The sequence below is a fragment of the Eretmochelys imbricata genome, chromosome 3 (assembly GCF_965152235.1).
Source record: "Eretmochelys imbricata isolate rEreImb1 chromosome 3, rEreImb1.hap1, whole genome shotgun sequence".
In the NCBI taxonomy this organism is placed as follows: domain Eukaryota; kingdom Metazoa; phylum Chordata; order Testudines; family Cheloniidae; genus Eretmochelys; species Eretmochelys imbricata.
In genome coordinates, this window is record NC_135574.1 from 193,207,448 (window position 1) to 193,321,801 (window position 114,354).

At 41.4% G+C, this 114,354-nt stretch overlaps 1 protein-coding gene across 3 annotated transcripts; it reads left to right on the top strand.

The window, feature by feature from the left end:
- Window positions 1–23,973: 23,973 nt before the first annotated feature.
- Window positions 23,974–109,408, top strand: PPP3R1 (protein phosphatase 3 regulatory subunit B, alpha). 3 transcript variants are annotated; one of them, XM_077814008.1, is made up of 8 exons: window positions 23,974–24,205; window positions 69,930–69,954; window positions 70,361–70,402; window positions 72,338–72,377; window positions 97,711–97,887; window positions 102,350–102,409; window positions 103,635–103,819; window positions 107,228–109,408. In XM_077814008.1, the coding sequence occupies exons 3-8, from the start codon at window positions 70,373–70,375 to the stop codon at window positions 107,273–107,275; spliced, it is 540 nt and encodes a 179-aa protein (XP_077670134.1). In that variant the 5' UTR covers window positions 23,974–24,205; window positions 69,930–69,954; window positions 70,361–70,372; the 3' UTR covers window positions 107,276–109,408. The 3 variants fall into 3 exon arrangements, with proteins under 3 accessions (XP_077670134.1, XP_077670135.1, XP_077670136.1); XM_077814009.1 differs by lacking the exons at window positions 69,930–69,954; window positions 70,361–70,402 and having other exon boundaries at window positions 23,977–24,205; XM_077814010.1 differs by lacking the exons at window positions 23,974–24,205; window positions 69,930–69,954; window positions 70,361–70,402 and adding an exon at window positions 70,411–70,508.
- Window positions 109,409–114,354: the final 4,946 nt, after the last annotated feature.

Sequence of the window (114,354 nt, forward strand, 5' to 3'; positions counted from 1 at the left end):
TCTATATCCATTCATTTGTTGTTACTCCTCCAGTGAGATGGCCAACAACAGCATTATTCTTGTTTGTCAAGGGTCCTAATGGTTTGTGATGTACAGACTTTGCCTACTGGAGCTGGGCTGAGACAACCAACTCATTTCATATTGGCTACCACAAAAACTTACAGGCACTACTAGCTTTAAACTAGTAACCTAGATGAAAAATTTCAGAGTAGCAGCTGTGTTAGTCTGTATCCGCAAAAAGAAAAGGAGTACTTGTGGCACCTTAGAGACTAACAAATTTATTTGAGCATAAGCTTTCGTGAGCAACAGCGCATCATCAAGGATCTACAACCTATCCTGAGGACGACCCATCACTCTCACAGATCTTGGGAGACAGGCCAGTCCTTGCCTACAGACAGCCCCCCAACCTGAAGCAAAGACTCACCAGCAACCACACACCACACAACAAAAACACTAACCCAGGAACCTATCCTTGCAACAAAGCCCACTGCCAACTGTGGCCACATATATATTCAGGGGACACCATCATAGGGCCTAATCACATCAGCCACACTACCAGAGGCTCGTTCACCTGCACATCTACCAATGTGATATATGCCATCATGTGCCAGCAATGCCCCTCTGCCATGTACATTGGCCAAACCAGACAGTCTCTACGGAAAAGAATAAATGGACACAAATCAGATGTCAAGAATTATAACATTCAAAAACCAGTCGGAGAACACTTCAGTCTCTCTGGTCACTCGATTACAGACCTAAAAGTGGCAATTCTTCAACAAAAAAACTTCAAAAACAGACTCCAACGAGAGACTGCTGAATTGGAATTCATTTGCAAACTGGACACCATTAAATTAGGCTTGAATAAAGACTGGGAGTGGATGTGTCATTACACAAAGTAAAACTATCTCCCCATGTTTATTCCCCCCGCCCCACTGTTCCTCACACGTTCTTGTCAACTGCTGGAAATGGCCCACCTTGATTATCACTACAAAAGGTCTTTTTTCTCTCCTGCTGGTAATAGCTCACCTTACCTGATCACTCTTGTTACAGTGTGTATGGTAACACCCATTGTTTCATATTCTCTGTGTATATAAAATCTCCCCACTGTATTTTCCACTGCATGCATCTGATGAAGTGAGCTGTAGCTCATGAAAGCTTATGCTCAAATAAATTTGTTAGTCTCTAAGGTGCCACAAGTCCTCCTTTTCTTTTTGCTAGATGAAAAAAGATCTGTAGAGCCCCATTTCCTGTACCGGTCTCACTGCTGATATTTCCTGATAGCTAAGTTTGTTAGAAAAATTGGATTCAGCAGGTTGGAAGCAGACATGCCAAACCCACGAAAAAACCACAGAAATTGGGCTTCTTATTGGCTTGTGAGTTGCTTGTTGGCTAGTTTTTGGCTTGTAGCTGGTTGTAGCTTGTTGCTTCTTTTTTTTTGATCGGCTCCCGGCAAGCAGGGGCAAGGGGGGGAGAGAGTCTGGAGTGCACAGCAGGCCCGTCACAGCCCCAGACTGCATATGGGGGGGATCTAGTCACGTAGAGTGTTGGGGTTCTTAGGAATTGGCTTGTTTTGGCCTTGTTTTGAAACGGGATTAGCTTGATTTTTGGCTTATTGTGAAACTCGGGGTGCTTATTTACTGTGTGAAAGTTGACAGCTGTGGTTGGAAGTGTTCTTTTTTCAGCTATCTGTCTTTGGCTGCTGCTCTAATGGAACAGCATGAGTATGACATCTGTGTTAAAACTCACACTGTACACTGTGACTTGGGGCCGCAATTTGTGGGTGTGAATAATTGTAGAGGCAGTATTTCGCCTGCGATGTTAGGCAGACGCCGTGTAGGTAATTTAGATGTCTAAGCACCGGACTGTGCCCATAAATCAGGCACTGGCACAGGGAAAACAGGCCCATAAATAAATGGGACTACTCACAGTGCACATACTTAAGCACAGTTATGTCTTTGCAGGAGCAGGGCGTTTAATGTTAAAATGACCTAAACTGTGCCTGAAACTAACACTGCGTCATAATTTTGCAGGAAATAAAATTAAGCCCTTCCTATTAACATCTGAGGATAAATATGTTTTATAAGCTTAGTCTGTAGAGTTTTGTTCAGTAAAATGTAGTTGTAACTCAGCTGAATAATGTACTATATTATAGTGTTATACTCAATTTAATATAGTAATCCAGAGATGTCTAAATCTATTACTTGCTTACAAACATGCTATAGAAATAATTAAATACTGCAAGTGCCTTGTTGTAAAGGCAAGCTCATTCAAGGCTTCTCTGAGAGCAAATATTTTGGTGTGTGGGCTTAAAATAAAAACACAGACAGAGTTGCAATGACTAACTGACTGGAGCAAAGGAAAACAATTTTTTGAAAGTAATGTCCTAATTTAAATATTATATGGCCATAGTCACTGTATCTGCGATATCAACAGAAGCTAGATCAGGGCTTGAGAAGGGACATCAGTTGATTGTACTATTAAACAAAGTTTTCCTTCTCAGCGACAAGACTTCAGATTACCCAGTGAAGTTACACAGCTGAGGAATACACACTCTGGAGTCACAGAAATTAACACTATGAAATTAACCTGTTATGATTATCTTCTAATTCTGAAACTGACTAAATACCTGACCTAATGCCCACTGAAGTCAGTGGGGATTTTTCCATAGACTTTGATGAGTGTAGAGTCAGGCCCTAAATGATCAGTTCAGTTAGGCACTCAGGCCTTGATTCACCCAAGCACATGCTTAAATCAATCCCTGTTCAGCAAAGCACACTGACTCAGTTACTAGGGTGAGGAGCATCTCTTCAGGAAAAGAGTTGGCCCTGTTGTGGGCAGATGTTATTCATATTTTCAACTTTGTAACTTCAAACTTCAAAATCTTGTTACCCCCTTTAAAAACATAAATGATCTTCACTCTATTGCCCATTAGCAAATTAATAAACACATTAAAACCTAAGGCCAAAATTGCCAAAATTTATACATTGGGTGTGTAAAGTTAGGCACCTAAGATGAAAACTGAACCATTTATTTAGGTCTCTAAATATGAATTGAGATGCCTGGCTTTATGCATCCATTTTTTAAAATGTGGGCCTAAGAGAATGTGTGAAAGAGATTACTGCAACTATGTTGAAATGTATTCTGTTTATATTTTAACAAGGTTTCTACAAAAGCTAAGATAAATTCTGATGCAAATAAAATCATCACACCCTTTTGCTCATGATGTCTCTTAATTGTAAATTATCATTATTTGTCATACACAAGCCAAATATTTTGTAACTGTAAGTGCTCACATACACTAAAGAGGAAATTCTCCAGAAACCCAAGGAGTTAGAGAGTCAATGGGACTTCATCTTTTAAGCTCGTTGGAAAATCTCCCCCGAAGTCATTAAAGATCTCAGGCCAGATTCTCTGCTGATGTAAATTGATGTAGCTCCATTGATTTCAATCAAACTATGTCAATTTACACCAGCTGAGGATCTGGCCCATAAACTCATGTAGTACAAGAGACTCTTCTGTTTGCTGGGTGAAATGCCTGCCAATAAGCTTGTATCAAGTCAATATTTTCTTCTCTTTTGGTTCTTTTACCAAGCCCTTCGCCATGGTATTTGTGCGTGGATCGGTTTTGCTGAATGTATTTATTTTTACAAAAAATTCAAGGAAATCCAATTTGAAAACAGGACAATCTGAACCCATGCACCCATTCACTAGAACTATCTAGAAATGCTTTAGTTTAGGAAATATTTAATTAAGATTAGACAGGGAAATGATTTCTAGGGCTGAATGGCTACAGAAAGGAACTGTAGTGACAGAAATCTTATACAATAACACTAAAATAATGTATTTTAAGCAACAACAGGAGGAATATACCTTACAAAATAAAGCTCAAATATTGCCAGCTGATAAATTGCCTTATTTTATTCCATCATGATGTCTCCTGAGGCGGCTTCTGTTGCAATTTTATTTTTTGCCAGAGTATATATAGGATTTTACCTGGGGCCAGATTTAGCCCTGGTTTCTAAAACTGTTCACTTAATGTATTGTTTTACCCTATGAATGTATGTAAAGAACTAATGGATTCACTGGTAAAGACTTAAGGTGAAATCTTGGCCCCATTGGCTTGGATTTCATCCTTGGTGTGAATTCCTCAAGGCAAAGACTCTATCTTCTCTGTCTTGTGTAGCACTGAATACGATACCAGTATGCAACAGGTAATAATAAAGAACTACTTGTACAATTTTGCACCAAGAAGTGGAATGTAATTGTGAACTTCTACAACAGTATGTCAAACTCTGTTAAGTGTCAGCATTTATAAAGGGCCACATGCCACCACCCTTATTCAAGCTGAGTAGTACTTTTCAGTCAAGTAGTCCTAGTTTCTTCAGGGGGACTACGCTGGAGCAGAGTACTACTCAGTGTGAAAAAGAATGGCAGTATGAGGACAATCAGAATGATGTTCACACATTTTTTCATTTTCTTTGATCCAAAGCAAAAAGTTTTATTTTTTTCAGTTTGCCAAAAAAATAAAATAAAATAAAGTAGTTTTTGAGTCAAACCAATTCCCCCCCCCCCAATTTTTTGGAATTGCCAGCAAACTGAAAAATCAGTGATTTGCCCAGTTCAAGTTGTGAATTGACCATTTTAAACTCCCATTCTATCCTACAACATGGGGCAGAATCTGTGACATAAACAGCAATACATGCAAAGTTATGTATTCTTCAGTCAAAATACAGGCTCCTGTTTATTTGTCAGGCCTTCAGAACACAAAATAAGGGGGCAGGTTGGGTGATGAATACTGGGATGGGTTATTGCCCTGACTTATGGATTTATGATTGGTATTGCAGTAGCACCCAAAGGCTCCAAATCAGCAGCAACCAAGTGCTTTAAACATTGATATGAAAGATTCCAAGAACTGCTGTTTTGATGATGGAGGGTTTTATTTTAATACCTCACTTGGGCCGCTTTCAGCCTAGGCTCTTCTCCTGTTAATATCCTCTATTACTCTCTAGCACTTTCAGGCATCTTGATCTGCTAAGTAGCATTTCCTCTTCAAAGGGCTGTTCCCCTGGCCACTCAGATGTGTTCAGGAACTGGAAGGCTTTGACAATGATGCAGCTCAGTGATCTGGGAGGATTTTTAAATGCTTATTATTCTTTGCAGAGGATCCATGTAAATTTCAAATGCTCTGGCTTCCAACATTAGTTATATATACAAGCAGTTCTGGATTATAGTCAAAGAGCTTTGAAAGTAATAGCAGAGAGCAATCCAAGCTGAGAGCAGCTTCAGTAGAAAATTCAGTTAAAACAGGCTCATTCCTCTACAGTCTACAGCCAGACATTCAGTGGCTAAAGCCAGTCACAGCCCAACCAGGACTGTGTAGCCAGAGACAAACAAAATGGGAGAGAGGCCCCTGTGTTTCAAGTTTTGGATGAATTACAATGGAATAAAATAACTCAGGTATAGAGGAACTCCACCACTAATGAAGTGGAATGAAAGTCCCAGGTTACTTGCTACTCAGGTCCCCTCCACACAACAGCTAGAGCCATAAATAAGTGGTTGAAGTACAACCAGCTTAATCAGTTACGTAGTTTTGTTTGTGCCCACACAAGAAGTGTTTCTATCATCACAACCCTGTATTTGTCCACAGTACAGTAGCACTCTGGTTAACTGTGCCATTAGGAGTACTTCCCAGAATGCCGTCTGGCTAACAAACACATATGTACATGAGGCCTCGTAATCAGACAGATTTCATGCTCAACTGCAGTTTTTGACCTGAGCTTAAGGACCATCTTAATCATAGTTTGGAGTCTGTCTTTCCAAAACATTTGATTTTGAAGATCTGGAATCTTGGCCAGCCTGATAAACTTCATGTTGGGACAAAAGTAGGCTTTTTGATGTTAGTTGCTCAGTAACTGGAACAACTGGCAGACTGTCTTTGAGAGCCATATACATCCTCTGAGGCAAGCAGTCTTATCAGGTACACACAAATACCCTGATCTTCGCAAGTGAACAGCCCCATCACCAAGCAATTGGTGAAATACTCTTGGGCAAGTCAAAACAGCAGAACCTGACACAGGTAGTGGTGATTTATGGCACAAAACCGGAGGGTATTTCCAACAATCAATGCAGATTGCAATATGGAAATATGCATCCTTCAAGTCCAAAGCCACAAAGAAATCCAACGGACATAGGGAAGGAATTATGGATATGATATAAGAACATAAGAATGCCAACACTGGGTCAGATCAATGGCCCATTTAGGCAAGTATCCTGTCTTTTGACAGTGACCAATCCCAGGTGCTTCAGAGGGAATGAACAGAAGAGGCAATCATCGAGTGATCCATCCCAGTTTCTGGCTTGTCCACTCCCAGTTTCTGGCTATCAGAGGCTAGGGACATGCATGTTACATCCCTGACCACCTTGGGTAACAGTAATTGATGGACCTATCCTCCATGAGCTTATCTGGTTCTTTTTCTAACTCTGTTATAGTTTTGGCCTTCACAACATCCCCTGGCAATCAGTTCCAGAGGTTGACTGTGCATTGTATGAAGAAGTACTTCATTTTGTTTGTTTTAAACCTGCTGTCTATTAATTTCATTGGGTGACCCTGGCTTCTCGTTATGTGAAGGAGTAAATAATAAATACTTCCTTATTCACTTTCTCCACACCAGCCACAATTTTAACACCTCTATCATATCCCTTCTTATTCATCTTTTTTCCAAGCTGAACACTCCCAGTCATTTTAATGTTTCCTCTTAAGGAAGCTGTTCCATACACTGAATCATTTTCATTGCCTTTTTCTGTACTTTTCCCAATGCTAATATATCTTTTTAGAGCTGGGGTGACCAGAACTGCATGTAGTATTCAAGGTGTGAGCATACCATGGATTTATAAAGTAGCATTATGATATTTTCTCTTCATCTGTTTGCAAATGGTTCCTAACATTCAGTTATATTTTTTGACTGCCACTGCACATTGAGTGGATGTTTTCAGAGAACTATCCACAATGACTCCAAAATCTTTTTCTTGAATGGTAACAGCTAAGTTAGTCTCCATCATTTTGTATGCATAGTTGAGATGTTTTCCAATGTGTATTACTTTGCATTTATCAACACTGAATTTTATCTGACATTTTGTTGCCCATTCACCCCGTTTTGTGAGATCCCTTTGTAACTCTTTGCAGTCTGCTTTAGACTTAACTAGCTGAGTGATTTATTATCTGCAAATTTTGCCACCTGTTTACCCCTTTTTCCAGCTCATTTATGAATATGTTGAACAGCATTGGTCCCAGTACAGATCCCTGGGGGGATACCATTATTTACGTCTCTCCATTCTGAAAACTGAGCACTTACTCCTACCCTTATTTTTTCTTTTAACCAGTTACTGATCCATGACAGATCCATCCCTCTTATCCCAATGACTAATACTTTGCTTCACAGTCTTTGGTGAGGGACCTTGTCAAAGGCTTTCTGAAGTCCAAGTACACTATATGCACTGGATCACCCTGGTCCACATTTGTTGACCTCCTCAAAGAATTTTAATAGATTTGTGAGGCATGATTTCCCTTTACAAAAGTCATGTTGACTCTTGCCCAATAAGTTCATCTATGTGTCTGATAACTGTGTTCTTTACAATAGTTTCAACCAATTTGCCTGCTACTGAAGTTAGGTTTCCTGGCCTGTAATTGCCAAGATCGCCTCTGTAGCCTTTTAAAAAAAAATTGTGTCACATTAGCTATCCTCCAGTCGCCTGGTACAGAGGCTGATTTAAATGATAAGTTACATACCACAATTAGTAGTTCTGTAATTTCTTATTTGAGTTCCTTCAGAACTCTTGGGTGAATACACCTGGTCCTGGTGACAATTTGTTCTAAAACCACCTCTATTGACACCTCAATATTGGACAGTTCCTCAGATTTGTTACCTAAGAATGGCTCAGGTATGGGAATCTCCCTCACATCCTCTTCAGTGAAGACCAATGCAAAGAATTCATTTATCTTCTCTGCAATGACCTTATCTTCCTTGAGTGCTCTTTTAGCATCTTGATCGTCTAGCTGCCCCACTGATTGTTTGGCAGGCTTCCTGCTTCTGATGTACTTAAAAAAACTGCGTTAGTTTTTGATTCTTTGGCTAGTTGCTCTTCAAATATTTTTTTGGCCTGCCTAATTATATTTTTACACTTCACTTCCCAGCCTTTATGCTCCTTTCTATTTTCCTCAGTAGGATTTAACTACCAATTTTTAAAGGATGTCTTTTTGCCTCTAGCTACTTTTTACTTTGTTTAGCTATGGTGGCGCTTTTTTGGGTCCTCTATGTTTTTTTTAATTTGGGGAATATATTTAATCTGAGACTCTGTTACGGTGTTTTAAAAAAAGTTTCCATGCAGTTTGGAGGTATTTCACTTTGGGGAGTGTACCTTTCAATTTCCGTTTAACTAGCTTCCTCATTTTTGTGTAGTTCCCCTTTCTGAAGTTAAATGCTACTGTGGTGGACTTCTTTGGTATTTCCCTCCCCCCACACAGGATGTTTAATTTAATTATGTTATGGTTGCTGTTACCAAGCAGTTGAAGTGGCTGAAATTTAGTATTTGTTTATGCACTTCAGTTCCATTATGGCCCATAGAGCCTCTTTTCTTGTGGGTACCAGGAAGAAACAGATGTAAACCCTTAACCCCTTCCTGCTCTGGCATTTCCCCTGTGGCTCCTATGTGAAGGAGAGACACAACTTCAGCCTCTAGCAATGTTTCATAAGAGGGATCCCTGAAGAGGATTAAGTGACAGAATGGACTTGGTTCCACAGAAAAACTCTTCTCTATAATCTAAAAGCTGTTGGTCCCCAGTAATTCCATTTTATGCCAGTAGGGAAAAGGAAAGGTAGTTGCCAAAAGGGAAAGAAGAGGGAAAAGCATTCACAGGAAGAGTTAGTTTGAGGCTCCCAAACCTCAGATATGGTGCAACCCATCAGATTTGGTGAATTTCTCCAGACATTGTGGAAGCTGAACAAGCTGAGGCACAGCCCATCCTGTAATAAAACCTGCTCTTTTGTTCAACTATGTCTGCTTCCAAGTAGAATCCAAGAGCTGTCTAAAGAGTCCCTGCCTTTGGGAATGGAAGATGGTTGAACATCTCTTAGCAGAGAAAGTATATAGTTGCAGAAATCTTAAAGTAGCCCTAGAATCCTTCTCTTTTTTGGAGTGAGTTGTCAGTTTTCCCACTAAATAGGTCTGGGTCTTAAAAATGCAGATCATCAATGATAGTCGCTACCTCTGTAGGAAGAGAAGACTTCAGGAATTAAAAATCTTATCATGATCACAGCCTTTGCCTCTGATTTTGGAAACATTTAAGTGTCCCTAAGTAAATGTTTTGCTTGCCCCTTGTTACAGAAAATAGCCTTGGCCTTCTAGTTGGGTTTAGTGTATACAAGGTTGGGTTGACAAAAGTTGCCTTGTGTCAACCTATGTGTGCATGGTCTACTCTTGAACTTGTCTCCTGCCAGCATAAATGCCCCACAGACAGTGACACAGTAATACCACCTCGCCAAATGGTGTTGAGCCGTGGTCTACATAGTGTGGTTGATGCAGTTGGAGGTGACCGATGACAACCCTAACAATCCTTTTGCAGCTATCCCATAATGACAGTGACTGTTCTGGTTATGCTCGTGAACTCCACTGCCCAGGAGATACATAGACTAGAAGCCATCACCCCTTTTCAAGCCCTTGCATATTTTTGAAATGCTTTTTACTGATTGCCCACCTTGGCAAACCACACCAAGCAGCTCTCTCCCTTGTTGTATGCAACTGCCCAACCGACCATGCCAGCTCTATGCTCTAGATACACTCCTGCCTGGAGTAGAGATGTGGTATTGGATCTCCTGGGCTGGTGGGGAGAAAAGGCTGTGCAAACACAGCTATGGATCAGCCATAGAAATGTGAACATTTACAAAAATATTGCACAGGGGATGCAGGTGAAGGGGTATGACAGGGATCAGCAGCAGTGCCAGGTGAAAGCGAAGGAACTGCAGCAGGTATATCTGAAGGGCAAGGAGGACAACAGTCAATCTGGTGCTGACCTGCAGATCTGTCACTTTTACAATGAGCTGCATACCATACTTGGTGGAGACCCCACCCTCCTCTCAGGAACCCAAGACACAGATCCTTGCTGTGAACAGTGAGGAGGAGGAGGAGGGACACGTGCTGGTGGGGGTCCAGCTGTGCCACAAGCCAGGATCTTTTTTGAGACTCCACCATAGTCTAGACAATCCCGCCACCTGAGCACAGACGAGCCCAATCCAAGGGAAGGAACCTCAGGTAAGTGTGTGCAGCATTCTCCTTAGATGTGTAAATGTAAAGATGGCGCCCAGCCCAATCCCAAATTAGCAGGATACAAGTATCTACTTTTCATTGCTTTAATCACAGAAGAAGAGGTAGTGGTCCAAAAAACAGACGCAGACTTATGTGCTCTTCATTTCCATGTAGGGTTAGGCAGTTTATGTACAGAGTGATGTCCCTTGTATTCTCCTGAGAGATCTTGATGAAATCTTCGAGGTACCCTGTAATCCTCTCCCAAAGACTTCTAGGGATGGCAGCCTTATTTCTTCCTCCATAGTAGGACACTTTCACATGCCCCTCCACAATGACTTCAGCAGGCAATATGGCAGCGAAGGGGCTAATGGTTTGGGTACCTTTGGGACGCCAGCAGCAGCTGTGTTCTCTGTGCCTTTGTGACCCTCAGGAGAGAGAGACCAGCTAAAAACACCACCACCTCGGGAAAACAGTGCCAGTCCTCAGTGCTACTGCCTTGTTCTCAGATTCAGGGAAACCGGGGCCTAAATTTTATTGTTCTATGCAACTGAACAATCCCCCCATTTCCCTGCCCCTTGGCAGGCCATACACACTGTGGCTGTCGCTGGAGAGCGGTGCTGTGTAGAAATACACCAAAACCGAAGTGTCAATGAGCGTGCCTTATTAAAAGCTTTGAGGGAAATAAGGTAATCCTGAAACTTATGTTTCGCTTTCCATTGTGACTGTAAACACAATACATCTGTCTGTTTTAGCTGTAGCTGGTGCTGTTTCAGCTTAGAGGGGTGTCCCTCCACACCTGCAAAACACCTGACCCTGATGAGGAAAAAGAAGCCGACTGGGGGGATATGCTCAGAAAGATCCTGCAAGCCAGTGCTACATCAGACTGAACAAAGGGCCCGGGAAGAGTTGGAATCCATACAAACAAAGTTCAAAGAACAATGCATATTATTTTCTTACCACTCATTTTGGCCTCAAAAGTGAGATGCAAATATTATCTTTGAATATTTGCATGGTAATCACAGAAATAAGCAAGGTCATGTCACTTCATTGTAGTAATGCTTTCAAAGAAAGCGAAATACTGCATTTTTTAAATGGAAAAGATAAGAATGCTGGCACTATGAATGGAGACTTGTAAACTATATGAGTGTTGAGGCCTTAGCAATCAAAGTAATGAGGAAATGGAAGACTAGCATAGATTCACAAAACAGGCATGCAAATCCAGGATATTTACTATACTATATAATAAATGGCATTCATTAATGGGCATTCTAATATATTTGCTAATGAGGATTGCTACTATATTACACCAAAATGCCTTTTAATATTTCTCTATTTAAGTCAATGCAGTACTTATTTTTCATTGATTTCCAATTAAGTTACCTGCTGGTGTATCTTTATTGAAGTCAATGGGCTTCCATCAACTCAAATGTATTTTTACTAATTTCCATTATTTTGAATCAGTACTAATCAACTGCTATTCTGGGCATCATCTACAACTGCCTCTTCTCTATTTTATATTTAGAAGCATCTTTGTGAGATTGTCTATTCACTGGGTTCAGCAACTGATCACTCTGCATTATTTCACTTCAAATGGTTTACAACCTCTCTTCCATTCCCTAGAAAGCAAAAGAAATGTTTTCAGTTTGTTTGCAGTCTTAATTTTCCCCTTTTGGAATAGCTTCAACTCAGCTTCCACAATAAACAAAAACTAAATGGTTGGTATTTGTCTCACTATCTCCTCAAAACTTTGGACTGTCTGGAACTTAATCAGTCAGCTGATACAAGTAGCAGTGGCCAGATCCTAAGAAACAAGATGTAAAATGCCATTTTAAAACTCAAATTGTTTGTTTGGGGGGTGGTGTGGGGAGGACCACAAGACTGGTGAGGAGCATATATTGAAAGTCCACTAGTGGTTTGCAGTGCAAGAGGCCTACCTCTACTGCGTGGTCAGTTGTTGTAGGCTAAGATTTAGCATCTTCTGACTTAAACCCAAGATAAATGGTTTATCACAACCAGAGTCCAAACCACAAAATAAGAAAAATAAGATGAGCCTCTGCAGGTAACACGTAAGAGCCTGGCTACACTAGCCAAGCACATTGGTGAAAGGACAAAGAGTGAACTTTTGAGTACAACATTTGTCCTATCAATTTTAGAAAAGTGCTTGTGTTCCGTTCTTCTGCGATAGTACTAGGGTATTGAGAAACTCCCACAGTTCTTGGCACAGCTCTCCAGAAGAGGTGCTTTTTGAAAATCAGCAAATTATAACTGGCTGCCCACCAAAGATGTGCAATCAATCACCTATTATTATAATTGAATTGGCAATTGAAGTGGTCACAATATCAAGCCATTATGCCACCAACAACCCAGCCTCAAGTTTCATTGAAAAACTCAATGGTTTCTCCAAAGCATTGTTTCCACTTGTTTGTTCTGTGGAACCAGCTATATATCTTGAGGTGCTATACCCACACACAGCTGTGGGGACAGGAGTGGAGGGTGGGAGGAGTACTTTTCTCACCCAATTGATTTTAGGCAATTCTGAAGCTGTGTTTTGGTTAGATACCTGAAACAGAAGCTGGTCAAAGGTTCTAAATAAAGAGTCTTAAAATTAGGACAGGAAAAGGAGGAAGTGGGGGGGAGGGGCAGGTAGAGATAGCAGGATGGATTTAATGAAAACCCTGTGGAACTAAGCCAAGTAATAGTTTTGTTAATATACCCCCATATATTTGGAACACCTATGCCCCCAACATCCATTATGAATGAATCTGGAAGGGAAACAGTGTTTCCCCATTTTAAAAAAAGCCATTTTAACAATGACCCTGACAACAAAACTGCGATATGTACCAACAGTTTACTAGCAGGCAACCTGTTGTAGATTAGGGTTGTCTCATCCTTCCTCTTCCCGAACTCTGGATAGAATTTACACAACCCAAAGACATTCACAGAGCAACCAGCAAAATATTAGGACTACATTTTTATTTCTTTCTGTCAAAAAGAACAGATAAAAGCTGATGTTTGAGATAAATTTGAGCAACCTTTTATTTTCAAGTCCATTTGTGAATGCATTTCAGTCAGCATTTATACTGTATATTTATATTTGTTTTATAATCTATTAATTTCATTTACCTAAATTGGATTTGTAGAAAAATGGTTTGTCAGTTTTGATGACTGAATGCATGGGAGCTACTTTCTAAATGCACTGAGCTGTGGCTAACAAGCCAGCACCAATGTTTATACTTTAACAATGGTGACATTTCTCACTTCAATTAGTAAATGCTCTTTCCCTGGGAAAATGCTGCCTTATATTTTAGCTGGTAGATAAAGAACAATTTCCTTCAAAGCTGTTTGCAGTAAGATGACTAATTGTTTCTTATACAAAGGTAAAGGTGAACAGTAATGCTTACTAAAAATAACTATAACAAGCCTTAAAAGCCAGTTACTGAGAACATGTATATTCTTTAAAATGATAGATATTTTAGAACATAACTGCAATGCCTCAAGAGTTCACCTGCTTTGCTGAGGAAAGCTTCTTATAGCCCTTTAACGGTCGGAAGAGAAAATTATTTAATTAGATGGAGTCCCAGGCCCTGGGTTAACTGACAAGTGAATGATCCATGAGAGGCAGTTTAGTGACAGTTGTGAATGAGGTGTGAAGAGACAAAATACAGGGTAAGATAGATGCCCTATTTTTATCCTGATTTTTGGTTTTTAACTGATAATCAATAAAACACCACAAATACCAAAAAACCCACAACAATAAATCAGAAATTGGTGTTTAACCAATAAACACAAAAACACTGAAAATATTTACTTGTGTCTAACTGCTTGTCTACACAGAGCCACAATGCCAACTATGGGGGTGCGATTTCTAACATGCACTAACATATTGTGCATTAATTTCTTTGTGTAAACTCTCCTGGTGTGCACTAAATGTTCCCTAGTGCGCTTTAATGTGGTGCTGTTTGAAACATTACATTGGGAACATTACAAATATTGCTCCATTACAGCGGTGTATACCATAATGAGTAATGTATAATATACTATACATTACTCATTACACTACAAAGAGAAAGCCAAAAAACCCCTGATTTTTGACATTACATAAAATGTAAAAATTGCTAAAAATAACCCCTCAAAAATGAAATACACATCAAGAAAATAGAAGCCCAAGATAAAAAGGATCTGCTCAGAACACAGAGGGACCAGTGTAAACAATGGACTTTATTCAAAAAAGTTCAAAATTTATATACTGAAAAAACACCCCAAAGTAAGTTAACTAAGGAAAAAATTCAGTTATGTAAGGAAAAAAATAGATCTAGATTCTAGTTAGATAAGCAGTCAGGAAGATTTATAGGGTAGTTTTAATTAAAATGGATATCCATGTTTTTCTGTTACATAATTTATTAAGTTAAATTTAGTAGGCAACCTTTCTGCAAACTGCACCTTTACTATTAACGTTGCTGAGGAGCCCCAATAAGCACAGAGTTAACTTTAATTTTATCTGTGTGGATAGACATTTTGGTTAGAGGATAAAATACATACTTATTCTAGTTTGAACTGAAGTAATTATGCTGCAAAGAAAACTTACTTAAGAGCCAAACAGAAAGTGTTAAGCAATGAAATTTTCTGAAGCTTGTTCTAAAAAAATATTTTAAAATAAATACATTTGCAAAAATACTACGCCAGACTGACATTCAGGCACAAAGGAACAATGCAGTGAAGAATATTAATGTGTACTATTCAGTGTTTAGTACACAGTGTTACAAGCACGTGCACCACCAGTAAACACTGGTATTGTATTTTTAACATCTTATAAAAGAATGGTAAGTACACCAGAGAAAAGCAAACCACTAAAAGAACTGTAGGAAATAAGCAGGTAAAAATAGCTAGTATGCCTCAACACACAATAGCATAATAGAGAGATGGTACTTCACAATTAGTTCATTTTAGCGTGTCCTCCCATTTGTCTTTGGGTATGTCTACACTATGAAATTAGTTCAATTTTATAGAAGTCAATTTTTAGAAATCGATTTTATACAGTTGATTGTGTATGTCCCCACTAAGGGCATTAAGTCAGTGGAGTGTGTCCCCAATACTGTGGCTGGCATCGACTTATGGAGCGGTGCACTGTGGGTAGCTATCCCACAGTTCCTGCAGTCTCTGCTGCCCATTGGAATTCTGGGTAAAGCTCCCAATGCCTGATGGGGCAAAACATTGTTGAGGGTGGTTTTGGGTACATGTCGTCAGTTGCCCCTCCCTCCCTCCATGAAAGCAACGGCAGACAATTGTTTCATGCCTTTTTTCCTGGGTTACCTGTGCAGACGTCATACCATGGCAAGCATGGAGCCCGCTCAGCTCACCGCTGTTGTTGTGAGCATTGTAAACACCTCACACTTTATCCTGGAGTATGTGCAAAACCGGGCTAAGAGGACGATTGTGATGAGGACACGGACACAGATGTTCCTCAAGCACGGGCTGTGGCAATTGGGAGATTGTGTCAGCAGTGGGGCTGGTTGATACAGTGGAACGCTGATTCTAGGCCCAGCAAACAAGCACAGACTGGTGGGACCACATAGTGTTGCAGGTATGGGATGATTCACAGTGGCTGCAAAACTTTTGTATGCGTAAGGCCACTTTCCTCGAACTTTGTGAGTTGCTTTCCCCTGCCCTGAAGTACAGGAATACTAAGATGAGAGCTGCGCTGATAGTTGAGAAGCGAGTGGCAATAGCCCTGTGGAAGCTTGCAACGCCTGACTGCTACCAGTCAGTCAGGAATCAATTTGGAGTGGGCATGTCTACTGTGCGGACTGCTGTGATCCAAGTAGCCAATGCAATCACTGACGTTCTGCTATCAAGGGTAGTGACTCTGGGAAATGTGCAGGTCATACTGGATGGCTTTGGTGCAATGAGGTTCCCTAACTGTGGTGGGGCGACAGATGGAACATATATCCCTATCTTGGCACCAGACTACCTTGCCAACCAGTGCGTAAACTGCATGGGATACTTCTCTTTGGTGCTGCACGAACTGGTGGATCACAAGGGATGTTTCACCGACATCAACGTGGGATGGCCGGGAAAGGTGCATGACGCTCACATCTTTAGGAACTCCAAACTGTTCGAGCAGTTGCAAGAAGGGACTTACTTCCCAGACCAGAAAATTACCGTTGGAAATGTTGAAATGCCTACAATTATCCTTGGGGAGCCAGCCTACCCCTTGCTCCCATGGCTCATGAAGCCGTACACAGGCAGCCTGGACAACAGTAAGGAGCAGTTCAACTATAGGCTGAGCAAGTGCAGAAAGGTGGTAGAATGTGCCTTTGGACGTTTAAAAGCTTGCTGGCACTCTTTGATGACTAGGTTAGACCTCAGCGCAACCAACATTCCCATTGTTATTGCTGCTTGCTGCGTGCTCCATAATATCTGTGAGAGTAAGGGGGAAATGTTTATGGCGGGGTGGGAGGTTGAGGCAAATTGCCTGGAGGCCAATTTTGAGCAGCCAGACACCAGGGCGATTAGAAAAGCACAGCTAGGCACGCTGCACATCAGAGAGGCTTTAAAAACCAGTTTCATGACTGGCCAGGCTACAGTGTGAGAGTTGTGTGTGTTTCTGCTTGCTGCAAACCCGCCCCTCTTGTTGATTTTAATTCCCTGTAAGCCAACCACCCGCCCCACTTCGATCACAGCTGGCAAAGGAAATAAAGTAACTATTGTTTTGAAACCATGCATTCTTTCTTTATTAATTAAAAAAAGTGAGATAACTGACAAGGTAGCCTGGGTGGGGTGGAGTAAGGGAGGAGGGAAGGACAAGGCCACATTGCTTATTGTAGCCACACTACAAATCAAAACTGTTTGAATGACAGCCTTCTGTTGATTGGGCCATCTTCTGGAGTGGAGTGGCTGGGTGCCCAGAGCCTCGCCCCGCACCATGTTCTTGGGCGTCTGGGTGAGGAGGATATGGAACTTGGGGAGGAGCGCAGGCAGTTATACAATGGATGCAGCAGGGGTTTGTGCTCTTGTTGGCTTTCCTGCAGCTCCAATAGATGCTTCATCATGTCCCTTTGCTCCCCCTTTAGCCTCAGCATCACCTCCTGCCTCTGCTCTTCATGGTCACTTAATGCTTTCCTGGCCTCTGCCACTGAATGCCCCCGTCAGTGCAGGAGGACTGCATGAGCTCAGAAAATGTGTCATTGCGAGTGCGTTTTTTTCGCCTTCTAATCTGCGATAACCTCAGGGATGGAGATGATAGGGGGAGCATAGAAACATTAGCTCCTGGAGTGGTGGTGGTGGTGGGGGGAGATAAAAAGGGAGAGTAAAATTTAAGAAGATACATTTCTGAGAACCAAAGGGAGACTCTTTCACAGTGAATCAAGCAATTCACAGCAGACAGCACATGTGCTTTAGGTACAAGGTCACATTTTGCCTTTTATAATGAGCGCCTGCCGGCATGGTGACATATCACAAACGGCTGGTCAACAGAATTCAGTTTCCAGGCAGCCATGGTAAGCCTTTTGGTACGCGGGTTTGGCTTCTTACGCCTTCAACACATGTGGGAATGGTTTCAAACTGCAGCACCATCCTTTCCCATAGCAAGCAATGCCGGTTGGGTTTCACGTTTAAAAAGAGGGGATGCGGCACACACCTCTCCCCACCCCACCGCGTGGCTATTCTCTGGGATGATCCCTTCACCCCTCCCCCCGCCGCATAGCTATTCTCCGGGATGATCCCTTTTAGCCAAGGGCAAATAACCCAGCATGAACGGGGTCTTTTTACTGTTCCCTTACAAAAATCCCCCTATTTCAACCAGGTGACCATGAATGATATCACTCTCCTGAGGCTAACACAGAAAGATAAAAGACTGAATGTTGCTTGAATGCTACCAAACCCAGGACCATTCGCTGCCATGCTTTGTTCTGCAATGATTCCAGACTACTTGTTACTGGCTTGGCATGGTAAAGTACCATGGTAAAGTACTGTGGAGGACACAATAAGGAAGCCCTCCCCAGAAACCTTCTGCAAAGGCTTTCAGAGTACCTCCAGGACAGCTTCATGGAGATGTCCCTGGAGGATTCCTGCTCCATCCCCAGACACGTTAACAGACTTTTCCAGTAGCTGTACTGGCCGCGAATGCATCCCAATTCTTCAGGGCAAATCAAACATTAAATACTATTGCTTTTAAACCCTGTACTGTAGTTACAAACCTGCACTCACCAGAGCTGCCTTCTCCAGCTTCAGGGTCGGGGATCCCGCCTTGGGAGGGTATTGGCTCCAGGGTGATGAAAAGGTCCTGGCTGCCGGGAAGAACAGATTTACCACTTGCCTGCTGAGCATCCTCCTCCCTGTTGTGTGAGACTCCACCCTTTCAGGTGTCCACGGACAGTGGTAGCGTAGTGGTGTGGTCCCCCCCAGAATGCCATGCAGCTGATCATAGAAGCTGCATGTATGGGACTCTGACCCGGAGTGACTGTTTGCCTTCTTTGTCTTTTGGTAGGCTTGCCTGAGCTCCTTGACTTTCACGCAGCACTGCTGTGTCCCCCTGTTTAGCCTCTCTCCACCATGCCCTGTGCGATTTTGGCATATATATTAGCATTTCTTCGTTTTGATCGGAGTTCAGCCTGCACAGATTCTTCTCCCCATACAGCAATCAGATCCAGTGTCTCCCTTTCGGTCCATGCTGGAGCTCGTTTGCAATTCTGGGGGGACTGCATGGTCACCTGTGCTGCTGAGCTCACCATGCTGACCAAACAGGAAATGAAATTCAAAATTTCCTGGGGCTTTTCCTGTGTACCTGGCTAGTGCATCAGAGTTGAAAGTGCTGTCCAGAGCGGTCATATTGGAGCACTCTGCGATAGCTCCCAGAGGCCAATACCATAGAATTGCATCTGCACTACCCCAAATTTGACCCAGCAAGGGCTATATTAGCGCTACTCCCCTCGCTGGATTTTAAGAGCCCTTTAGGTCGACAGAAAGGGGTTGGTTGTGTAGATGCATTCATTTTAAAATCGATCTAAGGCGACTAAATTCAACCTAACCCCATAGTGTAGACCAGGGCTTTGTGTTGAAGAGCTTCTGAACTATTAGCTATTGTACTACAGGATAAAAATGATGTATTTGGGGGAAAAAAAGTTGAGCTGTTTCTTTAGCCTTACATGAATAAGGTTAAGAATTTTAAAGTTAGTGCATTCTTTCTCGTTAACGCCATTTGCTTCTCTCTCATTTCATTCAGGTTGGGCAATAAAATTAGACTAGTCAGATTCATTTTCAGTTACAGTCAACATCTAGTCAATTTCACTTCCTGGTTCCCATATACTCAGTAGGGTTGCAGCGTTAGGGATGCAAACACAGCAGAATTTTAAATTGAAGCTATTTTTTTCCTTTGGAATTTTAAGAGTCATGGAAACATTTCTGTTGATCTTAGGTTTTGTAAAACAAGTCTGGGGCCTAAATGTACATGGCAATGCTGCCCCTGAGAAAGCTGTATTTTGAGTAATAGCATCACTAGTAAAAGTTAAGACTGTTTTATTAGCATCTGTGTTATAGAGTTTGGATTAATTTACAAGAGCACAGTTACACAAGCATACAGTATCTATTATCATGGCAATGAATGTGTGACAAAATATGAATACAGTAACTCCCATACCAGAGCAGACTAGTGATCCACCTAGTCTAGTACTGATCTTTGACAGTGGCAGGGCCAAGATTCTTTAGTCATTAAGGTACTTCTTGATTGTTTGCTGTTAATTTAGCATTCAGAAATGTGTGACTTTTTAAAAATTGTTTCTTCCACTGTGCATTATCTTGCATTTATCAACAGTGAATTGTGTGTGTCACCATACTGTTCATTCACCGTTGTTAGGTCTTTGTCAATTTCCCCAAGTCAACTCAAGCTCAGACTAACCTCCAGAACTGAGTCATCTACATTTTGTCACCTCACAGTTCACCATATTTCTCAGATATTTCTAACAAATACTAAACATCATGCCTACTATGGAACCTACAGTACTCCACTCTTCATCTTTTGCCATGTTGAAAACTGTCCATTTTTTCTTACCCTGTCTTTTAGCCAGAAGTTTCTAATCTGTGATAAAACTTCACGTTTCACCCAGTGATCTAGTTTCCTCAAAAATGTTAATAGCCTCTTTCAGGGGATAGCTGACCCTTAGTTCCTCTTTTACTGCCTTTGCTCCCTAACACCTGATTTCAAGATTCTAGTTACTTCTTGGAGAGTTGACAAGTTGGCCCCAGGCACAAGCAGAAAGAGTGACCACGCGGGGACCACTGTTCTTGCACTAAGAAAAGGAGTACTTGTGGCACCTTAGAGACTAACCAATTTATTTGAGCATAAGCTTTCGTGAGCTACAGCTCATTTCATCGGATGCATACTGTGGAAACTGCAGAAGACATTATATACACAGAGACCATGAAACAATACCTCCTCCCACCCCACTCTCCTGCTGGTAATAGCTTATCTAAAGTGATCACTCTCCTTACAAGGTGTATGATAATCAAGTTGGGCCATTTCCAGCACAAATCCAGGTTTTCTCACCCTCCGCGCTCCCCCCCCCACCCAAACTCACTCTCCTGCTGGTTATAGCCCAGATAAGATATTACCAGCAGGAGAGTGGGGTGGGAGGAGGTATTGTTTCATGGTCTCTGTGTATATAATGTCTTCTGCAGTTTCCACAGTATGCATCCGATGAAGTGAGCTGTAGCTCACGAAAGCTTATGCTCAAATAAATTGGTTAGTCTCTAAGGTGCCACAAGTACTCCTTTTCTTTTTGCGAATACAGACTAACACGGCTGTTATTCTGAAACCTGTTCTTGCACTGAGTCATCAAGTCGTAAGCCAGCTCTGTCTCCCACTCAGATAGCAAGACAAGAGTGGGGGGACAATTCACTCCTTTGATAACAGGCTAGAAAGGGATGAAATTCACAGTCCAGTTTGGGGACCTTGTTCTTAATGATAAAGCTGGAAACGATTAGCTTAGTGCTAAATTAAATGATTTCCCCTACTCCTACCCCCAAAAAGCTATCATCCTGAATTTGGTAGGATTGATTTGTCAATAAAATGTCATTAAAAAATCAAATGCCTGCAAAATGACATCAGTGTAACTGTTTCTGCATGATTATTCTTAAGGGATATCAATATGGTAATATTTTATATTTATTTTCATCTCTCTACCTCATTTATCAGAACCGTGTCATATTGTATTGATAGTCAGCACAAAAAGTTCTGATCTGCCCAGTAAATGCCATAAGGTGGCAGTTGTAACCTACAGCAGCTAAAGGAATGCAAAGTAAAACCACTTTTACTTAATATTTCACTTTACCCTTCATAAAGTCTTTCCTAATAAAGCATTTGCTGGCCTACTTAGCACCTTACAGTATAAATAGGTCATTTTCTGAAGGCCGATCTTACTCATGCCAGCAATTACTGTCCTAAAAGCTAGCCCTGAAAAGGTACTCAGGCTCCATTCCCTGTATTATTTGCACTTATATAGCACCACTTCTTATAACTAATTTGTAAGCGCTTCAGGGAAGGGAATGTCACTTTGTAAAATGCCATATAAATGTTAGTGCTATATAAGCACTTTTAGGCAGAATGCCACTATCCAGTAGCTCAATAATATTGTCTACAGCCAAGCTCTACAATACAACCGCATTTGCTCCAACCCCTCGGACAGAAACAAACACCTACAAGATCTCTATCAGGCGTTCTTACAACTACAATACCCACCTGCTGAAGTGAAGAAACAGATTGACAGAGCCAGAAGAGTACCCAGAAGTTACCTACTACAGGACAGGCCCAACAAAGAAAATAACAGAACGCCACTAGACATCACCTTCAGCCCCCAACTAAAACCTCTCCAACGCATCATCAAGGATCTACAACCTATCTTGAAGGACAACCCATCACTCTCACAGATCTTGGGAGACAGGCCAGTCCCTGCTTACAGACAGCCCCCCAACCTGAAGCAAATACTCACCAGCAACCACACACCACACAATAGAACCACTAACCCAGGAACCTATCCTTGCAACAAAGCCCGTTGCCAACTGTGTCCACATATCTATTCAGGGGACACCAACATAGGGCCTAAATCACATCAGACACACTATCAGAGGCTCGTTCACCTGCACATCTACCAATGTGATATATGCCATCATGTGCCAGCAATGCCCCTCTGCCAGGTACATTGGCCAAACCGGACAGTCTCTATGTAAAAGAATAAATGGACATAAATCAGACGTCAAGAATTATAACATTCAAAAACCAGTCGGAGAACACTTCAATCTCTCTGGTCACTCAATTACAGACCTAAAAGTGGCAATTCTTCAACAAAAAAAACTTCAAAACCAGACTCCAACAAGAGACTGCTGAATCGGAATTAATTTGCAAACTGGACACAATTAACTTAGGCTTGAATAAAGACTGGGAGTGGATGTGTCATTACACAAAGTAAAACTATTTCCCCATGTTTATTCCCCCTGCCCTCACTGTTCCTCACATGTTCTTGTCAACTGCTGGAAATGGCCTATCTTGATTATCACTACAAAAGGTCTTTTTTCTCTCCTGCTGGTAATAGCTCACCTTACCTGATCACTCTCGTTACAGTGTGTATGGTAACACCCATTGTTTAATTTTCTCTGTGTATATAGATCTTCCCACTATATTTTTCACTGAATGCATCCAATGAAGTGAGCTGTAGCTCACAAAAGCTTATGCTTAAATAAATTTGTTAGTCTCTAAGGTGCCACAAGTCCTCCTTTTCTTTTTGCGGATACAGACTAACACGGCTGCTACTCTGAAACCTGTCAATAATCTTAGTTTTGCATAATTAATTGCATTAACATCAAAGACACACTGAAAGCACTTGGCTAGAAATGATACAGGTAAAATATTATTTGGGGGCATTTCAGCATGAAGACTCCAGTGAAGTGTTACCATAACTGGTGGAGGGTAGCAGCCAGTAACACAGGATCGGCTCATCCTACCCAGATCCACACACAGAAGGTAACCGCCACACTAAGATCCTGCCCCATGTGCACTTAAGTGTGTGGCGGGGTAGCCACCTCTGCAGCCCTCTTTGTTCATTGGATTCCCCCAGAAAGGCTGAGGAGGCAAGATAAATCATCAAGGGGGCAGGTGGTGATGGTTGTAGAGAACATCACTTTGTGCGAAACACGGATTATTCCTTCCCTCCCCCACATTAACCAGGGCATAAGACAACCCAAAAGGAAACAGCTTTAGCCCCAGTGTCTCTAAAGGGCCCCAGGCAGACGGTTTGGGCAGGGACAGGAAAGCCTCCCCCCAGGGCAAAGAGAGAAAAGGAGGCAACACAGTGGCACAGACCTCCCTGCCTGTAGGGGGCTCCTGCCCCCCAGCCGAGGGAGAAACGAAGCTTGGGAGAGGGAGCTGAGGGTGGAAGTTGACGGGGGTCCGGAGAGGGGCCCCATGTGGGGCAACAGGCCCAGGAGAACCAGCCCCCAGCGGAAACTCCCTCCACGAGCTACAGGAAGCAGGGGCCGAGGCGACCCACTTCCCGCTCCGCGCGAGGGCTAACCCAGATCCGGCCGGCAGCCGCCATTTTACACACCCCTATGTGACCAACCTCCAACCTCCCCCGGCTGAAACTACAGAACGTCCCGCGCAGTCTCCCCCGCCCCCCGCACGTATGCAAATTAGCCCCTGGTGGCGGGGGTGCCCGGATGTTGGCTGCTCCGCCCTGTGCTGCCGCTCTTCGCTCGCTCTTCTTCCCTCCCTCTCGGTGAGGTTGCGGGTCAGCGCGAGCCACTGCAGCGAAACCGTCAGCGGCAGCGCGGCGGGACTGAGCGGGCGCGGGCGGCTACTGAGACCGGCACTCGGCGGATCCAGCTGCGGGGAGGCTCCCAACACCCACCCGCCACCATGGTGAGCAGCCCCCGCTTCCCCTCCCCCGCCCGCCGAGCCCCCTGCACCGGGCCCGGCAGAAAATTCCAGACCCAGCCTGGTCCTGCGGGTCTGGGGCAGAGATCGGGAGGGAGCGGGGACGGCAACGGCCCTTAGGAGCCGCCCCCGTCCTGCTTCCCGCGGGACCGGGCCCTCCCCTCCGCCATGCCTGGGCCGCCTCCAGATATCCTCGTCCCCTCCCCACCCCCGTGTCCCGGCCGCAACCCCAGCTACCTCCGTGCCTGGGTCGCCTCCAGATACCCCGGTCCCCTCCCCTGGGCCGCCTCCAGCTGACCTCCCGCCCCCCGGCAGCCTCCAGCTACCCGTGTCCCCGTCCCCGCCACGCCGAGGCCAGCTTCAGATACCCCCTGTCTCGTCCGCCTCCGGATTGTCCCGCCCTCCAGGCCCGCGCCGCCTCCGGGTACCCCCGCTGCGCCCCCCAGGCCGCTTCCAGATACCTCCTGTCTCCTCCCACATGACCCCCTACACTCTTTTCCTGCCACCCTGTCAGTAACAGCCCATCCCCCCGTCCTCATACCCCGTCATCCCCCTCAGCTACCCTTCCCCTCGTTACCGTGTATCCCCACGCCACTGCTCCTCTGCCTTTATACCCGCCCCTCCCCTGCCCCCAACCTCGGCGTCCCCGGGCCCCCTCCCATCTCTGAAACAGGATTGAATCCTAGGCTGCTCTTCATCTGTTTCCCAGATGTAGTCCTGCGTTTCTCTGCCATTGCTCAGTGGTGCTGTTCCGTGGTGGTTATTTTGCAGTCTTGCAGGGTTTTTTTTTTTTTTTTTTTTTTTTGCGCTTTGGTGCAGCAGCGTTTGCTTCTCATGTGCAGACCCGGAAGGCTACAATGTACGTCGCCCATGGCAGACTTTATTGCTCAGAGTTTGTAAATCTTACAGTAACTGTGATCTGTATGTAGATTTTTGGATGTTGTAAGAAGGTTTGCAGTATATCACGGTGTGCATGAAGGGGTTGTCTTTTTAAAATCATAGCGATTTAAATTTCCCTTTTACTGCCGTAAAATTAATCCAGACATATGGTATTCTATGCTGTAGTATTTTACGTCGACACTAGGGGTATCTCCTGCTTACCACTCGTGCCAAGAAATCAACGCCCTTTTTAATAAACATTTATTTTATGCTAAATTATCCGATACCCCTGGCTGCAGGGTGACTTCTGTCAAAGTTTCAGTTTTGGAGTTGGGAAATGTATACAATTGGAGCTATTCATTCCCAGCTCTTCTTCCCTTATGTGCAAAACCAGCTGATTATCACCATTACATGTTAAGTCTAGCAGTGCGTGTGAACCAAAAATGGATTTCCTTTTGTTTTTATATTTAAAAACACAATTGCCAACTTTCCTTTTTACTGTGCAGCAAAGCTATGGTAAAATATTATGCTGCATGTTTCGACTGATCTTGTAATTGTGCCTTTACTTTCTGTTAGAAATATTTTGTTAGGGAAACATTTTAGAGGCTTGCTTTGTTTTGAATTGTGGTTCTGGAAAGCTACTGCCAAACATTTGAAATACATAGAAAACACTAAGGCTATCAAATCCCTTCCCTGTTCTGAAAAAGTGGTAATAAAATCAGGACTTAAAAACAAAACAAACCTTTACTATTTGAAGCCATGTTACTACTGCAGTGCTTCCAGTTGTTGTATGTACATCTAATAACTGAATGATATGTAGCTTTCATTACGTTATAATTACATTAATGCAGTCATTAGCCAAGGTTATATGAGAAGAATTTCTTGAAGGTTTCTCTGATGCTTATTAATGTGCACAAATTACAAGAAAGAGTTCCTGAACGGTGAGATGTATTTTTGTGTGTCTGTGAAAGGTCTTTATACTCACCCTAATTTTTCACTGCCTTGTGAGAAACTTTTGCCAGCATAGTCATATTGGGTGAAGGTGTCTTTTTTACAACATTTCTATACCAGCAAAAACCTTAGTGTATACACAGCTATGCTGTTAAAAATACTTTTGTTGGTATAGTTTATTTTGCTGGGGGAACTAATATAATACGCTGTACTGGGCAAAAGCATTTTTATTATTTATTTATTTATTGCCAGGATAAGCTGCGTCTACACTAGCAGTCTCTGAAAACCTTTTCTGATGTAGACCTGACCTTTAAGTCTGAAATTTGGATAAAATTTAAGAATAGATTAATTTGAGAAATTAAGATCAGCATAATTTAAGCTGCCTTTCATTTTTAGGAAAAATTGAATATACTTTGTGGTAATTTGGATGCTTTCACTGCAAGAGACCAGTCTCAATGTGTATAAACTAAGATCAAATCTTATTTTTCAGTTCTAACTTTTACTTTTTTGTTTTGTTTTGTAATAGGATGATGGTTTTCGGAGTTTGAAGTAACATTTCTCTTGTGTTCCTGCAGGACCAAAGTACTGGCAGTTATAGTAAACGAGCTGAGGTGAATGTATTGTAGTGTGCATGATAGGTAGATTTATTCTAAGATTTCATAGATAGTAAGGCCAGAAGGGACTGAGGTGATCATTTAGTCTGATCTCCTGCACAACACAGGCCATTGGATTTCTGTGAATTAATTCACATTTGAACTACACTATATTTTTAGGGGGAAAAAATCCAGTTGTGATTTGAGATGTATTCTGAATATAAACATTAGTGAGAGTGAAAATAGAACCACAATTCTGAGGTACATTGAACTTGTTAGTATAGCAGCTTATTTAAATATTTTTCTAATGGGCACCTAAATACTAAGGTGATGGGTGCATTACAGATTACTTGAAGCAGTGTACACACTTTATTTATCAGAGTTTGATCTAGACAATATGGTCTAAGGGAAAAATTACTTTAATCAGAGGGAAACTTACTGGGGAGTTCTATAAAAGTAAACTATGTTGGTTTTGGGCAAACATGTTGGGACAAATTATTTTTGATAGCTTCTTTCCCACTGGGACATGATTTTTCTAGCTAGTTTTGAACTTTATACCTGGAGAAAAGGAAATATAAGAATTCAGCCAGAAGTCTTTTAACTGGACGTAACATAATATATATGTGCTTTTAGTGGGGGGGGAAAAATTCAGGGCATTGCAGCAGATTATTAATTTAACTCTTGCTTTTTGTAAAATCTGGACCTCATGATTGTCTACTCGGAGATTATGCCTACCTTTACTCTAGAGGTGGTGTGTCTACTATAGACCATCGCTTGAATATGCTGGCTAGCAATAGAAGAGAATCAATCGGGAGGGGGGTCCTAGAGTACATACAGTGAAAAATGGTAAGTTTAAGGTTATTTTGCTTAATAACCTAGACTTGTGTGAAGGCATTTGCACTTTTTATCAAAGGATTCTTATTTTGAAGATTACATTTAAAGGGCATATTGTCTCAGTTTTGTGACTAGAAATTAAATTTTGCAAAGGAAAGAAAATGAGGATTATGCTGTTTACATCATGATGTCCAAAGAAGGTATGAAGACTTGACATTAAAAGAAAAAAAGTCAACTTTTTTTTATATTAGAAATATGGTCCTGTCTAGGCTGGAACATTTTAATGACTGTAGAGCTAACAAAATGGTATCATCACAAAACCGAGGAGAGTAAAAGCTGAGCAATTGCGGGAGAGGGATTTTAAGTCAGTGTTTGAAACTGTTAACTTTTAACACTTATTTAACTTCGATGGCTGATAAAACATTTTTAAGTCTGTGATTTAAAACCCTCCTTCAGTTAAGGTGTTAGCAGGTACAGTAAACATCCATAAGTTCTGCAGCAAAATCAGGGAAGGACAGACTTGACACTCCAGATATTTCTGAGGCTCAACGGGGAGCTATTCAAATCAGGGAAGCTTTAAAGGAGTATTTTGACAATGAACCACAGTATTGTATGTTTCTGTAATGCACTGAGCCAGGCATTGTTTTCTTGCACTGTGGTATGAACCTTCTCATGATCGCTGTGTGTGCAGTAACAATGCAAATGCACCTATTTGGCATTGTCAACTTAAGTTACATCAACGTTCATCCACCACTATAATTAAACTGCAGTTGCATGTCCACACAATGCTCCTTGTGACAGTGGAGCGTGTCCACAGTAGTTACTCTTGCATTGACAGAGAGCAGTGTGCTGTGGGTAGCTATCCCACTGTGCAACTTGCAACCATCTTCCACTGGATGTTCTGGGAAAGGGTTTGCAGTGTCTCACGGGGGCGAGCTGAGCATCCCATGATGCAGTTTTTTCCCTCCCATGAATCCACGGGTTTCCTAGTACATTTCATGCCACTTGTCAACAGATCCTGTAAACACATGCCTGCCATCTGTCAGAAAGCATGGATCCTGCAGTGCTCTCCAGTATTTTGGTGAGCGCTATGAATGCAACACAGTGGTGACTCTGATCATGACACCATGGTATCTGCCCTGTTGTGTGTGCCATGGACAGAAACAATTCAAGATTGCCGTTGGCATTCATGGAGGAGCTGCACATAGTGGACTGTTCGTTCTGGGCCCAAGAAACAAGCATTGAGTGATAAGATCACATTGTTATGCAGCTATGGGATGATGAGCAGTGGCTGCAGAACTTTTGGATGCGTAAATCCACCTTCCTGGAAGCGTGTGTGGTGCTCATCCCTGCTCCCTATCACAAGGACACCAAAATGAGAGCTGCCCTAATGGTGGAGAAGCGATTGGCAGTTGCAGTGTGGAAGCTGATCATTTGCGAATCAGTTTGGAGTGGGGAAGTCTACCATGGGGGTTGCAGTGATGCAAGTGTGCATGGCCATTAATCACCTCCTGCTGTGAAGGATTGACACTCTGGGCAATGTGCGTGAAATAGTGGATGGGTTTGAAGCAATGGGTTTCACTTACTGCGGAGGGGCAGTGGTGATATGCGTGCTATCTTGCGATGGAGTACAGCAACAGAAAGGGCTACTTTTCTATGGTATTGCAAGTGCTGGTATATCATTGGGGTTGTTTCATTGATATCAACACGTGCTGGTCAGGGAAGGTGCATAACAAGTGCATCTTCAGGAACACTGGACTGTACAGAAAGTTGCAGGCAGGGACTTTCTTTCCAGTCCAGAAGATTTCCATTAGAGATGTTGAAATGCCAGTAGTGATTCTGGGAGATTCAGTCTATGCCTTGCTCCCATGGCTCAGGAAGTCTTACATCAGCAACTTTGACTGCAGCAGTGAGTGCTTCAACAACAGGCTCAGCAGGTACAGAATGACTGTTGAATATGTCTTTGGCCGCTTAAAAGGTTGCTGGTGCTGCCTCTTTGGCAGGTTAGACCTCAGTAAGGAAAATATTCCCATGGTCATAGCAACCTACATTGTGAAGCTAAGGAGGAGAAGTTTCTGTAGGGGTGGAGTGTTGAGGTGGATCAGCTGGCTTTTGAGCATCCGATACCAGGGCTATTATAGGGGCTCAATGTGGCTTTGGTTGAATCAGGGAGGCTTTGAAGGAGTATTTTGATAATGAGCCACAGTTATGTATGTTTCTGTAATGCATTGAGCCAGGCATTGTATTCTTGCACTGTAGTATGAACCTTGTAATGATTGCTATGCATGCAAGAATGCAACAAAGCAAATGCACCTTTTGGCACTGTCTTAGAATTTTAGCAGCAACCCCCGTATGTAAGAGACAAATAAAGATTCATTTACTTTCTATAAGTACATTTTTATTCAACAGTCATGCAAACATTTCTATCTTCTGGAAGGAACATGAAAATTGATCACATTTGCCAATGAGGCTCTCACAGCTGGGTGTATGTCCAGCTGTCATTGTGAAACATCCCTTGGGGTGGAGTGCCTGGGGTACTGCGACGACCCTGGAATATGTGAGGAATGTGTGGGGAGAGCCTGGAAGGCAGTTCTGCATGGGCTGCAGGGGTAGGTGAGCACGGATGTGTTCCGCCTGAAGTTCAGTCAGGGACCTCAATATGTCAGCTCCCTGAGCTCCTGCCTGTGTTTCCTATCCTGACTATCCATCCGCAGTTTGCCTTTGATAGTCTCTCTCCATGCTCTCTACTTGCAATACGAAGCACCAGAGGATTGCAGCACTTCCTGGAACATGTCTTCCTTACTCCTCTTGTTTTGTCTCCTTATGAGCCTGACTCACTCAGCTGGTGTGCAGGAGGATATCCTCAAGGGCATGTCGGCAGATGGTAAAGAAACAATAGACAGAGGCATTATTGTGAGTGCAGTCACACTCTTGATCCAAACAAGTTAGCAATACAACTTTCTCACTTTCCCTTGGCAGGCATACATCACGGTGGCAGCCCCAGCCCTGGTGAGTTTGGCCTGGAGGGTAGGGGGTTTCAGTGGGGTACTTCAAGCCGGAGTGATGGGACTAGCTATATCCCTCCAGAGTCAAAAAGTGTTCCTGGCTTGCCACACCACTGGATATCCCTGTTACCTGTCCCCCATCCTCCTCCACCAATTCCACATCCTCATCCACCACGTCGTTCTTGGGGTTCACTCCGCTGGCCACTGTCTACGGACCCCCCTGAACTATCCACAGGACTTGTGGAGGTGGGGTCACTGCCAAGGATGGTGTGAAGCTTCATATAGAAGTAGCATGTCTTTGGCGCCACACAAGAATGACTGTTGGCCTCCCTTGTCTTTTGGTACGCCTGTCTCAGCTCCTTGATTTTTTTTGCACAGCACTGCTGCATGTCCCTATCATACTCCTTCTCCTCCATGCCACAAGCAGTCGGCCTGTAGATATCAAAGTTCCGGCAGTTGGAGCGGAGCTGTGACTGCACAGTCTCCTTTCCTCCACAGACCCAACAGATCTACCACCTCCGGTGTAGTCCAGGCAGGAGTGCATTTGCTGCGGGGAGCCAGCATGGTCAGTTGGGCATATGATATGTGAGCTCTGCACGCTGAGCAAACGGGGAAAGCAATTTCAAAAATTCCTACGGCTTTGAAAAGGGAGGAGTGCATACCTGTGTACAAAGCTCCAAGGCAGCAGAATTCAAACCAATGACCAGAGCAGTCATGATAGACATTTTGGGACACCACCTGGAGGCCACTTAAGGAACATAAACAATGCAGTGTCTACGCCGACACTGTGTCGCTCTAACTATGGTTCCCTAAGTGCTATGCATCTCGTTGAGGTGATTTTATTATGTTGGTGTAGCAGGAGAGTTAAACTGATGGGAGGAGCATTGCAGTGCATACACTTCCATAGTTAGGTCCACAAGGGAAGTTGCCTTACATTGACTTAACTTTGTAATGTAGACAAGCTGTTAGAGTAAAAAAAAAAAAAGGGGGGGGGCACAGAAAAATAGCTACTTGTAATTCCTTCTCCTCACTCCTGCTTTTCTAATCTTGATATATCATGAAGAATCTTACAAAAAGGGTGTGGGGGGAGACATATCCAGTTGTTCAAAAATCCTTTGCAGGTCACCTTCAATTTATGTAGTGCAAATTTTAAAAGGAACTAACTTGTAAAGATGAAAGTTTTGTAGCTTCCATCTAACTTCAGACTTAATTGGATGTTTGAGCAACACTTGTCTGGAAGGATTGTAGAAATGAGAGGATTTTTTTGGTGGTTTGCTTTTTATTCAAGGGCTGATTTATATTATGGTGACTAGCGTCCACGAAGCACAGGATTTTGTAACTCTGGCGTGATTCACTATTAGTAAGTAATTTTTTTCCTGTGGTTTCCTCCTATGATTTGTTGAGTGTTGCTAAAGAAAATAGTAAGAGAATAGTGACTTAATGCAGATATTAAGTATAGGTGATAGGCAAGCTTTTGATCCATTAATCAAAGTGCTTACAGGTTTCCTTTCCAGTGAAATAAAGCAAAACTTTTGCCCATAGTTTAAATTAATTTTTTTTTTAAAGCACTGTCCACAATTCTAATTTCAGGTTGGGGAGTCTTGCATTCTTGATTCTCCTGACCCCTTTCTCTCCTTGACCCTACTTCTTGTGATCCCATTTTGTGAATTTCTTGTGTAGGAGAGTTAGCATAATTGATCTCTATGATCACACTGTTCTTTGTTGTTTAGCAACCAGTTCACTTAGTGGTATGCTTCCCCATTTTTCCACCCTTTCTCTTGTTGGTTTATACGCATTCCCCCGCCCCCCCCCCCGACGCCTATTTATCTGTTTATTTCTGTGCGTTAGCTCTCCCCACAGAAAGACCCCAGAAGCAGAGGTGGTTGATTGTGCTTTGCTTCCTACACACTAATCCTTCCTCAAAAGCATCAGCAGGCGCAGGGAAAGCATTACTGTGCATGAAGCACAGCCATAATCAAAGTCCTTTGCTTTTGGAGGAGTTCTGGGGGTGGAAGAAAAGACTGAAATTAAGGTTGAGGGATACACTAAGGCAGAGATCTATATGTTAACTAAAAGGAGAGAGAGAAATAGAAGTGTTGCTGCTCATTGGATGTATAGTTGAAAAAGTTCAAGCAAAATTTCTTCATGAAACAAATGTACTGTATTAAATGCGGATTCTTTTCCATCCTTACACCTGTAACATCAAGAAGTATTTTAGTAAATATCACAAAGATTTGTACGGAGTATAGTTGTAGCTGTATTGGTCCCAGGAGATATTACTTCACCTACCTTGTCTCACAAAAATGTTTGACATTTATACCTCTGGAATTTGAGAGATCTGATGCACTAGACTTAACAGCTCTATTTCTTTTCCAACTACCATACAAGCTAATCTCACAACACTCCTCTCAGTTTTGTAAAAATTGTCCTCGTTTTATAAATGAGGAAACTGAGGCAGAGAAGCTAAGTGACTTTTCCAAGTACTTAGAAATAACTGTTGAGATGTGTTGAGATGCATTTCCGAGCTCTGGGGGAAAAATAGCAATGCTAAACCAAATGGCCCAATAAGAGTTTGAGGTCTCAGAATTTACAAATCATGAGGGCTAAAAATGCAACTTTTGTACCATTGGAAACCTGTTGTTCTCTGCTTCCCAGTGGCACCAGACATGTGACAGGCTGTCAAACTTTAAAATAATATATTTCATACTTCATTTTTTTTCATTTTACACCCAACATGGCTACCACATAAAGTGGCCACTTTCTTGAAAGACAAGATATAGAAACTAGTGTTTTACATTGTGTGAAAGCAATTTTGTATCCAAGTTGCCAGTAACCTAAAGAAATGATAACTCTGGCAGTGTAAGAGGTCTGTTTAAAAAAACAACAACAAAAAACAAAAATACAAGTGGGGAAGAAACAGAACTAGATGAAAGCCAAAATATGTAAATTTAAGGTCTGATGTCTTGTGACCTCCCATAGCTAGGTATACTTTAGTTGGACCAGTGACCTTTACTGTTGTGGACCTGGAACGATGATTAGAGAATTTAAATTTTCTGTCATAGCAGGATTAGATTTCATGATGTCATGTCTTCCAGTCTTGCACTTGGATCACTGGGTCACACCATATATCGTAGAGAATTTATGGATTATTTTGGTCACCAGAAGAAATAGATATGCATGATAGCAATAGAAATACTGAATATCAAGGCAAATTTAACCTATAAAAATGTATTTGAGCTAAAGTGCAAATATTGTATCTTTGTTCTTACCAGAGTCTGTTAACATACATAATTTCCTAATGGGACTAAATTTACTTTATTCTGTGTGACGAAGTGGAGACAAGCATTTTTCTAGATTACAGCCAAAAGTGTCTTCATGAACAACTCAATATTACATTCTAGGCGTGGGCTGTCTGGGAGTTCTTGATGAAGATATAGGGCTAAAATACGTTAAATAGGAATGAAAAAAGCCACCAAAAAAAAAGAGAAGAAAAGAGGAAAATACCTGTGCACCTCAATATTAGTGAATTAAAAATACTTTTAAAAGTGTTAGCTGCCTAGTGTCTAAGTTGGAAAAAAAAATCAAAACAAGCAAACGTTATGCATAAGAGAAGAGAATATTTGCAGATTTGAGATATTGCAGTTTTCCTCTCATTCATGCTAACTTTAAGACCATAGAAATTCTCCTATCCAGTTGCCCAGCTTTTTGTCCAGCTTTGCTCCACAGCAGTTTCTCATATCAACTTGCTTCACACAGTTCCTTTTCCTTCAGACAAGAAACATTTAAAATGGTCACCGTGTTCTTAACTGATCTGGAAATGCTGATGTGCATAAAATAAGTATTCTTTCGCTTCTTCTGAATCTCATTTTTCAACCATGTATTTTCTGAAACTTTCACCTATGATTCATTTTTTCTGTTCTTAGTGTTTTGTGTGCATGCACAGTTTAATAAAAATGCTTAATCTGTTTTTGAGTAAGAGTGGAAAAAATATTCCTCCCAGTAGTTTTTTTAACAACTGGACAGTCAAAATGGTTGGAGGTAGAAAGCTAATTTTTGGTGTTTATGCATTTCGCATGAAAGATAATTTTTTGATTTTCATTCAAAAGTTATAACCCATTAAATTTCATATTGTGGATGCGCAATAGAGATTACACTGGACTTTTAATGCACTTTTAGACTATGCAGCTAAGGAAAGCAGTGCTGTGTGTTAACATGGCTAACTTAACTGTGGGTTATTGACAGTTGTTTGACTGTGTGGTTAGTTAAGGCTCTACATTGTGAATAGAGAGGAATCCTCACAATTATAAATAATACTTCAATAACTGATCACCTTAAATAATACTTCTATAGCTGTGTTAAAGAAATCTTGGAAATCCTTTGAATAGGCCAGTATTGCTCCTTAACAGCCAGCAAGAATCTTAGCTCCCAAGCTACAAACGAGTTGTGCTAATTAGTAAATCAAATTTGTGAAGCAGTTTGTGTGGATGGTTGTTTTTAAGCTAAAATATATTAAATGCAGCTAAACAGCCAGAGACTAAAAACCCAAGTCAAGTAAGCAACGTGACCATTTCTAAAACTTTCAGCACAGTCAAAAGGAAATTTTGAGCCACGTAAGCATTAATGCATTGTGTCAGATAGGTAAATCAAAGGAGTTGAAAAACTCCAATTCCTATAAGCCACTGCCGTAGAATGATAAAGTTAGCTAAAAATACAGTGGTGAAAGGCCCACCAGCAAGGTCCATGGGCAAATGTCCTGCTGAAAAGCCCAGCTACTGGAAAGGGGATTTTACTGGGATTTCTTGCAGAATATAGTCTTGGGACCCAGTGACCCAGATGCGGAGGTTCATCTTTTACATCTGCCTTTGGTTTGATATGAGTATATCTCATTTAAACTTAAAACTCCACTTCTTCCCCCTCACCCATGTTGGCTAGGAAGAAGGAGACCCTTGTCTCTTCTCCCTGCTTCCAGAATGTCCTAGCTGCTGTGAGTGGGGCAGGCCTCTGCTACTGTATCCAGTTTCCATTCTCCCCACTTCCCAATGAATAACGCCACTGAGCACCACTGATGTTTCTCCTGGCATTTCCAGACAGCAGTGGCAGGAAAAGACTGACACAACTCTTGACAGTTTCACTGGTGACTGGATAGCAGCATTGAAACTGAGTCTAGTCGTTTTTTTTTCTGGTCAGCAAAGTTATGAACAGCAGCAGCAATGTTGAAGTTGTCTTTTTAAGTCTTGCTGCATTCATTTTGACGGAATATATGGGCCCAAGGAATCAAATATATTAATGTGACCCCGTCATTGTCTAGCATTAAACAATGTTAAACAAGGTTTTGGGTTTGGTATACAGAGTGCCCCTGAGGGAATTGTGTGCCAAAAAAAAAAAAAATTCTGCGCACAATATTTCAAAATTTCTGAAAATTTTATTTATCAGTAAATAAAAGGTGGAGGCTCTAGCATGGCAGTGGGGAGCACAGGCGACTGGCTGCACGGAGGTGGGAAATCACCATGCAGACCCCCCCCATGCCCCCAACATAGACTTGGCTGTGAGGCTGAACCTGATCCTGACAGTGCAAGGGCCAAGCCTGCCTCAGAAATACTCTGTGGCCCTGCCCCTCCATACCAGGTGTGAGCAGGTAGGCTCAGCCTGGCAGGATCTTAGTGTGGAGTGAGAGGATTCTGTGTGGGGGAATCTGGGTGCAGGGGGGATCTGGATGCACTGGAGCTTGTTGAGGGGTTCCGGGTGCAGGGGCAATGGGACTCTGAAGGGGGGGTCTTCACCTAGGTGAAGGTGGTTGAGGCTGGGGGGGAGGTCTGGGTGTGGAGGGATGGGGCTCGGCGGGGGGGTCTGCGTGTGGGGGACTTGATGGGAGGTTCTGGATACTGGGGGAGTGGGGGTAGGTGGAAAGGGGGTCCAGGTGTGGGGGGGCTTATTGGGGTGGCCCACGTGCAAGGGGTGTTGAGTGGGGGGTGATCTGGGTGTAGGGGTGGGGGTTTGGATGCAGGGGGTGGGGCTCAGCACGGTGGAGGTTCGGGGATGGGGTGGTGAGGGTCGACAAAGGGTTCTGGGTATGGGGGGGGTGTCTAGATGCATGGTGGTTGGGTGCATAGACGCTGACTTCACGGGTGCTCCAGTGCATCAATGGAAAAAAAATTAGTGGGTGCTGAGCACCCACTGGCAGCCAGCTCCCATCTACCCCTGCAGTGCCTCACACCCGCTTGCTGCCTCGCTGATCAGCTCCTCCCTCCCTGCCAGCATGTACCACCCGCCACGATCAGCTGTTTCATGGTGTGCGGGAGGCTCTGGGAGGGAAGGGGAGGAGTGGGGAGGGGGAATGCTAGGGGGAGGGAGAGGGGCAGAGGTGGGAGCTTGGGGAAAGGGTTGGGTGGGGGGGTGGGGCCTGAGGTGGAGCAGAGGGTTGAGCACCCCCCGGGCCTGGAGGAAGCCAGTGCTTTTGATTGGGTGGATGGGGGAGCAGCTACCCATACAGTGACCCCTTCTCTTGTGGCTGAGGAGTGATGGGCTCAGGAAGTGGGGGTGGGGGGAGTGGAGAGCTTCCTGCAGCCAGGGAAGGATTTTGGGGGTGGGTCTTGTGTGGGAAAAGGAAGTCCTGTCCTTCCCTGCCCAGCCGGGACTAGCAGCTGAGCTCAGTGCAATATAGGAGCCATCAGACAGGGTGTCCCCAGCCCCCTTCCCTCCTCCTTCAGTGATTTACCTCTCCACCAGCTGCTCCGGGCACACGAAAGGACATGGTCATGCTGCTGTGGAGGGGTGCATAACCACTCTTGTGGCTTCCCTTTGCTTCCCTGTCAGAAAGTCATATTTCTGCAGGGAAGCAAAGAAATCTGTGGGGGACATGAATTCCCCCAGGAGTAAAAAGACCTCAGCCACCTTGGTACTGTGGCATACACACCATTAAAATTGTTTTCATCCTTCTATTTAAGATATAGAAAAGATGAGGAAAAACATTAAAGCATTTGCAATATAAAGTATTAAGTAAGGCTTTCATTTTAACAACATCCGTTGTTCCTCTTCCGTTAGCTGGAAAGAGGTTTTATTAGGAGCCCCCTTCCCTCGTTTGACAGTCTCTAGATGATTATAATTGTCCATTTTGGGGAAAAGAATTTAGTTGAGCTGGCCTCTAGCTGCTGCTGCTGTTACAGTTAAAAGTCCAATCCTGTTTCATATTGGGTGGGTTTGGGATTTAGCCAAAGCAAGTGGAGATGGTAATGTCGTCTTGGCCTGGTCTGATCCAGACATTTTTAGGATGAGGATGGCAAAGACCAAATGATGTCATGGTAGATCCCACAGTCCCATGTGACAGTCAGGTTGCCATTCATGACATTGAAGTTTTCTGTAGTCGTTGTTGACGGACGTCTGCTGACTGAAAGAAGAAGTTGTGTTAGTTTGGTCTCTGTTAATTTTTACCCCTAGAGTCTTTCTTTGAGGACCCCAAAAGAGGATGGTGGGCAGAGTAGCCCATCTCCTCATTATTTTCTTCTAGGCCTAATTAAACCTAATTTCTGACACACCAATATTGGTTTATTGATTTCTGGTCCCACATTTATCTTGTTTACCAGACATGATCTTAACAGAGTGTCCTTGAATTATATTAGTGGCCTTTTTGTTTGGTTAAACCTAGCCTTTTTGTTTCCTCTTTCCCATTAACATTTATTGTTAAAAGTTATTGTAATCAGGGTGGATTTGATTTAAATTTGATTTTAAATCATGATTTAAATCACCAGTCAGGAAGACTCGAATTAATCATGGATTTCTACATAAAAGTGCATTCTTGTTGGTTGTTATAACCTTAATATATACTCATCACAACTCAGAGATAGATGTAGATTTCATTTTTAAGTGATTTATTTTGAAAACTTTTCAGATTAGTTTTACAGCTATATCAGAAAATGAATGATTGTTTGGTTATTTCATTTACCAAAGATAATTGAAACATATTTATGAAGTCTTTGGGAGGTGAACTCTAATATTTGGAGGATTTTCATGCCATGCTGTATTAGTAGGAGGACATCACCAGACAGATATTAAAATTGTTTTATTTAACTAAAACAACAACGTTATCTATTCTCGATTTTTTTCTTCAACAGCAAACATATTTTAACAAAACAAGCATATGAATTTTTGAATTTAAACATTTAAGTTTTTTAAAATAGGTTTGTTTTTGTTAAAATTGTTTTTAATTAAAATTTTAAATGAAATATTAAAAAAAATAGTAGACTATGTCAGCCAGGTCAACATGAGAAACTTAAAATATTGGCTTCTGCAGCTAACTCAGTCATCACCACCTTCATTTTCCTGTTTGTTCATAATCTGGAAAAGAAAAACAAGCTTTCCTGCTTTTTCACGTCCCAAACGATTTCTCAATTTGGAATGAATTAGTCCAAAGGAAGAAAATATTCTTTCTACGCTGTCAGAAGAAGCTACTGCTGTTAAAAGTGAGATTATCACTTCAACAGTCTCTGAATCCAAGTACTTACATGACTTCCATCAGTTCACTGGTGTGACTTTCTTTAAAACATCATCAGCAAACATATATTTCTTGAATCATTCTTATTCCCAAACTGGTTCTCTTTTACAGTCTGCTGCCATTATAAGTTTTCCCTTCTAGTTAGAGAATGGTATGATAGATCTCAAATCAATGAAGGCTACACTCAGAAAGACCTGAAGACTTCTGGAATATGCTGCTCAAACAGTTTCACTTTTTTCTACTGCCTATCCCTCCCTTCTCACATTTATCTCCAGACTTCTTCTCCTTGCCCAGATCTATTTCACCCCAACAATCTTCTGTTCAGTGAACTGTTTTTTAAACTTCTCACTTTTAGAGAGAGATAAGGGATTGACTCTGTGTACAGAAATTTGCAGAGGGACAATAGGGTTGAGGTCTATTGTTTCTCACCTCTCTCTATATATTTATGTATTTAAAATCATTTTTGCTGTTAACAAGCATGTTATCTCTGGAGACACAAATCTACAGTTTGAGAACTGCAAAACTAAGCATCTCTGATGGTATCTTCTAGACTCAGCACTGAGTCCCATTGGGTAGATAGAAAGATTAACCTAAATAATCTGTACAGAAGCCCCTAGAACACCATAAGATTGGGTCCGTAATCCACGAACTATGGGAACTCTTTTACAAAACTTTTCTTAAACATTACATGAATATATTGTCTCATACTATAGAATTTATAATCCCTATTCTATGATGAGATATCTTTGAGCTATAATGTATCTTAAAGCTATCTTTAGATAGGTTTTTTCCCTCAAAAAGCATTTTATCAAAAAAATCAGAGTTTAAATAAAAAAAAAAAATCACCAGCTATCTCTGGTGACTTACTTGACTAGTGACTTATTTGATTGCTACCAAGTGGGTGCAAAAGAGTTAAAAAGTGCTGTTGGGGAAGAGCAGGAGGCACAAGGGGTGTCTGTGATATAACTGTCTAGGTGGTATGAATGGGTCATTAAAGGACTTGATAAAGCCAACGCGTATCAATGAAGGATTCATAAAAACATGGGAATTCCAATGGCTGGGATATTCATGCTTTGTAACCAATAGCCCAGAGGAAGATGATTTTCCCCCACCTCTTTGCAGGGAAGCAGAGCCAAGACCCTACACTGGGAACAAAAGGAAAAGGTGTCAGGTAGCTATGTTAAGAGCTGGCCTTTGGATAGATACAGCTGCTCATATCTGGGACTGAGACACAAAGGGCATGTCTACATTACAAAATTTAAGTTGACTTAAGTTATGTCACCATGCAGCCACTGCAGTAATCAAATCTGTTTTGTATGTCCACGTTAGCTCCTTCTGTCAGTGGTACACGTCCTCACCAGAGGTGCTTGCACCAACTGTCATTGTGGGGCACGGACAGCCAGAGCCCCGCCACTCCAGCTCTGCGGTGTGTCTACATTGTGTCTACATTGACACTGCATTGATTTAACTACACTGACCTAAGCATTACACTTCTCTCAGAGGTGGAGTTATTAAACCTGTGTAATGGGTGTCTTACATTGGTGAGAGCAACGTTATAGGGTAGATGGTTACCGCCCTAATTCTGTAGGGTAGACCAGGCCAAAGGGACAGATACAGAGAGGAAACCAAGATGGTTACTACAGCAGCATAGCTCAAGGGAGCCCTGGTTTGGTCAGTGTTGGACTATTCTTAACCCTTGCTTCTCTGTGCTAACCTAAGGACTTCCCAATATTGTGTTCCGTTTGACACAGGCCAGATATGTACTTCAAAATGCGATTGACCTTATTGTTCGGGGCTTTGAAAAATTGTGTGCTTTGTCTGATGTAGTTAGGTAGACATAGTAACTGCCTCTTGGAGGTACAGATTAACTACACTGACAGCAAAACTTGTGCTGCTATAGTGTAATATAGACATACTCTAATAAACCCTACTCTGTTTTGAAAATGCTGTTTGCTGTCACTGCAAATACTTGCTGAAGTAGCAATGATCCCTGAAGGGGGCAAAAAGTCTCTGAATAGGCATTTATTTCAGTTAGACTCACTGGGCAGAGGTCACAGTGAAACAGGATTGTTGGAGCCCAGAGGCTCAGTCTTGGAGACGTTGAGGCCACGTGGCCCATCCTTGTCAAAAAGTGGGACCCCTTGGGGGGTCTTTCACACTGAAGGGGTTCTTCCAAGCAACTGTTTTAGAGCTGGTGGGTAGCTTTTTAATAGCCCTGTTATACAGAGCCACTGAATCGGTGTTATATATAAAATGATACGCTTGAGCAGTTTAATTTAATATTTAGGAGCTATCTAAGTTGCTTATCACTTCGATATCTCAGTGTTTGTGAGGCAGGCTTCACTGGTAAAACTAAAGGGCCACCCATGTGGTTCCTCTGGGATTTCAGAGGTGAACACAAGCTTTTGTGGATCTGTTATTGAATCTAATGTCTTCCACGGTCAGTTCAGTATCTAGTGGCAACTAGAAAAACTATTAGAGTTTGAGTCTCTGTGAATAAATTTGAGGATATTTCATCAAAAGGAAAATACACAGAGATGAGTTACTAGTGTTTTCCATAGAAAGACTTAAGTACAACCTGAAAAACTTTTGAAATACGTAATTTTGAATACTGCTTTTCTTTTTGACTCAGGAAAGGAAAAGGCATTCTATGACAACCTCTTATTTGAAGTGGATCTGTTCAAATGTCTTACCAGGACTTGTTCTTATAAATTTCCAGTTGGATCTCAAACAAATGGCTGAAGGAATGTAAAAAGTTATTTACCAATTTATTTTGAAACATAGATGTTCCAGATAAAGAAGTTTGACCCTCTCAAATACTGAAGTGTATCAGAACATTTAATTCTTGCTACCATTTGAAGTAGACTTAGAATGTGGACAGAGTATTGAAAATTAAATAGGATTAAGTATATGATTTCAGATGGAAGGAAAATAATTTGGGTTAATGGGCAACTTTAATTTTGTAGTAGTCTGGTACATCAAAGTTCTACTGAAACCAGGCACTCATTAGGGTTTCAATAGAGATTCTAGATAAGGCATTTATATTTGATTTTCAATATTAAATATTTAGACCATTGCACCCATAAACAAAAAATAAGTTATAGTAAACCTAGGTTTTAAATTATTTGGGGCAAGGGACCATCTTCCTGTTTGGGGTCCTGATCCTTGTTTACAAAAACAAACAAACAAAAGCTGAATTTGTTTTAATGGTACAGATTAACTGAGAAAAAATACTGTTTCAAGTCTCAAGGATGGATATCCTTCAGTAGTACATTTTCATATGAAAGCAATCTATTTTTGTGTTTTTCTTTATGTAGTTCTTTGAATTTTAAGACTCTGGTAATTAAAGTAACTAGAGCATTTTAGAACTTTGCAACAAACTCTTTTTCAGTTCATTTAAAAGTAAATTTAAAACATCAGCTTGCTTATGTACAGTTACTGTTAAAAATTGAGTCCAAGAGTTTCTTCAGAACTGAGGATCTTGTTGCCTTGAAAAGGCTCTTGTAGCATTTTGTTGGTTCCACAGAAAGTTGCAAAGCTCTTGTTTGAAATTTTAGATTTCTATAATCTTGATCCACCTATGCTATCTCACTTAATGTCAAGAACTGTTTTCATACCCTGTGACTCATCTTTATCCTTTACAGACTTAATTCTTCTTGCATCTTCAACCCGCATTAACTAATCCACAACTTGTTAGAATGACTCAGTTAAAATGGCTGACAGCTTTAGTTCTAATGGATTTATTTTCTCTTTGCAGAAAGGAACTAAGGCCTGCTCAACACCTAAAACTTACATAGCTAGATCAACCTAACTCAGAGCTGTGAAAAATTTCACTCCCTGTGGTCTTCTGTCAACCTAGCTACTGCTTCTCGAGCGGGTGGACATATACAGCAATGGAAAACCCCTTTTGTCACTGTAGTAAGTGACAGGTTTCAGAGTAGCAGCCATGTTAGTCTGTATTCGCAAAAAGAAAAGGAGTACTTGTGGCACCTTAGAGACTAACAAATTCATTTGAGCATAAGCTTTCGTGAGCTACATCTGATGAAGTGAGCTGTAGCTCACGAAAGCTTATGTTCAAATACATTTTAGTCTCTAAGGTGCCACAAGTCCTCCTTTTCTTTTTGTAGTAAGTGCTTACGTTACCCTGATGTAGCTGCAGCTGTGCCTCTAATGCTTGTAATCTAGACATACTCTGAGTATCAAGATCTATGTTAGCTGTTATGGAGAGCTTTAGTTAAATAAATGTTAGAATACACACTCAAGCTCTCCTTTGCGTCTTACACAGCTTCACTGTGCATGTCAGCCATTCACGTTTAGGTTCTTTCTGATTTGCTAATTCACATCATGTTCATGTCTACTCACGTGACCTCCCAAAGTCTCTTTCTTGAACTTGTCTATACCAGAAATCTTGTCTCTGACCTGACAGACCTCTGCTGGCTTCCTGTCCGCATAGTTACCCTTTGCAAAATTCTTTGCCATTCTCTGTAGGGCTGTGTTGCTTTTTGTGCTCTGCCTTTTCTGACGTGTGTACCCATTTTGTACCTTCCAGGCATAAGACTTTATAGAGCTTCCCCTTTCAAAGAGAGCTCAAAATCCACTTTTTCTCTGCCTAATGTTAGTAAGCAGTCAACCATTTCCTTAAATAGGCACTCTCCATTATCAGCCCTCCACAACTCTTTCAGTTATCCTCACCTCCTTTTATCCTCTTCTTAAAATGCTTTCATTGTTTTAACTACTGTGCATTGAAATGTATGAATTCCTGAATCTTAATTGTACCATAAATCCTGGGAAACAGCCTATATGAATTGGCAACAGTAGGTACTTGACTCAGATGCCTTTAGGAGGAGAAAAATCATATTTGCTTTAGATTATTGCCTGACAGTTATGTGTAATAGGACTGCATCAATTTAATCTCTTTTCTCTCAGTGGTGCTATTTAGGGTCTGTGAGACACATTGGAAAATATCTATGCTGCCATGTCGACGAAAGCCACAACCCTTGCAATTTAAAGGGATAAAAGTTGCGTACTATATTTAATACCTTGCTAATCAACTGATTTAATACCCTTTTTAAAAATGTAACTACTAGAACTTGTCAATTAGCAGAAAGATCAAATTGGATATATTTGATTAATTTCACTAGTATTATCTAAATCAGTGGTTCCCAAACTTGTTCTGCCGCTTGTGCAGGGAAAGCCCTTGGTGGGCCGGGCCAGTCTTTTTACCTGCTGCGTCCACAGGTTCAGCCGATCGCGGCTCCCGGTGGCCGCGGTTCGCTGCTCCAGGCGAAGCGGCTACCAGTAAGTCCCTCAGTCCACGCTGCTTCCAGCAGCTCCCGTTGGCCTAGAGCAGTGAACTGTGGCCACTGGGAGCCGCGATCGGCCAAACCTGCGGACGCGGCAGGTAAACAGACCGGCCCAGCCCACCAGGGACTTTACCTGCACAAGCGGCGGAACAAGTTTGGGAACCATTGGTCTAAATATATTTGTCAAATAATATTTTACAAATTCTTCAATTTTTTAATATAATCAGTCAGATGTACACATTGATGAATTTCTCAAGTATTCAGAAACAACATAATCAGAGAATAATTGAATGTTATGCAACCAGACCTACTTAGTAGTAGTCTCTTACTTTTTTTATACCTTCTTTCCTTTCTTGTCTTCACTCCACTTTTTCTTTCCTAGAAATGGTTGTCCTCAAGTATCTGTTTTTCTCTCTCGCTCTTCCCCTTATATCTAGCTAATGAGCCCTTTTCTTCTCCCACTGCTGTTCCTCTTGCCCCAGAAACAATTCTGCCATACTTGTTTCCAAATTTATTAAATCAACGTTCCTCTCTGTACTTGCACCGGTCAATGCAATACTCTTTCTGCTTGGAAACTTTAACAAATACTAGACAGAATTAAACATACCTGATTAAGATTCATTTGAAAGATTGGGGCACCACTGTCGAAGGATACCACCTTGGTGATTAGCCTCACTCTTCAGGCATTTAGAAAAGCATGAAGGTTTGGTAGAATTCCATTTAGCCTCTGGCTAGTAGGTATCTGATCAGTGTGGAACCTTTTCCCACCCCTCTGAGGCTGCAAGAAAGGAAAAAGAGAATATTTGTTTTGTTCTCCCCACCCAGAGCCTCCTAGCTGCCATGAGTATGATTAGTGCTGATTAGGAGAGATCTACACTTCCTTCTTCGAGTGGTGTCCCTATGGATGCTCCACTGTAGTGCGCTTGCATGCCTGTACTGCTGATCAGAGAACTTTGGTAGCAGTGTCCATTTAGGCTGCATGTGTGCTGTCATTCCTCCTGCCCACCATGAGGCTAATGGCACCTGCAGGCGAATCCCCCCTCCTCAGTTCCTTCTCAACTGCCACTGGCTAGAGATGGAGCCATTAGCAGTCCACTTGTGATTGTTATCTTTGTTAGCATTTTACTAGCTAGTTAAACTTCCTCTTTCATAGTTGTAGATTTTCTTTTATTTTCTTCGTTTTTCTCTTCAAAAAATCAAACAAAAAACCCCCCCCCTTAATTTCTTCCCTTTGTCAGAGACCCTTTCCCCCAGCAGGGTATGCCTGCCACCGGGATTCAAGAAGTGGCTCTCCTGTAAGGAGGCCATCCTTGTGGCAAATAAACATTCTCGCTGCATACACTGTCTTGGGGAAGGCCACATTCCTCAGAAGTGAGGTCTCATTCAGCAACTGAAACCCATGTCTCAGAAGGACAGGAAACTGAGACAGAAAATCATCCTGATGGAGGCAGCCCTTCAGCCTTCTCTGGATCCACATCAAGAGTCACCCAGGAGGCGCAAATCTTCCCCACAACCCTCGACATCCTGGGACTGAGTCAAAGAAATTGGTCAGAGACCCTTCATGGAAGGCATCAAAAAAGAGAGCTGTGAGTCCTCAGAGTGAGCTGTGAAAAAGGTTGCCAGCATGCTCAGTATTGTCAGTACAGAGACAGTCCAAGTATGGTACCCATAGCTTATGAGAGTCTACGTTGATGCTCCTAAAGACCTGATGGGCACAGGCACCAAGCCAATGGTATCAGAGGGGATAAGGACAGGAGCAGGGAGCATACCGTTAAGAAGATGCTGCTGGTACGAGTGGGACCTTCGGTGCTGTCAACTGAGAGCCACCTTTCACCAGAATGCTTGGTACTGATGAGATCGCAGACTCCCTTTGTACTGCCATTGGCTCTGGGTTGGCCAGCACCACGGGAGTTCTGGCACTCGAGAATTCAGGGTATCGGATATACCAGAGACTCCCCTTCCCGGCACCAGGGCTCCGGTACCGAGTCTCTTCCAGACGCAGGAGTCTTCTCCAGCTCTGTGCTATGCACCTCCACTTTCTAGTGGTGACTCAGTGAGCCAGAGGAGGTAGTCTCTCACCACTCTTCTCATGCTCCGTATAGTGCCCATTATCAAGGGGTTCCTCAGTCATACCTTCAGGCTGCTTCTCTACCACCATACTACCGCTAGCCATGGGCATGACCACCAGGCTCTATTCAGCTGCCCCAGAGGCCCTATTGGGATCCCTGGGCAGCATATAGACTTCACCCCTCTCAGGCTTCCGGCCTGAGAGATTCTCCCTCAGCCCAGTATCCAGAACCTTTGAACCTCCAGAGGAGATCATGAAGGAACAGGAGGGCGGATTAGAAGAGCAAGTGACACCAAGAACCAACATCTCTTCTTCCTCTCTAGACAAGGCAGTGATGCTGCCCCTCCCCCCCTTCCCCAGTCCTTGGTTGATGATTTTTGGCTTTTCCAGGACTTGGCTAAAAGGGTAGCAACCACCCTGCAGATACCCTTGGAGGAGGTAGAAGATACCAATCACAAACACCTCAACATGTTACACTCTCCCTCATCCTCCAGAATAGCTCCTTCCCATCATTGAGGCCCTTCTAGACCCAGCCAAGACTATAAGGCAAACCACTTGCAAACGGGCCAATAAAAATATTATGTCCCGGTTAGGGAGACGGAATTCCTTTTTTTTTTTTTTTTTTTTCCCCCACCCTCCCCCTTATTCTATTGTCATGGACAAGGTAACGCCCGGGACCAGGACCAAATGAGGTACACCCCATATGATAGGGATTGGAAATGCCTTGACCTCTTTGGGGAAAAAAGGCTTACTCCTCTGCCACACTGCAATTTAGAATTGAAAATTATCAAGTATTAATGGTGAAATATGACTATATCAATTATACAAAGCTCAACAATTTTATTGATCAGCTCCCAGAGTCACATCATGACCAGTTCCGAGCTGTTATCCATGCGGGACAATTAGTGGCCAAAACAGCATTCTAATCAGCCCTTGATGCAGCTGACATAGCAGCCTGGTCCATCACCACTGCGGTGGTTATGTGACGAGCGTCTTGGTTGCACCTATCTTGCTTCCCTAGGGAAGTGCAGATGACTGTAAAAGACCTTCCCTTTTGAAGGCACCAAATTGTTCCCCAAAAAAGACTGACTCGTCCCTCCATACCCTTAAAGATTCTAGGGCCACTTTCCACTCATTAGGAATCTCTACTCCTGGACTAAAAAGAAAGTTTAGTCCACAACCTCAACACAAATCCCATACTTTATAATTCCCAACCCAACATTTGTGTAAGACTCGGAGAAAGAAATGCAGATTCTCCAAATGTAAATCATCAGGCCCACAGCCTTCCACGTCACAACCATCTACCTCAAAACAGTCCCCTCAACCACTTCAGCCCACCAACCTATTACACTTATTTGGTTACCGACTTGCCCCATTTTGCAGCTCCTGGGAATGTATAACATCAGACCAATGGGTTCTGGAAATCATCCGCAGTGGGTACGCCATTCACTTCTCCCTCCCTCCCTCTTCCCATAATATACTTCTGACGAGAGTCTGTTATGACAAAAATAGATCACCTCCTCTGGTTAGGAGCCATAGAACCAGTTTGTCAACTTGTGCAAGGCAATGGTTTTTATTATTATTTTCCTGATACCCAAGAAGAAGGGAGTTTGGAGACCCATACTCCACCTGGGAACTCTGAACAAATTTGTCAAAGCTTAAAAATTCAGGATGGTCACACTTTCTCTGGAACAGAGAGATTTGTTTTCAACCCTCAACCTACAGGATGCCTATTTCCACATATCGATCCTACCTTCACATAGGTGTTTTCTCAGAAATACCTGGAGTCAGGACCACTACCATTACAGAGTACACCCCTTTGGCCTCTCATTGGCTCTGAGAGTATTCTCCAAGGTCCTCTCTGTAACGGTGGCTCACCTACGCTCTCGGGATCATGATTTCCCCCTGTCTGGACAGTTGGCTCTTCAGAGCCCACTCCTTCAGTTGGTCCATCTGGGTTACCAAAATCAGTGGACTCGTTCATGGAACTGGGTTTACAAATAAATATCCAAAAATCAGCCTTTACCCTTGTACAGTACTACAGTTCATAGGGGCAGACTTAGGCTCCTTACAGGCCAAAGTACTCCTTCCACAGCACAGATTCCATACCTTGAGCCATGCTCATATAGACAGTCCAAAACAGTCCTTAAATATCAGCCAGACACTGCCTCCAACTCCTGAGGCATATGGCAGTGGGAACAGCGGTGATGCCTCATGCCAGACTTCACATGCAGTGCCTCCAGATGTGGTTCAGCTTGGTCTACTGATCAAACAGAGACAGATTAGACAAACCTCTGTCACTATCCACTAAGGTCAAAGACTTGCTGAACTGGTGGAAAAATCCAACCAATATTTGCAAGGGGAGTCCCTTTTTGCAAACTTCTCCATTGTTACTTCTCACCACCAGCACATCCCTTATAGGATGGGTACACATCTAAATGACCTTAGAGCACAAGGCAAGTGGCCAACCATGGAGAATATCCCACCACATCAGCCTCCTCAAGCTCAGGGTGGTCAGGAATGTTTGCACCCAGTTCCTCCCACTGATCAAGGGAACATACACAAGAGTCTTAACAGATAACAGGCCACGTATTTACTACATAAATTGGCAGGGAGGAGCCAGGTTGCCCTTCCTTTGCGCACGAGCACTATAGTTATGGAACTGGTGCATTTTCCACAACTTCACACTGTCAATGACCTACCTTCCAGGAGTACAAAACTCAATAACGAACAGTCCAAGTCACAAGTTCCCACATGACCATGAATGGGAGAAAAACTCAGCAGTGCTTCTTGACCTATTCAGGTGATGGGGGACAACAACCACAGACCTGTTCGCTACTTACCTGAACAAGAGATGTCCACACCACTGCTCCAGGGTAGGCATAGGAAACGCTTCTTGGGCAATGCTCTCCTTCCATGGGACAGGGACCTTCTCTGTGCCTTTCCCTGTTTCCACTACTATCGAAAGTCCTGTTAAAGATAGAGAGAGAGAGAGAGAGAGAGAGCAAGCAAATGTCATATTCATTGGTCCCTACTGGCTGAGACAGACGTGATGTCCTTCCCTGGCACAGCTGGTGACCTCCTACTGATCTCTCTCTGCAACCTGCTCCATTTCTCCTATCCCAGAACAAAGGGGACACTCTCCATCCCAACTTGTGGATATTTTACCTCAAGACCTGACTCCTTCATGGTTCCACCACATAGAAGGATCCTGTGCTCAGGAGGTACAGGAAGTGTTACTGCACGGTAGAAAATCCACTACATGTTGTACTTACCTACAAAAAAGGTCCAGGTTTCAGATTTGGTGTGATTCCCTACAAATTTTGCCAATATCCGCTACTCTCTGAATGGTCCTAGATTACATACTGTCTCTCTCAAAAAAAAATCAATTCACTCAATGTTCACCTAGCAGCTATCGCGGCATTCCATTGACAAGTAGAGGCATACTCAGTGCTTTCACACCCAACCACAAAACAATTCTGGGTATATTAAACCTTTTTCCCCAACCCAGACACTCCACCCTGTAATGGGACGTAAGCCTTGTGCTAAAGAGTCTGACTAGACCTCCCTTTGAACCCACGGCCACTAGTTTGCTCACACAACTGTCAGCGAAGATAGCCTTCCTGGTGGCTATCACTTCAGCAAGGAGAAGAGGGGAAATAGCAGCACTGATGGCACACACACCCATACAATATTCTTTCAGGACAAGGTCACCCTCAGACCACACCCGAAGCTCTTCTCCACGGTGACTTCCCTCTTTCACATAAACCAACTGATTCACTACCTGACTTTTTACCCTCACTGCAACAGAGAGGCTATACGACACACATTAGATGTTAGGAGAGCTCTGGCCTTTTATCTGGATAGGATGAAGGTTTTCAGCAAGTCTCGTGGGGTGTTCCTTTCTTTTGCAGAGAGATCCAAAGGCTCAGCTATATTAGCCCAGAGTCTCCAGATGGGTCTCGAACTGCATTAAGTAATGCTATCAGGCTTGCAGCAACACCTCCATCTGGTGTTCACATTCATGCCACGAGGTCGGTTTCCTTCTTTGTTGCTGTCCTCAAGAATGTCCCTATCTCAGAAACCTGTAGAACAGCAACCTGGGCATCTGCGCATATTTGGCAGAGCATTATGCAATTTAGTGGAGACTTTTCTTCCAATGCTATCTTTGACTCCACAGTATTGTCATCTGTAACTGACTCGATTCCAAAGCCCTAGCCCTCCAGAGGGGATACTGCTTGGGAGTCACCTATAGTGGAGCATCCATAGTGACACAACTTGAAGAAGAAGACGACGACGTTACTCTGTGCAGTAACGATGGTTCTTCGAGATGTGTCCCCATGGGTGCTCCACAGCTCACCTTCTTCCCCTCCACTTGGGAGTTCTTGTCAGGGACTCTGCAGTAGAGAAGGAACTGAGGGAGGTTCGCCCTTCCATGCGGGTTAGCCTCATGGTGGAGCCCGGGGAGAGACAGCACATGTGCAGGCCTAATGGATACTGCTGCCAAAGTTCTCTGATCAGCAGCGCAGGGATGCAAGCACGCTTATAGTGGAGCATCCATAGGGGGACACAACTCGAAGAACCATCATTACTGCGCAAGGTAACTTCTAACCATCTCTTGGAAAAATTCCAGATTATTATACAGGGGGGAAAAAAAGGATGAACATGTTTATATAATGAAAGTGCTTTTCTTTATTGTACAATTTCTCTTACATTGGATCCACTACTCTGAACAAAAATCATAATTAATCAGGATTTCTGTCTCATCTAGAGAAGTGGAGGAGAGTTTCTTTCCTTTTGAAATTGAAAGTTCTTCCTGCTGTTATGTTTGCAGAATCTACCACATCCTCCCACTGTGTCTATTTTCACAGAGGATAGCATATGTTTTCTCTCTTGCTGTCTTAGAGTCTTTTGCAAGAGGTTTGTTTTCCCTGTGAAACAGTTCCCTCCCCCCTCAGGAGCTCTGTATTTGAAATAAAGTGCAGTGTTTGAGCAGACTCTTGTCACCAGAGGTTTTATCCGCCACCATCAGTATTCAATGTCCTGTTTTGTGTTCATACAGCCAAAAGATTGTCACTCCAAGGGGTATAGCAAGACACTTAACACAGACTTCTCTCTGCTTCATCATCATCATTGGCCCTACATTAGTCTTCAGCACTGCCAAACTGCTCTCCATGAAGTTGCATAATTCAACAAAGCCTGCAAGCAAGTTCCTTGAGTGGGTTCCTACCCAACGACCATAGATTTCCATTTGTTCTGAGATCTATATTTTCATAGGTGCTCAGCACCCCTAGTTGGGGTCAAGTTATTAGGAGACCTAAGATCCCATTTATGCACTAAGTGAATTGGGATTGTTTAGTTGCAGAAGAGAAGAATGAGGGGATTTGAGAGCTGCTTTCAACTACCTCAGAGGTGGTTCCAGAGAGGATGGTTCTAGACTATTCTCAGTGGTAGAAGAGGACAGGACAAGGAGTAATGGTCTCAAGTTGCAGTGGGGGAGGTTTAGGTTGGATATTAGGAAAAACTTCTTCACTAGGAGGGTGGTGATACACTGGAATGCATTACCTAGGGAGGTGGTAGAATCTCCTTCCTTAGAAATTTTTAAGGTCAGGCTTGACAAAGCCCTGGCTGGGATGATTTAATTGGGGATTGGCCCTGCTTTGAGCAGGGGGTTGGACTAGATGACCTCCTGAGGTCCCTTCCAACCCTGATATTCTGTGATTCTATGAAGGGGCCAGATTTTTCAAAAGTGCTCATCCCCTTGTAGCCCTCATTGAACTACTTGATGCTGAGCGCTTTTGAAAATCTGGCGCAAAGATTTTAGAATATCATGTTTACGCTAATTGGAGTGATTCATGTAATTTGCAAACTGTCATGGCCAGAGTGTGCTGTCATGCTGTCAGATACAACTATTTGCTTTAAACTCAAGTGAAGTCTGAATACTAGTACACTTGCCTCAATAAACAGAATTCAGGTAATCCTTTGAGATTAATAGAGAAACTTGTCAGATCCCTGCTCAAACTTTAAATTACCTTATTGAGTTCAGTAGAAATCTTGAATGTTTTTTGAGAAGGCAGCAGTTGCTTGTACTGAAATTAGTGCTTTAGCATAGATTTTTTTTTTTCTCCCTCCACCTACTGTTTAGCACTGTTTTTTGGATTGGGATAAAGAAATGTAGCAAATAACTATTCTGTGATTTTGTGTACTGCAAAGAATTGGATACTGTATGTAGACTAAAGATGAATAAACTAGTTTAGGCAAGATTTCAAAAAGCTACTTAAACTGTCTCCAATCATTCAAAACCAAAACTGTTGTTAAGATCTGTTCAGATAATTAATCAGCATTTTTATACCATTTTTCATCTGAGGATTTCCTATATTTCTACCAACACTAATTCTCAGCACTCCAGTAACTCTGCTCTTACTCCTTTATCCCTTCTCTCTCTCTAAGGCCTTGTCTACACTACAGGGTAAGTCGACCTAAGCTATTCTACTCCAGCTATATGAATAACATAACTGGAGTCAACATAGCTTAGGTCAGCTTACCACAGTGTCTTCACTTTGCTGCGTCAATGGGAGACGCCATAGGCACCGACTCCATGGGTGCTCCAGGGCTGGAGCACCCATGGGGAAAAATTTAGCAGGTGATCCACACCCACCGGCAGCCAAGGTCCCCCTGCCCCACCACCTCCTCTTCCTCCCCCGAGCTCGCTGCATCCGCACTCCTCCCCATCCCAGCGCTTCCCACCTGCTGCGTAACAGCTGTTTGGCTGCGTTTAGGACTTTCTGGGCGTGAGGGGGAGGAGTGAGGATGTGGTGCCCTTGAGGGGGAGGCAGTAAAGAGGTGGGACGGGGTAGGGACTTGGGGGTCGAGCATCCACGGGGCAGAGGGGAAGTTGGCGCCTATGGGAGACACTCTCTCTGATCGACTTACCTTACATTTCTCGGGGAGCTGGCGTACCAGAGTTGACCGGAGAGCACTCTGCTGTCGATTTAGTGGGTCTTCACTAGACCTGCTAAATCCACACCTGCTGCATCGATTGCAGCTGCATCAATTGCAGCAGCATCTATTTCCCCGGTAGTGAAGACAAGCCCCAATTCTGAAGGTTGAGGGTCCAGTAGAAATGATTACCTCTCAGTTGAGCTCAGGTCATACTCTGCTGCTTTGGGGCTTCCTTATGGCTTCTTAGAATAGCTACTTGACTCAGATGGCCCAAAGCCATTCACATTTCACTTTTGAGTACAAGTAGTTTGGTGGTGGAAGAGACCACTGAGCAATGTAGGATGTAAATAGAGCGCGGCAGAGACTACTGGCCAGCTGCCAGCCAGCCGGACATGCAGCTTCTCCCTTATGTTGGCTACTAAATCCTAAGCACAGCTATGACTGAACTATGGATAATGACCAGGGAGAGAACTGGAGCCTTTATTTTTGGAAAAATGTTAGGAGGAACCGTCCCTGTAGTAGTGCCACTAGGAGTGAGGAAACCCTAGAGTTTAATAGGTATTCAAAAGGCTAGATTCCTATCAGAACCGCTAACTATTTTGGCACATGCCAATCACTCTTAATAGATACATTAAAACTAATAGTCTAATGGAGGAAGCAAATAAATAGTCTTGTTCTATGAAATGTGCTAAAACAGCTGTAGCATTTTTTTAGTGCACTTGCAAAGAGCAACAATGCCAGAGTGCTGTAACAGCTTTAACCTGACTTGATCCTGACTATAATCCTAAATCCTGCAATCTCCTTTGCCTTGGTTCATTATCTCTGATGTCTGCAGTTAAATGCTCTGTTCAAGAGATATTAATCTTTAGTTGAATACCTTCAGTACTGAAGGTCACTATTATATTATAGAGAGTATAACAAACAAACTTAGGGTACTCTGAGGATGGTAACCCTTTTACAGCTGAAATCTTTTATTGCTAAGGATCAGTTAAAAACAAGCTTGTCTTTCCTGACAAAGGTTTCCTCTTTGCCTCCAATTTTGTAAGCCTCCTTGATTTTTGCTGTTACTCAGTACTAAGAGTTGAGATCCACATTGTCTCATGTGAGAGACCCTTGAAAATAAGTGTCTCCAAAAAAAGGGAAGAAGTGAGTGTCTATATGGAATGCTATCAACAACAAAACTATACTTTAACCCATTTCTTGTAATTTTTTAATTGTTAGCTTGCATCTTTGAGATAAGATTACAGATAAAAGCTATTCAAGACAACTTAATTTATATTTGGGTATGCTAAGAAGAAACTCAAAGGAAACTAGATTTACAAATATTACAGAAAACGTTATGGCAACAAAGAATTTAGGGTTAAATCTTCATCAGCTCTGTGCATGCATAGAGGAATCTACATGTTCCTGCTTTTCTGTGCTCCAGAATGGTCTGTTATCAAAAATTCTGTGGTTATGTGGGCAGGCTGACATTGCAGTCTGTTTTTGGCTCATGCAAATTTTGGATGTGGTCACAGCAGAAGTTAAGATCCTTGGCTGTGTCCTGCTAGTCTGTTTCATCTTCTTGAAAGCCCTGGCTGTCCAGATTGCAGCAAAGGCATCCCTTAGCTCTGTTGAAATGCGCCATAAGTAGCTTGGTACAGCCATACATCTTACTGAAGAAAACTTTACTAACAATTTTTTTAAAAACAATTCGCAAACCAAACTACCCATTTTCTCCCATATCTTCCCCCCAAAAAAGATAAGCAACATCTTGGGTCACACAACTGAAAACGTAAATAGAGGAAAGAACCTTAGTGAATGTTTAAACTAGTGACGTAGCTAAATAGATACATTTCATTATGTTAAACTTCCGTCCTCCTACCCCCACTGAAGAAAAAATCCAGTTTACCCTTCTGTGGAGCTTTAAGTACCACTGATTCTGCCTTCTCTGTTTTCTCCAAGGACCTGTGTTGTCCTTTAGAAATTACTGCTACATAAGGAACAGAGAGGATGGGGAAACTGGCTAGGCAAGCACCAGTTCCCTTCACAGTTTGGCTCTAGTCACATCCAAGTCTGGATCCTAGAAGGAAGCAAGAAGAAAACTGTTAATGGTGAGAAAATTCTCACAGTATCCAGCAGCTTCAGACATCCTTGACCTTTTTTTCTGGGTATCGACTTGGTTTGGTAAAAAGACTGTCCCTGTGTGTGTTTGATCGTCTCCTAGTGATGGCCAAAAAACAAGTGTCCATTCTGATATTACTAGATCTGGTAATTGCTTTCAATACTGTTAATCATAGAATCTCACAGAGTGTTGCTTACTCCGTTGTGGTCACAGGCAAGAATGGGTCGAGTTGCTTTTGAGTGGTTTTGCTCTTTCGTAGCTGAATGGTCCCAAAGAATTGTATTGGGCCATTGCTTATAAATATCAATCTTGTGGAGTACTTCAGGGTTCCAGTTTATTGTCCTCCTTGTTTCACGTATATATGAGGCATGGGAGCAGGATTCAGTGATGAGACTTGGGCTACAGTGCTTTCAGAATGCTGAGCTCAGCTTTGTCACCATCTTGGCTGCCCAGCAGGAGCCGCTGAAAAGTTTCACCCAAGTTTCACTCTGATGGAGATTGGGTGCTGGCTGAAGCTTAATCCATACAAGACAGGTGATTTTGGTAAACTGGAGAAAACAACCAGAAGATTTGGCAGAAGTTGTATTTGCTCCTAGGATTGATGGCATTCAGCTGCTATTGATAATCCAAATTTATACTTTAGAGGGTCTGACTAGACAAACTGCTGCCTTTAGGAGATCAGGTAGCGGCCAGGGTAGAGAAGGTATTTTACCATCTGTGCCTGTCCAGAAGGATATAGCCTTATCTTTTGAATGCAGGTCTTGCTGCTATAATGTGTGCCTTTGGGACTTTAAGATTGGACTATTGTGACATCCTCTACTTAGAGCTACATCATGTATGTTTAGAAGGTAGAACTAGTCCAGAAGGTGCTTGGTAAGCAGAGGAATCATGTATAGAGTAAATGACACCTATTTTCTGATATCTGTATTGGTTACCTGGGAGCTTCTGAATAGATTTTAAGTTGCTTTATGTAAACATAAAGCACTAAATTGTCTGGATTATCTGAAACTGTTCTTTTCCTGTGATTATACCACCCTATTTTCAGTCAGAGGGGGCACTGACTCTAGATCCTGCTTGAGATAACAGAGAGGGGGCTACTATTCTCGAGAAGGGTCTCGGGCTCTGGAATGTCTTGCTGTCCCTGCTTCAAGATGGTGAATGGAAGGCAAATCTATGCTATCTCGAGCTATTTACAAAACTGTGTATTCCCCAACTTCTCTATGAATTAGGGAAATATAGTTGTCTTTTATTGATGAGAAAATTGAAGTATGTAATAATGACTTGCCTGTATCACACAGGAAATGAGTTGCAAAGCTGGGAATAAAGATCGGGTCTTCTGATGCCAGTTGTGCTTCATCTGCTCTTATAGCAAATCTGCTGCACTGCTGGTGGCCAGTCTACCCTACCTTCAGCCTCAGTGTGAAGACCCTTCAGGTATGATTCTGAAGCCATGAGTCTGAAGAATAGACTCTAGTGTGAACAGAAGATAGTGTGGCTAGGATTAATTTGTGGTCAAACCTTTTCGATGTCGTGATCCAGATGTTGTGTGGCACCCTCCACATACAGAAATACATGCTCTATAAAATGGCATCCTCTGCATTCCTGTCGAGATTGTCAGCATTGTAGATGGATGATTGCCTGATTTCAGCCCCAGACTTAAATTTTATGCACTCATGGTATCAACCTGTTCACTCACTTCTGGAGTCTACCACTGAAGTTATGGCTGCATGAGCACTTACTGCACAGCAAGCTAGGGAGTAAACCTAGAACGCTCTGTGTGCTTTGCACTCTGACCACGTGGACCCTGCAGCTATGCACTAAAAATGGGTCACTGACATTCTGTTATAGTAATGTGCACAGTGTTTTCTTTTAGTGAACAGCAGCAGGGTCCACATGGACACTTAGTGTGTGTCACGCTGGAGTGCTCTAGATTTATACCCCAGCTTCCTGTGCACTGAGTTCTCATATAGAGAAAAAATATAGTATTACAATATAGAGTACACTCACTAAGTTGGTTACATAATACTGGACTGGAAATGGGATACCGTCTTATTCCAAGGATGATCTCGCAATTATTCTTCACAACTGACAGAAAAGAAAGAAGCAATGTCTTATTAAAGTCCTTCAAAACCTTAAAGTTATAAGACTTTGTCAGAGAAGTGTACAAACATTTTTTCAAGGTTTTTGATGGGAAATTGGAATTGTGGTAACAAGTTATTCTGCCTTTTGGTGATGGGATATTAAAAATAATATCAATTTTAAAAAAACCCTTCAAACTTTTGTAAAATCCTTTTGTAAAATATGTAGTACATACAAGATAGTGTGGCAGGAATTTTTTATTGGCACTCAGCCGGGGTGACTTCATATGTGGCTGCTTCATCCTGAAATGGTGCTTACACACCATGGGACAGATCCTCAGCCAATGTGTAAATTTTCTAGGTCCACTGAAATCAATTAGCAACTTAAACCAACTGAGGATCTACTCCCCTATGCTTTCTCACTCTGTCATGAGACTATGGACATTTTGTGCTGACGGTCTGGATGTCTCAACATGCACTGTATTTGTAATGGTAAGCAGCACTAAGTGAAATGTTTCTTTAGGGAACATGCAAGTAGTTTATTAATTTAATAATCTAAGATTTTTGCATTCTTGAATATAAAATATACTGCTAGGATGTCTAGAAGAATGGGGGTTTTAAGATGAAGGTCCAGCTATATCCCCGAATTCCTAATAGAAAGGCATGAAAACATGATAGAACTCTGATGTGGGGATCATTCCTCAGCTTCTAGCAACTGAGAGCTGTTTCTTAAATATTTATATTTACTCCTTTTAGAGATACTTGGGCCACACTTACCACAAAGAATCTGCTATTCCAAAGTTATAGCTACTCTGTTAGATCTGCCATGAATTTTGGTGCCTCTATGGCTATAAATAGCATGTCACAAGTAATTGCTGTTCAAGTTAAATGCCTCACTCAGCTGTGCAGCTGACTTTCTGCTCATTGCTCCTTGTGGATTTTGACACAAACTACATACAATAAATTTCTTTATTTTAGCAGGCTACTGGGACACTGTAGTGGCCATAGGTTTCTGTTTCTCTTCTTGCCTCAGCAGTCTGCCAGACCACCAGAAGAGAGAGTGGCATTAAGACAGGTTAATTTTGCATTTTCTCAGGCCTGCAACCCAGAGGCTTCAGGGAGGTTTTCAGTTTTGTTTGACGTGTTTGTTCTTGCCTGTCGAGACGTCAGTCAAAAAACTGTGAAAGGTTGGGTTTTTTAATGGGTTTATAAAACTGACCTGACTTCCTACAAAGAGCCTGACTTTCAGAAGTTTGGATGTCTGAGGAAACTACAAGGCAGAAATACTTATGTAAAGCAATATTTTTTAGTGCAGGGCTTCTCTTAGACACTGTAGTGGGGTCTGTTTACAAAACTACCCATCTTTCTGGGTGACTAGTGAATTCCTCCTTATTTTTAGGGAGACTGTCAACTAATTTTGGCCTCACATGCAGATTTTGTAAAATCTAGCTTTTGCAAAACATACCTTCTTTAGGTGATATTTCTCTGAGGCAGTTTTCCTGTGTTCTGTTTGGTAATCTATCTTCCACTTGCCTTTCTAACCTGAAAAGTGACTAAAAATGGCATCACCATGGGTGTCATGTTTCAGTGATTTTCAGTTCCAATTTAAACATACAAATATTTTTCAACTAACACTGTAAACTTAACAAAGGATCTGAAAGTCAAGATGTTTTTGTTAGTTCCCACACGCAGTACAAATTGTGCAGGTCAAATTATGCCTTTGTTTACATCCATGTCACATCATTACTCTTCAGTGCAGCTGTACACTGTACTACTGATTTAATTTGAAGGCAGTTCAGCTGGGCTGTACAGATGTTACTAAGGGCATAATTTGGCCTTTGAATATTTTTATGGAAAAAGGAAAGAACACAACTTGGCCTTCAGTTCCCCATGGTGAGTTTGCAAAACTAGTAGCCTGATGAAAACAAGTGTGCTTAAACATAGAACCCTAACAGATGGTAAGCAAGCTTAAACTAGTCCTTTTCTTCATTCTCTCAATTTGTACCCTCTCCAAATGATATGTCTAAATATTCAAACTGTAGAGGGGGGCCTTTGAGTCGCAGCAGGAATTTTCTTCCTCATTAAACTGACTCTGAGACTGCCTGTTTTCAAGAAGGACACACAGCACTGAGAATTAAGAAAATTAATTCCAAACTGGAGACTCCAGTAGGGATCTTTTTTTTGTTTGTTAGTTTGTTAATGAAAAATCGTAAGGGGGAATAACTGCCTAGAATACCGTTGAATATTAGTAGGCTCATAGTAAATGAGTAAATTAGTAGTAAACGAGTCATATTGCAGGTTTTTGTTAGGATTTGTTAAGCATCAGTATTTCAATTTACTAAAGTTATATCAGTGCTCTTAAAAGAAGCATAATCATCTATTACTTTTGATGTAGTTTCTGTGGTAGCAGGATTAATTCATGGATTAATAATTTAGCTTCCAATGGCAAATCCAGATCCAAAGATCATAAATGTACACACATTACTCTAAGATGCCACATATAATAATTCAAACATTCCTTTCCTATGTATTAGTCATATAACACTTACTGTATAACATCTCTTCCCTAGGCCCTGTCATGTAAAGTTCTTCAGTAACCTTTTGATGATGATGAACCTTTAAGGGAGGCCCTTTAATGAAGCTATTACAGAAATTTGACCCTAAGTTCAGATATCCTCTCAGTAGAATAAACAGCCCCCTTTCATTCCTTTTATAACTTTAAACCTAAGAACTGCTTCTCCTTCTAGCCCCATCAAATTGAGTTTGAAGATCAATTTCTCCAACAGTAGGAATAGTTAATTGGTTAGTCTGTTGGTTAATGCATCCGAACAATCATAGGTGAAAAACCTGAGACTAATTTTAAAGGTGTAGAATGAAGGAGTTCAAAACAAATTTGCCTTCCAGATTATTTTCAAATGTGCCTGATAGTTTACTACAATGCCTCTTAAATCCACTCCTTATCTCTGGGTACACTAGAAACTTGGTTTTTGATACTGCCTTAGAACTGTGGACCATAGATAACATTACTACAATGCTTAATATATGGTGTAATTTCATCTGAGTATAGGATTACATTTATTATCTGTCTAGGTGTTCATGCTACACCCATCACTGTGGCATCTGCCCACATTTCTTTGGTGGACTAATGAAACAGATGAGGGAGAAACCTCTGTAGTATAAAAAGTGCCGTGGTCTGACCACTTCCTAACACAGGAACACAGTTAGGTAGTAACTAAAGGCTTGCTATTTGAGTCTTTATTGTCACGTTCGGCATTTTTACTTCTCCCCTTGGGCGCTATCTACTTCTGTCCTCTCTTTTTTTCCCCACTGTCTTTTCATTATCTCCTTCTTCCCTGATTGTTATAAGGGTATGTCTACACTGCCCAAGTTACAGCACAGCTGTGGTAGCCCTGTGACATGGGCAGTGTAGTCATGCTTTATTGTCCTGCGGGAGCTCTCCCGGTGATTAAAAAATAACCACCCCGAATGAGGGGTGGTAGCTTTATCCCCGGGAGCGATAAAACGACTAAAGTTTTAACACTGAAAGTGGCAGTGTAGACACAGCCTAAGTTGTCTTTGTTCTCTCCTCTGCATTTCCTTCACTGCAGCAATTCTCACCACCTTGAGCCTTCACATCTCTTCCATCATTTCATCTGCTAAAATGATTAAATAGTTAATGTTGACATTATCATTAGGCTTCTGAGTTGGCACTTTAGGTAGTTCTCCACCCTCAGTGGTATTGTATTGGGCTGTCTGCAGACTCAGGCAGACATCCGTATGTTGGTTTACGCTAATTTTCATGTTTGGAAGACTTTCTTCACAACCATGACAGCTAAAGACTTCAACAAAATCAAAGCTGAGATTTGGGAAAATATGAAAGTCGTGTGAACCACATAAATATCCATCATGTAAGCTGGATCCAGATAATAGGTCATATATTTGACACCCTTGTGCTAACATCTTGGTTTTGGGGATAGAGAGGAAGGGAAACATTTTTGGAAATGTACTTTACAAGACAAGGATCAGGATTTGCTGAGGGCACGTATATAAATAAGAAATATGAAAGGACACCAAAATTGTGAGGCTGGGTAAAAGGAAGGCTAGGGTAGGTACACCGGTAGAGTGTGAGGAGATGTCTAAATCAATGAGAGTATTGAGTTTGAGGGGATGGTAGATATCCGGGAGATATTAGAGATGGCTTTATTCATTGCTTACAAGTCTAAGATGTACCTTGTCAAGCAGTTTGTTAGCAAATCCCCTTAATTCTCCCCCACAGTATATAATTTTAGAAGCAAGATTCAGGACAAGGAGGCTTGGAGCCTTCCCTCTGCTTCTACAAATTGGCAGGATAGCAGAGAAAATAAGCTGCTGGAACAGTCTGTGTTTCATAGACCTATATTGACTATGCAGACCATAGTTCTCACTTCATTCATGTCAATATTTAGGGCTAGAAAAATTCACTCTCCAGTCTGGTGGGTGGGTAATTTTTCTGAGAGAGCCTGGAGAACCTGAGACATCCATTTCTGAATGCATCTGATGAAGTGAGCTGTAGCTCACGAAAGCTTATGCTCAAATAAATTTGTTAGTCTCTAAGGTGCCACAAGTCCTCCTTTTCTTTTTGCCAATACAGACTAACACGGCTGCTACTCTGAAACCTGCAGAATTTAAGCTTCTGTTTTTAAAAAGTGAAGTCTGTAGCCTTTATGGTTGCAAAAGTAATCTTCCAATGTGAACTGAAATTAAATTGATACGGTGTTCTCTTCCAGAATCTCCAGACAGCTCCAGTGCTGCTTAAACTTTGCAAAGCAGCAACAGACCAAAACTAAGAATACTACTATTCAGAACCTTGTGGTCAAGTAGGAAAACTGTCAATGTCAGTCTGATGCTTCTGCAGCTGCTTTGGAAAGACAGTGAGAAACAGCAGAAGCATGTACTAGTTATTGTGGGGGAGGAGGACTCTGGACGGTCTGGAGGAGAGGTGGAATAATGAAGATCCACCCTTCATAGCAAAGGGAAGGCTTTTAATAGTAAGAGAGCAGGCAAAGTTTTTCTCTATTCTAGTAGCTAGAGTGTATGAGGCTTCTCAATCTGCTGGCCAGAAGTTGATACAAAAGATGGAGTCCTTAGGTAGAATCAAGGGTAGCGTTCTACTGGAAATCCCTGTGGCTGGGAGTGGCAAGGTGACTGGGCTTCTTACAAAGGTGTAGCTTCTGGGTCTCATTAATGAAGGGGTCTTCCTGTGTAAACCCTCCCACCCAAAAGATTTCATGTTTTATCTCTGACTAATAGGTGTCCAACCTTTTTGATCCATGTCTTATTCAGTATTCTAACTCTGGATATGTAATAGATGCTCTGAAGACAAACTCTCATTTCTCCTTTGTGTAATAACCAGAAATCAACAGCTGTTTCCATTTTAAATTCCCATGTGATTTCAGAAGGACTGGGATGGACAAGCTTGATTAGCTTTGTTTGACTTCACTCCTGGGGAGACTTTTAGAGATCCAGATATGGTTGAGGTTCCTAATATATTGGACTCAGTGTAAAATAGTCAAAACCATGAAATGATTTGGTACATATTTCACCAGAATCAGGAACATAATTTCCTCAATAGTGTCTACAGTATAATAAATAATATGCAAAAGTTAAATGAACATTGCAAGGCAATGCAACACAAAATGTGTGGTAGGAAGGATGGCTGTGTTAATGCATTGGGCTGGGAGATGCTATTTCCTCCTCTGTTACACAACTCCTGATGTCATTGGCTAATTATATTTAATCTCTCCATGTCTCAGTTACATCATATGAATGTTGTGTGTTTAAATTTATTAACACTGGTATGGTTGAAAAGTGTCAAGTGCAAATGGTTGTTACACTAACATTAATTTACAATTAAAATTGATTTCTTTAAAACCTGTGCTATGGAATGTCTCTCAAAAAACTGGCTCTGCCCACATCTGTGTCCAGAATATAGAAAAACCTTTATCAACCTTCTGATCTGGATATTGCAAACAGCGGATTAAGCATAGATGATCTTTACATAGACATAAATATAAACATAAGGAATGGATGTTTTCGGATATATACAGCCTTGTCTAAGCATTTGTGTAAAACTGTCTCGTGGATCTGATGTCTACTATGTACCTTATGGTAGCCATGATAATGTCAGTATACCAGTTGTAACAGCAGAAATTGAGGACAAACCTAAGCTAATTTTGAGCAGATTTTGTTGAATACATTTGTGATACAAATAAAATATATATATAAATGTAACTAGGTGTAGGGCAATATTACCTAATATATGTTGAGAGCATAACTCTGTATCAACTACGGAGTACAGTTATGAAGCTGGAACAGAAAGCCTTGACTCTGATATCTATAGATATAGATATGAAAAAACCCAAAATAGGCCATGCTGACTAGTTAGTAATATTCAACACAAAAACTGAGATGACAGACAAATCAGGGAGTGGATGAGGTGGGAGGAAAATGTCCTGTACACTGCCTGTTTCTCCCCAAATTATAGAAATTACTACACTGCCACTGAATCACCAACAGAAAGCTCTAGAATAAAGCTTTTATAACAAGTGATAAGAAATAGGGAATGTCTCTGCATAAATCAAATGGATTTGTCAGCCTTCCCTTAATTGTACTGAGAGAAAATGCAGAATGAGATAGCATTTGGGGCAGCTTCATTTTTCCCCATGTTTGGAACATTCTTTATGTGCAGGAAGTATTTATAGCCCTTTTGCTTGGAAAGCATAGATACTCTGCTATAACTCATCACCATATAACATTGACTGAATACACAACTTTTTTTTTTTTTCTTTTCAAGAAGCGAAGTTTCTAGCCCTTATGGTTGCAGTGGAAAACTTGAAATGTAACCCTAAAGGCATAGTAACTAGAGGACACAAAAAATGAAACCATTTATTATTTTTGAAAAGTCTCGAGATTTTTGGATGCTTGGGTGTTGGCAATACCAAAAATGTTGCATTGGGACTTTCCCTATACAAATGCATTAGCACCCTAGTCGCTCCATCTCCAATACAAGTCTGGTGTATCATGGTAAAAATACATCCATATTGGTATCCAATATGTCTCTTACATGGTTTGTATTAGGAATAACAGATCTCAGATCAGTGGAAGCATGGATATTTCTAGGAATTATATTCTTATGGATTATTGATTTTATATTGATATCATGTCTCCAACTTTCCTCAGGTCAGACTGTGGCTTCTCTGTACTGAACAGTTTGTAGATGTTGGAAACCATATGATCAGATTTACCTGTGCTATTTCTGGGTTGGGTGGTCAGAAATGTTGCCTAAAGATTTTCATTTCTTTCTTCCTGCAACCTCTTAAGTGCAGATACCTTTACATCTGATGAACCAGATTCACTGTGTACCTTCTAGAACAGGGGTGGGCAAACTTTTTGGCCTGAGGGCCACATCAGGGTTGCAAAATTGTATGGAGGACTGGGTAGGAAAGGCTGTGCCTCCCCAAAGAGCCTGGCCCCCTGCCCCCATCCACCCCTCCCACTTCCTGCCCCCTGACTGCCCCCGTCAGAACCCCGACCCATCCAACCCCCCCTGCTCCATGTCCCCAGATCGCCCCCTCCTGGGACACCCCACCCCTTATCCAACCCCCCTGCTCCCTGTCCCCTGACTGCCCCACCCCTATCCACACCCTCACCCCTAACCGCCCCCCCAGTACCCCAACCCCTATCCACACCCCCCCGTTCCCCATCCCCTGACTGTCCCAACCCCTATCCACACCCCCCCCCCCCCGTCAGGCCCCCCCGGGACTCCCACGCATATCCAACCCTCCCCTCCCCGTTCCCTGACCGCCCCCCTCCCAAACCTCCGCCCCATCCAACTGCTCCCTGCCTCCTGACTGCTCCCCGGGAACCCCTGCCCCATATACAACCTCCCTGCTTCCCGCCCCCTTATCATGCTGCTCAGAACAGCAGGAGCTCACCGCCATGCTGCCCAGCAGGAGTGGTGGGCCAGAGCACTGGCGGCGAGGTGAGGCTGCGGGGGAGGGGCCAGTGGCTAGCCTTCCTGGCCGGGAGCTCAGGAGCTGGGCAGGACGGTCCCGCGGGCTGGATGTGACCCGCAGGCCATAGTTTGCCCATCACTGTTCTAGAATGACTTTACAGGTCCGGACATACTTACTCCCTTTTCTTTTCACTTTTGTGTGAATCATAATTTCCTGTTTTTAACTGTTCCATTAACCCACATGAATGTGTGGGCAAATTACTGTGGATGGGACTTCAGGATATTGATGTTCTTTAACTACTGGGTACTAATTACTACTGGGTTATTTAGGATACACACAGAGTACTGTAAATCAGTTTGGCTTTTGTAGATGCTGTTGTAATTTTGCAGATTTTCACTGGTGTCTAGTTCACTTCTTGTCAGTCTGGATATAAATAAGTTTTAAAGTTACCAAATTTTTATTCAAGTTGTGACATGGTTCTCTCCACTCTTCATATTCACACACTATGGTAAACACATGATTCCTAACTATGCATGTGTTTGACTTTGCTTGTTATCAAGGTTCAAATATGAATGTTTTACCAGGCATGTATGGGGCAATAATGTCTTCACAGCAGTAACCAAGTCTAGGCTTTTAAAACCAGCCTGCGACTTCCTGCTTAACCATAGCAAGCCTCATTATGCCACTTCAGTGCATGTTTTGCTGGAGAGTAGAAATCTTGTGCTAGTTATTACTAGACTACTTATCTGAAATGGAGAGATCATGAGCAAGCAAAGAATATCCAAGCGCATCTTGACTTGACAAATCAAAATCTGAAACTGTCAGTATGACCTGGATCAGTATCCCCCATTGCCAAGGAAAAAAGGAGGCAGTCAAAATCTGGTATTGCCATGTACAAGAGAACCAGAGTCCTGGCAACTGCTTGGATCACGTACATTTTTTTACAAAAACAGTAGAAGTTTCACAGCACCAGACTGGCATTTTGGTCCACTTCATAGTTGAAAGCTTTGTGATAACTACAACATATGGAAGATGAGATCAGAGGAAAAGAAAGAGGACTTTAGCCATGACAGGTAGTGTGTTTAATCTTTAATTTGATGCTGTGGGAAGGGAGTTCAGGAAATAGAATGAGGAGGGGAAAACAAGTATTTTGCATTGGATTTTACATGTTTGTTGGTAGGACTACTAAGGGGGACTTGCCTGCAAGACTCGTTGTTGATACTGGGCTGATAACCTCCACTCTCCATGAAACTCTTGTCACTGCCATTGTTATACTGGCAGTGGTGATGGGTGATGTCAAAAAAAAATCTGTTTGTTAAATTCACCTGGAACTACAACCCTGCTAATATTGTAAAACAAGATCCCCAGTCCTGATCCCTAAACAGTGACAATGATTTCCTGCCTTACTGATTTGATGCACTTGCCAGCGTTGCCTTTGGGAATTGTGGAGATATATGTAGGATATATTACATTCTGTATGTTGATATAGCCACATGACAACATCCAAACACTACACATGAAAAAAGTACAAACATTGATAGTAATATATTTCATTTATCTGAGTAGCTTCAATACAGTATATAAAAGTAGTAGCCCACACTGCTGTATTGAAGCATCCAGTAATCCCAAGACCATTTGCTGCTTGGTAAAGTAAAGATAAACTCATCTTGCTTTGGATCAGTCTTTAAGCTGTTGCAGAGCCCATACTGAATCTCAGACCTCTACTCTTTAGTTCATGCATCAAACTAATCTTAAAAGCCTGCTTGCCACTGGTAGAGGTAATTCACTGTTCTGGCCCATCAGTCTTAGGGCATGAACAGTTGTCAAAGCATTTAGTAGGGTGCCAGGTTGTACATATAAACTCTCACACTTAACAGCATTTTGGGGACCTAGAAATTTGGGATGGCGGCAGCCATAAATCTTGCCAGGATGGTTATCCTGGGTTGCCAGCATTAAAAGGCATTAAGGTCAGAGTACCTTTCATGATAGCATTTGTAAAAGGAGAAAACTAGTTGAAAAATACCAGTCCATTAATGTTTTATTTCAGCTTCTGAATAGGTTACACAGAAACTTGATGGTGCACACAGTACAGCACAGTAGGATGCAATAAAATATACTTAGAACATTTTTTACAACATATGTTCTCTTGAAAGATATGTCATACACAACATTTTGAGATAATCTTTCCTAGTCAGGAGACTAGATAACTGCCTATTGTCTTGGGAATTTATTTTTCCTATTGTACCCGCCAGCTGTAAAATTTTGTGGATTTTTTTTTTTTTTTTTTTTTTTTTTTTTTTTTTACAAGTAGCAAACTCTCCTTGCTTCTCTCTCTTGCTGTATGGGCAAAGTCTTTTCGACAAGTCATGCATCCGATGAAGTGAGCTGTAGCTCACGAAAGCTTATGCTCAAATATATTTGTTAGTCTCTAAGGTGCTGTACTGTACTGTAAGCATTGTCCCTTGTACTTGGTGGCACATTAAACTCTAACTGTGGTAAGATCTCCCAATTTATATAGCAGTGTGTATGAAACAAATTAAGTGTATTAATAGAGCAGTCAGAGGAAGTTTGCTCAATACCTACCTGCCCTCTTTTATTTGCATCATTTTTAATTATCACCACTTTAAGCAGCCTCCTCCAAATACCCAGTTTTGATGGCAGTGGACCTAACTCTGGTAAATGATGTAGAAGAAGCTCCACAAGTTAGGGTACTAGATGACTTGAGAAAATGGCAAAGAATTTCAAGCCTTTTCCTTTTAGCTTGATTACAGAACAATAGTGGAACAGCTGTTCGTTTGCTGATGTGAAATAAGTTGGTGGTCTAACTTCTAGTGGCCAGGTATCCACATAACAATGTGTAATGTTTGTTGGTAGTCTTAACATGAATAATTCAATTTTGTATTAAAAATATAGAGAATTATACTTTGAACAATAACAAGCTAACTATTAAGAATACTGACAGTATGAATGTCTGATTTGACTGTTAAAAATATCAGACACTAAAAGTAGATGTAGCAAATTTGCACAAGGGACATGGATGCCCATTAGAATTATAAACCTGTGAATTAGCAAATGAAGAAAAGAATGCTTACCACATTTTATTTAGATTTTATAGTTCAGAATATTCTAGTAGGGCAGTATATTTTATAAATATAGAAGTCATAGTAATATTAAATCTTACTCTAGCATCTGCCATTAACTCTTTGAGATGGGAGAGAGCGCCTTCTTTATACAACGTATAACAGTGTGTAGATTAGCAAGGTTCCAATGAAACTGTTCCCTCAAGAAGAAAATATAATACCACGTGAAAAAAGCTCTACATTAATCTAATTTCCCCTTGTCAAAGGTGCTCTGTAGTATAGTATCTCATTCCAACTGTGAGGATGCCTTGCCTGTTGCCAATACCATCACACTTGGAAATTACTCACAGCAGGGATTGAGAGAGTGAGTGAATTTATACCCTCCATCCATGGACTAAAAAGCATCAACTTCATAATTCACTTTGCACTATCTATGACCCTACAATGCTAAGTCTTACTTCACCTGCACCTCTGCATATTATTGCTGTGTTGTTGGATGGACAAAACAGAATTTCTTATGTTGTTGGCAGGCCACTTAATAAAAATATATTTTAAAACCATTTCCTTTTGCATTTCAATATCAAAACCAGCAGCTAAATTTGTCTTCCTTTTTTGGTTGGGAGAGAGAATGTTAAAAAGTTTGTCTTGTTCAAGCCCTAATAATGAGTCAGATTTAATATTTAGATTCTTGTAAGGTAATCCATGGTTAATAAGCACTGAAATCATATCTTCTGGACCGAAATTTCCGTCCTCCCCCCCCACCCCCCAGTCATGAAGGAAGAAGTATGCACCTCAGCATCTGTTATACACAAGTTGGTTTGAAGAATAGGGTATAAGGGAATATTTGACTGACCAAATTCCAAATGTAGCAGAAAGACCATTTTACTGGAGCTGGTCAAAAAATGCTAGTTTTTCACAGGAAATTTTGTGAATATATGAATTGAATTGTATTTGCACATCGAATATTAGCAACAATTCATGCTTAAATGATTACTAGTAAGAATTAAGCAATTAATTTTGCTGTACAGTTAAAACCAGATTGACTGACTAAAAAGGCCTGCTCCCAAGAGGAGAGAATTAATTTTCATTGTTTAGGCATCCGGTATTCTGGATTGGGGACCCCCCAACACCTTTGAATTTGTCCAAGTCACAGGTTTACTGGCAAGAATGGTATGAATAGCTTTTGCACTTACTCCTGAAAGCCAAGATGAAGGTTTAAGATCTTTTTAAGAATGCACTAGACTTTTGGATTCTCTCAGGGAATCAACACTCAACACAGCACTAACAGATAAGTGATTAATTTTTAACTACCATATATTTTATGATGATTAGCAAATATTAGATATAAACTTTATATTATGATTTATAATGTCTGTTGTCTTCTTTCTAGATACAAAAGTTCCAGTTCAGGATAGGTAAGCACTCTTCTCTTTTCTCAATAGCAGTACCAGTTTCACAGAACATAACTTTGCTTAGTTGCTCAGGTCTTCCACCCCCACGGTCCCTCCAAAGTTTACTATACTCCTTCATGCAAATAATTAGTAAATATTTTTCATTGCAATGAGAATATGCCATCTATATTATATTTGAATTAATAAATTGAGTAAATATCTCAGCACATTAAGTTCCTTTATAATATTTCTCTCTCATGTCTCAGAAACGTTTTATGTTTCTGTTGACAGACTGATTTCTGTTGTAGATACCAGGAATGAGTTTTGTCCTCATCCATAACGGGTTCAGAACAGTCTTTTAATGCATGGGTATGTTGTACCTAAAAGTCCACTGTTTTTTTTTAATGCAACTTTCTCCTTTAATTTGCAGCCTTCCGGTCTGATGTTTTCTTACCACTTCATGCCTCATCCTGTAAGAGTAGCCTATCCGGATCCTTTGGTTCCTGTTTCTGCCTGTGTCAAGATTTTCTTTGGTTCTGTTTCCCCACATTCCCAAAGATCTCTTCTGCATCTTTTAGGTTTTGACTACTTATATTTTGCTCTTCACTTGTTCTCCCAAGTTTTATTGTGGCTCCATCAATGGTCTCCCATGTAGCACAGGCAGTTCTGATGTTCCTTTGCAGTGAAAAATTTTCCTTCATGGAAGCTTCCCTGGAGTACGAGTCGCACTTCTTAAATTGTTTTCCTGGACCTAATTATCCCTATTTAAATTTTTATTCCAGTTCTTTACAGTATAAGCTGTAAATAGACATTTAGGGAGAAAACGAAGGGTACATGTTTAACTGTTCTATAAAAATTAGATGGGCACAGAATACTTTCTAAGAAGACAGAGTAGGGATAAATAGCAAATATATTGCTACAAAAAGGACTTCTCTTAAAGGAGGAAACTTAGTATTTGTGGGATGTTTTGATTTACCCCTTCCTCCTATTATTGACATGCAGTCACATTCCCAAGCCACTTGTAGGATTTTTTTTTCATGAAGCCATTTTTTTTAGCCTGTGAGTGATCTTAAGTAGCCATTCTCTGCCAGAGTGCTGAACTGGTTGACCCTTCCCAATCTACGGTATTAAAGAAGCACTGTCATCTTAAATTTGTTAAGTAAACTAACTTTACATTTATTCCATTTTCTGGTAGAGAGTTCTTTAAAAACGCTGTCCTGAAATTATTTTTTACAATCCCTTAAGTTTTTGTATAGGGTTTTGTGTTTTTTTTTTTTTTGTTCCCTAGTTTTTGTTAAAGCTCTTTACAGTTATCCAGATTCTCTCCTGCTAACTGACTACTGAAAAACACTGCACATGAGTGCTCAAATGCATGAAGTATACAAACTGAAAAAGAGTAACTTTTGATTTAGTAATCTTTTGTGTTCTTGTTACAGTAGTTACATAATTTGTAAAAAGAAAAGGAGTACTTGTGGCACCTTAGAGACTAACCAATTTATTTGAGCATAAGCTTTCGTGAGCTACAGCTCACTTCATCGGATGCATCACAAAAGCTCACGAAAGCTTATGCTCAAATAAATTGGTTAGTCTCTAAGGTGCCACAAGTACTCTTTTCTTTTTGCGAATACAGACTAACACAGCTGTTACTCTGAAACCTATAATTTGTAAATATTTTTAAGTTGAACATTTCTAAGATTGTTATAGCAGATTTAATTTTTTTAAAATTCGTAGTTTTGTATTCCAGTCTCTCACTCTGGTGTTACATAAGTAGTAATACTTTGATGTGTTTAAATCCCAGCATTTTAAGACATTTCCAAACTTCTAGGGAAGAGAATAACAATTTGTGTGCGTTGTTTCTCCTATGAATGGATTTTTTGTGTGTATGTGGAAGATGTGGGTGGGACCTGTTCTGGTACTATCCCATTGTTCAGCAATGTAAGGTTCTTCATGTTAATACATTATAAGGACATGTATTCCTTTTTGTGAATCGAAAATAAAATTATAAAGCACCTATTGTGTGAAATTTGAATCATTTTAATTTATTTTAATATAACCTGTCATAAGCACTTGCACAAGTAGCATGTAAAATGTGACTTATGTTTAGGATATAGGTTTGGTGTTACTAGTCGCTACAAACCTCTTCTTGATGGCTGATATTTTCCTGGAAATAATGTTGCTATCCTTAACTGTTAAAAGTTCTTCTCTGCTGCATGGTAAACTTAATTTTTGTACCTGTTGGTAATGCAGAATTATGTATATAATAGTACACTGACAGTAATCTGTAATTTTAAAAAAAACCAACAAAACACACTATACTGTTTATGGTCTCATATTTAAACTTAAACATTGTTAAAAGTAGCTTTTGCTAAGCTTACTTTATCACTAATAAAACTTTTTTATATTGCAGGGAAATGAGGCAAGCTATCCTTTGGAAATGTGCTCACACTGTAAGTCGATTCTTTTTTTAAGTTTCAGCTCTTGGGGTGTGTGTGTGTGAGAGAGAGAGAGTCTGACTGAAGTATAGTAGTGTCGGTCCCAGGATATTAGAGAGACAAGGGGGTGAGGTAATATCTTTTATGCTCCTTTTCTCACCAACAGAATTTGGTGCAATAAAAGATATTACCTCACCGACCTTGACTGACTGATTTTTCCCTTGTGTGGAAAGCTTGATAAAGCCTTTCCTTCTGATTCTTTGTTTGCTCATATTTTGTCTTAAAAATAGGTTGTAAGCTATTCAGGGCAGGTACTCTGTGCTTGTACAGTGCCAATTGTAATAGAATGCCTATCGTGACCATAATACACATGCTAAATAATAATAATTTGGCTGGTCAAGATAACCAAGCATAGAGAAATTATTTTCCAATTACATTTTGCACTAAGTGAAAATGACTTTAAAAAAAGGCCTATATGCTAGTGTCTTTAACATGTTACAAGAAATACTTCAAGTGGTAGTACTCATATCTTCCACTCAGGCTTGTGTCCCCCAGCCTAGCAATACCCATAGGGGCTGTGCTCACGCCCTCTGGCCTCTTAGCCGCACCCATGCTTATTTAAGGGCAGTGCTGCCCAACCCCATCAGTTGCTTCTCATTGCCCATGGCTTGAGTTGGAGTGCTCAGTGCAGTTTTTATGTAATGTTTTGTTTCACAGTGTCATCTGTGATATTTATTTTTCCTGCGTAGAGGAGTTAGTTGCAGTTGATTTAGGTTTCGTTAGTTAGGATTTGCCTGGTGTGATGCCCCCACTGGTGTTTAAACACTGCCCGTCGTGTGGAGTAATTATCCCCAGTAGTGATCCCCACACTCTCACTGTTTGTTTGTCTCTTTGGGAAGGGCACATTAAAGAAAGGTGCTTCAACTGCACGTTGTTCAAGAAGAGAATTTGGTGGCCAGAGACTTGCACTTGAAGCAGTATCTACTGAAGCAGGCCATGAGGTCTTTTGTTGGCACTGGGGACCTCCATAGATCATCAGGCCCCCCAGAAGGCATCTGAGCCAGCAAAGGTGGTGGTTTGGGTAGTTTTGGATTCCTCTGCTAGGAGGAAGAGAGACAGTTCTCCTTCCTCTGGTCCTTCTAGGAAAAAGGTCTCCTACAATGGACTGGGGCCATTCCCAAGCTAAGAGAGATTCCTCCTCTCCTTCTAAGGTGAGTGCAGACCAGCACTGTGATTGATCTGATACATGAGCTAGAATAGGGCCAGTGAGTGAGTGAGGTGAGAGTAAGTGGGCTCAGTATCGTTCCCTCTTGTACCACTTGTGGGACTTCTGTTGAGTTTGGAACCAACAACATTGGTGTGGGCACCAACTGTTCCCATTGGACGTGCTTCCCTATCTGTTCCTGACTCTGCACTAGTTCAGGAATGTTCAGTTGTGGTGGTTTCTTCTGTGTACCTGGCACTGTCTGGATTGGTTGCAGACTTGTTATTGTTGGCACTGTCTTCTGTGCCTTTTCCAGTTCAGGGTGCAGAGTTGATATCTCATGCATTTTTGGTACTGAGGGGCTTGTAAGTGCAGGTACTATCTTTGGTGCTGTGATGACTCTGGTGCGTGCTCCATCTGTGGGACTGATGCCGGCTTTGATTTCAGTACCAACATCTGCTCTGGTACCAAATGTAAGTGAGGCCGCTCCCTATAAGTACTTAAAGTATTAACTGCTTTACCTTTGTTGGCACTGATACATCCTGCGTTCTGGACTTAAGATGAGGCTGGATACTTACTGGCCCTTCCAGGGGGAGGCTCCTCCATTGCCTGTGGACTACTTGGAAGGTTCTTCAGGGTTGGGCACAGAGATGTCTTCCTCCTCTCCGTCACCTTCTCGTTATCAGTTTTGAAAGTTATCAAGACCTTGTGGGGATCACCATTAGTACTCAGATCAGTACTGCTCCTATAGCAGGGATAGCTTGGAACCCCTGGGATGTTGTGCAATGGGTGAGGTCCTGATCCTCTCCTCAGTCCAGAATGAAGTCTCTTATTCTGCTGATAGCCTCTCCTCCTGAACCCTCCCACGCTGCAGCCACAGACGGGGGTTGTTGCTCTTGCTGAACTGGTTCAGCCTGAACCAGTGTTACAGGCACCACAGGAGATGCAATTGGCTCAGCTTCCTTCCTCCTCTTCATCACCGGACAACTCTGTGGTGCCAGATTTCTTCCTCCCCTGTACCTGAGAATTTTGAAAGGTGTCGGGACCTCCTAAGGTGCATGGCTTCAGCCTTGAGTGTATAGGGTGTTTGTTCAGGAGAACACTTAAAAGTTGCTGGATATTCTCCAGGCTTCAGCTTCAGGGAGAGTGGTTCTCTCCATAAATGAAGTGATCTTGGAACCTGGAATCTTGGAAGATGCTATGGAACACCCAGCATCCTTACCACCTACAGCGAGGTGTACTGATAAGACATACTGTGCGCCTATGCACCGTTTTGAGAGCTTGTTCTTGCATCCAGTGCCTTACTCTTGCCATAAAGGCAGTTAATGAGAGGTTAAGACAAGGGGGATATAAGGACACCAAAGGACAAGGACTCTAAAAAATGGGACTTTTGGGGAGGAAAAATTATTCAACCTCATCCTTACAAATCCGCATTACCAAAGTATGACTCTGTAAATTGGGACACTGTGGCAAAAATTACAGATCATTTGCCAGAATCCTCCAGGGAAGAGTTTAAGGTTTTTGTTGCAGAAGGCCATCTAGTGGTAAAGATGTCACAACAGTCAGCTTTGCACATGGTGGATGCTTCTAGAGTTATGGCCTCTGCTGTACCAGTGAAAAGGTCTTCATGACTGAAGAACTCCGATATAGCTCCCAATTTCCAACAGACCGTTGAGGACTGACTTACCTATTGATGGTAGATTTTGGTTTTTGGACAAAACTTACGAAATGCTACATTCCTTTAAGGACTTTTGAGCTACATTGCATTCATTTGATGTTTTTAACCTGGCAGTAAAGAGTCATCATTTCACGGGGCAACAGCAGCAATATGACTCTCAACAGCTCTTTCAGTTGAATTATCCCTCTAAACAGCAGGATTTCTCCAGAAAGGGAGACAAGTCATGTAGGAGAAGGTCTTGTGGTCCCAATTTCAACCAGTCAGCCGGTCCTTCATTAGTGTCATGCAAGCAGTGAACTGGATGGTCTCTCCGAGGTAGACATTCCAGTCATCAAGCTTTAAGTCATTTTCCTCTTGTTTGCGGACAAGCTGTCCCATTTCTACAGGGTTAGAGTCATTAACGACAGACAAGTGTTAATCACTATTGGACTGGGTTATGTCATTCAATTCCTGTTCGGTCCCCTTTCCCACCCTCCTACCCTCTCCCTTTCCAGAATCCACTCTCATGAGTCTCAGTGCCTACAGCAGGTTCAGGCTCTCTAGGCTTCGGGAACCATAGAGTAGGTTGTCTCCATTGTTTTAACAAGTACATCAAAACCAAGATTCTGCATGGTTACCCTAGCTCAGTGATACTCAGACCTCAGTGTTCAGGAGCCAAATTAGCAATCAACATTACCCAAAAGAGCCACAGTAGTGTGAATTCATTGTTTCATTTACTATAGTACTGTATTATTCTCACAGCAAATAAGTTAATAACTTAGTGCAAATTGATAACTTAGTTGGTTAATAACGTAGCAAAAGCATCCTGATTGGTTAATAAATCAGTGTTTTAATATCATGTACTGCAAAGAACCACTTGTGGCTCATGAGCCTTAGTCCCTATCACTGCCTTCCCTGCATTGAATCACAATGACGGGTTTGCCACCAACTGTCTTCAGGACGCTTGCTTCTGTGTGTCGATTTTATCAAGGCACAAGAGGTTTCTGAGATTCGTGGTGACAGGTCACAATTATCAGTACATAGTACTTCCCTTTGCCCTGTCCTTTGTCTGTTTACCAAATGCATGATAATAGTAGCAGTGTGCTTCAGAAAAAGAGGACTTCATGTCTTTCCATACCTGAACAATTTGTTAGTGAGGGACAAGTACAGAGACCAAGTAATCTGTCATGTCCAGTACACATTGCATCTCTTTTGATTGTCTGGGTCTAATTTTTGAACAAAGGGAGATCAGCATTAATACCAACATGTAAAATTAAGTTCATTGGGACCCTATTAGACTCTACACATTTGAGGCTGTTTCTGCTGAACAAACTATTTCAAGCAGTTCGTCGCCTGTGCTTGTCTCCATTCCCACCCTTCAACTACAATATGTGTATGCCTGAGATTGCTAGGCCACATGAGGGCCTGCATTTATGTGGTGCAGCACGCGACTGGTTTGTCTCCCTCAATCTTCAGGACACTTACTCCCATGTGGCGATTTTCACAAGGCACAATAGGTTTCTGGACTGCTTGAAGTTGGTATATCAGCTGAACTGTTAGTTACTGAATGGCCTAGTGGGAGTGCCACCGCCCATCTTTGAGTCCTTAGAGAGGTAGACAGATCAGATCTATATGGGTCAGGGTGTTCCCTTTCCCCATCCTTCTCCAGTCAGGACCATAGGTACCCATGCCTCCATGATAGTTGGGAAGTGAATCTGAGGACACCTGAAGGTTCAAGGTTTGTGGACAGAACAGGAAGCTTCCCTTTGTATCAATATCCTGAAGCTTTGAGCCATTTATAATGTGTGCAGAGCTTTTCAGGCACAGATAAATGACACAGTGGTACATATATTCACCAACATCATCTCCACAATGTATTATATGTAGGGCCCTACCAAATTCCCGGCCATTAAAAATATGTCAGACAGTGAAATCTGGTCTTTTGTGTACTTTTACCCTGTACTATACAGATTTCACAGGGGAGACCAGCAATTCTCAAATTGGGGATCCTGACCCAAAGGGGGGTTACATGGAGGCCACAAGGTTATTTTAAGGGGGTTACCACCCTGACTTATGCACTGCCTTCAGTGCTGGGTGGCTGGAGAGCAGCAGCTGTTGGCCAGGCACCCAGCTCTGAAGGTGGCACCCCGCCAGCAGCAGCGCAGATGTAAAGGTGGCAATACCATACCATGCCACCTTTACTTCTGCACTGCTGCCTTCAGAACTGGGTGGCTGGAGAGTGGTGGCTGCTGACTGGGGGCTCAGCTCTGCAGGCAGCAGCGCACACGTAAAGGTGGCAATACCATACCAGGCCATCCTTACTTTTGTGCTACTGCTGGTGGTGGCTCTTGCTTCAGAGCTGGGCTCCCATTCAGCAGCTGTCACACTCTGCCTGCCCAGCTCTGAAGGCAGCTGATGCAAGCAGCAGCACAGAAGTAAGGGTAGCAGTGCTATAACCCCCGCACCCCCCATGACCCTCCCACAACTCCTTTTTGGGTCAGGATCCCTACAATTGCAACACCATGAAATTTCAGATTTAAATAGCCAAAATCATGAAATTTACGATTTTAAAATGTCTATGACCGTGAAGTTGATCAAAATGGACCATAGGGTCCCAATTATATGAACATGCAGGGAGGAGCCTGCTCCAACCAGCTTTGTCAGGAGGCAATAAAATATTGTCACTTTGGCATCAAGGAGAGCATCATTCCCACAACTGTTCACTTATCAGAGGTTCAACATCACTTGGACAATCACCTCAACAGGAGTTTCTCCCAGTATTACAAATCGTGTCTGAAAACCAGTGTGCTGATGTCTGTCTTTGCAGAATAGGGAATCTCAGCTATTGACCTGTTTGTAGTGAAAGATAACAAAAAGTGCCATCAGTTTTTTCTTAAGTGGGTCTGAGTCCAGGCTCCTTAACTGACACCTTCCAGCTGACTTGGGAATGGGCACTGATGTATACCGTTCCTCTGATCCTACACATTCCTCAGCTTATTCTCAAACTAACGTCAAACTAATTTTCGTTGCACCAGCATGGCCAAGACAGCGTTGGTTCTCCAACCTCCTCAGTCTATTGGTTCGACCCTCCGTCACAAATATCTGTTCCTCTTTATCCTGACCTACTAACTGAGCACTGGTTTCAAGTTTGGCATCCAGTGCTGAGCAATCTGCACTTCACAGCTGCTTGGCTAGATGTGGAGAAATGCTGTTAGACAAGTGCTACTCTACAGTAGAAAAAACTCCACTAAAGCTACCAATATAAGCTCTCTTCAATTTAATCACTAGCTCAATGGATTCGACTAATGCTAACCTGCATTCAGGACATTTTGGAGTATATGTTACACCTTCGGTCCTCTGGGCTATGCTTCAGCTCCTTCAAGATCCTCTTTGCTGCGATCTGTGTTCCATCCTCCGTTCCAAGGGAAGTCAATTTTCTCAAACGCCATAGTATTGATATTTCTAAGATAAATCGTTCATCTTTTTCCAGTGGTGAAAGCTGTGGTTCCTTTGTGTGACATTAATACTGCGCTGGCTGCCCTTATGGGTCCTCTGTTTGAGCCCCTGGCAATTTATTCTCTGTTCCTCCTGTGCCAAGATAGCTTTTCTTGTTGCTATCACATCTGCAATAAGAGTAAATGAGCTGCAGTTTTAATAGCAGAGCCCAAGTATATACTCAGTTTTTCAAAGACCAAGGGGCCCTAAGACCTCATCCAAAATTTTTGCCTAAACTAGTTTCATGGTTTCACCTTCACCAAATAATATATTTACCAGTATTCTGTCCTGAGCCACATTCAAATGGAGATGAGCAGTGGCCTCATGCATTGAATGTGAGACCTTGCTTGATGTTTTATTTGGAGAGGACTAAATCATTTCATTTATCACTTCACCTTTTTATCTCCTGTGCGGATTGAGCGAAGGGTCAGGCTGTTTCTGCATGGACGATTTCCAGATGGATAACTTCCTATTTCACAGTGGCATTTGGAGTAGCTCAGGTCACACCTCCACAAAAGCTATGGGCTCATTCAACTAGGGCCCAAGCAACGTTGATCTAATTTCTCAACGATGTTTCAATATTGAACATTTTCAAGGTGGCCACTGGGTCTTCCATACATACTTTTACCAAATGTTATGCTATTATAGCTGTGTCTAGATCAGCTGCAAGCTTTGGGAATGCAGTTCTGCAGTCATTCTTTAAGTGGACTCTGAGCCTACCTCCTGCTGAGCTGCCACAGTTAAATACACATCTGCAACTACTCGAAATAAAAACTGTTACCTACCTGTATGGTAACTGTGTTATTCTTCAAGATGTGAGTGCAGACACGAATTCCACAGCCCACCTTTAGTCCCTTCTGTATTGGAGTCTCAACTCTTGACATTTCCTGTGAAGGACGTGGGGGCTGGGGCAGCAGTACCCTTAAATAAGCAGGGGAGGGACTAATGTGGCCAAAAAGGGCACAAGTGCTGCCCCTTCTGGTACTGCTAGACAAAGTTCTCTGGTTTTGGTGCACTGGGTGTTCACACACCTGAGTGTAATATGCATCTGCATGCGCATCTCAGAGAACAATAGTTATATAGTGTAGTTGTAGCCTTGTCAGTCCCAGATATTAAAAAGACAAGGTGGGTGAGGTAATATTTTTTATTGGACCAGCTTCTGTTGATGAGGGCTTGTCTTCACGTACAGCACTACAGTGTTGCAGCTGCACTCCTATGCCGACGGGCGAGGTTCTCCCATTAGCATAGTTAATCCACCTCACTGAGAGGTTGTAGTTACGTCGGCGGGAGAAGCTCTCCCGTCAACACAGCACTGTCCACTCAAGAGTTTAGGTCGGTATAATTATTGCTTAAGGGTGTTGATTTTTCACTCCACCTGCCAGTCCTCTCTGACCCCTTTCTTACAAACGACCAGGTGCTGCTTTAATTCCTTTTGTGGAACTTCGTTCTTCTTCGTTCTTCAAGAACTTAGTTCTTGTTCTGGGTCTTGTTTTAAATCCACCTGGCCATTTTTGTTTACTGCAAGCACCTCAATTATTCTACTTTGGGTCATCAAGAATACCAGCTCCCAGTCTGTCCTTGGGAATGGGATCCAGTTTCAACATCAGTGTTGCCCCTTTTCAACCTGAGCAGCTAGTCAATTTGTGGAGCCCTGAAGCCATTCCAGTTGGAAGTAGAAACTGAGGGAGTCTTGTATTCACTTTGAAGCAGTCTTAATTATATGCAAGACATGTACAAAGACCTTCTCCAAACACAGGAGGAACTAAGAATAAAAAGAGCAGTTTCTTAGCTTACCGCTCCAAGCCTCTTTAGCCAACACCAAGCCCATAGGTGCTCTCTCTAGTTTTTCTCTCTGTCACACTGTGCTCACACGGCTCCTGCTTGGCTTTCTTGCTTTTTGCTTCTGCCTCTCTGTTGTTGTCTGTTCTTTGTGCTCCCACCCCAGTCCCACACAAAGCACAAACAATCCTCAGCAAAAGCTCCTGGGAAAGTTTACCAATCCCCTTTTGTCTTTGATGGGGGGCTTCTAATTAACTCATTTTGACAGTTATGTTAACTGAAAGGTGTGTTCACACCCGATCTCAGATGATTGTGAACCAAGCAATCCCCACTACATTTCAGCATAACAGTATATATGAAAAACAACAAAAAAAAACCCAGCTCATCTAGGGTATAGGTCAAAGGATGGCAAGCATTAACTAGTTGAGAAGGATTCATTTAATTCTACCTTCCATTTTGAAATATTGGTATTTTCAGTTGGTAAATGAGCATAGGATATAACCAGGTTCCTAATATTCCACCTTTATTCAAAATTGAGATTTTTCTGCCTGAGAGGAAGCTACTAAAGCTTATACTTTTGTACCATACATTTTATTTCAGTATCTGAGCCTAACATCTATTTTCTGTACTTAAAAATTGTAAATGGCACATCTGAAACCATGAAAAGGATTAAACCAGCTGTGTGTAAGCATATGCAAGCAAGTGGTTGAATGCATTCTCAAGGGCATCGGTTTTTTTGACATTTGACCTCAGACTGAAATAGAGGCTGTCTTAGTTGCTCACTCTGAAACATTATATTTGTGCATCAGACAAGATTTTGAGGTGAGAGCTTTGATTGAAGGTCTCCTTTATTTTGAGATCTCTGCAGTCCGTTCTAATGAGAAACTTTTATCTTAAATAACTTATTTTTAAAATGAATTTCAGGGTATAGCTTTGCTGAGAACAAAATAACTTCTAGCAGTGTTTTTGGTAAGATCCATGTTCACAAATTGGAAAACTACAAAAATTAAGATTTTTTGCAAAACTGCCACCTTATAGACCATTTACTGTCATGTTTATGCTGATATTTAAGAATGCCTGAAATTTAGGCTTCTAAATCCTTATTTAGGTACCTTAAGTGTCTGGATTTTTGAGTATAGATCTTCAGTGAAGAAGTGCAGGGTGTTCAGCACGTTTGAAAATCCAGACTCTCTCATATAAGGTGCCTACGTAAAGACTTAAGGCATGATCCAAAGCTCATTAAAGTTAGTGGGAGACTTTCTAAAACCTGATTTCAGTTAGATTTGGACCAAGGCCTTAGTAACCTCACTTCAGGGCACTTTTTTTTTTAACATTCGCCTTACCATTTATGAAACAATGGCATGTAATTACTGGTACTATCGATGTCTAGCAAAATATCATTAACACAAGTTTTTTGAGAGACTTTATTTTTAAAAATATACAGATGTAAAGTTCTTTGTGTGTATGCATTTCTGAAGCACCTATCACTGCTTGGCATATGTGGAGAGACTGCCAGCTATAAAATTGCATCTTTAAAAAAATCATGGATTGGAGAATTGATTTTTCTCTCCTCACCATGGTGTTAAGGCCAGACTACATGGCAAGTTACTGCACAGCAAGCCAAGATGTGAATCTGCAGCACACCAGCTTGCCACACAGTAATGTCCTTTGTGGACACTGCTACAGCACCCTGAGAGCGCCAGAGTGCAGTGTTTTGTAGCAGTGTCCAGACAGGACAGTACTGTGTGGCTGTAGATTCACATCATGGTTTGCCGTGCAGTAACTTGCAGTCTAGACAAGCATTTAGTTGTCAATGTTTTTCGAGGCGCTATTCAGGATGGCCACTAAGGGGGTAAGAGACCACCGTGTCCTGGGCCTCCCTATCACCATTTTAGAGGGGGAACCCATGTATTCTGCAGTACTTGCTAAATATCTGAAAAGAGTATCAACTCAAGTGTCTACTACACTTAAATGGAACTAGATAATTCAAATATTTTTGAAAAAAAATCTTTAGATAGCCCTAGAACGAATACCATGAATATCTTTAATTTTAATATCAATCCAAGAACATGCATTCCATTGCATTTCCATGGATTTATGTAAGAGCTTAGAATTCCCTTCAGCATTACTAGTAAGACCTGTTTAATAGTTGCCTCTGGAATTTAACAAAACAGCTGCTTGGATGAATGAGGAAGCATTTAGTAATAGTCTTTCTGTTAAGAAATACTTGAATTTGGAACTCTATTAAAAAAATGTAGATGGTTTTCTCAATGGCATATGAATATAAACAGAACTGAATTAATTTTTTTCTTTACCAGCAGACTGTCTTTTCAAGATATCCATTTAAAATGCCAATATCTCTATATGTGGGATTGCATCTCTTGCAACCTCAGAGTAGCAATTTACAACTGATGGGTGGTACCCTTTCAGTGATGACTAGCAGTTAGTGGAGTCAGTTAAAGTTCATAGGTTTGGCATCAGCTGTACCTCCCCTCCTCACATGACATTCCTACTCTTCACCAGTTTTCAATGCCTCTTGATGACATTTGTATCCAAAATGTTTTTTACCTACTCCAGATTATTTCAAAAGAAAAAAATACTACTGTTAAACCTAAAAAGCAGAAAATGAGGGTTAAGTGGATCTTCAGCTATCTAAGGAAATCTGGAACAACAAAGGTTACCTCTCCAGTGTGTGAGGTTAGAAGAATGCTGGCCCCAATCAGCACTCAAGGATACTCAGATCAATTCACTGAGGTACAGGCAAACTCTGCTTCAACAAATGTAGATCAAGTTAATTTCTCCTTTACTGTTTCAGTGATCTGTGGCCCAGCTTACTATTGTGGACCTTGGGCCTATGTGCAATAACAGTGCTTGGAGCTGGGTATTGTTTGCTTGTCCTTAGTTCAGTCAGCAGGCTCACTGGCAGCTACTGACCCTATAAATCTTCATAGGTCAGAGTATCTTTTTCGCTGTCACTGAAATGGCCCACGATTTATACTTTATCCAGAGATTTATGTTCTATGTGGTTGAAATAGATGACCTTTCTGAGTTAACTTCTAGGGATCTAGAAAACAGCTGGTAAAGATTCCGTTCAGGCTCTGATTTCCTCCACTTAAAGGAGTCAAAAATGAACCTTACTGGCGGGGCAGATTGCTATCAGGTATATAGAGAGTTTTTTATAGGAAGGAGCAGAATGGTGATGGGTGAGAACAGAGATACCTGTGTATCTGTGGAGGAAGTCCAGGTAAATGAATCTACCCACATGGTTTCAAGAAGAATGGAGAAGAACATGCCTTCATCAAAAGAATGAATAAGAATATGAGTAAGAATATCATCTCAACTTTGTGGAGAGTGGTTTAGTGTCTACTGCTTATGCAAAACAGGGTACCCCACTTAAAATCTGATATAAAATCTGTTCTATGACATTTTCTTTTATGTAAATGGTAAAAATATGAAGTTAAACTGCTGGGCAGAGAATACTGTAACAAGCAGATGGCACCAAAAATTAAAGACAGACAGACATGAAAATAGACAAAAACACACTTGATTTAGAACAAGTCTTACACTCTGCATTTTTTTTACCCTTCTGTTTATTTTTTAAAAGGAGGCCTTGTTTAAAAATATTTTTTAGAATGTGAAAGCATTTCCAAGACAATTCATGAAGATTAAATATACCATTGGAATTTTTTATCACAATGTTTAGAACACTGACTGGAGACGTATTAACAAGCCAGTTCACCTTGAATGGTCCCGTGAAATGTATTAGCTACTTATGCTAAACAGTCTGCTCCACCTTCTATTAGCTGTGAAGAGTACATTTCCCAGACCTGAAGAAGAGCTCTGTGTAAGCTGGATAGCTGGTCTCTCTCATCAACAGATTTTATTGGACCAACTTCTGTTACCTCACCCACCTTTGAATTTTTCTGGCAGTTTAAGCATTTTTTGTCAAATTTGAGCATGTGGAACAGAATTTTTTTATTTTTAAAAAATACTTGCCGAGACATGCAGTGTATAATTAACTTATGAACTTGCTCTGGGATATATATTATAGATGCAAATAGCTAGTAATTAAAATGATTAGACACTTACATGAATAAGAATAGTATGTGCAGTTATGCTAACTGGGAATGGCAGTTATAAGAGTTTTATGCTTGAGGGCATAGGCTGATCAACAGTTAGGATAATGAAGAAATTTTTCCACTCATATGGTTTAGTATTGCTCAATTGCCATGAACAAGTATGTTATCCTCCCCATGCTTTCCTCTGAAGAATCCAGTATAAGACGACGCCAAACTAGACTGAATGCTGGTCTGGTTCTGATATAGCAGTTAATGTATTCAACATGGAACTTCAATCTATCTGCATTTATTGATCATTTTTTTCAAAATATAGCTTGAAACGTTTTTCAGTTTAGGTTATAACACCTTTGCTTCACAACTTCAAGATAATTGTTTTGGAACTGAGATTTTAGTAGCTATTTCTGGCACAAGACCTATTGTTCAGCATCTGTAATTTAACCTGAATCCCAATTGAACTGAGATTTACCATACAATCAAACAACCTGAATAGAAAAGGAAGTGGTTTTAAGGGGTTGTCCCCCTTTGCTAGCCACACAAATGTCAAATATGTTTTTTCTTACTTTCAAGTTTTAAAAACTTAAAAAAAAAAAAAAAAAAAAAAAAAGTCCTGTAAATCATTGCATCATTACAGACTGAGTAGAAACCTTTTCTGTTAAAATAATAGTTAACAGAACTCCTGGTATTTGAAATGGGGTTGAGAGCCCTTTGCTTCTAGATTTCCAGTTCAAAGTTGATCCTGGGAAATAGTGGCCATCTTTTTGAACTTTAAGAGTTCAGATGGTTCATCTGACCACTGTTTTGTGGTGTGGAAGTTACCTTCTGACTGGCTTTGCTTCCTATATTTCAGCTAAAAGTCTAAGGCCAAAGTGCTTCTCTTGGGCTAAAGGAATATTCTCAAATTCTATTCCATCTCCTCCTTCCCCTTCTTATCTTAGATTCCTGTCTCCACTGTCCATAATCTTGCCATCATCTTGGAATGTGACATTTTCTTCTTTGGAAATTTGCCCCCTCTTTCTAGTCAGCATTGCGCCAGCATGTTCTTAGAAAACTTGTCATTGGTGTGGGTAACTAAAGATTCAAGACTGGTTGACTTAATACTGGTCGCCTTATATTACCATTTTTGATGAGAATGAAGAACATATTTTCAAATGGACACAACTGGTCAATGACAAACTCTTTAGAAGGGCTCGTCACTCAGTAATAATAAATACATTTTTCAGAATGCTTCCAGGAAAGATGCTCCTGCTCCTCATTTTTTTCATCAGAGGTTCATGGTATGTATAAACTGTCCAAAAGAAAAACAGGTTCTGTCTGGTCACTCTCAGAAATTTTTTGGATACTATTTCCTTTGACAATAAGTTCAATCCCTTTATTTGATTATGGAAAGCAGACATCCTTTTTATGCAGGGTTTCCCAAGGTACCCATCAGACATCTTGCTGGCTGAAGTTGTTTAGCTGTTTCACACAATTGTTGTAAACTGGGTTACATGCTTCATTTAGCATCATCTGATAGAATTTCCTTTTGTTTTTTTCCTCTTTTCTTGTTTAAGAAAGTAATTTTTTTTTTTTTTTTTGCTTTACCCTTTTTTTTCTCTTAAACTGGGGATTTCCCCCAGTAAAGGGCATGCCTGGTTCACTCGGGTTTAAGAGGTGCCTTTCCTGCAAGGAGTCCATTCCGATTACGGGCAGGCATTCGTGCTGTGTCCATTCCCTCAGGGAGGGCCACATTCCACAGAAGTATACCTTCTGTCATGAGCTAAACACCAGATCCCGAACAAAAAGGGAACTGAAACTAAAGCTGCTCCTCATGGAGGGAGCTCTGCAGCCTACGTCTGACCCGCAACATGAGTCTTCTCCTCAGCCTTCCCTCTCCAGGCCAGTAAACCGAGGAAGAAATCCTTAGACTCTCCATGCAAGACCTCTTAAAAAAAAAAAAAAAAAAAAGCTTCAAGGTGAGTCCTGAATCAGCCAGAGGAGGTTAGGTCTCTTCGATATCAATTGCACTGAAGGCATCTAAGCACAGTACCTACAGATTGCCAGGATCTGTGAGACAGATACCACTGGTATGTCTAAGGACCCCCTGGGCACACGTATCGAGCAGCGGTACTGCTGGTCAGGGACAGGTTTGGAGACCGTGCCGCATCTGGGAAGATGGTGTGGGTATGGATGCCCTCAGTACCGACAACTGTAAGGCAACCAACATTGGACCGCTTAGTGTGGTGAAGGTTGCCTGCTCCCTTGGTACCATTGTCTCAGTACCAGCAATCACTGACTACCAATTACTGTGGCACCAGAGGAATTTAGGTTCTCTAAGGACCTCATGGTATCTGAGGAACCAGAGTCTCCTCTAATCGATACCAGGGCTCTGGTACTGGGTACATCTCAAGCCCCCGGAATAACCACCAACACCAAGCCATGTACCTCCAGTCTCTGTATCGGCTCCATGTTTTCCAGTGAAGAGTCAGACAGTGACCAGGAGGAGGTCCTGTCCCATCACTCTCACTGTGCTTCCTCCTGCTACCAACTCAGGCCTTCCCAGTCATACCCTCAGTCTGGACTTCAGCCCACCTAGTATGACCAACCATGGGTTCAGCCACCCATACCTTTTCGACGACCCTACCAAATTCACAGCCATAAAAACACATCACAGACCGTGAAATTTGGTCTCCCCCTGTGAAATCTGTTCTTTTGTGTGCTTTTACCCTATGCTAAACAGATTTCACAGGGGAGAACAGTGTTTCTCAAATTAGGGGTCTTGACTCAAAAGGGAGTTGCAGGGGGTTGCAAGGTTATTTTAGGGGGGTTGCAGTATTGCCACCTTTTATGTCTGCGCTGCCTTCAGAGCTGCGTGGCTGGAAAGGGGACGGCTGTTGGCCAGGCGCCCGGCTCTGAAGGCAGTGTCCTGCCAGCAGCAGCGCAGAAGCAAGAATGACAATACTATACCATACCACCCTTACTTCTGCACTGCTGCCTTCAGAGCTGGGTGGCTGGAGAATGCTGGCTGCTGACTGAGGGCCCAGCTCTGCAGGCAGCAGTGCATACGTAAGGGTGGCAATACCATGCCATGCTTTCACACCTCAGCAATCTCATAACTCAGGGCAAATGGTTGCGTGCAAAGGCAACCCTCCACATCAACCTCCTTCAACTCAGAACAGTCAGGAATGCTTGCGTTCACTTTCTCCCATGGCTCAGAGGTATTCACACAAAGGTTGTGACAGACATCACATGCATGTACTACATAAATTGTCAGGGAGGTGCCGGATCATCCTCTCTCTGCGCAGAAGCACTAAAGCTCTGGAACTATTGCATTTGCCACAATGTTCTGATAGCAGCGGCCTACCTACACAACAGCAGACAGTCTCAGTTGCAAGTTCTCACAAGACCATGAGTGGGAACTTGACCCATCAGTACTTCATAATACTCCACATTCTGTCAATGGGGGACACAGACAATAGATTTGTTCGCTACTTACATGAACAGGAAATGCCCACACTACTGCTCCAGGGCTGGCTTCAGACAGCACTCATTAGATGATGCTCTCCTACTTCCATGGGACAAGGGCCTTCTTTACACCTTTCCCCCATTCCCTCTGTTGTTGAAGGTCTTGTTAAATAAAAAGAGGAAAAAGCAAACATCATACTGAGCGCGCTCACCTGGCCGAGATAAATGTGGTACCTGTACCTGTCAAAGCTAGCAGCGTGTCCACCAATCGCTCTCCTTACTTCCTCTTGCAGAACAAAGGACACACTCTCCATCCTAACCTGCAGATACTCGGACTCAAGGCTTGGCTACTTCATGGGTCCAACACAGAGCACCTGCTCCGAGGAGGTACAGGAAGTGTTACTGTACAGTAGGGAATTGGCTACCCATCATACTTAACTACAAAAGTGGACCAGGTTTTAGGTTTGATGCAATTCCAGACACATTATCCTGACATCTGCTACTCTCCCTATGATGTTAGCTCTCAGAAGAGAGGGCTATCCTTCAGTTTGCTCAAAGTACACCTGGCAGCCATAGCAACTTTCCATCAGCAAATAGAGGGATACTCAGTTTTCTCACACCCAACTACAAAGAGATTCCTCAAGGGTATAATGAACCTCTTTCCTCAATCTGGATGCCCCCCTTCAACATGGGACCTAAATCTAGTTTTAAAGAGCCTGGCTAGACTACTGTTTGAGCCGATGGCCACTTGTTCACTTACACATCTGTCAGTGAAGACATTTCTGGTGGCCATGGCCTCAGTGAGGAAAATAAGGGAAATAGCAGCACTTACAGCACACACACCCTTTATAGTCTTCTTTCACACAAGGTTACTCTCAAGCCACGCCCAAAGTTTATTCCTAAAATGTACTCCTCTTTTCACATGAACCAACCAATTCACCTCCCAACCTTTTATCCTAAGCCTCATTGTGAAAACAGTGAGGCCATATTGCACACGCTAGATGCCAGGAGAGCCCTGGCCTTCTACCTGGACAGGACAAAGACTTTTAGGAAATGCCCTACGCTCTTTCCTTCCATTGTGGAAACGTCTAAAGGCACAGAAGTATCGTCCCAGAGACACTTCAAATGGGTCTCAAACTGTGTTAAGCACTGTTATCATGTTTGCAATGCAGTGTCTTCATCTGGAATTCACACACATTCCATGAGGTTGGTTTCCTTGTCTGTCACTTTCCTCAGGAATGTCCCCTATCTCAGAAATCTGCAGAGCAGCCATCTGGGCATCTGTACAAAGCTTCACAGAACACTCTGATCACTGGGGACTCTACTTCCAATGCTAGCTTCGGCTCCATAGTATTATTATCCATAACAGACTCAACTCCGAAGCCCCAACCTTTCATTAAGGATACTGCTCCGGAGTCATCTGCAGTGGAGAACCCATAGGGACACTACTCGAAGAAGAAGAAGAAGTTACCTTGTGCAGGAATGATGGTTCTTTGAGATGTGTGTCCCATGGGTGCTCCACAACCCACCCTCCTTCCCTCTACTCCTGAGTTCTTATCAGGGACTCTGCAGTAGAGAAGTAACTGAGGGTGGTTTGCCCGCTCTGTGCCAATTAGCCCTGAGACAGAGCACGAGGAGGGGAGAGCGCATGTGTGGGCCGAACGGACAAGGCTACTGAAGATCTCCAATTTGAAGCACAGGGATGCACATACATCTACAATGGAGCACCCATAGGAGGACACCTCTTGATGAACCATCGTTACTGCACAAGGTAACTTCCTCTTCTCATTTCTAGGCCCTCTGAGAGGATGACTGCACTGGAACTACAATTTCAAAGAAGCTAGACTGTTTGGAGTGATCTTACCCTTTAGGTACATCTCCTATCAGAAGATCTTGGGATGCTTCACTGGAGCAAGGCAAACTTGTGGAATGACCATTCCTATCTTTCTTTATTTGTGACTTAGTTCTACACTTTATTATTGATTACTGATTATGTCGCTATAACTATCCTGCTACTATAACTGATAACTATTCCATCTCCAGAATTATGCTGATATTCTGGATCAGACTATTTGCAGTTTTCCCCTACATCTTTGAAGGTAGGCGGGGACATTGTTGTGTAGACTCAACTTTCTGTCTTGAAATTTCAGTATATGTTCAAGTTAAATATATCAATTTCTCTCACCAATTACAGTATATATTTAAGGGAACATGGGATATGCAACACTAGTTGCATTTGATATTTTCCTACAGTTATAAAATCATGCTATTGTAATGATTGCTACTTGTGGTAGTTGGTTCACTGATGCTCTCACACCTATTTGCAGCCTGGCTTGGTAGTCTCTTCCTTATTTTTCACGTCTGTCTTAGATTTGCTCTTTGAAGGAGAACTCACTCAAGCATTTAACTTTCCAAGAAGGGGGATTTATTGCAACTATTACAGATAAGTAATTGCCTTTTCTCCAGAAAGAAACTGTTCTCTCAAGGTACAGGTTTCAGTAGATCCACACTTTCCAATGTTTCACAGAGTTTGGGTAACGTCTGTATTGGTTAATGCTTTGTGGTTTTCAGTTGAAAAAGGAACTGAAAATTATGGGCCCTAGAGGTTGTTGCAGCCCTTCTTTAGAAGTAAAATGTGCCACTTCTTGGGAGGGAGGTAATAGCTTGGAAAACTTCATAGTAACCCTTGGAGAGTTCTTGCTTGGTTTAGACTGGGAGCATGGATTTTAAGCATGGGGATTTACTACCACTTGCACCTCTGGTGAGCAATTATATGCAAGTAATTACCTCTTCTCCCTTGACTGTACTTTTTAAGTTGTGTTATATAGGAGGTCATATTAGTTAATCATTGTGGTCTCTTTTGGCTCTAAAATCTGTGAATTTCTCTTCCATTGAAATACAGTATATTGTATTTCATTGGTGCACTGCCCATTTTTCTTACAAAAGCTCCATGATAATCTTCTCTGTTAAGAAATTTTGAAACAAGTCGCCAAACATGAATGATGATTTTTTACTTTTAAAATAGACCTTCTAAACTGAGTGGGGAAAACTGTCTTGATGCTACAATAGTTAAATACTTATAATTTTGTGGAGGAGAGAGAAATGGTTAGGTGGTGTCTGTATCTGCCAGAATTTTAAGAAAGCATGGAGGTAAATGTTATCAGATAGACTAAGCATTTCTTTGCACACTTTCTTCCCACCTTTAAATGGACTTTTATAATACAACTGTTTTACTTTCACCCCTTCCCACTGTAAAAAACTGTTCCTAACCTCTGCCATTTTAAGCAAGTTTTTTTTGTTTTTAAAGAAAGGTAAAAGGCATTAGTTGTTATTTTTTCATTAACTTTTCTTATTCTTCAGATATTGTTTTTAATGTAAAATTGCGTATCACCCTTTCGGTCTGTATATTTATTCTGGAGTTTCAAGGTTGTATTTACACTTTCCACAGTTTCTTTTTCTGCACTTACTTTTTTTCATTGATTTAAAATCCCAGTTCTTCTATTTAGCCCTTTACCTGTAGCTCAGTGTATTTTAATGTTGCCAGTCTTCATATACAGTGGTTTCTTATGGGATTCTCTCTTGTGCTTTGTCAAGTATTTTATTTGGCTTGGAGGAATTTTACAGTTTGAATCAAGAATAGGGTGTGCGCTTGTATGCTCATATACTTTTTGTTATGAGTCAGTTGGTGTAAAATGTTTAAATGTTCTTTCATGCTTCTTTTTTCGTTCTGGGGTGGCCCTTGCAGCACTTCAGAGAAGGTTGAGCCAAGCTTTCTGTCTGGAGTCAGTTTTTCAAAATGTTTTAAATACATTCTCAGATTGACCTGAAAGTGGCTATGCCAGTTGAAGTCCTGGGATAGAGTTAGTGGTACAAATTTAGTCAGTTGGTCAAGGGGTTCCCAAGATACAGCTGCCCCCCAACCCAAAAGGCTTATTTTTAAACTGTGCTCGTTCTTATAACACTTTATTGCCCACAGATGAGGGGGCGGGAGGTCGGAACTATAAGCAGGAGTTCAATAAAATATGTATTGCTGTCTGCCCCTGAGCTCAACTAGTGACTGACATTCCAAATAATTGAGATATTGGTATATACAACATAGTTTTCATTATTTTCTCTGAAAACCTAGCGCAACTTCTGTTGCTAGAAGCAAAAGGTTAGGGCTAATTTTCACTACTGCGCTACATCAGTGCAGCTGCACCACTGTAGTGCCCGTCTGGTGAAGGTGCGCTATGCTGACTCTCTCCCGTTGGCATAATTACTCCACCTCAATGAGAGGTGGAAGCTATGTCGGAGGGAAAGCATCTCCCACTGACATAGCGTGATGTGGACAGCGCTTTAAGTTTCTATGTAACTTGCATAGCTCAGGGGGTGGCTTTTTCACACCCCTGAGCAATATAAGTGGCAATGTAGACAAGCCCACTGTGAACAAAATCTTTGATATCCTGATAAGGAGTGGGAACATACAGTCATACCTTATCTGTGGATTTTATCAGAAGAATTGTTTTCTGTAACTTGGCCAATTGCTGGGAGTATTTTGCTTCCCCTTCCTAATCTGTTAAGCACTTTCTGCATAAGGGTTAGTATAAAGTGATCCAGGCTATTTATGAGGCCCAGAGGGGTTTCAGCGTAGCTCTGCCAGCGTTGTTTGCACTGTAGAGCTGATGAATAACATAGTCTTGGCACTACTGTGAGATGCTATATTGTGCAGACACACACCCTAGATAGTGTTCATTCTAAGCAGAAGATCATGGGCAAGGGGGAATGCAGCATGTTAACAATCCAAAGCATAATTAAATGAACTGGTGCTCAGAGCTGCTTTATTTACCTTGTATCTCTTTCCAGCTCCATGTGCAGGCAGCTGAGGAAGCAATATTCAGCATAGACAAGTACATAGATGCTAAAGTGGGTATTTAGCATGCTTGGGTGTTCAGCATGCCTTGGCAGCCCTGGAGGCAGAATCAGAACTGTCAGTAACTGACAGCAGGGGAAAAATTCTATTCTTGAAGATCCTGCCTTTTTTTTTTTTCCTGTCTCCATAGTTGCAAGCAGTTATCCAGACTTACTGCTGCAGAACTTTACGATAAACTGTTAAACAAAGAAAAAAATCTTCGGTAAAATTCTGATCTGGCCAAGTTGGTAGGGACACCAGGTTGCCTCTCTGGATCTTGTTCTTTTTCCCCACCTTGGTTCAGAGGTACTGCAGCTGTGTCTACCCCAGCTACCACTTTTCTCTTCCAGGACTCATAGTGCTGCTGACGTAGTGACGCACCTGGCTAGGTTGTCTGTGAAGATTTAAACGGATCTCTGGCTCTGAGAGTATGGGCCTTTACTGCCTGAGCAAAAGGACTGTATCTCTTGGCTTGGACGTAGTAGTAGACTCAAACCTCTACAACTGGTCCAGCCAATGGGGACAGAGTGCTACACTGTGTTAGTGTATGGTACAAACTCCTTCTGGCCAGGGAAGCATGTCCTGAGTTTCATACTTGCTCAGCAGTTCAAATCCCCGTACAGGCCACCACTTTTAATGACACTGCTGCTTGGATTGTCTTTATGGATTAAACCCAAGACCTCGATCTAAAAGCAAGAGCTTGTGCTACCGGAAACCAGAAATTAGCAGACTCACAAGTCCTTTACATGGTCCAGTCTCTAGATGGGACAAAGAGCCATATTTATTGTGGGTTATGCTGACAGGGCAGACAGGCTGGTAGATTGGAAGTTTTGCCTATTCTGCAGACAGGGAGAAACCATATCTGTGTGGATTCAGAAGGAAGATGTAGTGTGCCTGACTTGGGGGAAAAAGAAATCATACATCTCAAAATTCTGCATAAAAGAAGAGAGCTCAGTAGGGTAGATAGATCATTTTGGCAGAATGAAACCTGAATATGGAAGTATTCTCCATGATAGTCTGAACAAATCTGACAGTGGCGGTCTTTGCATTATGATAAAACTGTGAGATCCCTGAGCTCTTTGCCAAGAGACAAGAACAGGGTATGCTAGTGACAGATGCACTATCACAGAAGCAGCCAAAGACCCTTTTCTCTCCATTTCCACTTATGTCCAAAGAAGGGAAAATATGTGGATGTCCCTAGGGGCTGGCTGCCTACTGGTTGAGAAAGCAGTTGTCCTTGAGACTGGGCAACATGACAATAGACACACACAGCCCCTACCAAATAGAGCAGATACCAGCTTTGAGGTACCACCACTGATATAAAACTGATCATTTTAAGAGGAAAATATCAGGCATACCACTCTCCTATGATCAGCTTAGAAGAATAAGATTTCAAGGCATTCAGATGCAAAAAGTATTGAGGACAGCATCACTACTGCATCCAGCTTTGTTGCATAATGCACCTCCACCGAGATTTCAGTCTGCTTCTGGTCAGTTTTACTTGCCGTATTTTGATGAATTACTGAAGAAAGATCAATCTTTTTCTCCATCAAGGTACTATTTTTAAAAATGATGACTTTGGACAGACAGACAGAGCAGAATTGGATACTTGCTCTGCAAGCCACAGTTCTACATTTTCTACAACAAAGCAACATTGATCACAAATCAATCTTTTATTCCCAAAGTCATCCCCAATTTTCTGTCAGTCTCAAGAGATCATGTTGTCATCATTCAGTCCTAAAGCTTTTCCCAGTAAGGAAAGGGAATGCCATGCAATGGCTGTCAAAAAGGCACTTACAATATTGGATGTTCTAAATAAATTTAAGTCTGTTCCATGAGTCTAAAGTGCTCTTTGTTTTAAGTTACTGTTTTTAAAGGCAAGAAGGTATCAAAATCTATGATCACCGAATGAGACAGTTGGAGCAAATCTGAGGTACAGAAAGCAAGGAGAATGCCATCTCCTGCTATTGTACGTTTGCTGAGCACAGCCGTGATACGAGGAAATATGTAGGATAACCTGCACATTTTAATGAAATTCTATAGGCTATGTCTACGCTATAGTCTGTGTTGGCATAACTTATGTTGCACAGGGGTGTTAAAAAAACTACCCCTCGGAGCAACATACATTACACTGACATAAGCACTTGTGTGCACAGTGCTGTGTTGGCAGGAGAGCTCTCTCCCATTGGCTTAGAGCGTTCACCCGATGCGCTGCAGTAGCGCATCTGCATCGGTACACCTGTGCTGCTGTACATATGTGCTGCTGCCGCACTGTACGTACAGACATGGCCTAAGAGACATGTGCAATCTAGGGTGCAGTCCAGACCAGTAAATGTCTCTCTCACCCCTGCTTTTCCACCTGGGGAGCCTCACAATGCTTTGCTGCTGTAGCTCGCAACATGGGCTCCTCACAAGCAGCATACAGGTTTCACCCTGAGTGTCTGTGTATAGCCACAGCCCTGGTCCAGCAACTCGGCCACAGTAGCCAGTTAGTAAACACCAGCCACACACTGGCTTCCAGCAGCCTTGGTTACTACTTGAAGGGTGACCCCAACACACTCTCAGTCCTTGATTTTTCTCCCCCTCCCTCCAAAGTGTGTTCTGCACTGTCCAGCCCTGTCCAGATATATTAGATCTATTGCCCCTTGAAGGGGATCTGTATACAACAGTTTGATACCATAAATGGAGTTACCAACACAGTTCAGTTTAAAGACAACAGTGGATTAGTTTTAATTAAAGAATAAAACAAGTTTATTTAACTACAAAGAGAGTTTAAGTGAGTACAAGTATAAGGCATGACAGGCAGAAATGGTTAAAAGAAAAATAAAGATAACGCTTTCTAAACTTAACAAACTTGTTTCAAGGTGCACTTGTTACCATATGCTTCCAGCAACAGGGGTGACCAAATTTCAGTTCAGGGTCTGCTCCCAAAGTTCATAGGCTATTTCTTTTGTTGTCTTAGATGAAAGAGAGAGAGATGGCTAGGGAGAGAGCACTTGTGTTTTTGCTCCTCACTTTCGTAGCAGTCACCCTTTGAAATTACATTTTTCTGAAGGTTAGCCTGTGATAAATTTCATTCCCACTGTGAGCACAGAGACAGTCATTGTGAGAGACGTTTCATGCTGTGCTTTGCTAAAATACAGATTTGTCTTGTCTCTCTCTTGCTTTCTCAAGGACCTTGTTTACTACTTATGTCAATTGATATAAACACACATTCCTTTAAGACCTGCTTGACGAGTCCTGCCTAATAGGGGCTACCTGGGTTTGAATATATGCTACTAACATCATTCAGGAGGAATTAATATCTTTACACATAAGGTTGTTACGCACATTTGATCATGATATTATTGACCAGTGAGTTATTAGCTTTCAAATGATACTTCACAAGGCATATGTTGTACAAAGATTATTAAAATAGTGTTTAGGGTGTGAATACAGGGGTACGTTTGATCACAGTAATTTTCCGCCTGCACAACGAGCAGAGCACTTGGTGGTATTTCCAATAAACTAACTTTTTAAAGGAAGCACAGATAACTGTTCCCGTTATAACAACATGATGGTATTTTTTTTTTTTTAAAAAAAGATCAGATTGACAACTCTTGTGAAGAATATTTATGCAAAATATATTGTTGAAAAATCTCAGCTAGCATCAAATGTCAAATATTGCATAAAGTGAGGTTTTTTTACATTTTGGGTATAGCTAATTTAATGAAAGGACATATTTGTACAAAAGGTCTGTTGTTTTTATTTTATTAAAGCTATTTCTGTGACAATCACCATAGTATCTGAAGAGTTGTTACCAAAGTCTGTCTGTCTCTAATAACTTTGTTTTAAATTTGATCATAATTGTGATAAAGTGGGCTCTGTACCTATATAGGTTACTCTGTTCTTCCACTGACAGGCTGCTGGGTGGGTGGATGGGAGAGGTTCTGGTTTTGAGGTTGATAAAGAAATTTTACCCTGCGTCTCTTAAAAGTCTGTTGCAAGATTTTTAGGTGGCAAAATTGCAGTGGCCTTGCTGTGGCCATCAGTCTTTTTAACTTTCTGTGGTGAAACCACCAAACAGGTTTCCAGTATGGTGTAGTAAAATACGACGAGTATGGTTTTTTGGCATAACCAAGTAGCATTACTACTTTCTGTTTTACATAAACTAAAAAAAGCATAATTGCCTTTCTTTAAATATTACCATTAATGCTTAGTTTAATGGTAAGTCTAATAGTTTACTACTACTTATGGATGATTTTTAATGATTTTTTCAGCTGTTTAAGCTGTTTAAGGTTTAACTATAAATGACAGAAAGGACTGTGCTTTTAGATGAACCAGTGAACATCCTGCTGAAACCCCTTCCTCGAAGGTTCCTTGGTGCCAGATTCTGATTGGGAGTGCATCAGGCAGGCCCAGGCTGGGGGTTTCAGTGCTAGGAAGCTACACAGCCAACTGCAGTCATTGGTGCCAGAACATACCATGTGACCATAAATAAGAATTAGCTTAACATGATCAATCCTTTAAAATCTTGAGTCAGCATACAGTAATTATAGTGAGTCACAAGGTTGTGTGCTATGGCTGGTGCAGGGGAAAAAATTGGTAAGTGGCTTTTGATAGAAAACCTGGCTTCCCATAAAAGCTTTTCAATATAAAAAGTGTCTGCGATCATGGCTGTAGTATACAAGTTTTGCAGAAATGTGGCACAATTGTGATACCGGAAGAGAAACATTGAATTAAATACATCAGAGCAAACATTATAATTAAGTAGCAAATTTGTGTCATGAAATCTTTCTGAAAGCAGTTTTTTTTTTCCCCTTTAGTTGACGCAGATGAGATTAAACGGCTAGGAAAGAGATTTAAGAAGCTTGATTTAGACAACTCTGGTTCTTTGAGCGTGGAGGAGTTCATGTCTTTGCCTGAGTTACAACAGAACCCGTTAGTACAGCGAGTAATAGATATATTTGACACAGATGGGAATGGAGAAGTGGACTTCAAAGGTAAGATACAGTGCTCTATCATTCATGATGTTGGCATTTTCTTAGAAGATCTAACTCCTGGAAACTGTTGATTTCAGCTCTGACACAAAATTTATTCTTTTTTTTTTTTACAAGAACAAAATAGTGTGAAATCCACTTATGGGTGAAACATGCTTATAAAGATACTTTTATATATTAGAAATAGATACTAACAATTTCTGTGAACATGTATATAAAATAAACTTAAATGTATTTATTCCCTAATGCATAACCCAATATAACAGTTTCTGTTGGTTTAACTGTTTTGTTTAATAATCTTTCTTACTGTTCATATTCTTAACTTCACTTTCATGCTTGATGTCCATTTTAAAGTATGTTCGTGAAACGATCTAAATCTAGGCATTCTAAAAACTATTTTCCTCATTAACATGAAAAAGACATGATGGGTGGGAGAGAGTTGCAAATGTGTGGGTTCTGTTTTACTTAACTAAACTTTTAAGAGAGACATGGAACTAGCTGTAGCAATCTCAGAACCATTAGCAAGTGTCATGGAAGATGGGTAAGGTCCCAGAGGACTGGAGAAGGGCAAACAAAGAGGACCCGAGCAATTATAAACCAGCTAAGCTAACTTAAATACTTGGAATACGGGAACAGATTGTTAGACAATCAGTTTGTAAGCACCATGAGGATAATAGGTGAAGAGGAACAGCCAACGTGGATTGGCAAGAACAAATCATGCCAAATCTAATTTCCTTCTTTGTCAGTGTTACTGTATGAGTGGAGTGGGGCAAACAGTAAACATGATATATCATGATTTTAGTAAGGATTTTGACAGTCTAACATGACATTCTCATAAGCAAATGAGGGAAATAGTCTTGATGAAATTACTATAAGGTGGTTGCACAGCTGGTTTGAAAAAACATACTCAACAAGTAGTTATCAGTGGTTTGCTGTCAAACTAGGAGGGAGTATCGAGTGGGATTTCTGAAGGGGGTCAGTCCTGGATTTGGAACTATTCAATATTTTCATTAATAACTTGGATAATGGAGTGGAGAGTATGCTTATAAGGTTCAGATTACACCAACCCAGGAGAGGTTGCAAGTACTTTTGGAGGACTGGATTGGAATTCAAAAAGACCTTGACAAGTTGGAGAGTTGGTCTGAATTCAACGAGATAAAATTCAATAAAGATCAAATGCATAGTACTTCACTTAGGAAGCAAAAATCAAATGCACACGTACAAAATGGGGAAATAACTGGGTAGGTGGTAGTACTGCTGAAAAGGATCTGGGCATTTTAGTGCATCACAAATTGAATGATAGTCGTCAAAGTGATGCTGTTGCAAAACAGGCTAATAGCATTCCAGGGTGCATTAACAGGAGTGTTGTATGTAAGACCTGGCAGGTAATTGTCTCGGTCTACTCAGCACTGGTGAGGCCTCAGCTGGAGTACTGTGTCCAGTTCTGGGCTCCACACTTTAGGAAAAATGTGGGCAAATTGGAGAAAGTCCAGAGGAAAGCATCAAAAATGAAGGAAGGCTTAGAAAACCTGACCTATAAGGAAAGGTTACAAAACTGCGGACATTGAGTCTTGAGAAAAGAAGACTGAGGGGGGACCTGATAAGTCTTCAAATACATTAAGGGCTGTTATAAAGAGGACTGTGATCAATTGTTCTCCATGTCCACTGAAGGTAAGACAAGAAGTCATGGGCTAAAATCTGCAGCAAGAGAGATTTAGGTTAGCTATTAGAAAAAACTTTCTAACTGTAAGGGTAGTTAAGTTCTGGAATAGGCTTCTAAGGGAAGTTGTGGAATCCCCATCACTGGAGGTTTTTAAGAACACGTTGGATAAACACCTATTATGCATGATTGAGGTGCTGCCTCAGTGCAGGTGGCTGGACTAGATGACTTCTCATGGTCCTTTCCAGCCGTACGTTCATTTCTATGATTCTATAAATATTTGGATCTAAATAGTTCATTTTTTATGAGGAATAAGTTCCAATTTTTATAGCCTCTTAACACGATTTTTTTCTTGGAATATTTCCTAAGGATTAAGGTATTACACAATTACTAAGATTAAGATTCTGTCACGGGTATTTTTAGTAAGTCAGGGACAGGTCGTGGGCAATAAAAATAAAAATAAAAAAAAAAAAAATCATGGAAGCCCACGACTTGTCCCTGACTTTTACCAAAAATATCCTGTGGAGGGGCAAAAAAGCACTGTTGGGGCTTGCAGCTGCTCCAGCCTCGCCCCAAGGGACTGATCGGGACTGATCGGGATTGGGATCAAGACCATCACTCCAGCAGGCCTGGGACCACTGGCAAGCTGTTCCAGGGGCCCCTGTTCTGGGGCTGGATGCTGCTTTGGTCAGCTGCTTCGGTCCTGTCCCAGAAGAAGTCATGAAAGTTCCATAAAATAATAGAATCCGTGACAGACTCATATCTTGTGTGTACATTACATCAGTATTAGACCAGGTTGCCTAGACTGGTGTGGGAATCTTTCCAGGATAATTTGCAACACTTTTGTGTTTCATACAAAATGCTCTTCTGTGACTAAAATATTCTGTATGTGATATTTTTCTATGACAGTTTAGATTGAAAATTGTTTCTCTGTAAATTACAAAAATTATAGAAGTACTGGTTTTTCTATTTAATAGTCTTTTTTTACCCGTAGTTATAGTTTGCCACTTTTTCAAACAAAAAAGAGAGAAAGCTGGTATAACTAGAATTCAGTTGAAACTTATTTTGCTTTTAAAGTAAGTATTGGAAAGCTACATTATTTAAAATGTTGCTCATTTAGCGGGTCAGAGGCTGAGTTTTTCCACTGCCAAATTATCAAATTTAATATTTCTTTAATTTAGGATCAGATCCTCAGAGTGGCAAGTTTTCTTTAACTCCCATTGAAATTAATGTAGGATTTTTTTCAGGATTAGGAAAAAATTAGAAACAGACTTTTTAGTCTATCTGATTAGAATTTACCAAATTTTCAATTATATAGATATTTTGATCAATAAAATTTGAAGAAAACTATAAACATGAAGTACATTCAAGCTGTTCTAGCACAACAGCAAAAAACAAAACTCAACTAAATTGGAATGTTTGAATTTTAAGACTATATTTTCCTCAACAATGTCATCCTCTGAAACGATATAAACAATGCACGTAATAATTGTCAAAATACACTTGTTAAAATGACATCGTGGGTGGGGGAGCGAGTGTACTATATTGTTCATGAGATTATGAACTCAAATAATGTGATTACGAAAAGCTGTAACAGACGATTTAGCACTAGTCTGTTTTTGTATCATAAAATGATGCAGTCATAATGTGTTTTGTGGCAGTGAATCTACTGTTGCCATCTGGCCATGTTTGGTGTCTTACATAAATGAATGGTAGTCTCAATCCAGTTTTTGCTGAACAGGTGGCCCCCTCAAAAAAAAAAAAAAAAATCACTGCTGGCACCCTGTGTAGACACTGCAGGGAAGTGTGGGGAAACCTGCATTGTTTCTCCTGTGTTCTACCTATATTTTTTTCTAGAGAAACTCATTTTCTGATATCCATCTAACATCTTTCACAAACACAAGAAAAATGTCACCTAAATCACATTAGTACAGCTGTATTAGATCTTCTCTTCATTCTACCTATACGTTTATAAAAATATTTTATTAAACCAGTTTGATTTTATTGTTAAAATGAAAACTGTTTGGGATTTTTGGCAACAAATGGTATTTAGTATTTCCAGTCTAATGGTAGCCTTTGTACTTTACTGTATTTTATACTACGAAATTCTTATTAGGTCAGCATCTTACCTTCCAGGACTTCAGAAAGTCCTGCTCTGGAGTCTGATCCTATGTACCTTGTATCAGTAGTTCTTTTGATTCTTTGCTGTTACACATGTGAGTAAAGGCTGCAAGATCTGGCTCTGGGAATTACATGGTTTTGGAGTTTGTTATAGTTTAAGAGTTTCATTTTGTTAATATTCACATTTATTTATAACACCCTTTTAAAAATACTATTTATGTGTCTGTTTCATTAAAAATATGGTCACGTTAATGTAATCCAATATGAAATTTAGGCCTTGATTTGAGATGAACTGAACACAACACAACTCCAATTGAAGTCAATACAGTTGGTGTTTCAAGTCCTTATTTATATAAATTGTATTTCCTAGAAAGTCCAAGCTTTTGATTATTTTAAGTAAATTTTGATATGTATTAGTACATTGGGCATGGTGTTTGGTTTGAGATGCTTCCTGCTGAAAGGAGCTAGAAATGCCTTCATAAGGATGTGGAGACACTATTTCTTCTTGAGGTAAGCTGTGTTCTAAGGACAGTCCCAATAATACAGACTTTTAAAAAAAATTCTTCTTCTTTTTTTTTTTTTTTAATTTCTGAATATTCTGGTTTCTGTTTGCAATAAACAGGGCTTTGAAAATATATTTACACTACTGATTTGTAAATGCTTTTCCTGCCCTATATTCTTCAGAATTTATAGAAGGAGTCTCCCAGTTCAGTGTCAAAGGGGATAAGGAACAGAAGTTGAGGTGTAAGTACTTCGATTTTTATGACAGCTTTTCTGATATTTTTCAAATGTAGTTTGCTTTTAACAAAACATTGGGAATCACTTTTTCCTCCTGGGGTGCATGTTCTCTGACAGAAGTCTACATCAGGCAGGACAGGTGGAGACTATCTTGAAGGAGTTGGGACTCCGTACCTATTGAGGTCACTGGCACCTTCACAAAAAGGCCTGACCATGCTGCTTCTGTAGCATTGTTCCATTCCCTACTGAATGAGCAAAACTAAGTCCACATCCTTTTTAGATTAAAGGAATTATGAGTAAGGCACATCATTTTGCTTTTGACAGTATGGAAATCATTTGATTTTTGCTTATACAATAAAACAAAGAAATACTAAACTGTTACTGCAAAATTTTGACAATGTATCTTTCAGAAGCATAATGTGGTCAACCCTTTGCTTTTTCTTTCAATCCTTATTGCAATAACTGAGATATAATATGAATGTAGAAAGGAAAGTTGTTACCACGAAATATTAAAAAACATTTCCCCCATCCCAGATTTAGACCATTTTCAAATGGCTTGCTGTAAACTGACCAGTTGGGGTGTTGATTAGCCATGCCACAGAAGGCCATAGTTTTGTCTCTAATGTGAATGGCCCAGCTTCTGATGCACTTCTTGTTTGCTGAATTTTTTGTTGTTTACTTAATGTTGTCAGTGTTAATGGAATACTTTTACACTCAGGGCTTGTCTGCATTTCAAACATTGCACTTCAGTGTAGACACTACCTATTCTGACAGGAGGGATGCTCCCATCGGCTTAGGTAATCCACTCCCCTGAGAGGCGGTAGCTAGGTCGACAGGAGAATTCTTCTGGTGACCTAGCATTGTCTACACAGGGACTTAGGTTGGCTTAGCCACACTGGTCAGAAGAGTGACTTTTTCACACCCCTGACCAACGTAGTTAAACCAACCTAATTTTGTTAAAAATCTCTCATACTAAAGGGTTAAATAAATTATAGTAGAATTGTTGACTGTTCTGTGTCTGATATAGTAGAATCCTTGTCTCCCAGGATTTATAAATTCATGACTTAAAAATCAATGTGACTACAGAAAACAATGCAAAACCTTTTTTCTCAGTTGTGCATATAAAATACATAGTTATGTATCTGCCCTCTGAGAAGTGTTCAGTCTAGTTAAAATTTTTGTTGGCAGGTCATATTTAGTATTGAATTTTCCTTTAACTCATTTTCTGCAGTTGCTTTCCGGATTTATGATATGGACAAAGATGGCTATATCTCCAATGGGGAGCTCTTCCAAGTGCTGAAGATGATGGTTGGGAACAATCTCAAAGACACTCAGTTACAGCAAATTGTAGACAAAACCATAATTAATGCAGATAAGGATGGTGATGGAAGAATATCCTTTGAAGAGTTCTGTGCTGTAAGTATTCTTTAGGGAAAGATGTTGATATTTAGATTTACTAAAATTATATCTAAAATACAGTTTGACCTAGAGACTGGTTTTGCCACAATTACATTTAAAATAAGACCATTGTTGTTGTCTTACAGTAAGTAAAATTAATAATAAAATAACTGACTACATTATTCAGGATTCAGATGTTTCAATTTGACCTGCCTATAGAAAAAATTATCAAAATATTGTGCTGCAAATACAGTGGATTAATTTTTGCATCCTTTTTGTTGAGATGTATAAAAACAATTGAAAACTACCCAGGCCTGTAATTGCTGTATGGCAAAAGTGAACTTCTAGATCAGCAGTTCTCAAACTGGGTTGGGACCCTAAAGTTGGTCGTGACCCCATTTTAATGGAGTTGCCAGGGCTGGCTTAGACTTGCTGGGGCACAGAGCTGAAGCCTGAGGGCTTCAGGGCTCAGGTTAAAGCCCCCCTGCCTGGGGCTGATGTCCTTGGGCTTCAGCTTTGGCCCCCCTGCCTGAAGTGGTGGGGCTCGGGCTTTGACCCCTCCTCCCCCCAGGGCAGCAGGGCTTGGGTAGGCTCAGGCTTCTGTCCCCCCTCCTGCGGTCATGTAATGCATCCAGGGAAGTGAGCTGTAGCTCACGAAAGCTTATGCTCAAATAAATTTTAGTCTCTAAGGTGCCACAAGTCCTCCTTTTCTTTTTGCGGATACAGACTAACACGGCTGCTACTCTGAAACCTGTAATAATTTTTGTTGTCAGAAGTGGGTCGTGGTGCAATAACGTTTGAGAACCCCTGTTATAGATTGAGGAACCAGAAACAGGAGCCTTGGATTCCAGGCTTTCAAATGGTAGAAAATAGTGGTTCCTAAACCATATTTGCAGACCATTAATGGTCCATGGAAATAGACTGTCCTTGTTTTGAGCAGCAAAATTCATTAAAAGTAAATTTAAAATACCCAATACATTTCTATAATTGCTTTTTCATCTAAACAGTTGTTTTAGTAGCCACAGAGACAGTCCGTGATCATGGATGGGAAGGGTATGTGTTGGATGTGGTGTATGTGTTGAGTGGAGATCTTTACAAAAACAAATGAATGGAAGAGGTACTTCGACATCTTTGAGAGTCTTCTTCATGGAGTTTAAGGCCAGAAGGGACTACCAGATGATCTAGTCTGGCCTTCTGTATATCCCAGGCCACGACCCACAGACTAAACACCACAGCCAAAATAAGATCAAAGTAATACATCCCACAGGAGACTAGAATGTTATGTGCTACAGGCTGAGAAGAGGAGGGACCAAGATGCAACAGTGCTCAAGGCCTCTGCAATGTCAGGGAAATGATCAAGTGAGATATATCCAGATAATCCTGGCAAGTGCCACACCCATATCCTGCAAAGGTGAAAAACCCATAAGGTCACTGCCAATCTGACACGGGGTGAAATTTCTTCACATCCCCTTAGTTAGACTCTGAGTATGTGAACGAGAATCAGCCAGCCAAGCACCTGAGGGAGAGAATGCTTTTGTTAAAAATGTCACAATTGAAGGGGTGGATGGAAATAATCATCAGAATAACATGATTTTGTGGGATAGATACTTCATGTCCTGCAAGAGCTGGCAGTGTTATCTGTTTACTTGGTTGGACCAATATAAATGCATTGAGGACCAATACACTATTCTAAGCACTGGTCCTATAAAGTGATAAAAAGAAAAATAATTAATAGACGTTAGAATTTTAAAATTGATTTAATATAAAGCTGCAGGGTATTTGAATTATCGTGTGTCTGATAATCATACATTTGTAATTGAGGATTTTTATGCATATAACATGCTCAACCACGAGATTGACTTAACATGAGAATTTATATTTTTCTTAAAAGGAAAGTAGCAAATGGTGCATTGAAATACAAGTGCTTTTTATAAAATATCAAATGATCACACATGACGGTAAATATGTATGTGTATCTTGATTTTATTATATTTAAATTGATGATTATGGAGGCATGTAAATCTGGATAGCTTGATATACAATGAAAAAAGTATTAAGCACATATATGCTCTTTGTATGAGGTTATAGCTTCAGTTCAATACAAACCATTCATTCTTCATTAAGTGTGGTGTACGTGATGAGTGCAGATTTTGAAAAAACATCCTTTTCTCTTATAGCACTTGGAAACTTTCTTAAAGGATTAAAATCTCAATTTTTCATGCTCCTTTAATTAAGAAATGGCCACATGGAATTTTTACCAAACTTAAAATATACAATTTTTGTGTTCTGACTAGGACCAGCATTGGAAATATAAGGAGTACATTTTCTGGTCATTTATATGCATTAGTAAACAAGAGCTTAGAATGAATTTCCTTCTCAAGCGTGACTACAGCGGTACTGCCAGTACACGTTTAAATAGGTGATGTCTTTGTTGTCCCCTAACCTTTTTCACACTTTTATCCTCTCGTTCTCTGCTCTCCCATTGTCTGTCCATTGTCCTCAGCATTTCTTTTACAGTGTTTCTGCCCACTTCCCCTCTGCTTTTTGTTCTCTCTCTCCTTTCGTTAGTTTCCAGTATGTGTGGGTTTCTTCCACGTTTGTTTGTTCTGCTCCATACCTCAGCCATTCCTTTCATCCCACCTCTCTCCATCTCTGCCTCCCCTTATGCCGTTGTTCTTTGATTTCCCCTCATTGATTTTTTCTCTCACGTTTTGTTGATTTTGATGCATCCTTTACCTCCATGATCATTTTTCTTTGAATGTCTTTCCCTTGTTTCAGCTGCACACCTTTCCCCACTTTTCCTTTGCACACCCATTCCTCCCCTGCCTCCTTGTTTTTGCATCTTCCCTTAGTTTTCTGAACATGTGTATCCTGCTGTTTTTGGAAGTTCCCAAACACTTTTTGGATGCTTCCCATATTTTTTGTGCACGCCCTTTCTTTTACCAGGGATGTGGGTGGGCTTCCCCAAGCTCCTGGTTCCTCATGTTGACTTCACAGGTTTAATTTTCAGGCCATGAGAGTTTTCCTATTCGAGGAGGCTTGTGTGTATGAAAATCATAGCTGATAAATTAATTCAGAGGTCAGTATAAGCGGATCTAAGAGAGAATAAGCTGGTATGATTTATTCTCTCTTCTGGCTCCCTCACTGTGTGAGTTGCACTAACCTAGATTCTGTTACATGTAACCTACTTGCCATAACTTACAGCCCATTATATGTTACTTGTGAATTTGGCCTACTCAGTCTATGGGAGTGTAAGCTGGCGTGGAAAGGCCAGAAAAGAGGCGCGCAGCAGAAAAAGCAACTGACTGGAGGTAGCAAGTTGCTAAGAGGATGCAAGTAGAAGTATGTTTATGTGGTGTGCTATTTAATGTCATTTTACTAATTCTCAGTTCTCTTAACTTTAAATGTTTTTCATTCCCATTTCAGGTTGTAGGGGGCCTAGATATCCACAAAAAGATGGTGGTAGATGTGTGACTCTTTTTAGGGCACCACCCAACACTTTTGCTTTCTTCTCCATCTCTGAAGATCTGCTCAAGACGTCCAGCAACGCTCTCTGTGTATTTAAATGGAAGTATTTTTCTCTGTGAAGCCACATTTTCCAACATGAGCCTCATGAAGCCAACTAAGTGTTATTGAACTTTATTCTCTCAATAACTCAGTGTAGCACTTTAAAGTCTGAAGGACAGCAAGATGGAAAGAGCATATCAGTGTGGTGGAGAAAGGGAAGGGGTTGGCTTTTTAATTTATTTTTCTTCATCTTTTATAACAAGGAAATATCTATCTATATATATATGTGTGTCTATTTATATATAGATATATATGTAGCTTTCTATATGTAGTAGTTAGATGGGCTTTAATTTAATATACTTGATTCAGAAACAAAACTAGAGTACAAAGTGCCAAGCAGAACATTAACAGTTCAATATATGGATATACATCCTTACTTTTATTTCACACAGTTTTATATATATATAATAGAAGAATGTAAAAATTTAACAGGGTGTTAGGTCAACTGTTTTCCTTTTCCTGTGGCTGTTCAGATGTTTCTATATATTGACTGGCTGACAAAGCATTGCTTCCTGTTAATTAACCTTAATTACATTTTTGTAACACAGGAGACTAAGTTTATTTATACCTGTTAATATATTACCAGGGACTGTCTCTCTTTGCTAAATAACTTGTAGTACAGCTCTGCTTAATAGTATGAGAAAATATAGTTTAATGCTAATGCCAAGAACTAGTCCTTGTATGCATATAGTACTTGCAGCATGCTTATATGGTCACTTCATTCTGTCACCTACTAACTGGGAGCAGTTGCATCTATTAAATAGCCCTAAGAATATATAAATCAGCTGTGAGATTCATTTCAGATACAACGGCTGAAGATGTTTGATGCATTCATGATTTCTCTTGCACTTAGCGTAATGAAATTTAGGATTGATATAATTGTGCAGGATTCCCATTTACTCATTTTATACATTGCTTAGTGAGATTATAAAATGTTTCTTGCCACTAAATTTGTTTCAACCATAACAGCTTCCCCTCTGCATTTAAAAAAGTACTACAGGTAGCATAAATAACTGGTCATATTTTATATATCTCTCTATATTTATAGAGATATATATGTATATAGGATTCATACGGGGGGGAATCTTGTTAACCTATGCCATAGAGAAGGAGGAAAACTTCACATTATCTAAATTTATATCTCTTCCTCTTCTCCAGTCCTTCAATTGGAGAATTCTTTTTTTTCCCCCCTAGATTTGTCCATATCATGATTTCTAATGGATGGTAACTTGATATATTTGTGTGATATAAAAGTAGCGAGCCATGTTTTACAACTTTATATCATCCCTTCCCTTTTCTGCAATGGTACTATTGGCTGGAAGAAAAACACATTTACTAGATTTTTAGGATAGTACATCTTTGCTGTATAGCAGTTTTTCTATTAAAAAATGTTTTATAATCAACAGTGGAAAGGACAGGTTGTATGAATCTACTTAAATGGAGCACCTGTCTGCCATAGCTGTTCCTTCAACTGAGTGCTGCACATCATGGGCTCTGTCTGTGAGAGAGAAATCCAGGTGCTTGGTGTCCTTGCATGACATGAAGTTTTGCATGTAGATCGAATTGAAATGTTCCTCTTGTTTACATAATTTGCATAATTTAAAAAGATAATGTTGCCAAACTTTGGTAAATGTTAATGTTCAAACAGAAAATCTCCACTACATGTAACTTTCTTCCTCTGGATCAGTACGTGGCTTATAATCCCAGCCAGTGGTTGTATCTGTTCCATTGTCAACTGCCATGTGCTCTGCTTCAAGGGGGAACTAGTCTTTTGTGAATTTTTTGTACATAAGTATTTGTTACAAACATTTTAGCAAATGCTTTCTATTTCTCTTACTTGCTTGTGCATATCTTGGCTGGCGTTCTAGCAAATAGTGCTGTTATTTCCTTATCGGGGGGATAAGGGTTTTTTTTTAGTTTGTGTGGGGAAAACGATTTATGTTGAATGTTTAGTTTTTCCTCTGCATGCTACATCATATGTTGTGGGAACTATAGAACCTTCATACTATATGAATAAAAAAATAAAATATTTGAACCTTGCCATTGGGTCCTAAATGTTTCTGTTGAGCTTCATGTCAGGCAGCTTTACTTTACACTTTTAAAAATGAATGTTGCAGAACTAATTCCATAGTTTCTGTTAGTTTAAAGAAATTGGGTACTCGCGCTATAAAATTCCTATTGAAAGTTGTGTGCATTAGAAGATGCCAGCTGTTAGTGGGGACATTGCCAGTCTCCCATTTGCAGTGTTTCAGAGCCACCTTCTCTTTGTTACTGGGGCACATGATTTTATAAAGGTTATTTTTCTCCTATATGCTCATCTGCCAATCCAGAGGACATGAGAGAGACAAGGTGGGTGAGGTGACATCTTTTATTGGACCAACTTCTGTTGGGGAGAGAGAAGCTTTCGAGCCACACAGAACTGTCTCATAGGACCCACCTGTCGACATGGAGCTCAACTAGCTCAAACGTTTTTTGGCGGTAAAAGGAAGCTCTAACTTAAATGCAAGGATGACAAGCATTTTGGAATGATCTTTATCCTCAGAGGCAGGTGCACTATCCTCTGAAGAAAGCAGAGGGAAAACACAATTGTCTGGTTTCTTAAGTACTGAAAAACACTCCTAGTCTGGAAGCCCTTTTATTTCAACCAAAGCCTGTTTATTTCATTGCTTTTGATGTCCCACTTGGCTAGCCCAGTGTGGGGGAGGAGGAGCGTTTTGTCCTTCAGTGTAGCACCCAATGCTAGCTTTACAGTAGCTTCCATTCAGTGCACAGTTACCTCAGGAAAACTGTGCAAAGTAGCTATTCTTTCTGCTGCTCTCAAAGTTGGTGTGTAAAATGGCAGGACTAAATTAGTCTATCATAATGCTTTCTTCCCATTTAACTAGCCCTCATTAGTTTGGGGCAAAGATGTCTGAGCCCTTCGCAAAAAAGCAGTACCGGTACTAATGCGTATACAAGACAAAGTTCCAGGACAGACAGGATTGGGATGAAGTTTGACAACACAAGCCAATCTTCCGACTAACATTAAATCACAACTCACCTAGATATTCTAACTATTAGTAGAGGGGGGGAACCCTTAGTACAAGTTTGGTAGTGTTTTGGGCACGTGATAAATGGGAGCAGGTGCCTGAAGTGCAAGAATGTGCCTTTACAGAGGTGCACACATATGCTACTAAACTATTCAACAGGTTACAGCGGTTCATTTCTCTAAACATGCAGCCGTATTAACACCCCCAGCAGAAGGCTTCATATGATTGAAAACTGCCCCTCCAGTTGAAATTTTTGAGGGGAAATCTGCTGCTGTATTGATGTTGATGTGCTGAGCACCAGCAACTCTGCATATGCTCCATACCACGTCAAGCAGCATTTACTGAACTAGAACCTTGTCCAGTAGATAGGTTCACTGCTTTACTTAAATTGAGCTGGTTCAATAGTACAAGATTCAGGCAGGTACATATCTCGTGCTGTCCTTGCATTCAGAAGGATGGTATAGGCCTGAAATTTCATTTTAAAATGTGTAAACTTGAACATGGAAGTGGGGTCTTTTTAGGATGCTCCATTTAATAGAAATCTCCCTTCATAACAAGTGACCTGTTTACATTAGGAAAGTATTTAGTATGCTTAAAGTGGAGGAATTTGGCTGGTTCATTGTTACTGGTAGCACTACGTTTGAAGTTTGCCTGACATCTTCCCCATATAAGACTGTAGCTTCTGTTGTTTATATCTTTTCAGCCCAAACAGCTGAAGTTTGGCAAATTGCAATGGAATCATTTTGGAAGGTTTCGTGCAAAATGGTTCTGCTGGTTTTGAGAACAAAGTTAGGGAAAAATACATTTCTCCCATATTTAAAATGGTTTTAGAATTTCTTTGAGAAGCCCTTTTACCCCCCCATACCTTGAGAATGGAACTGAAATTTGACCAAGTTCTAAGCCTCTGAAAAATCTGTTTTCACATGGTCAGAGTGAAGCAGCTAAAATCTTACCTGCACCCAGCATGCTCTATTTCCCTGCTCCAACTGCTGACTACACTAGGCTGCAGGGGGGAAGCCACTTGCTTGGCAGCTGTGGACTAGGGTAGTTCACAAACTTTTTGTATGGGTGACCCCTTTGACACCTCCCCATCTAAATTAAACCACTATTTTATATTTAACACTACTTTAAATGCTAAATTAATAACCCTATTTAAAATGAATATCTTTTCTCACAGCTTTTAAATTAAAGATAGAATTATTAGCAGAAAAGTTATATTTTTAAATATTTACTGCTTAATACCAGGAGGTATGTGAAGAAACTGTCTATCGCTTTTCACAGCAGAATTGCTCGCTAGCTGGGAGGCAGTGAAAAGTGGTATTAACACACAAATATCACTTCACAGTAGACTGACTAGCACCCCATTGCCACTCTTACTTCTGTGGTGATGCTGGCAGCATGCGCTGCCTTCAGAGTTGAGTGACCGCACAGTGCTGGCTGCTGGCCAGGCACCCAGCTCTGAAGGCAGCACCGTTGCAGCAGCAGCCAAAACTGCAGAAGGTATTTAAATGATATATTTTATAGCAGATGCTCTGTTTCACACATGTACTTGCAACCCGTGTAAAACCTCCATGACCCTGAGCTAAGGAATGTAACAGGGAACCCCCTATCCAATGCTCTCAGTGATGCCCCTACTGGTGTCCAGGTAGGGTAGCAGAGGAAGCCACCTTATGCAAATACAGAAGGGATGAGTCAAGCCAGGGGGAAGGAAAGGACTGGGCTGGGGTGAAAAGCTAGGAGTGGGTGATCTATCTAAAGGTTCCAACCCTGTTGATGGCCTGGTGTAGGAGTTAATATACTGCCTTTAAAAAAAATTAAAATGGTATTAAACGTGAGTTAAAGCCAAGCAGGAAATTCAATAATTAAGCTTACTACCACATATGTCCTGGTGGTCCCAGTGAGGAGGAGCTTTCCTGCACTGTTGTGAGTCCCAGGAGATTGCTGGGCCCAACTGTGCCCCATTTTACCCCACTGCCTCTATTGTAGTAGCTGGAATTTCCCCCCACATCTTAAACCAAGCTCCTAAACTTTATCATCAGAAGGGTCTACTCTTGCTGCCTTAGTCCTTAATCTGTATTATGGGTATAGAGCCCCCTCACCGTTGTGAAAATAAGTTGTATGTGAAGCACTCAATACTATAGCAAAAAGCTGATGACAAAATTGTCTTTGGAGCCAGGATTGAATAGGATGCAGTAAATAAGGCTGGGGGTCCTACAGTGAACAGTGAGGAAACAAGTTATTGAATAGCTGCTCAATCAGACCCATTCATCATGTGCATTGAGGAAGGAGTTCTGTGAAAAAAAAAAAATTGTGATGTAATTGAAGGTGCGATGTCATTCTTACTCACCCAAAGGGGGCAAATTAAGGTAAGTAAACAATCTCATTCTATTCAGTCATGAGTTTTTCCTGTGCCCTTTATTTTAATTCTTCCCTAAACACACCCCAGTTCTGCCATATTCTTTATTGTACAGGTGTATTTTCCATCCTCTTCCTTAAATCACCTTTTCTTTGACTGCAACTGCACACTGGTGTCTTCATTAAGATGTCTACATCACCTGCATTGCTTTCCTGCATTGATAGTTTAGCATTCTGGAAGGTTCATGAGTAGTTTGTTTTCCCTGCAATGTATATTACTTTGCATTTACTGACACTGAACTTCATCCATCATTACATTTTCACCTAGCTTGGTCAAATGGCTCAAGTTCTTCTGGTCCTGACTAATTTAAATAACATCTAAACTTTGCTTCTTCACTACTTACGTTCACTGTATAAATAATTGTTTGGAAACATAACTACATAGAGAACCACGGGCCTTGCAGCTGTTGTGCTTTTGCTATAAAAACAGATTAAATGGTCACTTATCTCCTAAACAGTTTTTGGATCCATGGCACTATTTTGTCTTTCACCTTACGAGAAACTTATTGTCAGTAGCCTCTGAGGAACCTTCTCAAAAGCTATTTTCCTTTGTACATATCATGCTGGTTAATCTCATGATTTTCCAGATGGCAGATTTAGTTGAAATGATACTTACAAGTAAAATGTGTTAAGTACATATGGAAGACTTACTAGTCTATGATTTCTCACATATTGCCAGAGCTTTTTTTAAGTACAGGCACAACATAGCTATTACTCCAGAAGCTTGGAAAGTAACCATCTTTAAATAAGATTTATGAACAACTCAGCCATTTCATATCTAAGCTCCTTCAGAAATCTCAGATGTATACCATGTGGGCCTGGTGCCTGCTTTTTAATGCATCAATTTGTTCGAGTACTTGACACTTCAATCTGAGAGTGCATCTTCATCACAAAGAAAATGTCCCTGTCCATTGTCATCTTGAGTAAAGACTTAAGTCAAAGAAAGCCTAACCACTGGACTCAAGGTGGATGACAATATCCAGCAAGGGATGTGTCTGTGGAAAACTCTACTTTTCCTGTTCCAAAACATAACTAGGGACACTAAACACTTGAGCTATTAACCATTTCTGTACAGTATCTTATATCATGTTCTGTGATATGTATACCAGGGGTCTCAAACACAGAGGCCACATTTGCTGCAGGCTGCCAAGCTTTCACCTGCCGCCACCCCCCCACTCCCCCAGCATGCCACATCCCTGCTCCTCTGCCTACCTCCAGGCACTTCCCACCACCAAAGAGCTGTTTGGCAGCACTTAGCTCTTTCCAGGAGCAGGGAGCTGCATGCTCAGGGGAGGAGGTGGAGAAGAGGCAGGGCAGGGATTTGGGAAAAGGGTTGGAATGGGGGGTGGGAAGAGACAGGGCAGGGCCTCATAGAAGGGGTGGAGTGGAGGCAGGGTGTCAGTGATGCAGCTCTTGGGCCACTGTACTAGCCTTCATGTGGCCCTTGTGGTGATTTGAGATTCCTGATGTATACTATACAAAGTATCATGACAAGATTTTGGTCTGCAGCTCAGATATGTACAGGCCCTGCTTCCCCCTCCT

Coding starts and splice junctions, on each gene's coding strand:
- PPP3R1 (XM_077814008.1), top strand. CDS start 70,373: ATGTTTTCTTACCACTTCATGCCTCATCCT. Junction 97,888..102,349: donor TGGAGAAGTGGACTTCAAAG/GTAAGATACAGT, acceptor TATATTCTTCAG/AATTTATAGAAGGAGTCTCC. Junction 103,820..107,227: donor CCTTTGAAGAGTTCTGTGCT/GTAAGTATTCTT, acceptor TTCCCATTTCAG/GTTGTAGGGGGCCTAGATAT.